Genomic DNA, 144179 nt, shown 5'->3' with positions numbered 1-144179 from the left:
TATTTTTCCGCAGGCGTGCTATCGATCAATCAATTCAAAGATCAGAAATGCATTCGGGATTACACCCAGCCCGTAAAACTCTTGCAAAAAGCAATGCTGCGCGCGAGGATAGTAGCAGGCGACCTCGGGCTGGAGGGGTTTTCAACGGCTCGAGCCGTCCTCCCCGAACTGTTGTGATTCTCCGGAAAGCAAATGTTTCCACGCACACTGTGCAAATCATAAAGCGCGGCGTCTCCCCGCCTGTGGATCGAGGCCCCGCCTGCGGGCCGTGGGGGCGCCCACGTCCTCGGACCGCGGAGGCCGCCGCCAGGGTCTGCGGAGCCGGCGGAGGGCCGGGCGGGGTGGGGGGCTCCCGGGGCCGCAGGCCTCCCCGCCTCCCCGCCGTCCTCGGGGCCGGGGCTCCGCGGGGCCGGGCTCCCGGAAGCCGAGGAGCGGGCGGCGCGGGCGCCTCCCTCCCGTGCGCGCGGGAGCGCCGGGGGGACCGCGCCTCCCCGCCTAGGTGTTCCGAGCCGCGGGACCGTGCCGGCGCAGCGAGGTCTTTAGCGACGCCGAGTCGCCTGCTCGCTGTGACCTCGTGGCGCAATGGTAGCGCGTCTGACTCCAGATCAGAAGGTTGCGTGTTCAAGTCACGTCGGGGTCACGGTCCCCTTTTTTTTCCTTCCCCAGCGGCGGAGGGCTGAAAGGAACGCCGCCAAAGCCGTGACGTGAGAAATCGGGTTTCGGGCGACCCTTGCGAGACTTCCCAGCGGGCCAAGAGCCCCACTCTTTTTGACTCGCATCGCGAATACAGGGTTTCCACATGCGACTGCGAGAGGCAGAAGTTCCTCCTGGCGACCGACAGGAGGCGCCGCGGCCAGCGCAGAGCGACCCCGCCAGTGCCCATCCCGCCAGTTCAACAGTAGCCCTCGGGGTTACCAGCCCGCATCCACCCCCCGCCCCACACCGGGCCTCGGCAAAGCCACGCCCCTTCGCCCCCACACCCCGGACTCCGCAAAGCCACGCCCCTCCCCCGTCTCCGTGAGGCCACGCCCCTTCTCCTCCGCGGTCTCCATGAGGCCACGCCCCCGGCCCGCCTCCTGGCCTCGGCAAAGCCACGCCCCGATCCTCCCCCCACGCAATCGGGCGCTTTGGAACACCACCTGCGGGAAGATTGAATTCGCCCCTGGAAGGGGCGGCGGTGTCTCTTTGCTGGCCCAACAGTCTTTTTTTTTTCTCTTTGCCCCAAACGTTCCCTCCCACCTGGATCCTTTACACCACTTGCAGAAGCTGTGTGGATTTAGCCACAGTCATAAAGGCCTGGGTATGCACCTCAATATTGTTTGCTAATAGTTACAAACAAAACATAAAAAACAAAAGCAAAGGGATCCCTGGGTGGCGCAGCGGTTTGGCGCCTGCCTTTGGCCCGGGGCGCGATCCTGGAGACCCGGGGTCGGGTCCCACGTCGGGCTCCCGGTGCATGGAGCCTGCTTCTCCCTCTGCCTGTGTCTCTGCCTCTCTCTCTCTCTCACTGTGTGCCTATCATAAATAAATAAAATTTAAAAAAAAAAAAAAAAAAAAAAAAAAAGCGCTGCCTGTCCACCAGTAGAAGGATCTATAGGGAAAAAAGCAAATTGCATAAAAATGTCAACACATACTGTATATGATACTATAAATCCATGTTAAAATATAGATGGGAATTGTTCACCCCAGTTCTAGGATAGTGGTTACCTCTGGGGAATGAGGAGGAAGAAGGAATGGAGGCAGTCTTACTTTTTTTTTTTTTTTAGTAAATACACCCAAAATGTTAACATTAATTACATCTGGTTCCAGGGCACACAGAATCTAATGTGAAACATGGATTTCAGGTCGGAATTCACTCCACCTGGAAGAGTCCAAAACCTCCAAGTCAAAAAATTATTTAATAATATCCCAGGTCAATAGGACCTATAGCTTGCTAGCAGGAATAGGGGTACATTCTTTCTGAAAGACACCCTTAAGCCAGGCCTTCTAGTTTTAAAGTACCAGTCAAAAATACACTCATACTTTAAAAGAAAATAAATGAAGAGAAAAGACCTTTTGTGTAAGAACCAGCAAAATCAGGTCTGCAGACTTCAGATATGGAGATTCTCAGATGCAAGTTGCTCAACGGATGCATTTATTCTTTTAAAAATAAAAAAGAGGACTAAAGAATGAACAGAACAAGAGACAATAAGACTGCCTTGGTATGTTTTTAAAATAACTAAAAAGAGAATTCTCGAAATGAAAGATTTAATTTTTGATATTAGAAGCACATGGATATATTATCCACCAGATTAGAGCTGGAATAAAATAATGAATGAAATAAAATATTTTAGTGTTCGAAATGTTTGTAAATCTTGGCATTCCCTCCAAAAGGTGATGCATAATTCTCTTCCTTTTGAGTATGGGCTGAATTTAATGCCTTTCATCTAAAAAAAAAAAAAAAGAACCAGTAAAAGTAGAAGTTATGGTATGTGACTTTGGATGCCTGCTCATAGCAGAACTGTGGTTTCCTGCCTCTCTCTGGGTCACTTGCTCTGGGAAAGCCAGCTGTCATGTTGCAAGAACACTTCTGAAATCTTGCAGAGGGTTTCACCTGATGACGAATTGAAGCCTCCAGCCAACAGCCTCGTGAATAATCTCTTGGATGACTGTAGCCGCAGCCAATATTTTGACTTAACTTCATGTGAGACCCTGAATCAGAACCAATCAGCTAAGACACACCCGAATTCCTGACCCTCAAAAACTGTGGGAGATAATAAATGTTAAGATGCTAAGTTTTGGGGTTAATTTCCCACATGGCAATAGATACCTAACACAAAGGTAGAATCAAATCACACTGCAGGCAAATAAAGACGGAAAGAGATTAAAAAAAAAAAGAGGCAAAGAGATACAAAATATGGGGAGAAAGGTAGCCGTACTGTGGATAGAATGAAAATGTCTGATCTCAGCCTAGCTGGAGTTCTCCGAGAGAGAGAAGAGACGGTAAAATAGAGGTCGTATTTGGAGAAATGGTAGCTACTAACTTTTCAGAATTGATGGAAGACATGAGTCCTCACTTGCAAGAAGCACTCTATCTCCTAAGTATGAGAAGGAAAAAGAAATCCATAGCTGTATACAACATAAGAAAACTGCCCAGTATAGAGAGTAAAGATTTTTAAAACAACCAGGGGATTAAAAAAAATTTTTTTTTTCTACAAAAAAATAAGAGGTGGACTAAAGCTGAATTCTGATCAGCAACAGGAAAGCCAGAAGTTAAAACATGGGACTTTTGGTTTTGGCTCAGGTCGTAGTCTCAGGGTCCTGAGATTGAATCCCATGTCCACTTATGCTCAGTGCAGGGTCTGCATGGGTCCCTCTTTCCCTCTCCTTCTGCCCTCCCTGCCCCTAAATTAAATAAATAAATAAATAAATAAATAAATAAATAAATAAATAAATCTTTAATTCCAAAGCCCTGAAAGAAAACAACTGCCAACCCAGAATCATATAGCTGGGAAGTTATCTTTCAAGAATAGAGATATTTGGGAATGCCTGGGTGGCTCAGTGGTTGAGTGTCTGCCTTCAGCTCAGGTCATGATCCTGGGGTCCTGGGATCAAGTCCTGCATCAGGCTCCCCTGCTTCTTCCTCTGCCTGTGTCCCTGCCTCTCTGTGTGTCTTTCATGAATAAATAAATAAAATTTTAAAAAATAGAGATGTTTTCGGGTACCTGGCTGGCACAGTTGGTAGAGCATGCAATCTTTGACCTTGGGGCTGTAAGTTCATGCCCCATGTTGTGTGTAGAGATGACTTAAAAATAAAATCTTAAACAACAACAACAACAACCAGAGATATTTTCTAACAAATGGAACCACCAGCATCCTTCCCTGAAGGACTCTCTGAGGGGTGTTCTTTAGGGAGAAGGGAAACAGTCCGAGACAGAAGGTCTGAGACGCAAGAAGGACTCAGTGAGTAAAGGAAATGGTGAACATATGCATTAGCTAACAAACCTCAACCATACGGAAACAAAGAAACATCAAGAATGTGTGAATTTGCAAAATAGAACTACAATACTGGACAAGAAAGGTAAACATGGAAGCCAGGGTAAACATAATCTGGGAATAAAGCCTTTTAAAGTAGTTATATTTTTTGAAAGGAAGGATATTTATTAACCAGAAACCATGTTAAGTATTTTCAAATGTAGGGTAATCACTCATGCAGAACAAAAAAAAAAAAATCAGGTAAAGATATCAAGATTTGAATAATAAATAAATTAACAACGTTGGCCAAATGGGCATAGAGAGAACTCTGCATATAACAATTAGATAACACTGTTGTTGAGTTTACATACATTTTGTGTAAACATGACCACCTTCTAGACTTTAAAGGAAATCTCAACAAACCCCAAAGCATAGGTATCATTCAGGTCACTTTCTCTGACCCCATTCATTTAGACATCAACAAGGAAAAGCATACTAAAATTAGGATATTTAGGGGTACCTGGGTGGCTCAGTGGTTGAGCGTGTCTCTTTAGCTAAGGTTGTGATCCTGGAGACCGGGGATCGAGTCCTGCATCGGCTCCCTGCATGGAGCCCGCTTCTCCCTCTGCCTGTGTCTCTGCATCTGTGTGTCTCTCATGAATAAATAAACAAAATCTTAAAAAAAAAAAAAAAGGGTCAGGCAGAGAGCAGGTTTCTAGAACAAAATCTGATATAAATATCTAAGAGCTCTGGGATAGGATGGCCCTGGCGGTGGCTTGTGTGGGGTGTGGGGATGGATGGAGTAAATAGAGCCATTTGGAGCTGATGGTTATAGAGGTTATTGTTTGGCTTACTAGATTGTTACTGGAGATAGCACTCAGACTCCCTACAAGTCCCACTTACTGGGATGGTTACTGCCACGAGGGATTGATTTCCTGGTCCAAATGGTGTAGATTGTGAATTGGAAGTCTACTTTTTTTTCTTAAGTAATCTCTGTGCCCAACATGAGGCACAGCCCCAAGATCAAGAGTTGCATGCTCTACCAACTGAGCCAGCCAGGTGCCCCTGCAGCTCTACTTTTATATTTGGCCTGGCCATTGTCCATTCGTGTATTCAATCTCTCAAAGGCTATTTATCCTCCAGCTGCCTCCTTGCAGGGTCACTGCAACTTGTGGCCTCAGTGGAAGTTCACAGATCCCATCAAGTGACCCTCTCCACAGGGCCCGCTCTTTCCCTGGTGCTGGTAAGCACTGCCTCCTCTCAGGTCTGCAGGCTCCAGGCTCAAACACCCTGGTAGGACTTTCCAGAGGACTCGTGACTGAATCCTGTATCCTTGACTCCAGAGAGAAGGGATATACTTGGGCATCAGAATCTGCTACAGGAGACAGAGCACAAGTGGCCAAAGCTTCGAGAATTCAGCAGTGATCCTATGTTCTGTTTTCTCCCCTGCATCCCATTTGAACTTGATGCTACAGAGAAAGAGCAGGGTGGTGACCTCAGGCCAGGGGCACCCCTCATTCCCCTGAGCTGCCCTTACTCAGAGAGAACTCTAGAAGCTGAATGTCAGAAAAAGAGCGACATCTGCCTGGTTTATCTCCAGGGTTGATACACACAAGTGACAGGAGCAAAGAATAAAGACAAAGGAGACCGGACCAAGAGAAACCCAGATATATTTTTAAGTGTCCTAAGCACGTTACAGAAATAGGTCTCCTTTTGTATCAGATAAAATGACAGATCCACACAGTGATTATCTCTGGGTGGCGAGATGACAGATTTTTGCTTTGTCTTTGCACCTGTGTTTCTCATTTTCCCACAATGAAGAGTCAAGGACAGTGTGGTGAGTATGCTGAATGGGGTGGAGGTGGGGGCGGGGAGGATGCTTGGACCTACACTCTGGCTGTATCTCTGATCAGTTGTGTGATTTGGACAATTTGTTCTATCTATTTTTCACTGCTCAGTGCCCAAAACCCTCATCTAGAGAATGGGAAAAGGTTCCTACCTCATAGGGTTGTGGGTGAATTTATGGAGAGTGTTTCAAATAGCAATGAGCACATAGTAAACACCATAGACAGTGGCATTGTGTATTATTATTATTATTATTATTATTATTATTATTATTATTCCAACATTATTATTATTCCAACATTATTACAGTTTCCAGAAACTCCCGAAGATCTGTCAGTAGACACAGGTCACTTGAGTTCAGCACTTGGACGGGAGATTGTTCTGCTGCCTATCTGACCCCGTGATTCTGTGCCCTGTGTGCTGAGAAGGGATCATGCAAATCCACATGGGTCGGGCCCAAGCAGCCGCCACAGGCAGCCCGGCTCTTGTTAGGCCCCCCACGTGGGGCATTTTGACCACAGCTGGGGGTGCATCGAACAGAAGACCGCGCTGCCTGCTTAGAGACTCAGCTCACCAGCAGAGGGCGCAAGGGGCAAACCCAGGAAAAATTGGGCCTTGAACCTGGAACATCTTTTTCTTCACACAGTGAGTACTTGTGAGCGTTTCTTGTTTGAGTATCCCTAAAAAGCTTTCTGGAAAACGATATGACCTTTGAACATTTTCAGGTGGGCACCTAACACTTTTATTATAATTTAAAATCGTTGCAAGAGCTGGCCTATTATAAATAGTAACATGTTAAAGTAAGCAGTTACATCATTTCCTAAATAAAGCCCATGAAGTATAAACACCATCACGATTTGATACTATGATTCATTTTAAAAAGACAAGAACAAACTCCTATGTACTAGTTAGAAATTTTATAGGTTTCCTCCTCTTTGTATGTGATATACTTTCATTCTGGATGTCTTTTATTTACGGCCCTGTCATACTTCACTCCACAAAAATGCAAATATAAGTTGAGAAGTAAAATGCCTATTTCCTGAGAACTTAGAAGTTGAAGCGTTAACAATTTTTCTTTGGGATTGAATTATCACTATGATTCATATTACAACACAGATGTATTATAAGTTTTAATACCAGAGCTTAAAATTGTCAGGTTGCCTCTTTATTTGGCACTTCTCAAGTTTTTCACACCCTGGGGCAGTGCACTCTAGGGAGAAACTGGCTTTTCTGGTGACAAAGACTGAACCAAGAAAGGGCAAACGCAACCAAAAAGAATAGCCCATAGGGTTTTTCTCAGACAGAGTGGTTTTAACAAGGAAATTGAGTCTGGAAAATTCGTCCCTTAAAACTGACCTTGTCACGGGCAAGGTGAGGGGGTGGCCAGGGAGTGGCTCAGTCGGTTAAGCATCTGCGTTTGGCTCAGGTCATGATCCCAGGGCCCTGGTATCATGCTTAGTGGAAGTCAGCTTCTCCCTCTCCCTCTGCCTCTCTCACCTGCTCATGCTCTCTCAAATAAATAAATAAAATCTTAAGAAAAAAAAAAAAACAACCTGACATTGTTACAGATTTCCTTGGAAAGTCTTTAAACATCCTGGGGTGTGCTGTCAAAACCTATTATTCAGAAACCAGGAAAGCCAAACAAGCACATTGGCCACTGGTCTGGGTGGTGGCCCAGCAGAGTGGATGAAATAGGAGCCAGAGCACTTTGCAGGGAGCTTTCATTAATGTCCAGAGCTCCCAGGAGAGCTGGGTCAGAAAGCACTGATCAAAGTCAACCCAGAGAAAGCCTCAGGACCGACTCACAGGTGGCATCTGTGCAAAGGGATGATGAAAAGAAATTTTCCCAGATGACAACATAACTTCAGAGCCAGGAATAACAGCCCAGCAGGCAGGTGGTATTTCGATTTTAAATGTTTTATATCATTTTTAAATGTTTATATTACATATTCAAAGCATCATGTGTGTCTATATTGTACCTAATGGTCTTACTTTGCTCACTGAAATAGTTTAAGAATCTTCAAATTCCACTTTTAGCAAGTCCTATAAATAGAATTTGAATGTGATAAAATGACAATATTTGAAACTCACCCCACTGTTTCGTACTGTTTTTTTACTTTTGAATAATAAGGGTAGTTTGTGATTGAATGGAGCTCGAGTTCCTTGTTCTTTTGATCATGTCTGATATTTTGAAATAGATGAAATGCATGTGTCTTGGTGGAAAGCGTAAACTTTGAAGTTAGACATGTTTACACTCAAATCCTAGTTTGACCGTTGCTTTTTAAATGAGCCTTAGTATTCTTATCTGTGAATATCAATAAAGAATAATAATGTTTACATTGCATTTTTGTGTGGGGTGGTTGTGTGTGTGTGTGTGTGTGTGTGTGTGTGTGTGTGTGTGATATCGGACAATGTCATTTTAATACTACAGCTTGGGGACGCCTGGGTGCCTCAGTGGTTGAGCGTCTGCCTTCGGCTCAGGTCGTGATCCTGGAGTCCCGGGATCGAGTCCTGCATTGGGCTCCCCCCAGGGAGCCTGCTTCTCCCTCTTGCCTGTGTCTCTGCCTCTCTCCGTATCTCTCATGAATAAATAAAATAAAAAAATAATAATACTGCAGCTGGTCTTAGGGACCTGCCTTTCAGGTCCAGTTCTTGCTCTAAATTCCCTATGATCTTGAGAAGTTTTCAACCTCTCTGAGACCTAGTTGTTCAATGTGAGTGTGCGTGTGTTTTTAAAGACCTACTCTTTTATTTTAAGATTTTATTTATTTATTTTAGAGAGAGAGAAGGAGCAGGAGTGAATCTCAAGCAGACTCTCCTTTGCTCGTGAGTCTAACACGGGGCTCAGTCTCACAATTCTGAGATCATGATCTGAGCCGAAACCAAGAGTCAGATGCTTAACCAACTCTACCACCGAGGTGCCCTTGTGCAATGTGTTGGATGCAAGAATTTTACTGGCTGTGTGTTACTGGCTGTGTTGTTACAAATCTTCCAGCACTAACACTCTCTGCTTGTAGCTCTCTCCAACTTTGCTGCTTCCACACGGTCCTCTTACCTAGATTAAATAGATTTGAGGCACCTTGCAGAACAAAACTCCTGGAATCATTATAAATGCAGACATTTCATAGACTCTTGGGTCGAGGTTGCTTCTGACAACATGGAGATGATGGATGCCTTTTCTGAATCTCCACATCTGAAAATATGGAATTTATTCGTTTTTATTGCTTTGTGCTTGGGGACAGCAGGCTCACACAATGCATTTGCTGAGTATTCCTGTCTGTTATTTCTCTGATATTAAATTATACCTTTTATTTTTCTGCTGTCTCTGGAATCAGGACAGAAGTCATTTCCAGTCCCCCTTCTGCCACTTAGTAGCCACCTACCCTCAGGCAATGGTTAGCCATTCAAACCCTAAACTAACCCATCTGAAGAAGCTAAGAACCCCTCAAGGATTGCTGTGAAGATTAGGAGATTATGGATGAAAGCACTCAGTGTAGGCCTGCAATATGGCAGTGGCTAATGCTATTACAAAAAAGAAAATGTCATTATTTCAAATTATGGGTAATGATATGATGTTTTTACGGTTGTTGTAGCAGTCAGCTTAGGCTGCCATAGCAAAATACCATGGGTTGGGAGTCTTAAACAACAGACATTAATTTTCTCACTGTTTCTGTTGCCAGAAGTCCCAGATCAGGGTGCCGCGGACTCATTTTCTACTGAGGACCCTCTTCATGGCTCTTCAATGGCTGCCATCTTGCTCTGTCTTCACATGGCCTTTTCTCTAATGCATGGGCGTCTTCTTATAAGGGCATCAGTCCTATCAGATTAGGATCCCACCTTTATGACATCATTTAGTTTTAATTACCTCCTAAAAGCCCTATCTCCAGATACAATCACATTGGGAGTTTAGAGCATGTGAATTTGGGTGGAGACACAATTCAGTTGTCATTAATATTCTTGAGGAAAGATTCAAATGGAACTACTGGCTTCCTGGTGTTCAGTGGTTCAGTAACACCCAGGTCCCTGAAAGTCCCTGCCCCCAGGTCCCCGATGTTATTTTTGATCTGAATAATCCTTAGACCACAGTAGCACCTCACAGGTATGGCCAAGCAAACAACCCTTTACAAAGATGCCTTAGAATTTGAGGGTCTCTGGGCAGCCCGGGTGGCTCAGCGGTTTAGTGCCACCTTCAGCCCAGGGCCTGATCCTGGAGACCCGGGATTGAGTCCCACATCAGGCTCCCTGCATGGAGCCTGCTTCTCCCTCTGCCTGTGTCTCTGCCTCTCTCTCTCTCTCTCTCTCTCTCTGTGTGTCTCATGAATAAATAATAAAATCTTAAAAAAAAAAAAAAAGAATTTGAGGGTCTGGGGATCGCTGGGTGGCTTAGTGGTTTAGCGCCTGCCTTTGACCCAGGGTGTGATCCTGGGGTCCCGGGATTGAGTCCCGCGTCAGGCTCCCTGTATGGAGCCTGTTTCTCCCTCTGCCTGTGTCTCTGCCTCTCTCTCTCTCTGTGTGTCTCTCATGAATAAATAAATAAAATCTTAAAAAAAAAAGAGAGAGAGAGAGGATCCCTGGATGGCGCAGCGGTTTGGCGCCTGCCTTTGGCCCAGGGCGCGATCCTGGAGACCCAGGATCGAATCCCACATCGGGCTCCCGGTGCATGGAGCCTGCTTCTCCCTCTGCCTGTGTCTCTCTGCCTCTCTCTCTCTCTCTCTGTGACTATCATAAATAAATAAAAATTAAAAAAAAAAAGAGAGAGAGAGAGAATTTGAAGGTCTTCCTGATTCTTACAAATATGGTCCTTCAGATGACTCCAAGCTGCTATTTGTAGCTGCACAGAACTTTCTGGACTGGAGGCATGGAGGACGGGATATTCATCTATCTTTGATGCTGTGTTTTAATCCTCTTTTGAACTTCTCCGGAGCTAACACAAATGTCTGCTGTCTTCCGCCCTCTTTAACCAAGTGCTGAAAATCCAAAGGGTGTGGCATTGTATGTTATATGGAAAGTATCATCTTCTTTCTTTTATAGAATTTTAGTTCCTTTAAGACATAAATTTTTGACCTTTATTTTATTTTATTTTAAAGACATATTTATTTTGAGAGAGAGATAGAGTATGAGAGGGAGGGGCAGAGGGAGAGGGAGAGAGAATCTCCAGCAGAGTCCACGCTAAGCATAGAGCCCAATGTGGGGCTTGATCCCAGCACCCTAGGATCATGACCTGAGCCAAAACCAAGTGTCAGATGCTTAACCGACTGTAACACTGAGGCCCCCAATTCGTTTTTTTTTAAGATTTATTTATTTATTCATAGAGACAGAGAGAGAGAGAGAGAGAGGCAGAGACACAGGCAGAGGGAGAAGCAGGCATCATACAGAGAGCCTGATGTGGGACTTGATGCAGAGTCTCCAGGATCATGCCCTGGGCTGCAGGCGGCGCTAAACCACTGTGCCACCGGGGCTGCCCCCCCCTCCCCTTTTTAAAAAGATTTTATTCATTCATGAGAGTCATGGAGAGAGAGGCAGAGACATAGGGAGAGGGAGAAGCAGGCTCATGGCAGGGAGCCCAATGCAGGACTTGATCCTCATACTTGGGATCATGCCCTGAGCCAAAGGCAGATGCTCAACTGCTGAGCCACCCAGGAGGCCCAAGGCACCCCAATTCTTGACCTTTAAAGTCCTCAAGTTTGGGGCACCTAGGTCACTCAGTGGTTGGGCGTCTGCCTTTGGCTCAGGGTGTGATCCCCAGGACCTGGGATGGAGTCTCACATCAAGCTCCCTGCCAGGGAGTCTGCTTCTCCCTCTACCTGTGTCTCTGCCTTTTTCTGTGTGTCTGTCATGAAAAAATAAAATATTTTTTTTAAAAAAAGTCCTCAAGTTCGTCCAAAGAAATTAAGAGAGTAAGAACTCGGAGAACAGTGGAACATACTTGTAATATATACATATTCCACAAAGGATTCGTATTTAAAATATATAAGGAGCTCTCATATTTGGTAAGAAAAATAGGCAATGTTTAGCAGACCCAATAGGAAGATACAGAAAAGATTTGAACATACATTTCAAAAAGATGCTTGGGTGGCCAAAAAACATAAGAAAAGATGACAAATCTCATTAATCCCTAGGGGAATGGAAATTGAAAGCAAAAATCTACTACTACACACACTGGGATGGCCAAAACAAGAAATCCCACACAGTGGTGAGGAAGTGCAGCCAGTGGAAATGTCCTGCACTGCCCAGGGCATTTTCCTTCTTTTTTTTCTTTTTTTAAATTAATTAATGATAGACATAGAGGTGGGGGCAGAGACACAGGCTGAGGGAGAAGCAGGCTCCCTGCAGGGAGCCCGGTGTGGGACTCGATCCCAGGTCTCCAGGATCATGTCTTGGGATAAAGGCAGGCGCTAATCCGCTGAGCCACCCAGGGATCCCCCTGAAGGCATTTTCTTTCAGTGGATTAGAATATAATCATGAGGGATCCCTGGGTGGCTTAGTGGTTTAGCGCCTGCCTTCGTCCCAGGACGTGATCCTGGAGACCTGGGATCGAGTCCCACACCAGGCTCCCTAGGGAGCCTGCTTCTCCCTCCGCCTGTGTCTCTGCCTCTCTCTTTTTCTCATGAATAAATAAAATCTTAAAAACAAAAGAATATAATCATGAGAATTAGTCAACTACCACTATGCAAATGAGCACAGTGGAAGCTCACAGCTGAGACACTGTCGGATGAAAGAAGTCAGACACAAACAGGTGCGCCATCTAAATTCTTTTTACATAAGTAGAAAACAGAGCTAATCTGCATTTGTATTAGTTTTCTAGGGTTGCCATAACGTATCTCTACACTCTTGATGATAAACAGAAGAAATTTATTCTGTTACAGTTTGGAAGCCAAGAAGTTGAAAGTCAAGATGTTGGCTTTGTTCCCTCCAAAGGCTCAAGGGGAGAATCCATCGTGACCCCTTTTGGTGGTTCTAGGTGTTTCTGCCTGTGTCCACATCACTGCAGTCTCTGCCCCTGTCTTCACATACCCTCTTCATGTGTGTCTTTTCCTCTTCAGTCTCCTATTAGTACACTTGTCATTAGATCTACAGCTCACCTAGGTAATCCAGGAAGATGTCTTCTTCAGATCATTAATTTAATGACATCTTCAAAGACCTTCTTCCCAAATAAGGTCACATGTATGAATTCTAGAGTTTAGGACATGGACCTATCTTTTGCAGAGTGTGGAAGACGCACAGTCAACCCACTACCATGCAGCTAAAAGCCAAGATAATGGTTTCATTTGGGGAGATTAGTGACTAGAAGGACACTAGGGGGCTTTTGGGTACTTGGTAATGCTCTGTCTTTAATCTGGCTACTGGTTACCCAGGTGTGTTCACTCTGAGAAAATTCACCAAGCTTATTTCATAAATATAAATATAATATATATATAATATATTTCATAAATATAATCATAAGCTTATTCACTTATGATCTGTGCACTTTGATTTATGTATGTTGAACTACAATGATACTTTTTTTTTTTTAAAGATTTTATTTATTTACTCACGAGACACACACACACACACACACACACACACACACAGAGGCAGAGAGAGAAGCAGGCTCCACGCAGGGAACCCAACGTGAGACTCGATCCTGGGTCTCCAGGATCACGTCCTGGGCCGAAGGTGGCACTAAACCACTGAGCCACTGGGGCTGCCCTACAATGAAACTTTTTTCAAAAGAGTTCATCAAAAGGGTTGGTAAAAATTGTCCACTTTTGGCCAAACTTCCCAGCCTCCTAATGAAGGGAGTTTGGGGTTCTCTAATCAGACCATACCCAGGGATGCATCATTAGTTCCAGACACCTCAACTTTTGTAGGATGTGGGGCTTCAGTATAAAGAGGGTCAATGACAGATCACACACCCCAGAAGAAGCTACAGAATTATTATTATTTTTTTGGACAGAAAAGTTATGAGAGAAATAGCATACTTGGTTCAGATCATTCCAGAGCTCTCGTGTGGGAAGCAGAGAAGTCACACATAGTGTGAAAACAGAATTAGGTCTGGCAGGTGGGGATTTCATATTATGTCTCAGCATAATGAAGAGTCTTCTCCTTCTGTGGTACTGTAAGCGGAATACCCGGAGTCCGTGAATATGATACATCATATGGCAAAGGGTAATTAAGGATGCAGGTGGAATTAAGTTGTTAATAAGTAGACAGGGTAATTATACTTGGTACCTAGGGTGGTCTAATGTAACCACAAGGCTACTTAAAAGTGGCAGAGGGTGACAGAAGAGGAAAGAGCCAGAGTGATGTGGTATGACAAAGACTCAATTGGTACTGCTGGCTTTGAAGATGTAGGAAAAAGCCATGAGCCAAGGAACATGAGCAGCCTTCAGAAGCTAGGAAGGACAAGGAAATAGATTCTCTCCTAAGGCTTCCCAGGAGGAATGCAGCCCTGCCAATACTTTAATTGTAGTCCAGTGACACCCACTTTGGACCTCTGGCCTCCAGAACAGTCAGATAATACATCTGTGTTGTTTAAGTCACTACGTTTATGGCAGCTAGTTACAGCAGCCCCAGGATGGCAGCTAGTTACAGTGGCCCCAGGAAACTGATACAAATCACAGGGTTCTCAACACTGAAGGTGTTGAGGAACTAGAGGACAATTTGTGGTGATAAGCATAAAGAGCAATCTAGAGAATCTCTAGGACTCCTTATATCTTAGAGAGGAGGAGGATGGCTATATTTGCATCCTGCAATGGAGTTTGTGGTGCACTTTTATACACATGTTATCTTTTTATCTTCTGAGTAAGTTTATAGAAATAGTGGGGCATCTGGTTAGCTCTGTCGGTGAAGCGTGCAACTCTTGATCTCAGAGGTCGTGAGTTTGAGCCCAGTGTTAGGGGTGGAGATTACTGCAAAAAAATAAATATCTAAAAAAAAAAAAAGTTTATGCAAATAGGCCAAGTGGGAATTGTTCTTTTTTCTTTTTAAAATTTTTTTAAATTCAATTAATTAACATATAATGTATTATTGGTTTCAGAGGTAGAGTTCAGTGATTTATCAGTCTTATATAACACCCAGTGCTTTTTACATCACATGCCCTCCTTAATGCCCATCTCCCAGTTATGTGTCCCCCAACCCCCCTCCCCTCCAGCAACCTTCAGTTGTTTCCTATGATTAAGAGTCTCTTATGGTTTATCTTTCTTTGTCTCTGATTTTATCTCATTTTATTTTTTCTCTCTTCCCCTATGATCCTCTGTTTTGTTTCTTAAGTTCCACATATGAGTGAGATCATATGATAATTGTCTTTCTCTGATTGACTTATTTTGCTTAGAGTAATACCCTCTAGTTCCAAATATGTCGTTGCAAATGGTAAGATTTCATTTTTGGTTTGGTGACTGGGTAATATTCCATTATACAGATACACCACATCTTTATCCAGTCATCTGTCAATGGACATCTGAGCTCTTTCCATAGTTTGGCTATTGTGGACATTGCTGATATAAACTTTGGGGTATAGGTGCCCCTTTAGATCACTACATCTGTGTCCTTGGGGTAAATACCCAGTAGTGAAATTGTGGGGTACCCATCAGAGCCAAGAAAACTGCCCTTTAGGGGCATCTCTATTGAGTAGGATTCACCCAAGGCAGAACCAAAGAAAAAGAAATTTATTGAATACACTGCAAGGGAGCAGTGTGCAGGACAGCAAAGGAGAGACTGTCTGTCATGAGGCAGTGGTAAGGGGCTATAGTTACAGGGTGAAGCAAAGGAGTATGGGAACATATGGGATTTTTCCTTTTCTGGTAATCTTAGGAACTGTGCCTGGTTGTAATTGGTCAGTTAGGGTCTGTGGCTATTTTGATGTGGGGCACTGGATGAGCCTGTTTGCATTCAGCTCGGTGGTTACTGTGGGCTCTTGTACCTTGCTCAGGTTTTCTTTCTTCTTTCTTTCTTTCTTTCTTTCTTTCTTTCTTTCTTTCTTTCTTTCTTTCTTCTTTCTTTCTTTCTTCCTTCCTTCCTTCCTTCCTTCCTTCCTTCCTTCCTTCCTTCCTTCCTTCCTTTCCCTTTCTTTCTTTCTTTCTTTCTTTCTTTCTTTCTTTCTTTCTTTCTTTCTTTCTTTCTTTCTTCTTTCTTTCTAGATTTTATTTATTTATTCATAAGAGGCACAGAGAGAGAGAGAGAGAGAGAGAGGCAGAGATACAGGCAGAGGGAGAAGCAGACCCCCTGTGGGGAGCCTGATGTGGCACTGGGATCATGACCAGAGCCAAATGCACATGCTCAACCACTGAGCCACCCAGGTGCCCTCTTGCTTAGGTTTTCTTTGTGCAAGCCTGTTGCCTAAAAGCAGCCTCCACAAGAAGGGTTGTTTACCTGGAGCCAAATCTCATGAAGCAATAAAGCCTAGCTCTCATTGATCCTGTGTTTTCTGTGTGTATTCTGGCTCTCTTTCTATCCCAAGTTACATCTGGGTCTTGGCAAAGTCTGGTTTTGGTCTGGTTCTGACCTGTATACAACTACTTATGTCCCCATTGCAAGGGATGGAGGAGATTTATGATTGGACCATTTGGTGAGCATTATCAGATGGCAGAGCATAGGAAGTCTAGCCATTACTTTACTTCTTCATTTGTCTTGGGGATTCTGAGATCTCCTGGGAAACCTAGATTTATTTATTTATTTTTTTGTTCATATACCAATATGAGCTCAAATCACTTATAGGAAAAGTAGTTTTTTTTTTCTTCCTTGGAATGGAGAGAAGCTGTATGGTAGCTATAGCTCAACCAGCCCATTAGTGTCAAGGTGTTTTACTTACTGACCTGTGGGTGAAGTGGATAAAACAGGTGCTTTGTTCTCTTTCTCTGTGTAGAAATTTGTAAGAAGCATTCTGTACCCAGCTCCTGTGTGTGTGTGTGTGTGTGTGTGTGTGTGTGTGTGTGTGTAAGGGGTGGTTCCCCACACCACCAAACAGTTCTTAGACGTTAGCCCAGGATCCTACAATTCAAGTCAATTCTTATACCATCTAACTGGAGATAGTGTCACATCCCACAGATAAAAAGCTCAGTCCTATAAGACAGTCCCCTCACTCCTGTCCCCAAGCCTCCGTACCACTTCAAATGCCAATCACAAGTCCAGGTTGTCACCTGTGCTTCTGACCAACAGGCTATAGATTGGAGGAGGTACTCTTGACTCCCTCTTTTTTTTGACCCCTTCTTTAGACTCAGTTAATTTGTTAGAGCAGCTCAAATAACTCAGAAACAGTTTACTTACTGGTTTATTATATAAGCCAATTACTTACTGATTTTATATATACAGGTTTTATATATTACTTACTAGTTTATATATACTAGATTACTGGTTTATTATAAAATATATAACTCAAAAACAGCTAGATGGAAAAGATGCCCAGGGCAAGGTATGTGGGAAAGGATGGGGGGCTTCTGTGTTCTCCAGGGCCCACTGTCCCCAAATATCCACCTGTTCACTAACCCATCAGGTCCCTGAACCCCATCCTTTTGAGTTTTTACGGAGGCTTCAGTAAGTAGGCATGATTAATTAAATCATTACCATTGGTAATTGAACTCAACCTCCGACCCTTCTCCCCTTCCTGGAGGTTGGGGGTGAAATAAAAAGGTCCAACCCTCTAATCACATAGTTGGCTCAACTGGCAAACAGCTCTCACCCTTAGGTGAGGTCCAAAAGTCACTATGAACAGAACAAAAGACATCTTGATTTCTTTTTTTCTTTAAGATTTTATTCATTTGGGATCCCTGGGTGGCGCAGCGGTTTAGCGCCTGCCTTTGGCCCAGGGCGCGATCCTGGAGACCCGGGATCGAATCCCACATCGGGCTCCGGGTGCATGGAGCCTGCTTCTCCCTCTGCCTGTGTCTCTGCCTCTCTCTCTGTGTGTGTGACTATCATAAATAAATACAAAAAAAAAAAGATTTTATTCATTTATTCATGAGAGACACAGACAGAGAAGCAGAGACAGGCAGAGGGAGAAGCAGGCTTCCTATGGGAGCCCAATGTGGGACTTGATCCCAGGACTGGGGAATCACGCCCTGAGCCAAAGGCATATGCTCAACCTCTGAAACACATAGGTGTTCCCCAAACCCCATTGCAGACTGATGACCTCCGTAAAACAATAAAGCTTTTGAAAGAGGACTCCAACAATCCCCATTTTGAACTCAGTTTCTAAATGATTAAGGTCTTTCTAGCTTATCTCTTAACCTCAGGCAAGAGACCCTGTGGACAAAGCACCCTGTGCTGGGCACCCAGCTACCCCATCAGGCAGTAAACTTCCCCAAGCTAGGGAGACCCCACCTGCAGGTGATCCACTCCAAGACAATGATGGACCTGATCTTTACTGCACACCTGCATCCCCCTATCACTCTTTGCCCCACATTTTCTTTATGCAATCCTGGAAGTATTTTCAGCACTTTGGAGACTTTGAGAAGATAGTCCCTTGTCTTCCTGGTGTTGGCCTCGGTGAAATAGATTCCTGTCCTGTTTCACCACCACTGTCTTTCTGCCTTTGGCTTTTGTGAGTGGGGAGTGGCCGGACCTGGTCTGTTTGGGACCCATGGAGCCAGGGTGTTTGTTACGCCTGGCTCCCAGCTACATTTTCTTGTATCTTTTCTTTCTTTATTTTTTTTAAGATTTTATTTATTTATCATAAGAGACACACACAGAGAGGCAGAGACATAGGCAGAGGGAGAAGCAGGCTCCCTGTGGAGATCCTGATGTAGGACTTGATCCCAGGACTCCAGGATCATGAGCTGAGCCAAAGGCAGAGGCTCAACCACTGAGCCACCCAGGCGTCCCAATTTTCTTGCTTCAAAACACTAAGTTTGTGGTTATTTGCTACAGCCACAATCTACAAACATGTATCACTGGCCAAGATTGATTCAAGAAGAAGTAGAAGATCTGAATAGACCAGCAACTCATTTCTTATTTCATAAGAAATATAAACTTTTCCCTTTTATCTTATTTTCAAACAAAATATAGCTCCTAAAAGGCATCTAGCTGGTCTTCTAGATGAATGCCTTCAAACCTTCAAAGAACAGATAATTCTTATGATATTTTAATAATCATAGAGCATAAAAATAGAAAGCTTCACAACTTACTCTACAAAGTTTTAAATGGTGTCAATAGCATAAGTTGGACAGTGAGCCCATATACAAAAGACTCTTACCAATGCACACACATATAAAAATCCTGAATAAAGCACTCGTAATAAATTCACCACCCTATGCCAACGATACTACACCATAATCAAAGGAATTTTATTCCAGGAATCAGTGATGGTTAATCATTAGTGAAGCTATGATGAACTGACATGAAAATCCTAAAAGAAGAAAATGTGACTACTTCAGTGAATACTGGGACAAAAAAGTAGATAAAATTAACTTCAACACATGCTTTATTTTTTTTTTTTTAAGGATTTATTCACTTATTCATGAGAGACACAGAGAGAGAGGCAAAGACACAGGCAGAGGGAGAAGCAGGCTTCCTGCAGGGAGCCAGATGCAGGACTTGATCCTGGATCCTGGGATCACACCCTGGGCCCAAGGCAGACACTCAACCACTGAGCCACCCAGGCATCCCTCAACACATACTTAAAAAAAAAAATCTCTTATCAAGACCACATATGAACATGATAATGACAATTTGTCAAACATATGCAGCAAAGTCAGTACATTACTCATCTAGGGGGATAAGAAATGAATTAATGTAGGGATATAATTAACCTGGAAGACTCAGGATCTTAATGAAGTACATTCTTTCTGAATAGATCTGCAGATATAATGCAATGTCAGTCAAAACAGCACTGTCCAAGGTAAGCCTGCTTTTTCACAACCATTCATGAAATAATCCTTTACTTCTTCATGGACTCCAATGGACCTTCAGAAATATGACTTTTAATGTAAGAAAAGGGGGTGCCTGGGTGTCTCACTTGGTTAAACATCTCCCTTCTTCAGCTCAGGTCATGATCCAAGGGTCCCTGGGTTGAGCCCCGAGTCAGGCTCCCTGTTCAGCAGGGATCTGCTTTTCCCTCTCCCTCTGCTCCTTCTCTCTCTATCTCTCTCTAGCTCATTCTTTCTCAAATAAATAAAGCAAATCTTTAAAATAATAAAAAATTATATTAATGTAAGGAAAGGTTAATCAATAAGGTCAATTTCTTGGCTGCTTACTGTTCCCTTGATCGAATTGTCTAGTCTTCTGCTGTGTATTGGTTTAACCTGATTATCAACTGACAGAACTACTTCTCCTCCCTCCCACATTACTTTCCTTTTCTAGAAAAAAAATTTTCCCCCTTATCTTTGCCTCTTTTTATTCCTAAATGCTTTTTGAGTCACTATTAGATTTTTTAAAGTACGAAATACATTAGAGTAGACTAAAAGGTTTTAGTCTTTTACATAACTTGGAAAAGATCTTGGAAAGATCTTGGAAATGTCTTGGAAAAGGTCTTCAAGAACATCACCTGTTTCTAATGGATTCAAGTTTTTTCTAAAATTCACAAATAAATGTCGTATCAATGGCATATCAAAATTATTCTTAAGCATTGTTTTTGAGGGCCTCCCACAGCACAGAAATGCTTGTGCTTTGGCCACATTGCATTGAGCTTTGGTGCTTTTCATCCCAATGGGATAAAAACTGAAATTTGACCTGCCACAGAAACAAGCAAGTCAAACAGTTTCATAGCTTGTTATTTATTGCCAAAGAAAGATACTTAAAAGCTACAAGAATTGTTTGCAGTTCTCTGCAAAGGGGAAAACTTCCACCTGTTCCCCAAATTCCCAATTCCATGTTAGTTTTGCCTGGTGTTACGAATTCGATTTATTTGTTCCAGCAGTTGGAGGAGTGGCTCTGGTTCTATTTAGACAATAACTTTCAGGAGCTGTACTGATGCTGACACATTATTACTAACTGTGGTCCATGCTTCACTTAGACTTCCTTGGTTCTTTACTTAATGTTCTTTTTTCTGTTCCACAATTCCGAAGATACTACTTTATATTTTGCTGTCATGTCCCTTAGGCTCCTCTTGGCTGTGACAGTTTTTCAGAATGCCCTTGTTTTATTTTGTTATTGACTTTGTCCATGTTGAGGAGCGCTGGTCAGGTATTTTATAGACTATGCCTCAATTGAGATTTGCCTTATGTTTTTCTAAAGTTAGACTGGGGGTCGGAGGGCTTGTGGGTTTCGATGAGAAGACCAGAGGTTAAGCTCCATTTTCTTTTTTTAAGATTATTTATTTATTAAGAGAAAGAGAGAGAGAGAGGGAGAGAGAGGCACAGACACAGGCAGAGGGAGAAGCGGGCTCCTTGCAGGGAGCCCGACGTGGGACTCGATCCCTGGACTCCAGGATCACACCCTGGGCTGCAGGCGGCGCTAAACCGCTGAGCCACCGGGGCTGCCCTAAGCTCCATTTTCATATCACATCAAAGGTACTATGGTTGGTTGAATAGTATCTCCTCCAAAGGCCTGTCCACTTGGACCCTCAGAATGTGACCTTATTCTGAAAAGAGGGTCTTTGCAGATGTGAAGAAGTTAGGATGAGGTCGTAATTAGAATGAGTCCTGATCTGATGGCTGGTGTCCTTATAAGAAAACATAGACGTAGACATCATACGAGGAGAATTCCGTGTAGTGGCAGAGACAGAGATTGAAATTATGTGGCCACAAAACAAGGAATGCCAAAGATTGCAGGCAACCAGAAGCTAGGACAGAAGTATGGAACAGATTCTCTCTCTGAGCCCCCAAGAGGAACCAACTCTGCCAAGTCTTGATTTTATTTATTTAAAAATTAAAAAAAAATTATTTGAAAGAGAAAGCAAGTGGGGGGAAGAGGAGGCAGAGGGTGAGGGAGAGAGAACAAGCAGACTCTGTGCTGAGCATGGAGGCTGACATGGGCCTCGATCCCAGGACCCTGAGATTAGGAGCCAAAATCAAGAGTTGGGCTCTTAATCAACTGAGCCACCCAAGCACCCCCAAGTCCTTGATTTTAAACATCTTGCCTCCAGAACTAAAATGAAAAAACTTCTGTTGTTTGAAGCCATCGAGTCTGTGGTAACTTGTTTCAGCAGCCAGAGAAAACTAAGACAGTTCCATCTATCCGTATGATTTTGATCGTGACCTTAATCGTCTGGCTGAGCTAGTGTTTACCGGTTTTCTCCCCTCTACACGTATTATTTGCCCCTCTGCATACTGTGCTCTTCGGAAGGTCACTGTACACAGCCCCTTTCAGCAGAGAATTACATTCTGCAGCACAAGGAGGGTTTGTTTGTTGCTACTGTGAGATTTCTACCATATTTTCATACGGTATTTATTACCAATTTAAAGACTGATACTGCCTCCTGAAGAAATTGTGTGTAGCAACTTTGTTAAACCCCTTTGTTAATACTATTAGATTTCTTTCCCATTTGCTTTATTTGGATTGCGTGTAATTGTAATTGCAAGTAATGCTCTTACCTTTTTTCTCCGTATTTGTATCTTATATTTCTGTCCTAGGCCTTATTGCATTGGCCAGGACTCCAGGAGACTTGAAGAACGGCAGTGGTTGCAGATCTAGTGTCCAGCTTAGGATTTTTGTCTGTTGGGACTCACGGCTTCCCCTTTACTCCCTACATGTAATTCTGGTGGGTCTGGTGGGTTTCTTACCAGTCACAGTGATGAAAAATTGGAAGTTTTTGGGTTTGTGACCAAATGGCTAAGATAATTTTTTAAAAAGATTTTTTATGAGAGAGAGAGAGAGAGATGGATCGAGATAGAGAGCACGAGCAGGGACAGAGGGAGAAAGAGCAGACTCCCTGTGGAACAGGGATCCTGACAGGGGTTCAGTCCCAGGACCCTGGGATCATGACCTGAGCCAAAAGCAGACGCTTAACTGACAGAGTCACCCTGAGAATTCCAGTTATGTTTTTGGTGCAAAAAGGTGATTTCATTATAGCACAAGGGCAAGAGCCATAGACAGAAGAGCTGCACTGGAATTGTGAGAAGTGACTGATTTATCTATTTTTTAATTAGTGGGGGTTAGGAAATAGCAGAAGTCTCTAAGGAATTTGGAAGCAAAGCTTTCAGGACCTTGATGGGTTAAGGTTACTTTTAAAGTCTTTAATAAAAGAGAAACATTAAGGCTGGAAGGCAGCCCTGAATTCCTTGAGGAAGGTCACCTCTGTATGTTTCAGGTATCTATCAGTGGGCGGCAAGCTGTAAAGAAATTTAATTTCAGCTACATTTCTCTTGCCTTTGTTTCTCTCAAAAACAGCACCTAGCCCTTCAGGGACAGAGCTGAGCGCTGCTGCAGGTCCAGGGGAACGTAAGACTCTTTCCCTGCCCAGGATGATTGTTCTAGAGTGGGCAAGAAATCTGCATATGGCCCACCAAGTTTCCTTGCTGTTTTTTGTCTGTTTACTTGTTTGGAGCTAGAAGAGGGGGAGAGTCTTATTAGCTGGCTTGGGGGGTGAAAAAAGAGATAAGGATTCCTGGAGGCCAGGGTGCCCCATACAGAGAAAAAAAGTCTGCCTACAGAGAGAGAGTATGAAACCAAGGAGAGTATTAAAAAAACAGTGGGAATGTGAAGAGAGAGAAAACACTAGAGATCTTGTTTTAAAATCCCTGAATCAGGGATCCCTGGGTGACGCAGCGGTTTAGTGCCTGCCTTTGGCCCAGGGTGTGATCCTGGAGACCCGGGATCGAATCCCATGTCGGGCTCCCGGTGCATGGAGCCTGCTTCTCCCTCTGCCCATGTCTCTGCCCCTCTCTCTGTGTGTGACTATCATAAATAAATTTAAAAAAATCCCTGAATCGTGGAATGCCTGGGTGGCTCAGTCCTTTAAGTTTCTACCTTGAGCTCAGATCCTTCATGCCTCCCAGTCACCCCCAACCCCCCGGCCCAGGGCTCCCTGCTTCACCCTTTCCTCCCTCATGCTCACTCTATTTCTCTCTCAAATAAATACCAAAAAAAAAAAAAAAAGAAAAAAAAATCCCTGAATCCAAACTTTCTGGTTATGTGAGTCCCAAAATTTATGTTTTCCTCCCTCCCCCTCTTTTTTTTTTTTGCTTATACAAGACGTTTTGACTATTAGAGAAACCATCCCGTCCTAGTGACTAACGTTTGTTAGGCAATTATTGTGTAGCCGGCTGAGGGCAAGTGGTCCACCTACACAAGCTCATTCAATTCTCACCAAAACCAGTGGTGGAGACGCTACCTCAATTTTACAGACGAGGGAACTGAGGATCTAGGAGGCAAGGAAGTTGCTGCGCTCTCCCAGGGAGAAGGTGGCAGGTGTCTCTGCCTCGAGTTTGTTGACACTCACAACCTCTTGTTCTCCCACTTCAGACTGATGGAGAGATACTCCGGGAAGACTGGCGAACCGCATTTGTTCTATTTGGAAGATGCGGGCTTGTTGCTCTATTTTGGTAGAGTCTGAGTTCTTTAATGCAGTTGGCGGGAGAAAAGGAGCACGCAAATTCCCAGCGTAGCCTCAACTCCCAGCACGTGCCCAGGGCCGAGCAGAGCCCGGTACCCCCAAAGCCCAGGTGTGCGCGGTGCACCCGCGCCTGAAATCCCTGGGGAGGAGGCGCGGAGCTGGGGGTCAGGTGTGTGTGTGTGTGTGGGGGGGGTGATGGGAGGCACGGGGCCAGGGAGGGGGGGTGATGGGAGGCACGGGGCCAGGGAGGGGGGTGCAGGGAGGACGGACCGCGGGTGGGGTGGGGGTGATGGGAGGCACAGGCCGGGGGAGGGGCGGGGGGTGGAGCGAGGCACCAGGACCGGGGTCGGGGGTGGGGGGGGAAGGAAGGGGGTGGAAGGGGGCGGGGCGTGGAGGGAGGCACAGGGTCGCAGGGGCGGGAGGGGCCGGGGGTCCGGGCGGGGGCGGGGGCCGGGGCCGGGGCATAGAGGGAGGCGCGGAGCCGGGGCGGACCTGGCGTCCCGGCACAGAGGTCCCGGGTTCCCAGACGGCTCTCCGTCGGTTTTCAGAGCTCATGGCCACTGCGGATTCCCGGCCCGCGAGGCCCGAGAGCGCCCACACTGCGGCGGCGGTGCACGACGTGCGCCCGCGCTCGCCCCCGGGCAGGCGGCGCGCGCTGCTGGACCCCGCGGCCACCGGCCAGCTCGTCAGGCGCGGCCCGCCCGGGGCGGAGACTGCAGCGGGGGCGGGGGAGCTCCCTGCCGTCCGCCGCCTCAGCCCGCTCCTGCCGCAGAGCGCCAGGCGCATGGAGGGGGCCGTCGAGGAGTCCCGGCCCCGAGGAGCCCCCGGGAGCCCGGGGCCCGCCGCCCCCGAGAGCCCGGGGCCGCGCTGCCCGCTGCTGTCTGGCTTCCGCGAGGAGCTGCGAGCGCTGCTGGTTCTGGCGGGCCCCGCGGTGAGTAAGGCGGCCTCCGTCGGAGGTCGGGCCCGCGAGTCGGGGGGGCCCCGGGGACCTGGGGTGCGGGGGGGGCTGAGCGAGCTGGCGGCGGGCGGGCGGGCGCGGCCCTCCGGGTGCCTCCGCGTGCGTCCCTGGCCGCGCTCTGCACGGTCTCGCGGCGCAGCTGGCGCAGCTGGCACAGCTGGCACAGCTGGCGGCGGGGGGGCGGGGGGGCGGGGGGGCGCCCGGGCATCCGAAGCCCCCCACGGAGCCGGGACTTGCCCTTCTAAAGGCTGTCCTGGGTGCCTTCCCTGGGCGGGGATCCGAGCGAAGCAACTTTTTGGAACCACGGGAGACTGGTCTGAATACTAGCTGTCGAGTGGGGGACTTCAACCTTGAGGCTGGGGGTTGAAGGTGTAATTCTGTGTCTCACATCAAGATCTCCAAATTCCTCCTAAGTGCTCAGGTCAACTCTGCACGAGGAAACCAGAGGCACCCTGTCCCACACTCGCTTTCTCCGTTGCTGTGTGTGGGTTTGTTTTTTTTTTTTAATTTTTTTATTTTTAAAATGTGGTTCTCTTTGGGGTTGAGGTTGCTTATCACTACCTTAGGGCTCTTTCTGCATGATCTGCTTAAAAGTAATGTGGGTTTTAAAAACCACAAAAAATAAAATCTCATCCCTGTTCTCTTGCCAGTTTGGGTGATTTTCAAGTCAACAGAGTACGAATCATTTCATTGGATAAGAAGAACTCGTTGTGATTTTAAGGTGTGAATAAGTTTTTGGCCTTTAAGTAGACATTCCGCACCTGGGAAGCCTAAGGTGGACAGGTGCGTCTTCCTGGCATGGTGACATCACTGTTTCTGGAATCATGTGATACCCGCTGTGGTGTCCATGGGGGCAAGAATAATACCAGGGACAAAGCCAGGACACGAAAATGTATCCAGCAAGAAGGTGTTTTTGAAGATCTCTTGCAAAATGGAAAGAATGTGTGGTTTGCAATCTCTGTACCTGGGGCCCAGTTCCCTGCTCTGGTCTCAGAAGGCAGGTTAGGAAAAAGATGTGTCGACTTGAGTAGTTCCCTAACGTATTCTAGACTCTGCTTCTTCATCCGTAATAGGGTATTAATTCCCCCCACCCACCCAAATTCTCTAGCAGCGTTGCTGTGAGAAAGATCTCTATAGGGCTGTTATTTTTTTAATAATGTGACAAACACCACAAGGCAGTTTTATGAGACCCAGTGTCTCCCAGGAGGATCCATCCTTCATCTCTGCTGGTCCCCGTAGTAACTTGATCCCCCTTGATGTAGGGAACATTCCAGGTCTCTAGGGGTGAGCACTGGACCAACATGCTGGGCCCTTCATGTTTGTAGGTACACTTGTATGAAGATGTGTGTGACTGTGTTAATTACAAATGTCATTAATATTTGTCCTTGTAGAAAGGACTAGGAAACCAAGACAGCACCAAAAGATCATTTGGGTAATTTCCTTCCAATCTTTTATATATGCATTTGTAACTGTTTTACCCAATGACATTTTAGAGTTCTTCACCTGTTTGGTCTTTAGGAATTGTATATGGAGCTTCTCTTGGTCTTTCTATAGGTCTATTCCATCTGCTGTGAGTTTTCTATTTTCTGAGGAGCTTGACAAAAGAGGAGATGCCTCCTCCTTTTCCCATGCTCTCCTAAGGATCTACCATCAGTTAGGTAGGATGCCTGGTCTGAATCTCCTCTGTCTTTCCCATTCACCATCTCCCTTCCAGGTCTCTCGTGAACATTGACCCTTGAGGATCCAATGTAGGCTTCAGACTCAGGTGTTCGGATTTACCTTACCTCTCTCCTGAGCTTCATTTTACTTAATTTTCTAAAAGATTTTATTTGTCTGACAGCACAATCAGGGGTTGTGGGAGTGGGAGAAGCAGGCTCCCAGCCTGAAGCTGGGGCTTGACTTCAGGACCCTCAGATCATGACCCGAGCTGAAGGCAGATACTTAACCAACTGAGCCACCCAGGTGCCCATCCCATTGAGCTTTAAATGAAGCCTGTAAAGAAAATATTCACGACACAAGGGAAAGAGGTGTGTATCAGAATACATGTCATTACACGTCCATTTATTTTGCAGGAAGCATAGTTGGAGGCTTAGCTGATGCTACTTAGCCTTGGGCATTTCAACCATGTTTGCTTTTTGTCAGTAGGATTATATCTCTCTTTGTTCTTTTAAGTATTTTATTTTTATTGCCAGGCTCAGCCAGAGTCCTAAAAACTAATTCCAGCGAGGGATTGCCCGCTGTTTAGGAGCACAGGCTATGAGCAGCATTAGTGAGGATGTAAAAGAAGTGGAATATTATGAGCCGAACCCAAGGGAGCTGTGTGGAGGAAGGATGACCCGGAGAGGGGAGAGGGAGCTGGAGAACCTTACCTTCTAGGGCTGCAGGGCAGAATGAGGAGAGTAGGCCCCCGCAGGGTGGGGACATCTGGATGGACTGGCCAGACTACACACAAGACATGGAGGGTACTGGTTTGATTTTTATCCAATGGACAGTGGGGAAATAATCTGAAGAGAGCACTTGGTGACATCTGTAAGATGCAGTAGGAGCAGGTTGCCAGAGGCAGAAGACAGTCTAGGCTGAGGTGATAAAGGTCTGAAAGAATGAGAGGCATTTCAAAAGGTGATGGGTGTGGGGGCAGGTGTGCACAGGAGGCCTGGGGTTGGTCCAGGACCCTCTCTCGCTCCTTCCCATCCTGTCCCAGGTTTCCTGTCTCTCAGCTGTATGCATGTCTTCACCTGCCTTCCATCATGTTCCAAGCCTGGACCATGGCAGCCTCTAACTGTCCTCTTTCCTCTTCAGGTCATGCTGCCCCAAATGCTCCTCCACTTGGAGTCAGCCACCAAAGTCCTCTTCGGATGTGCATGTGAGCTTGTCACTGTCTTTTCGCTGGTGTTGGGAGATCCTCTGGGGTTTGACTCCCATCAGTCCCTCGGGTCTCCTCTCATTTCTCTGTCTCTTAGTGGCCCTTCACCCAGCCTTGCCTCAGACCTCCCACCTTTCTGCTTCATTTCCTCTGCCTGGAATCTTCTCCCCAGACAGCCCACCTTCACCCGCCTAGTCACCATACAGGTTTCTGCAGAACTTCATTTCTCCCAGAACCTTCTCTGACTCCCAGGCTGCTGTTCTCTTAGAGCTTGTCTTCTTGGTAGTGGCCATCATATGTGTAATTGGTCGTGTTATCCCATGTTGAGCATTTTTCCCTGCTGTTTGGTGGGTTCCATGGGGGTAGGAGTGGAGCAGTGGTGTTCATCTTACTTCTCTCCATATCCCTGGTGCTTGGCATGAGCTTTGTGCTCCAAAGATGCTGACCATCTGCAAGTCAAGGGACTTGGGTCCTCATTGCACCTCTGTTACCAGCCAACTCTGTGACTCTGGGCTGGTGGCTTGGCCCACCTGTGTGAATTTCCCCATGTGTCATAGAAGAGGCTGTGCCTCTTCTGACCTGGCAGCTCCTTCCAAGGGCTGACCTCTTGATGCCAGGAGTGAGTGTTCAGGCATCCCTGGGAAGGGGAGGGAAGACCAGGGCTTCCAGAAGTGTGTTCACACAGCATACTGGGCAGGCTTATTATACCTGTTGCCTCTGGCATCTGGCCCTGGAGAGCACCCTTCCAATGCCTTCAGGGAACAGAAGTGGCTCCTTCTTTAGACAGCAGTGTGCCCCATGATTGGGGGGGTGCAGTTTAGGAGAATCTTGTCCTTGACCACCATGTCTTGACTGGTGTGGGTAGGATGGGCATGGAGGTGTTGAAAGGCAGATCCTACAGCCCCACCAACGTTTGGATCACTCTCTCGAGCTACAGTGGGTCATAGCCCACTGAACAATATCTCCAGGTGATGCTCACCTACATGAACCACAGCTGTGGCCAAGAGCTCACCCGAACAGCTTGAAACCAGGATTTAGGAACAAGTACGCGGTTAGCAAATACCCACTCTGGAGCCAAGCTCTTCTTGGGACTGAAGGTCAGAAAAGGTTTCTGTGTTGGGCAACCTCAACCCCATGTTCCTGCCACCCCCTAGTAAGGCTATGGCAGCTCTGACAAAGAAATAGTTTTAGCATCTCACATGGATGAGCTTAACTCAGTTGGGCTTCTGGCGTTTTGTCTAGGAAACATGACTGTTCCCACCCTTGGACTGGGCACTTGCCCTAAGAAAATGCCTTGTTCCCCACCCAAGTACAAAAGGTGTTGTGTGAAGTTCAGTTAGTCATAGCAAAATCAGAGAAGTGGTCCAAAGGCCTGATCCTTGAGAAGACTTAGTTTTTATAGGAAGCCATGAGAAACAGCTTACACATGGCCTGCAGGGGGACCTGCAGGGGGACCAGGGGACTGTGTAGCAGAAATAGGACATTCCATGGGAAAGGAGAAAACGGATTCCATGACATACCCATTTGCAATAGCTTACATGCATAAAGGTTGAGAGGATGATGACCTGAAAATATTTCAAGTTGATAATGAGTTTACAAAAAAAAAAAAAGATCCTGTGACCTTTAAAGTTATAAAAGTTCTCAGACCCCAAGCTTCTCAGAGAACATCCAGAAGGGTGGTGACGGCCTAGATAGTGGCCATCCCTTGGGACAGGCCTTTGGCAGGGGTGGGGGGTAGGGGGGTGGGTTCGTAGGTTCTATAGAATCTCATTTTCCATACTAACTTTTTTTCTAAGATTTTATTTATTTATTTGAGAGAGGGAGAGCACAAGCAGGGGGAGCAACAGGCAGAGGGAGAAGCAGGCTCCCTGCCATGCGGAGAGCCCAACGCGGGGCTTGTTCCCAGGACCCTGGGATCATGACTGAACTGAAGGCAGATGTTTCATTGCCTGAGCCACCTGAGCACCCTTCACACTCACTTTTTTATTTTCACTCTTGCCTCCATCTTTTCATTGTTTGCTTGCTTTTGCAATACATTCCAAAAGCATCCTTTCCACTCAGTGGCAAAAGGTTCTGTTGGTTGAGAAGCTGTGTCACTGGGGGCCAAAGAGTGGCAGAACTTTGAGCTCAGAGCAGAGGAATCGGTTTCCCTTGAAAGATGGTCAGAGGTAGCATTAGCATTGCTGATTGGACCAGTATAAGCATCTCATGCCCCAGCTTTGGAAGTGGCCCATGAGGCAGACACCAGCAGCAGTGTGTCTTGAGGCACCTGTTCTGTTTTCTGGGGAGTGGGAGTTGGAGGACACCCCTTTTTGGACCACGTGAGCCTCCGCTTTGCCGAGAGGTACTGTACTGCTTACGTCTGGCAGGTGGTGGTGGTAGGGTGTGAAGTGGTTGGAAATCACCCTAAGGAATTAAGGTAAGTGTCCAAACATGTTGGTGGAGCAACTCATGGTAGTTCCTGGAACCATGAAGAAAAATAGCTCAGTTTTCCTTCTTGACTTTGCCCTCCTCTCCTGAGCCTTCCTAGGGTTTAAGAATGAAACGTGCTTGGCAGATGAGGGGATGTCTCATCCCAAGGTTCCAGAGCCCACTGCCCTTGCAGTTGGATTTCCCTATTTTCACCTCAGGTACTCCTGTCTGTGGAATTTGCTGGCTTTTGAAGGCTGTATTCCCTCCAGGCCTCACTGGGAATTTGAGATAACAAGGCGATGATCTCAGAAGACAGCTGAGAATTTCAAGGGGAAGATATACCTGTGATCTATGGCCTGAGAATCTAAAGTGAAAAAAGCTGGGAAGTTCTCAAAAATGGGACGCTGGGACAGCCTGGGTGGCTCAGCGGTTTAGTGCTTGCCTTCGGCCCAGGGCGTGATCCTGGAGACCCAGGATCAAGTCCCACATCGGGCTCCCTGCGTGGAGCCTTCTTCTCCCTCTGCCTGTGTGTGTGCCTGCCTTTCTTTCTCTCTGTATGTCTCATGAATAAATAAATAAAGCCTTAAAAAATGGGATGCTGATAATGGTTGCAAATGAATGTTTTAATTAATACTCTCTAAGAAGCCTACCAGAAGTTGCACATTTGCCTGTGAAAGTTGGCAGAGGCTCACTAATGGATTTTTCTTTACCTTTTTTTTTTTTTGAAAGATTTATTTGTTTATTTGAAAGAGAAAAAGAGCATGAGTGGAAGGCACAGAGGGAGAGGGAATCTCTGTACTGAGCCTGGGGCCCGACGCAGGGCTTGATCTCACGACCCTAAGATCACAATCTGAAACCAGGAGTCTTGACACTCCAACCAACTGCACCACCCTGGCACCCCTGGTTTCTTTACTTCTGACTGTGGAGTAGACGTGCCCCCTCCCTCCCCCAACCTTGCGCTGTCCTCCCATTGTGAGGGTTGGCACTTACCTGAAGTTCCTTTTCTGTCTCTTCCAAGTTCTTGGCCCAGTTGATGGTGTTTCTGATCAGTTTTGTAAGCTCTGTGTTCTGTGGCCACCTGGGGAAGCTGGAGCTGGACTCTGTCACCCTTGCGATTGCGGTACGTATGGGACTTGCTAACACACATTTCTGAAAGCTGAGTTTCCTCAGGCTGCTCTTAAAAAGTACCACTCTTTAATGGCTTAAAACAGCACAATTTGTTAACTTACGGCGCTGGAGGTCAGAAGTCTCAAGTGGGTTTCGCTGGGCTAAAAAACAAGGTGTGTGTTGGGCTGTCACCTTATTTCTGTTTGCAACAGTAATTCCCCCCTGCTAGGTAACCCCACATTTTCCAGGTTCCGGGGATTAAGGCGGGACCTCTTTGGAGGACGCTTATTCTGTCTCTCACATCAGTGAATTTGTAATCCATGGAGCTCTGGCCCTTGCCCCCTCAGTTCCATCTCCATGATATAGAACTAGAAGATGAAATCCTGGATCCTAGTGTCTAAACCTAAAATTGGGAGGATCCCCAGATCCTCTCTGTATCCTAGGTCTGAATCCTCCAAACCAAAGAGAGCTGTCATTGACCTCTGCCAGGGGCTGACTGGCTATGCATGGTTAACTGGCCCTGCCAGCTTGTTTGGGGTGGCCAGCTAGGTATTTCGGGGAAGATGGAGGCAGCGGCTTTCAGCAGGTGTGTGTCCCTGTTCTTTTCAGCCTCTCCCATCCCTCCTTACTGCTGCCCCACTAAGGTACACATTCTTACCTGCCTGGGCCCTCTAGCCATTGGCGTTTGCTATCTCTGAGCTGTGCTAGACTACCTTGAATTGGCTCCAGGTATATATGGATTGTGTTGCTTTCAGGGAGCAACATGGGCAACCCCAGGCTTCATTCCTTTTGGGGTTTTAATGTTTGGAAATCTGGGGGAAGAAATGCATTCAGCAAGCCTCTGGCAGATGCTCTTTAAAAGAGCCAAGGAAGTGTAGGAAAGTTAGTGCTTTAGGGTGAGCCTAGTCCCTGCAGACTCAGGTGGACATAGCAGGTTCCAGACATCCTATGATGCCATACCCTGGTGTTGGGGATGCTGCCCTGGGCTTCCCAAAGTTTCAGGGACCCAAGGGTTCAGTTGGTGACCCTGGTCAAGAGAACTACACTTGGAAGCCCTCTGGCCTTGACTTCAGAGGCCTGATTCTGAGCCCCTAGAGTCCTTCGAGATATTGTAACAGGCCATCCTGGGTCTTCAGCAAGTGGATTTATCTAGAACTGCTACTGTGCTATGTTGCATTCCCCTTAAGGAAGATTCAAGTTCCTCTGAAACGGGATCAAAATGCTTAGGACTTGTGAAAGAAAAAGGCTTGGTTATAATCTCTGGTGAAATTTTTTTTGTCTTTAAACTTGTGCACATCCTTTGATTAAACGGGCCCAGTGGATTTGTGCAGGGGTTCCAGGGGAGAACAGAGTTGAGTAGGCTGATTTGGGAGGCTTTCTGGAGGCACGCAGCTGCCTCTGATCAGTGCGGACAGAGAATTGTCTTCCTGTCTTCGTTTCACTCCATTTTGCCTTCTTGTGTTTCTTTCAGATTATCAATGTCACTGGTGTCTCGGTGGGCTTCGGCTTATCTTCTGCTTGTGACACCCTCATGTCCCAGGTAAATGGAAGCTCCAGGTGACCCTCACAAGTTACCCTGGACATCTTCTCGTGAGTGGAGCTGGGAGGTCCCCACCAGCTGCAAGGGAGGGTTTTGCACCCAGAGGGAGGAATCCCCGACAGCAAGCCCTGCTGTCATTTTGTCAGCCATCATTTCCACTTCTTTGAAAGGTGGCCGGATGCCTTGCAGGCTTGTGAAGCAGTGTTTATCTGTATAGCTGCTTTATGCTACCTTTTGACCAAACGGGACATTTTGTACAGGCCCCTCTCTCCGCTTTCACATCGTTGAGTTTGGCACAGTTCCGTGGCTTTCAAACTTGAGTGCCCATCTGAGCTCCCGGGGTGGGGGGCTTGTTAAAACAGTCTGGTGGACTCCTGCCAGTGGCATGCTGGTAAACATTGAATGACCAGGTCTTGGGTGGGAGGAGGGAAATGTTCTGATCTGCATGGTTTGCTAATTCCAGTGGCAGAAGTAACTACTTTCTCTTATGGCTAGTCTCAGGTTAACCACTCAGATGTCCCTGAACATGGCCCTGGGGACAGACGTGTAGGGTTTGGCTTTTGGAAGCCTGTAGGAGCTGGCTTGGGCACACTGCTAGCCCTACCCGAGTTTCTGCTTCACTGGGTTGGGGGTGGGGCCCAAGATCCTGCAGAGGTCTCATGAGGTCCCAAGAGGTCTCATGAGGAGATTTTAAAACTGACTGGTATCTGGGCACCCAACCTGGACCTGTTAAATACAGATTATATTTGCATGGCATCGGTGTTTTAAAAATGTCCTCCAGGTGATCCTAACAGGCAGCCTTGTCTGACAACCACTGGTACCTAAAGAATGTGGCAAAGTCCTAGGACCATCTTTATGAATTGCTATTGAAGGCTTTGGGGTGGCCATTTCACCCAGAGAAGGGGGTGCCATTTCTCTGCTAACGGGTCTGTCTCGTCTGTGTGCACCCAGACGTACGGGAGCCAGAACTTGAAGCATGTGGGGGTCATCCTGCAGAGGGGCATACTGGTGCTGCTGCTCTGCTGCTTCCCCTGCTGGGCGCTCTTCCTCAACACTGAGACTATCCTGCTGCTCTTCAGGCAGGACCCGGCCGTGTCCAAGTAAGATGGGCCCTTGCTGTGGTGGGATTGCATCTATTTTAGCAGAAAAGTCCCATCCAGTTTCAGCCTCTGGGAATTTCAAAGGCCAGGGACAAGGCCACACACCAGAGAGGGAGTCAGGTGTTCCCTAGCTGCTTTCTGGCAGGCCATAAGGCTTTCCACCCCTGGCACCTAAGATCTGGTCCCCTCCTCATTTGAGTGACTTCAGGGTAGAAAGTTTTGAGAGAAACAAGATTTGCAAACATCTTCCACTTGAGATAGTAGCTTAGTGTTTTTGTTTTTTTTTAAGATTTATTTATTCATGATAGACCGAGAGAGAGAGAGAGAGAGAGAGAGAGAGGCAGAGACACAGGCAGAGGGAGAAGCAGGCTCCATGCAGGGACCCCAACACGGGACTTGATCCCAGGACTCCAGGATCGCACCCTGGGCCAAAGGCAGGCGCTAAACCACTGAGCCACCCAGGGATCCTGCTTATTGTGTTTGTTCGTGGTATTGTGGTTCTTGGTCCTTGTTGACCTTAAAATCACTTGGGTGGTCTTAAAACCCACCCATAACTGGTCCCTCTCCACTCTCAGCATTCTGCTTTAATTGGCCTGGGGTGTGGCATGAGCATCCATGCATTTCAGAGTTCCCCTAGGTGATTCTAATGTGCTGCCAAGTTTGAGGCCTGCTGGTTTCGTTAACACAGACGCTTAAAATCAGTTCTTGTTCCCAGAGCAGTGGCTGTGAATCTAGAGGATGTTTGGCAATATTGGGAGACATTTCTGGTTATCAGAACTAGTATGGGGGCTTTGCCACTGGGAGCAGCCAGAGATACTGTGAAGCATCTTTCAATGCACAGAGCACTATCTGGCTGTAGAGCTGAGTTTGAAAAACCGTGTCCTAGACCTAAAGATTTGGAAGAACCAAGGGAGGTAATCTGGGTTATGAGATGATAAGATCTATGTGTCCTGTCTCACATTTGCTCCAGCACTTTATCCCAATGAATCCAGAAAGAGGCAAGAACAGGCAAGGCAGTGTTAGTTTATCCTCCCTTACCTTCCCTTGAAATGGAGACCCCCTCCCCCCAAAAAAAGAAATGGAGACCCCTGCCACCTTTTTTTTTTCTTTTTATTATATAGGCTTACCCAGGATTATGTCATGGTCTTCATTCCAGCTCTTCCCGTAAGTTTTGAAGGGTTACAAGGTCCCTCTCTTGAGATTCACTGGTAGAAGGCAGCTGAGATACCTGTGAGCTCAGAGCGTTGGGTCAGTCTTCTATGACTCACACATGTGATCATGTGATGTTGGCTCCTTCAAGAAATGTGGCTTTAATTATGCCCACAAGAGACACGAACATCTGTCCCCCTCAAGAAACACCCGTGTCACAAGGCAAGTCTAGGAGGCCACCGTCCTGAACTCCTACAGCTGGAGGGACCTTTGGGATCATCCACAAAAAGAAGTTCAGACTCTTTTTTTGTATGGTGGTAAATTCTTCCCCATCTCAGAACCCCTTAGGGCCTCACTCTGAACTTCTAGTTTTTTTCCTTGCTAAGCATGACCACACAGAGCCTTCCATGTGTTTTCATGGTGGACACAGTAGTGCGTGGTCAATGAACAATTAAAGCTAATTTTATTCAGTTGGACGATGGGCTGCCGTAACAAAATACCACAGATTGGGTGGCTCAAGCAACAGAAATCGATTTTTCTCACACTAGGGGAATCTGGAAAGTCAAACTCAGAATGTGGTAGGGTTGTTATCCTTGGGAGACCTTTCTCTATGGCTTGTAGACGCTCGCCTCCTTGCTGCCTCTCTCTGAGTGTGTGCAGCCCTGGTGTGTCTTGTCTTATAATGATACCAATCCTATTGGATTAGGGCCCACCCTGATGGCCTCATTTTAATTTAATCACCACTTTATTTAAATAACTTACTTTTAAAAAGATTTTATTTACTATGAGAGAGAGCACATGAGCAGGGGGAGGGGCAAGGGAGTAGACTCCCCACTGAGCAGGGAGCCTGATGTGGGGCTCAATCCCAGGAACTCTGAGCTGAAGGCAGATGTTTAACCGACTGAGCCCCCTAGGCCACCCCTTAATCACCTCTTTAAAAACTTTCACCAAATACTAGTCATGTTGAGGGTTAGGGCTTCAACATATGAATTTGGATGGATAAAATTGAGCTCTTAAAAATAGCCATGTACTTTCCTAATTGGCATTGTGGTCTTAATTTATCCTGAAAATTTTTTTAAAGATTCTATTTTTTTATTCATGAGGCACAGAGGCAGAGACATAAGCAAAGGGAGAAGCAGGCTCTCTGTGGGGAGCCCAATGTGGAACTCGATCTCGGGACCCGGGGATCATGCCCTGAGCTGAGGGCAGATGCTCAACCACTCAGCCACTCAGCCACTCAGGTGTCCTTATCCTGAAGCCTTTAAAGTTGAATATTCTTTTGTTATTCTTCCAAGTAGGACAGTTGCCTAGTCTGGAAGAGGCGTGCTTCCCCTAGGGTTTGCTCAGGGACCTCCTTTACAGCCAAGCCCCAGAAGAATCTTTGCCATGCACTCAAGGAAACCGCTCTCTCAGACCCTAGTGTCACTTGGATCACGCTCGTCCATAAAAGAGATGTTTGGAACACTCTGGCCCCAGACAACTTGCCCCCCCACCCCCGCTCCATCCTGAGATGGCATGCCTCTGCAGCTCTATATGGGAGCAGAGGGCAGCCAAGCCGTGGCTCCCAGCTCACTGCTGTGTGGCAAGGCCAAAATGTTAACATTCATCTCTTGTTCTCTTCTAGGCAACTTTTCTTTATGCGTTACAAGCTAAATATTTGCTCAACCAGGTAATGCAGACTCTCCTTTTTCTTTTGAGGGGGTGAAGTGCTCATGGGAGTCGATGCCTTGTGGTGATGGGGCCCTGAAAATACACAGGGTGGAGAAGGTCACCTCCCAGGAGCCACTGAAGTTACATTTCCCCGGGTTGTACGTGTAGGACTTTGGTGTGGACAGGTTTATGAAGTGAAATCAAGGAAAGGATACATTATTATTGGCTCTGGAAAATTCTTATCCTGTTCCCCCTCGGAAATATTGTCATTGGCAGGACAGAGTTAGCACTGTGGTGTTACCTAGCTCCCTGGAAGGAAGGGTGTGTGCCTGTGTGCCCCGCAGAAAGTGCCTGTCAGGCTCCAGGGAGTCAACCTCTGAGCTCAGATGGGTCTGAAAGGCCTGACTCTCCTCCGTGGGGAGTGAAGGCCCACGTTGTGATGATACCTCATGTCAGTTAGAACTCCACATGTGACTTAACAGCAACAGCCAAAAAACCCGAGACAGCTGCCCTGGCTCAGGTATGGAATTAGGTGCTAGAGTTTGTAGAACTATGGACTTTCTTCCAGATGAATCCAGGTAAATGAGGGTTCCGGGCAATGGGTCATGGCCACACAGGCAGGCTCTCCAGGGCACAGGGAGGGAACAAGGGAAGGAGATTTTCCATCATCTATATAGTGTTACTAAGTTTAAGATACTACCCTGTGTGTGGAACATTTTATTTTATTTTATTTTTTTATATTTTCTATTTTTTTAAATTTTTATTTATTTATGATAGAGAGAGAGAGAGGCAGAGACACAGGCAGAGGGAGAAGCAGGCTCCATGCACCGGGAGCCCGAGGTGGGACTCGATCCCGGGTCTCCAGGATCGTGCCCTGGGCCAAAGGCAGGCACCAAATGTGTGGAACATTTTAAATCTTCATCCCTCTCTCTTATCCTCTTAGGGACAAGGAAAGACCTAGAAGGAGGAGCCTGGAGCTCAGAGAGGCCAGGAAGCATGACCTGGGTTTGAGAGAACACATAGCAAACCTGAAGTGTTTTGGTCACCAAGGGGTGGGAACGCGGAGGCCATGATGTAGGTAGAGGGACCCAGCTTAGGACAGAATCAGGGAGATGGGCCAGCCCAGGTTCTGCACGTGCAGGGACCTTGCACTTGTTCTCTGCTGCAGATTTCAATTGGTGGGAAACCAGTGGATGGCCAGGGGGGGAGAGGGGCCTTTTGGAGCTAGTCTAAACAAAAGATGCTGTAGTTCTGTGCCAGGAGAGGATGTCCTATGGGAGCAACAGGAGACACAATGCCAGAGTGGATCCTATAGAATGAAATGACCCAGTGACCGGAGGGATGGGTGGGAGAGTGAGGCATTGCATGTAACCCAGCTTCGTCTTGGGGCCCAGCCCAGTTGTGAATGTGGGGCACAAGGGAAGCAGCTGGTGTGGGGACACCATTACCGCAATTGGAGAGGGTGGGAAGAGCCCTGATGAAATGGGCAGGGTGCTGCCTATACTTTTAGTGGGGGGGGGGGGGGTTTAGAGAAGGTGACCCCATTCAGCTTCTGCTGACTTTCCTCTGCAGGAAGCCATCTCTTGCATATTTTTGGTTTCAATCATGTGTGTGTGCATAGCTCCTGATTTACAGCTCTAACCACCGGTCTTGCCCTGCTGCCTGTGGGAGGCCTGTGAACATTGCACACTTGACCTTCTCATCCCCCAGGCCTGCGTCTCCATTTGCCTCTGTTCCCTGTTAGCAGCCTCGCACATCTCCTCTTTGGGTAACCTGTTCTCACGTGGGTCTCGATCTTTTCCTTTGCTCCCCCAGCCCATCAGTGATAGTCCTGTAGGTCCTGCTTGTCCTCCCTCCATCCCCCTTACCTCATTTCCTCTCTCATTTTTTCTCCTACTTCTTCAATGCCTCAGTAGCTTCTTATGGAGTCTTCCCGCTGCCCGTCCTTACCTGGGCCAACCCCACACTGCTGCTTTTATTTTCTACCTGAAAGGAACGGGTGGTTACCTACCTTTGTGGGGAAAAACAAAGCAGGGTCAAGTGACCCACATAAGCGGTTCGGCCGATATCCTGAGCCCAGGACTACCGAGACCATCAGAGACAAACGCACAGCATGGCAGGTGTGCCAGCCAGAGCATGGCAGAGATTAGAGGAGTGTGGTTCTCACCTGACATAGGGAAGAGTTAGCATAAGACCATGAAGGATGGAGTTCGGGTGCAACAAGCAGGCAGACAAGCCAGGGGAAGGCTTGTTTTGGCATCAGCTCAGGGCAAAGCAGGAAAGGGATCAGTGCCAGGTCTGCCCTGCCACGTGGACCCAAGTCTTCCTTCCTTGGGGAGCTCAGATAGATGCAGATTGCTGTATCCAGAGATCCACGGGAAGCTCTGTCCCCAGGTCAGAAATTGAGGCTGCTTTTGGGGTGTGTGTGTGTGTGTGAGAGAGAGAGAGAAAGTGTCGGCAATCCCCCAGATGAGAGGGAGCTTTTGTTTGTTGATACAACTGCAAACAGCAAGATGTCACATGGTCTGTGATTTCAGAGAGCCGGCTTTCTCAGAGAGTGAAAAATCAGCAGTCGTTCAGAGATGGGGCCGGGGAGACAGTTCGCAGCTGGGAGAAGTAGGAGCACTTCCTGTGAGCGTCACAGCTGGCTTTGTCACGTCTGCACCTCTGTCCCTGATGCTTGATGGTTGAGGATGCCCAGTGGGCAGCTTGGTGCCTCCCCAGCCCGGGTCATTTGTGTCCTCCGCCTGCCGTCTTAGGCTGAGATGCCAGGCGGCCTGGACTGTTCTGCTCTGTACGTCTGAGCAGAGCCAGGTGTGACGGAGTCATCCTCCCACTCCAGCCTCGTGAGGTCATCTTAGATTTTCTGAACTTTCCGTTCGGTCAAGAAAGTGCTGAGCTTTTTCACCCACTGTCCCGTGTGGAAGGGGACTGGTTTATACCCAGTCCCCACCATTCCTTGCACTCTGGGAGGCGAACCACCTGTCTTCCTGCCTCTCCACTGCCTTCTCATCTCCTGCCTGTGTCCCCGTAGCCAGAGCTGCGTGCTTCATGCCTCTGGGAGGAGGAGAGGGTGGGAGGCAGGAAGGTAGGAGCAGTGACATGGACATCCAGGTAGGTCGTCACGGCGGCTTGCCACGCATGCGTGTATGGGGAGAAGGCAGCAGTTCTGCTGCTTGGTCTCCAGCGTGGGCTGTGGTCTCTCCTCGTTTCAGGGAATTGTCCTGCCCCAGATCCTAACCGGAGTAGCAGCCAACCTTGTCAATGCCGTCATCAACTATCTGTTTATTTATCAGCTGTATCTTGGGGTGATGTGAGTCCAGCTGATTCTTGGGATGGGGGAAGGAATGACCTGCATGTGGCTTTTCCAGAGAGGGATGGGAGGGATGGGGGGGGGAGACCTAGACCTGGTCAGGCATCCATATGTGGTCCTCTCCCTGGGCCACACTGGAATATACTGTCTGGGGTGGAGAGTGAGGCTGCTCCGGGAAGAAGATGTGTTTAGGGCTTCTGTAGGTTCCCAGCAGGATGGAAGACAGGGGGTCCTCCCCTCACTGGGACCGTTCTTCCCAGGGGGTCAGCGCTGGCAAATATGATTTCCCAGTTCACCCTGGCACTGGTCCTCTTCCATTACATCATTTCGGGGAAACTGCATGAAGCTACATGGGGAGGTAAAGACTGCCATTTGTCTTCCATGTTGGACATGGGTTTTGTGTTGGGTTGACGTCTAACCCTAACCCAACCACTCATGGTGTTAATACTTCTGTGTCCCCACTGCAGGGTGGTCCCTTGAGTGTCTACAGGACTGGGCCTCCTTTTTCAACCTGGCCATCCCCAGCATGCTCATGCTGTGCATGGAGTGGTGGGCCTACGAGATTGGGAGCTTACTGAGTGGTCAGTGTGGGGACAGGTGGTGATGGCTGGTGTGAACATGGGCCCCTTCCAGGAACATAGTGTCAACTCCCTCTCTCTACCAGGTATCCTCGGCATGGTGGAGCTGGGAGCCCAGTCTGTCGTGTATGAACTGACTGTCATTTTATACATGGTGAGTGAGTGGGAGCCAGTCATGGGGAGGTGCTAGGTGTTCCCCTTGAAAAAAAGAGTCCCAGGAATGAGCATAGGCATTTATCACATGAGTAGGGTTTTTTTTTTTTTTTGTAAAGATTTTATTTATTTATTCATGAGACACACAGAGACAGGAAGAGACATAGGTAGATGGAGAAGCAGGCTCCTCATGGGAGCCCAATGTGGGACTTGATCCCCAGACCGGGATCATGCCCTGAGCCGAAGGCAGATGCTCAACTGCTGAGCCACCCAGGCATCCCATGTGAGTAGTTTTTAAAATGATTTGTGAAAATAAAATTTCATCCCAGAACCAGGGAGGGTCCATTTGGAATGATGGGGTCTTGCCTGTGAGCTGAGGGGAGTTGGGAAGAATGAATTGTTCAGCACTGGTCATACGCGTCCTAGCACGATTCAGATCTTAATGATTGGCTTTGATTGCCACACTGGCCAAACATGAAGAAGCTTTTCCAGTTGTCAAACACAAAGGCCTTGGGGACAGGTGGGGGCACAAAGGGTGATGGCCGTGGGCGCATGGCAAGAGGAGCCTAGCTCCTCATGTCTCCCCAAGTTCTATTCCTGCCAGGGTCTGATGGTTCTTAAGCTCAATGTGATCACTCCTAGGTTAGACCCCAAAGACAGGGAAGCAGGGTCTCTAGCAGATACTTGTATCCAAGCCCACAGCAGCGTTATTCATGATAGCCAAAAGGTGAAAGAACTCAAGTGACCATCAACAGATGGAAAAGCAGCTGGTGGTCTCTGTGTACAACGGAATATTATCTAGCCTTGGAAAAGAAGCAGATTTTGATGTGCTAGAGAAGAATCCCAGTTGTTAGAGGCTTTCCTTTAACTTTGTTTCATTGAAAGCAGCAACTGGAAATTCTGAAGGGCTTTCATCTCTAGCAAGTGCCACTTCAGAAAGGGAAAATTGTAAGCCGAAGGGGGCGGAAGCTGGCATATGTGCTTTGTCATGGTTTGTGGTATTAATGCTTAGAATCCCCCTGCCCTGCCTTGAGGTTGGTTATATTAAAAATTTATATAAAACCTGTCTTTCCTATTTTTTAAAAGATTCATTTTAGAGAACGTGGGGTTGGGGGTGGTGGTGTGAGGGGTGGGGGAGAGGGAGAGAGAATCTCAAGCAGACTCCATGCTGAGCATGGGGCTCAATCTCAAGACCTCAAGATCAGACCAGATCCAAAACTAAGAGTCAGATGCTGAACTGTGCCGCCCAGGCACCCCCATATTTCCTTTTTTTTTTTTTTTTAATTTTTTTTTTTAATTTATTATTTATGATAGTCAGAGAGAGAGAGAGAGAGAGACAGAGACACAGGCAGAGGGAGAAGCAGGCTCCATGCACCGGGAGCCCGACGTGGGATTCGATCCCGGGTCTCCAGGATCGCGCCCTGGGCCAAAGGCAGGTGCCAAACCGCTGCGCCACCCAGGGATCCCCTCCTTTTTTTTTTTTAAGAATCATTCTCTTGAGGATCTATGCTTTTTGTTTTTGCTTTCATTCTGTTCTCAGAATTTTTAAACCTATATTTGTCACTTCAACACTTGATATTTTATATCCTTTTTAAATTCCAGTAAGTTCAGTAACTATATCTAAATCAAAACGCTTACCAGTTGTATCACTGCGCACATAATTTTTCAGTCTCTTGCAGAATATTTATTTTCTAATGTTTCAAAATTATGAACACCACTTCAGAGATGCTTGAGGACAGAGTATCTTTATATACTTGTTTCTTTCTTTCTTTTTTAAGATTCTATTTATTTATTCATGAGAGAGACAGAGAGAGGCAGAGACACAGGCAGAGGGAGAAGCATGCTTCCTGAGGGGAGCCTGATGCGGGACTCAATCCCAGGACCCCAGGATCACGTCCTGGGTTAAAGGCAGATGCTCAACCATTGAGCCACTCAGGCATTCATCCCTACTTGATTGTTTCTTTAGGATAAATTCCTAAAAGGGAAATTTAATTACAGTTATTAAGCCTTTGTTTTTTAAAGATTTTATTTAGTTATTTGAGAGAGAAAGAGCACAAGCAGGGGGAGAGGGAGAGGGAGAAGCAGACGAGTCTGATCCCAGGACCCTGGGATCATGACCCGAGCCAAAGTCAGATACTTAGCCAGCTGAGCCACCTAGATGCCCTCAGTTTTAAGTCTTTTGCATATATTGATATATGCTTTCCAATAGGCTTATGAGAACTTACATTTGTATTTTTTTTAATCAAAGGAGGGATTTATACCCTTTACTTCTCTTCCTCAGCTGTTTATATTTTGCCCCATTCCCTTGTGCTATCGATTAATTGATGTATCCATCTATTACCTCTATAATCTCTATTCAAATATTATCTGTTCTGATAATGTCCTTTAAAACGATTTTTCTCCTAGAACTAAAGTGTTATGCAGCTTCTTTGTTTTTTTTAAAGATTTAATTATTTGAGAGAGAATGTGTGTAAGCAAGGGGAGGGGCAGAGGAAGAGAACCTCCAGCAAACTCATTGCTGGGTGCAGAGCCGACAGTGGTAGGGGGATGGGCTGGGTCCCCACCCCCATCCCATGACCTGAGCTAAAACTAAGATTCTGAGGCTCCACCAGCTGAGCCACCCATGCGCTCCTAACGTGTTATGCTTCTTTAGTGCCCTTTAATCTGGAACATATCCCCAGCCATTGTCTTTCTTGACCTTGACGTTTTTGAAGTACAGGGGCCACTTTACACAGACTTCCCTCGAGTTGTCATAGCTGACACTTCCTTGTGAGTAGTTTGAATCTGCATGCATTTTTTGCAGGAATACTACAGATGGGTCCCTGGGTGCTTCTGGCAGGTTCAGTCAGGAGGCAGGTGATACAGATTTGTTCCACAACTGGTGATATTAACTGATTTCTTGGTTGAGGTGGTGCCTCCTGGGTTTCTCCATCACTGAGTTACTCTCTTTAAAGCCCTTTGTAACTGATAAATAATTGGTGGGGGAGCTGTTGGCTCCCACTGGTGAGTTTCCAGGCAGGGACTCAGTCTTGTAGGTCTCAGATCGGTGAGATTTCTGTAGTCCTGCCCATAAGGCAAAATTCATGTTTCAAAGGGTGATGACTTTTTTTTTTTAATTAATACTAATTTCTCAAGTGGTAAATTTATAGCTACTAGTAATGACTGATTTCTATTGAATAATTACTACACATGAGGCATTGTTCTCAGCAGCTAGCATATATGGACTCATCAAATCCCCACTGTAACCCTAGGAGGTAGGCTCTGTTACAAGATCCTATTCACTGACAAAATAACTGTGGGCAAGAGAGGGTGAGTAATTTGCTCAGGGTCATACAGCTGATAAGTGGCTTAGCCAGGACTTGAACCCAGGCGGTATAGCTTCAAAATTCCCATTCCTAACCACAATGCCATTTTGCCTTTCTGGATCTGCTTTAGCACCATGTTTCTAATCCTGCCCCTCCTTGCCCCCCCCCCCCCACCATGAGCTAGCCTGCTATCAGCCTGATATACATCTTTCTGTTCTTAAGTTCCTTTAGCCCAACATTTTGGGGAAGGAGCGGGGAGGCCAGCGTTTTAGGATCTTTTTTTTTTTTTTTGTAAGATTTTATTTATTTATTAATGAAAGACACAGAGGCAAAAACATAGGCAGAGGGGGAAGCAGGCTCCTTGCAGGGAGCCTAATGGCAGGACTCTATCCCAGGACCCGGGATCATGATTTGAGCCAAAGGCAGATGCTCAACCACTGAGCCACCCAGGTGCTCCTAGGATTCTGACTTTTAAACTTGATCCATTGATGGTCTTTCAGAACAGATTTAGCTTGGACTCCTGGCAGTCCATTCATCCTCACATATGCTGAAGGAAGAATGTGGTCATACAGGACCCTCCCATTTCAGAAGCCATGCACAAAAGCCCAGTGAGTAATGCAGTCTCACATTAGCCTTGGGGGCACCCAGCTCAACAGAAGGAATATTGCAGATTAGCAATTGCGGATTAGCAATTAGAATTTGTAGTGCTGAGTTTTACCAAGGTGTGCTGCAGGATCTGCTAGGTTGAGCCAAGAGGCAGGGCTGCTTCTCGGCTTCTGCTCTTTCTTTCCTTTTCATTATTGTATGCTTCTTTTTTCATTATTTTTTCTCTTTTCATTTTAGATACCTTCAGGTTTCAGCATGGCTGCCAGCGTCCGAGTAGGGAATGCACTGGGTGCTGGAAACATTGAGCAGGCCAAGAAGTCCTCAGCTGTCGCCCTGCTGGTCACAGGTGTGCTTAGACTCTCCAGTCTGTGACTCACCTGAGTGGTCTTGGCACGGGAAGCCCGGCTTCCCGTCCCCTCCTTTCTCACTGTGCTGTCTCTCTGCCATTTTTACCTCTAGGATTCTTTGCTGTAACCTTTTGCGTCGTGATGTTAGGCTGTAAGGATCTCGTGGGGTTCATTTTCACTACCGACCGGTGAGTGCAGAGATTTTCTTGAAATGTGAAGTCTACGGTAATGAAATGGTTAGGTAGGTGATTTCTCGCTGGGCTTCCTGGGAGTGCTGCACTGTGGAGGGTCACCAAGCCATTTGCAAGATTAGAGAAACCCACTGATGTTACCTGGGAAGAACTGATTAGCTATAGGAGGCAATTTATCATCTAGAATGCCAGTGTATTGGGCACAGGGAGTAATATATGCTACTAGTGATCAGGATATACGTGTATCTTAAGGAAACCCTTTTTGGGTACCATTAATTACATTTCCAGTTAATGACTTTGTTTCCAATGACAAGAATTATTTAGTATCTCAGAATCTGCCTAAGTGCCTGGCATGTACAAGTTGTGTAATACACTCATCAATTCAAATTGAAGTTAAGCTCTCCCTAATGAGTCATCTCAAAAATTCACATTATCAGGCTGATTACTGAGAAGAACTCTCGTAAGGGATGGGTCCGGTCCGCTCTGTGGTTTGTGGGTTTGGATTGATTGGTTTCTTTGGTTTTTTTTTTTTTAAATATTTTATTTATTTTTTCATAAGAGACACAGAGAGAGGTGCAGAGACACAGGCAGAGGGAGAAGCAGGCTCCCTGTAGGGAGCTTGATGTGGGACTTGACCCCAGGACTCCAGGATCATGACATGAGCCAAAGGCAAACCTCAACCGCTGAGCTACCCAGGTTCCCTGGATTGGTTGCTTTCATCAGTGAGGATGGCTGGTGTGTTTTGGCTATGTGCATATATTGCAAGGATACCTCTGATTTAGGATTCTTTTATCAACAATTATAAAATGTAAAATTAACTTTTCCTTCATGGATTTAAAAAGCAAGTGGTGGACAGAACTGCCTCACAGTCCACTCTTTAGGTATTTGTCTTTTGACCTTTTCTTTTGTTTAAAGGTGTACATATTTATTTGAGAGAGAGAATGAGTGGGAGGGGCAGAGAGAGAGGGAGAGAGAATCTCTAGCACTCTGTATTTAGCACTGAGCCCAACACAGGGCTCGATCTCACAACCTTGACATCACAACCTGAACCGAAACCAAGACTCTGATGCTCAACCAGCTGAGCCACCTAGGCACCCCTGTCTTTTGACTTCTGGTGTTGGATTGTCCTCTTTCAGCCTCAGCCATTTCACTGTGGGGAAATATAATGTCTAAGTGTTTCTCACTTCAGAGTGAGTGGAAAGGCAGCCAGAAATCATTCTGGTTTTCTTGCAAAGGAATCAGAATTAACATCATCAGGCCTGTATCCTGTGCTGATAGTTTTAGTAGGAACATGGCAGGTGTTTGATCTTGAGTCTGTCTCCTTCCAGAAACCATGCAAGGCAGGCAAACGCTTGGAAAAACAAAAGGCCCACAAACCATATCTTTGATGATATTAGGGGGACAGAATACTCACAATATCAAATTATTTATAAGCTGGTCGGGATCAGCTAAAACTGGTAGAATTGGTGATATAAATTCTAACAACACACAGACACCTAACCTAATCAAAGAGGAAAAAGGGGAGAGAGCTCCTCAATGCAAAGTAAGAGGAGGGGAATTATTTGAAAAAGAAACATTTTTTTTTAAACCATGAGAGACTAGTTTGCATGACTTGTGAGTAAAGTATTATTATTATTATTATTTTAATAAAAATGTTAAAATATTTTATTCATTTATTCATGAGAGACACACAGAGAGAGAGAGAGAGAGAGAGAGAGGCAGACACACAGGCTCCATGCAGGGAGCCTGATGCGGGACTCAATCCAGGGACTCCAGGATCACTCCCTGAGCCAAAGGCAGGCACTCAACCGCTGAGCCACCCAGGTGTCCCTTGTGAGTAAATTAAAAAAAAATCTGGAAGGAATAAAAAATCTTCTAGGAAAATAATGTACCAAAATGTACCTTGGAAAACAATTTCCTTAGAAGAAATAAAAATGTATTTTAAAATCTCAAAAAGCACTAATCCCTGGGGGCTCCAAAGGAGAATTTTATAAAACCTTGAAAATATAATTCAGTGTTGTCAAACTGTTGCAGAGACCAGAAAAAAGAAAATACAACATTAGTACCGAAATCTGACAGTTTTTACCATAAAAAAGTTGCAGAACAATCTCACTTATTAATACCAATCTTAAAATCCAAAATAAGGTATTAGTGGACAGAATTCAGCAGCATATAGAAGATAACACCTTTTGATAGAATATAAAAGTGAAGATAATATATTAGGTGGAAAAGTCAAGTTGCGGAACATCATGTAGAGAATGCTAGAACATGAAATGACAGAAACTAGAAGAAGAAAAGAGAATGCATTTGTATCTGCCCTGGACAAGTACGGACAGTACTAATGGTTGATGCCTTATCTGGGGGAGGTGGTAATGGGTGGGCTGGGAACAGAGAGGAAGTCATATTTTTCTTGTTATCTTTTTCATGTTGTTGGATTTCTGTTAACCATTGCATATGTTACCTATTCAAAAAATAAAATTGAATTTGAAGAACTGTGGTTCTGTCTTTTTTTTTTTTTTTGGAGAGGGGAGGGGACAGATCATCTTGTTCAGTGCTGGACTTATTGTTCTTTTAATTCACTCAACAAATACTTATTGCCAGACAATATTCTGGGTTTCATTTGTTAATCACTCAGGAGTATTATGGAATTTTTATTATTTTTTTTTTTTAATTTTTGCCTCACTGGGTTAGTGGCAGCATTTTCTCATTTCTCTTCAAGTGTAGGCGTCATAATCGAAGTCTCTAGCTGTAGAGGTTAGGGACTATTTTTAGGCACCAAGGAGAATTCTGTAAACTGTTATCTATGGCCTTTGTAATTTGCCCACCTTGCTTCCACAGAGAACCTTGACCACTCCGCTGTGCATGCTTCATCCAGACACACAGAGAGATGTGTGGAATCATGTTAAAAGAAGGATGGTGTTATAATCCAAGTTTTATTTTTTTTATGGGGGCAGTGGAGCACCTAATCATTTGATTTAACTATCTCCATCGACCAAATGGACTGAATATTTCTTCTGAAAGTCATGAGATGCATTGTAGGGTTGGTTTTCCCTATGGGCCAAGCAACGGGAGGATTATCCCCAAATTGGGCTTGTTGGCTGGAATGCATGAGCCAAATGCCATCCCCTGCATCAGAGTCTGCTTTTTCCCACATGTCTGTTTCCTGATCACTATGTGTTTTCTTTTCCTAACAGAGAAATCATTGTTCTAGTGGCTCAGGTGATTCCAATCTCTGCTGTTTCCCATCTGTTTGAAAGTCTTGCTGTAAGTATGGTGGAATTATTCCCTTCAAGCACCTTTATGATCTGTGTATTTCTTCTGATGGTGGTAAATTAAAAGAGAAAAAAGCAATTGGGGTGGGGCAGGTAGGTGATGCTGAATATTTTTAGCATATTTGCTTGACAAGAATACACTGGCACATGATGTGATGATGGTCTTTAAGTCTGAGTCCCCTGGGATGGGGAGTGCTCAGGGATGAGAATCTTTGAGAAGCCTCAGCAGTGTTCTCACTGATAAATGTTATCTACCTACAGTGCACAAGTGGTGGCATTCTGCGGGGAACTGGCAACCAGAAGGTTGGGGCCATTGTCAATGCCATTGGGTATTATGTGATTGGTCTCCCTGTTGGGATTTCGCTGATGTTTGCAACCAAACTGGGAGTGATTGGTAAGTATTACCCAGGGGCAGGCACATCTGTTTTACTCCTGGGCCCCAGAAATGACTGTTGGCACCTGCAGGCTTCTTTTGGTGACTTGGCTCTGAAACTTTGGAACTTGTGCACATTCATTATGTACTTGCCTGTCAGAAAGAGCAGGGAGTGGGCAGGATGTAACCAGGGCCCAAGGGTCTAGGTTCATGCCTCTTTTTACCCTGCCAAGCCCTCTTCTACACTGACCTACTCAAGCAGAGCAGGATGACCTTTCTACTCCTCTCCCTGCCTTGTGTCATCAAGTTGTCACTTCTTCACAGTTGGTGACAGCAGGGGTGTAGTTCTGTCCATTGGGGACAGCCCTTTGATGGTGAGACCCTGAGAGTGAGGCTTTAGGACTAGTTGAGGCCATTACAAACTGGCCATACTGGAGTATTCAGGGAGAGTCAGAAGAAGCCCTGGGTCAACCTTGGTGTGATCCTTCAGAACTCTGACAGCATACGTAGAATTCTGGCTGTATACATCCTAGAGCATCCACGCCCTGTGGCTGAGCCCACACAGCACCTAGAGCTGTGCTCTTGACATCACCTTCATTGCCATTCTGTACCCTCTACTTCCCTCCTGCTATGACCTTTTAAGCCATGTGTCTTGCAGGTCTCCCCACAAGGGTATGGGTGTGATGTGTATAAACATCACAGAAGGAAGGCACAGGGGTACTGGGGGAGACCCTTTATCACCTTACCACCTTTGGAAGAAAGAACTCAATCCACAGGATCTGGAATTAACAGAGATAATCTTTCAAAGAAAAAGTACGGAAACAAATGACTCCCCAGTTTTGGTTTCTAAAATAATAATTTGGAATACATGGGCAGTTCATAAATGATTATCTTAAAACCTAAATACATTATCTTTGGGTGAAGTAGTGATGGACTTGAGTGTGGCTCATTTTTATCCATCAGTACTTGGCAGGCTCGGAGTGGTGAGAAGTCATCTGATACCTAGAGTGAACTTCCCATCCCATTAGGCTGCATGTTGTTCTCAAGTTCAATAATATTTTATGAAAAATATTGGAGATGTTCAAAGGATGGAGTTGCCAATGCAAAGTTCACTGGACTTTCATCAATCATGTGCAGAAAATTACTTAGCTGAGTCTCTGGCATTACTCATATTTTGGATTTGCCATTGGCATAGCTAAGAAAAATATTGGAGGAATCCACTTAAAAATACGGATCTGTCTGTGGTCCCAGTGCTGTATGAGGCCCGGCCCACTTGTTCATTTGACAAAAGCAAACCTGATTTGTACAAAGTAGAGGGAGTTAAAAATCAAAAGAAGTAAAAAAAAAAAAAAAAGAATCAAAAGAAGTGCTGTGGAGATGCCACGCCTGGGTAGTTCAGTCAGTTAAGTGTCTGCCTTTAGCTCAGGTCATGATCCCAGGGTCCTGGGATTGAGCCCCTGCTCAGTGGGGAGCCTGCTTCTCCCTCTCCCTTTGTCCCTCGCCCCCAGTCATGCTCTCTCTCTTAAATAAAGTTTTTAAAAAATGCTCTGATACAAACTTCTAGTTATAAAGTAAGTCCTGGGAGTATAATGTGCAGCACAGTGGTTATAGTTAATAATACTATATCACATGTTTGAAGGTTACTAAGGGAGTAGATCTTAAAAGTCTTCATCCTCAGAAAAAGAACTTTGTAAGTCTGTGGTGAAAGATAGCAAGATTTACTGTGATCATTTTATAGAATATACAAATATTGAATCATGATGTTGCACACTTGAAACTAGTGTATCACTTGTATCTCAGTTTTAGTTTATTATTTAAATATTTTATTTATTTATTAACGAGAGACAGAGAGAGAGAGAGAGAGAGAGAGAGGCAGAGACACAGGCAGAGGGAGAAGCAGGCTCCCTGCAGGGAGCCCGATGTGGGACTCAATCCCTGGACCTGGGATCACGACCTGAGCCTAAGGCAGGGGCTCAACTGCTGAGCCACCCAGGCATGCCTTATATCTCAATTTTTAAAATGTTGGAAACTCTGAGTCGATGAGGGTTCTGTGAGAACATTGTAGTTAATCCCTGCCACCCACCTCTCCCAGAAAAAAAGGTGCATAATACTAACGGGTTTTTAATATTGTGGCACCATTGGCAGGGGATGCAGTATACCTACCCAGGGTGCTCAGAGGAGCATCAGTATGCTACAGGCTCTCATGGGCAGCTCCAGCAAATCATAAATTCCCTGGGAGGCTTTTTCAAATACATTCCTAGGTCTTGCCTACGAGATTTTCCTACTCCTACTGTTTTGGGGTTCCTAGGTTGAGTTGGACAGAAATCTTTTAAATGGTGTCGTGAAATTGCTGGAAATCTAAAAATTACACCTGGGGATAGCTGGTTATTTTCTGTTTAGGGTGGTTAGGGTAAGCTTGTAGTTTCTATGGATTGGGAACACTGGATTTGAGAGAGAAAGCCTCCATTTATGTAAATGGAGGCTTTCTCTCTCAAATTCAGAAAGCCTCCATATATTTATATATATATAATGAATAATATATATATAAATATATATAAAATATATATTTATATTTGTGTACATATATATACACACATATATACAAATGTATATATACGTATACGTATACATTTATGTATATATACAAATACATATATTTGCTTTTGTTTTTCATGGAAATGGCAGTGGCCATTAACTTTACTCATCTAAATGTTGGGCTCATCTCTCTGGAAACATGTGATGGGGGCGAATGGTATCAAGAAGCAGATCTATAAACTTTGCACCAAATCTGTCTACCTGCATCTTAAAGCACAAGTCTGGTCTAGCTACGTTGCCCTTGCCCAGATCTAGATGAGTTGTGAAAATGAACAAAACCCAGCCAAATTGGAAAAGCAAAGGCCATTTATTTTGAGCCTGCTCCAACAAGGGATGTGGCCCCCCCATCGCTGGAGTTTTGGCAGAGACCCGGGGCAGGCAGAAGAGTAGGAGAACTTTGTGGTGGGGACAAGGGAAGAGTTTTGAGCACCCTGGAGGACACTGGTGGCCTAGGAAAGAGGTGGGCTAACTAGAAATCAGGCATCTTGTGTGATTGGTCAGGGGTGGAGGTTTGGTTTTCTCTGCTTGGCCCTAAGTTGGAAGCAGGGACAAAAATTAAGGAAGCTGTTTGTCGTTGATCATGTCCTGCCCATTCTGGTTCAACTGTTACAGAAGTTATTATTGAGGTCCCTGGAGTATCCCTAGAGATAGTCTGGCTTCTGGCAAGTCTGATGTGTAGCAGGCTGGCTTTTGGGTTGTTTATCATAGGTAGGGGGTTTCCTGGGTATGTTGCTGCAGGCAGTGAGTCATAGTTCTATTTTCACATATGGTGTGACCATTGTTTCTCTATTCAGTGTCTCAGTCTCTTTTTCAGGGAAAACTAGAGACTCAGGGAATTCAGGGAAAACTAGAGGGGCCAGATCTTCACCACTTGGGATTATAAAATCGTCTTCATAGTCAATCATATTGCAAGATCTCCTTGAGTTTCTTGATGTTGGCCGTTATGGCGGTCATCGCTGGGAAAGCGGCTGTGCAGAAACATTTCAAGAGTTGGGGTAGCATGTAACCAACCAGCACCATACCTCCTGATAGAATCCCTTCCCACAAAGTTCAGGAGCAGTTTTTCTCTGCTGTCTTTTCCACTAGATAAAATCTCCTGGCTAAAGATTGTGAAGAAGCTGTTTACGAAAATGTTGTGGGAAGGCAGCCTTAAGCTACTAGTGGTCGGACCCTGGTGACCTTTTGCACACTGGTCAGTCCAGTAATGGGGGTGAAATCCCTAGACACAGCCTTTCAAGTTCCTAGCTCATAGGGTATAACCAATGTATCCCCAAGGGAGCCAACTGTATGTTGTATCCAGTGTGCACAAAGACTGTAGGGAGTACCTTTGGCCAAGGGAGCACCTTTCTACTTTTCCAGAAGATTGTGGGTGATGAGGACAGTATAGTATAGTTTTTGAGTAAGCGGTAGTATTCTACAGGGTTCTTTTATATGGTTCCCATAAAGCGTGGGTCTCAGTCACTTGATGTAAAATTTAGGATGTCTCAGGTTGGAAATGTAAAATCAAGCAGCTTTTTAGGGATGGTAAGGGCTGTAGTTTTTCAGCAAGGAAATGCTTCAGTCTATCTGGAAACTAGGTATAGTATTCTGAAACGTATTTAAATCTCATGAAAGATGCCAGTGGCAGAAAATGCATCTGAAGGTGTTCAAAAGGCCCTTGAGGCCTGACTCCTGGCCATGTCAGCCATCATGGTCTCTCAAGGGTTATTTTGCTGACAGGTGACACATGACCTGAAAACAACCTCAGCTCTCTTTTTAAAAGTTTTCCCACCAAGGGATGCTGGGGTGGTTCAGTGGTTTAGCACCTGCCTTCAGCTCAGGGTGTGATACTGGAGTCCCAGGATCGAGTTCCATATCGGGCTCCCTGCGTGGAGCCTGCTTCTCCCTCTGCCTCTCTGTGTGTCTCTCATTAATAAATAAATAAAATATTTAAAAATAAAGTTTTCCCACCAATGTTGATTTAAGATACTAACCAACCTGTCATGATTAATAGTTTCATGGAGAAACTTAGCTCATATCCATTTGAAATCCTTTCCTGCTACCAAGACATGGCCGTCTTCTTGATGGTGCTACAGGTTACCTGAGTGAAGGGTACAACCAGACATTTTTCCTGTTCATCTTTTTCAAAATCAGAGGCTTAACATTGATGTTTTATAATGGCTTCTTTGAACCCTCCAGAGATGGAACTTTTGAGGCCTAAGATAAGATCAGAATGTGGTTAAAGCAGCTTATCTGACATAATGATATGTGAGCTTCTCCTTTGGCTTCTACATTTTCTTGTTTGATGTGGGCCACAATCTTTAAATTATCCACCTGTCTGGGAAATAGAAGTGCATTTAAAAGTTCCTTGGGAGACACCTGGGTGGCTCATTGGTTGCAGGTCTGCCTTCGGCTCAGGGAGTGATTATGCCCTGAGATTTTAAAGATAAAAGATTTTAAGGATAAAATCTTTAAAAAAATAATAAATAAAATTTCCTTAGGGCACCTGGGTGGCATAGTTGGTTAAGCCTCCCAACTCTTGGTCTCAGTTTGTGGCTTCAGGGTTGAGCTCCATATTGGGCTCTGCACTCTATGGAGTCTGCTTGGGGTTCTCTCACCTCCTCCCCCTGTCCCTCTCTCTCTCTCAAATAAATAACATCTTTTTGTAAAAAAAAAAAGAAGATGTTATTTATTTATTTATGAGAGACCCAGAGAGGCAGAGACACAGGCAGAGGGAGCAGTAGGCTCTCTGTGGGGAGCCCGATGTAGGACTCAATCCCAGAACCCTGGGATTCCGCCCTGAGCCAAAGGCACAACCACTGAGCCATCCAGGTGTCCCTCTGTGAGTAGAATATTATCAGGTACAGTGTCAAGATCCTTGCCTGGGATCCGCGTCCAGTATAATACAGGAGGGCAAGATATATGCAGAGCAGATCCTCCGTGACTGAATAGATGAATCCTCTGGAACCTCAAAAGAGGTGGTAGTCCCTCTGGTGTGCGTTTGGTATCACAATTCCCTCTGCCTGTGACATTTTGCAGGAGTGGTATCACAGAGCAGGAAGGTGTGTTTCTTAGTCAAGGGCTCAAGGGTTATAGGTAAATACTGGGGGACTGGGAAAACCTATGGTTCTTTGAAATACCAACCACCTGTGTGGTGTGTTTAGCCTGAGGCAGAGGCTGGGCACAGGGGGCAGGGCTGCATGTGGAGAGTGGCTCAAGTCCAGCAGGCATTGATGAGGACCATCTCTATTTAAAGTTCATTCACCTAGAGTGTTTGATGGCCTGGCAGGATATTGAGTGCCTTTGCCATCCTTGAGCACTCGGTGATTTCAAATGACTTTTCTTTTTCCTGGTTTTTCTTTCCTTTCTGTGTCCCTTCTGTGTACAATATGTGCAAGCATGCTTTTGTAGTAGGTGGTTGGCTGGGGGTGGGGGGGGGTCCCTCGGGTCCCTCCAGCTGTCTCTCTGCAGAGCCCCACATTTACTTTGGGTCTGGTCTCATTTTTGTCCCAAATTCCTTTCGAACTGTTGCCGGGCACTGCCGTTCAGTGAAAAGGCTATTTTTCATACCAAGTTCTGTTACCATAGGAGGTCTCCAATTTCAAGTTTGTTGTTTGTTTGTTTGTTTTTGAAGATTTTATTATTTATTTATTTGAGAGAGAAAGAGAGAGAAAGAGAGCACAAGTTGGGGAAGAGGAAGAGGGAGAAGCAAAATCCCTGCTGAGCAGGGAGCCTGATGTGGGGCTTGATCCCAGGACCCTGAGATCAGGACCTGAGCCGAAGGCAGACGTTTAACCAACTGAGCCACCCAGGCTCCAATATCAGCTTTATTTTTGTTTTTATTTTTATTTTTTTTTATTTTTAATTTTTATTTATTTATGATAGTCATACAGAGAGAGAGAGAGAGAGAGGCAGAGACATAGGCAGAGGGAGAAGCAGGCTCCATGCACCGGGAGCCCGATGTGGGATTCGATCCCGGGTCTCCAGGATCGCGCCCTGGGCCAAAGGCAGGCGCCAAACCGCTGCGCCACCCAGGGATCCCTCCAATATCAGCTTTAATTTTCTCACTGACATAAGGAGACAAAGGGGCGGCTGTGATATCAGCACCTTCTCTGATTCCTGAATGGCAGTTAGGATGGGGGAAAAGGGGGAATGCTGTCTGGATCAAAGCCGGTCTTCAGGACATGAACCTGTAACAGGAGAACCTCATCTGGTTTTAGTGGTAACCTGCTGCGAAGTTGGTCCATGTGGATGCCAGTTGGGGGAGAACCACAAACTCATGGGTCTGTGAGATTGGTGGACACAACAGGTTTCTAGGGCCCGTGCCTGTGTCCTGGTCTCTGATTTCTTCCTCTGTGACATACAACACTTTATAGAGCACAAAAAAACACCACCACCACCACCCCGCAAAAAAAAAAAAAAAAAAAAAAAAAAAAAACAGCACAAAACACAGCAAAAAGGATGAAAAGGAATGGCCTGATTCCACCAAGGATGCCAAACAAATGGAAATCAATGACAAGACTTGGCTAGCTACCAAACCAAAGAAGAAATAGCCAAGGAGCTCATTATAAAGAGATGGAGACCTGGCCCCCACTTAATCGTGTCCTCTTGGACTGCACACACCATGCCATGAGCAGAAAGGCACAGGAGCCCTCTGTGGGTACCACATCTGGTTGGAGGTGTGGGGGTCCATGGTGTGAGGTTGTGTAGGCCAGGTCTTGTGAGGCCTCCATGATGAGCTGTGGAAATAAAGACCAACCAAACTTGAAAAGGCAAAGGCCATTTGTTTTGAGCTTGGTTTAGCAAGGAGTCTGCCACCATCACTTGAATTTTGGCAGAGATCCAGAGGCTGGCAGAGGGGTGGGAAAGCTTTGCAGTGGAATAAAGGGAGGGCTGAGGTGTGCCCCATGTCCTAGGGAAGCTGGAATAGAGCTAAGTAGAACTGGGGCACCCTGTGTGATTGGCCAGGGGTGCTCTGTTTGCTTCTCTCTGGTTGGGTCCTAAGTTGCAAGCAGGGACAAAAATTAGGGAAGGTGTCAATTGTTGATCAGTTGTGGCCATTTTGGGTCAATTGTCGCAGAAATTACTATTTAGCTTCCTGATGTCCCAGGCTGGCTGCTTAGGTTGTTTATTGTAGATAAGGGGTTGGTTTTCAGGACGGGTTGTCGGAGGCTGTGGATTAGAATTCTGTTTTATATAAGATCTGACCATTGCCCATTTATATATTCAGTTCTTCTGAATTGACCAAAGAAATCTTCCTCTCTTGGGGCCATCCTCTGTGTCCTGTGTGGGCTTACCAGGTGGAGTGTGATGGTCCCTAGAGATCCACAAGGCTCTTTTGGTCCTCCATTCCCACTCAGCCTCTCCATTTGTGTGGTCATCTGTCTGCTGATAACCCTGTCCTGGGAGCTCTGGAAGTCTGTGCCCAAAGCCAGTGAGAGCCTGCAGGAAGCACCAGGGTATAGAACTTAAAAGCCTGCTAACTTTTGCATTTTGAGATGGTCACCTCCCTTTTTTGAGGAAAATAGAACACAGCAGTTTGGAAGTATAGTACTCTTAGAAACAGGAAATAGTCTTGGGAACTTCATTTCCTTAGAACTGGCGCTTCTCTTAATAGTTAGGATCACAACGGCCAAAAATAGCCTCTGAGATCCACAACACTGGGCAGTGACTTGCCGTGGGCCTCCCAGGACCTTTTGGAAACCAAAGGAGAGAGCATGTGAGAGGTCTCTGGCTCACTGTGGGCTCTACCTCAGCCATGAACGCAGATTCTCAGAAGTGAGTTGGGATGAACTTACTTAGGGGCTGCCGGTTTTCCATGGAATTAACCTCTGTTAAATATTTCCATTTCTAGGTCTGTGGTCAGGGATCATCATCTGTGCGATCACACAGTCTCTGTGTTTTCTAGGCTTTATTCTTCGGCTAAATTGGAAAAAAGCCTGCGAAGAGGTAACTATGCTCACTGCTGGCCAGTTAAAAGTTCCTGTCCTAGGGCAGCCTGGGTGGCTCAGCGGTTTGAGCGCCTGCCTTCGGCCCAGGGCGTGATCCTAGAGTCCCAGGATCAAGTCCCACGTTGGGCTTCCTGCATGGAGCCTGCTTCTCCCTCTGCCTATGTCTCTGCCTCTCTCTCTGTCATGAATAAATAAATGAAATCTTAAAAAAAAGTTTCTGTCCTAGAAACCAGAATCGGCTCAGGTGCTCTTTCTCTCTCGCTGTCTCCTTTTTGAAGGGTCTTTCTCTTTATATCACCGATGCTACTTTGTTGTTGCTGTTTTAGCTGCATCTAATTCAGATGTGAAGGGCCAGATGACCCTGAATTTATCCATTCCCCTTTATTCATTGAATAGAAAAATAGGGATTCTTTTCTTCCTTGTATCCCATACTAAGCTATCACCCTTGTGCCTGAAAAGCCAATTTCAGGACAAGGTTTGGAACTGGAGAGAAAGGATGCCAGCAGTTTATCCTGATAACTGTATTTTATGATCCTCAAATATGTTACGAAGATACCTGTGTGCATCTGTGTCTCCAACTTGCTAGGGTCAGTTGTGGGGCCTGAAAATAGATGGCAGATAAAGGAGATGAAGGGGAAAGAAGGGCCTCTATGATCTTGGGATCTGCCTTCCCCCATATCTGTGCTTTTCCATCCATCCTTCCCCTACCCACTGACCCCGTCAATCTTTCGGAAAGACGACTCCATACTGGTAAACTGGAGAAGCTCCAATCACACGTCAGTTAAAGATAATGGCTTGGTTTTTTCCTAAACTGGGTGGTCAAATCAGATATTTTATTAACATTATGGTAAATAAAGCCTTGTGGATTTACTTTGAGTTTCATCTTCTAGGCCCAGGTACATGCCAATCTGAGACTAAATACCACCCAGGATGGGACTTCTGCTGCCTGTCAGGACCCAGGTACGGAATAACTAATGGCCTCAGCTCTGCGAACAGGCCTGTCTCGCTGGTCCTGGAGGGGCCGTCGGTGAGATACAACTAGATTTGCTGCTGTGAGCTCCTGCTGAAGTACTCAGGCAATAAAGTTTCAGAAACAAATGATAAAGTAACACAAATGTGACATAAACAGAATTGCAAGTTTGTTTGCTTGGATTCCAGATATTAGTAGACTACTATCGATGATTATAGACAATTGCAGGTCGCCAGTTCCTTGGCTGATTTATGGTACTCGTGTAAGCATTCCACAGGCTGGGTGATCTTGTGCGGTGACCTTAATCTTGGAAATTGACTTAAGTATTTGTGTGTTAATGGGGTTCCCCTGCTCCCCAGGCAAGCATGCAGGTGGGCTTTACACAGATTATTATTTTTTAGTTTTTAAATTAAAAAAATTTTTTATTTATTCGTGAGAGACACAGAGAGAGGCAGAGACATAGGCAGAAGGAGAAACGGGCTCCCTGCAGGGAGCCTAATGTGGGACTCGATCCCAGGACCCCTGGATCATGCCCTGAGCTGAAGGCAGACTCTCAACTGCTGAGCTACCCAGGTGCCCCAGATTGTTTTTAACTGTTGCTTCTGGGAAGCATCATGAGAATGTGTGTATCATTTTCCTTCTGCCCAATTAGCAATCCTGACCCCAGCACCCCACCAAGATTCCCAGTTTCTCAGGCAGTTAGTGACCTACTCGTATTCATTCCTTCTTTATAACCAAAACCCTTTGAGCTCACAGGCTGACTGAATTACAGCTGGCTACCAATTCTCTTGTTCCTCCTGCTAGTTCTCATTTATTTTGTCTGGTCCCCTGTGTGTATGTGTGGTTGTCTTTGATTGTTCCAGATCTTGTATTTGAACATCGTCTGGAGAAGTAATTTGAGGCTAATGATGTATCTGTTTTCAGAGAGGATTTTCCTTTGCTTCTGTCAACCCCTTAGGGTTACCAGCAATCTAGGGCAATGTCTGCACTTGAGCTTCTTGGATCACCCAGCAGACCTGGAGGCAACCAGGGTGAGGGCTGGTTTACTTTTGGTTCATCCTTAATTCTTGGATGCAGCCCTTGAGTTCCAGCCTGAAGTATACAGAGGAGTTTACATTGGTAGCACTCTGGCACCTTCAAGATGGTATTTTTCATTTATGTTACTCGGCTTTCATCATTGTGTTCAGAGGATGGTTGGTCCAAGTTTTCTACCATCTACCACTTGTAAAAGCAGGGGGATAATTCCTTACCTCATGCTACTGTTGTGAGCATCAAGTGAGCTGCTTATGTGTGAAGTGCATGTTCAAAAAAACATGATTTGTTTTTAAAGATTTTATTTATTTATTTATGTGTGAGAGAGGCAGAGGGAGAAGCAGGCTCCCTGCAGGGAGCCCGATGTGGGACTCGATCCTGATCCTGGGACTCTGGGATCATGACCTGAGCCAAAGGCAGATGCTCAACCACTGAGCCACCCCAGTGCCCCAAGATTATTTATTTATTTGAGGGAGAGTGAGTAGGAGCTGGGGAGGGGCCGAAGGGGAGAGCGAAGCAGACTCCCCGCTGAGGAGAAAACATGTTGTAAGAGTGAGCTAATATTAATTACTGTGTGAAATTCTTTCCTCTCACAACTCCAAGGGCATTGTAACATTCCTAATATCCACAATGCTTACTGAGAAGTTGGATGTCCATCTTATTTATTCTTGTTCCATTAAGCCTTCATTTTCCCTCGGGAACTGTTGTAAGACTGGATGTACATCTGAGTCAGTTCACCTTCCAAACTGATTAGATGAGTGATTGGCCCCTTGAAAACTCACCCTATGAACCTTAACTCAGAACCCCTGTATTTCTCTGGTTCTTTTGGTGTCATGGAGCTCTCCAGAAGACCCATGCTGGCAACAGTAGGATCCAGTCAGTTTGTGAATGAGCGAATGGAGAGGCACTCTGAGATAGATTTTTTTTTTTTTTCAAAATGTTATTCGTGAGAGAGGCAGAGACATGGGCAGAGGGAGAAGCGGGCTCTCTGCAGGGAGCCCGACGTAGGCCTTGATGCCAGGACCCCGGGATCACCACCTGAGCCAAAGGCAGACACTCAACCACTGAACCACCCAGGTGCCCCAGAATTTCTTTTATTGATCCAAGGTAGCAACTGCTTCCTGAACAAACTTTCCCCCTGGCGAGTGACACACATGAATGGGATCATTGATACAAAGGAAAAAATATCCTTTTATACTGCTAACTAAGTTCCTTTTTGCCTTCAGTGGGCCCGGAGAACCATGGAGGTATTTTAATGCAAGATGTTCGAAGAAAAGTCAGGGCTCCGGTGGGCCAGCAGGTGTGCCAGCCAACGCACCAGCCGATGCACGGAGAACATCTTTGCGTCCAGCCCACGGGCACCGCTACCTTGACTGGGAGTCAGTTGATGCTGCGGCGTGGGCTCCTGCTCGTGGGCGTCTTTTCAGTCTTGCTCATGGGGATTTTAGTGAGAGTATATATCAAAATTAAGTGGTAGGCCAGAGAAAGAGAAGTGTGTGTCAGGTCAAGTGATACTTTTGAGCTTACAAATAATTCATAGGCCAAACAATGAGAGTTTTTCAGTTAAGGTAGTTAAATGGCACCTGTGGGTTTCAAGAATTGAATTCAAAGTTATGTTTTCTAATGAAGAACTTAGGTAGAAACTATGTTCTTGTCCAAGGCAGTGTCTGAAAGATAGAGGGATGATCATTCAGCTCATCCAGCATTGTCTCAACCAAGGACCATTGTGTACTGGTTGCATTCACCTATGGTTTTGCTAGTTGTGTTTACTGTTTAGATAGAAACCCATGTATTCAGTGCTTAAGGATTTTGAGTTATTTAAAATATATTTTGCAATATATCTTTTCCTTGTGCCTTTGATGATTATTCAGTGGGCAAATGGCATTTGTCAACATTCATTTGGGGTCCAAATTGCAGGCACTGTGGGCAGTGGAGGGGCTTGAGAAACCAAAAGGGAGAAGACCCAGGTTAGACAAAAGGAGTCGGATGGCACTGAGGAGCATGCTTCCTGTTAAGGACCTGTCTTAATCTGTTGAGGGTGCCATGGATTGTCAGAGACGAGAGAGGAAGCTGTGCGCCTTGCTGAGAACCAGCACTTCATTTTTCTAGAGTGGTGGGCATCCCACAGAGAGGAGTAAATGGTTTGAAGAGCTAACCCAGGGAAAGGAAGTCAGACCCTTTCCTATACTTTTTTAGAAAAAAAAACAAACAATTTATTCATGAGAAAAACCGGGAAAGCAGAGGCAGAGGGAGAAGCAGGCTCCCTGTGGTGAACCTGATGTGAGACTCTATCCCAATACCCTTGGATCATGACCTGAGCCAAAGGCAGACACTCAACCACTGAGCCACCAGGTGTCCTAGCCCTTTTCCTCTGTTGATAGAAGGAGGGCGTTACAAAGTTGGAAGGCAGAGGAATTGACAAGGGGGGGCTAGGAGAGGGAGGCTGGGGTCCTAGCTGGGTCCTAGCTGGCCCCGCTCATTTTCTGTCCAAACAGAAGGGGTATCGTCTTTGTCTTTAAGAAGGCATCCCAGCTTTAGGTGGCCAACATGGTGTTTCCAGGAGGTTTTGTGTGGTTGTGTCTCAAAAGGATGAGGTTTTGATGAATGCTTCCTTCTCCCCTGGCCTCGAAGAACAGTTAGGGAACTTTCTAGAGCTGTGAAATCCCAAACAGCCATTGTTAATTCATTTTGGGTGGGGGTGGGGGGTCAGAGCACAAGACTGCAGTATAGTGGCCTTGGATTAAGTAGCAACAAAGTAGTATAGTACTTGGACTCAGCCTCCCCCCTCCCCCCACCCCCTCCACCCACGCCCCAGGGCCACACCGTTAACTCCGCAAGCCTCAGTGTGAAGTACACTGGGTGCTTGGATGGCACAAAGCTACAAAGCTAGGCGTGGCTTTTGCCCTGAAAGAACAGATAATGGACCAGGTCAGAGGAGTTAGCTAACACGTGTGAAAAAACACCCAAGGCCACCTTCAGGCATTTCCACCCTCAGTGCCTGCTTCTTGGAGGGTCATTTTGCAGGGACCGTGGTAAAGGCCTGCCCTGAAGGTTGGGTTGCGCCCCAGCAACATCCCCTCTCCCAGCTGTTAGGAAGTCCACACACATTCTCTTCGTTCTGTCCCGGACAGGTACCCTAGCCTTCTAGAGACTTCTAAGCGTATCTGCCCTTTTTCATCCGGAGGCCCGGGGATCCGGGTGGGGGAGGGGGGAGGGGGGAGGGGGGAGGGGGATGCGGAGGGCTTATCTCTGGGCCCAACTGCTGGCGAGGAGCGCACCACCCCACCACCCCCCGCCAGCCCCGGGAATACTTTCTGTGACACACCTGTAACTCGAGGCAGAGGAAGAGGTCACCTGAAAAGCCAGCAAAGTGTTCCGGAGGTGCGGAGGGTGGAATTACGAATTCGCCCTCTCCACTCCCCCCGCCCCCAGCACAGTTCACTCTAACGACTAGTCTCCTTTGTCATCGCAGGGCGACCTCCCACTCCCTCGACCGCGTCCGGTACCCCCCGGTACCCCCCGCCCCCGCCGGACTGCGACCCCTCACCTACCACCTCCTCGGGGGTTCCGCGCCCCGCCCCCAACTCCTCCGGCCGCAGGTGGGGCGGTCCGCGCCCCCACCCCCACCCCGCCCCCAGGTGGGGCGGTCCGCACCCCCACCCCCACCCCCGCCCCCGCCCCCAGCCGCAGGAGGGGCGGTCCGCATCCCCACCCCCGGCCGCGTCCGCGCGGGGCGGGGCGGGGCGGGCCCGGGCCGCCCCCAGCCCACCGCCGCCTCCCGCGCTCAGAGCCGGCGCAGGCATGGAGACCCCCGCCGCCGCTCCCGCCGCCCCCGCCGCCCCGGACAGCACCCAGCGGCCCGACGCCCCCCGCTGGCGCGGCTGCCTGCGGGGCCTGCGGGGCGCGCTGCCGCCCGACGTGCGACGCGAGGCGGCCGCGCTGGGGGCGCTCGCGGGCCCCGTGGTGAGTGCGCGGCCCCGCGCCCCCCGCCGGCCCCCCGAGGGCCCCCCGCGCCCCCCGCCGGCCGCCCGAGGGCCCCCCGCGCCCCCCGCCCCCCCCCAAGGGCCCCCCGCCGGCCCCCCGCGGGCCCCCCGCGCCCCCCGCCGGCCCCCCGAGGGCCCCCGCCGGCCCCCGTGCCCCCCGCCGGCCCCCGCGCCCCCCGAGGGCCCCCGCCGGCCCCCGTGCCCCCCGCCGGCCCCCCGCGCCCCCCGAGGGCCCCCGCCGGCCCCCGCGCCCCCCGCCGGCCCCCGCGCCCCCCGAGGGCCCCCGCCGGCCCCCCGCGCCCCCCCGGGCCCCCCCGCCGGCCCCCCGCGCCCCCCGCCGGCCCCCGCGCCTCTGCGCTCCAGGAGCCTCCCCGGCGGCAGCTGGGGGTCAGCTCGCGCTCTCCCGCTCTCCCGCTCTCCCGCTCTCCCGCTCTCCCGCTCTCCCGCTCTCCCGCTCTCCCGCTCTCCCGCTCTCCCGCTCTCCCTCCGCAGTTCCTGGCGCAGCTGATGATCTTCCTCATTGGCGTCGTCAGTTCCATCTTCTGCGGGCACCTGGGCAAAGTGGAGCTGGATGCCGTTACGCTCGCCGTGTCGGTAGGTGTCAGGTTTTTCGAATCTTGTCTCTGGGGTCGACGCGGAATTTGCACCGTCTCCTGGGTCGTGTCTCTTCCCTCGAGGAGTCGGACTTTGGCCCAGGGGTACCTTTGCTTTGTCTTTAGATTTGGAGGGAGACTGTGTGGGCCGCCCAGGGAGGAGTGTTTCCGTCTCTGCAACCGTCCCGTGGGGGCCGAGCTTGAATTACCGAGCGGCCCAGGGGCGCAGGGAATGTATAGCAAGGTAGAAATTTGTGCTGGGGAAGCGATCGGAGCTGCGTTTCCCCCCTGTTCTAAGATCCCACGAAGAGCTTAACCGTGGGGACGCCTGGGCGGCTCAAGGGCTGAGCGTCTGCCTTTGGCTCAGGGCGTGATCCGCGTCTGCGATCCAGTCCCACACGGGGCTCCCTGCGTGGAGCCTGCTTGTCCCTCTGCCTGTGTCTCTGCCTCTCTCTCTCTGTGTCTCCCATGAATAAATAAATAAAAAAATCTTTAAAAAAAACCTTAAAGGTAATGTAGGTTGTCTGCTTTTAGTTGGAATTACATAGTTCATTATGGGTGTAGCGTTTCACACATTAAAACAAAAAAAAGATTTTATTTATTAATGAGAGAGGGGCAGAGGCACAGACAGAGAGAGAAGCAGGCTCCCTGCGGGGAGCCCTATGTGGGACTCCATCCCAGGACCCCCGGGATCAGCCCTCGGCGGAAGGCAGACACTCAACAGCTGAGCCACCCTGATGCTCCAGGGTTTCACACTGCGTTTTTTTTTTTTTTTTTTTTTCGGTTTCACACTCTTAATAAAGTATCTCCCTTGGGCCATGGGTTGAAATTACAAGGACTTTGAAGTCTTTTGTTTATGTTTGTGAGGTGGTGGAAAGTTGCCTCGCTCTTGCATTTCACCCAGGCATTCAGAGAAGGTGGAAAACTCTTCCAGTGGTGAGGGCAAGGTGGTCTCTCCCAGTCTTAGAAGATGTCCCCTCCGTCCCCACAGGAGGTGGGAATATGCCCTAAGATCCTGGTGGGACCACAGAAGTTTCTCCTTTCAGCTTTACAGTTGGGATGACCTTGGTGTGGAATCAGACGTTTTATTTACAGGTCTGTTGTTAAGCGAACTGGTTCAGGGATATTTCTGCTTCCTTTGAAAGTTTAGATGGGGCCTCTAGAAAGTCAAAAAAGCAGAGAAGCTTTTTATATTACAGGCTGTTAACTGTGCCCCCTGGAGAGGATGAACTTGACCCCTCCCCCGCAGAGGGCACACCTTATCCTCCTGGTGCTTCTGTTGGCTGGGAACAGATATTAACAGAGGGTTATTATTGGAAACTTGAAGGACACTTTCTCTCTCTTTCTCCACAGGGCCCACAGTTGATGGTCTACTTTTTCCTATCACGGCTTTCTTTCCCAGACCTTTCTTTCCCAGCATCCATTCTTAAAAATTGTTAAAATTAACTTTTTTACTGAGATATAATTGACATACAGGTATATAATGTAACAATGCAATATTTGTGTGTATTGTGGCATAATCACTATAATAAATTTAGTTCTGTCCCTATACAGAAAAGATTTTTTTCCACGTGATGAAATCCAAGAGTTACTCTCTTAGCAACTTTCAAATGTGCAGTGCATTACAGTAATATTAAGTATAGTCACCAGGCTGTCCATTGCATCCCACCCTTTATATATTTTGTAACTGGAACTAGCTTTGTACCTTTTGACTGCCTTATCTAGCTCCTCGGCACCCTCCCAGTCTCGGAATCACCAGTCTGCTCTCTGTACGTATGAGTTCAGTTTTTCTCAGTTTAGATACCACGAGTAAGTGAGATTATAGGGCATTTGTCTGTGATGGACTTATTTCATTTAGGATAATGCTCTCATTGCCCATTCATGTTGTTACAAATTGCGAGATTTCTTTATTTTTTATGGTTGAATAATATTCCACGGTGTATGCATGCACCATGTTTTCTTTATTCTTGCATCCTTAAGTGGACATTAGGTTGTTTCCATATCTTGGCTTATGAATAATGCTGCAGGGATCATGGTGGTACAGGTATCTTTTTGACTTACTGGTTTTGTTTTCTTTGGTTAAGTACCCAGAAGTAAGATTGTGGGATGATATGGTAGTTCTCTTTTTAAGTTTTTGAGGATCATCCATACCACTTTCCAGAGTGGCTGTGCCAGTTTGCATCCCCTCCAATGGTGCATGAGGATATCCCATCTTCTCTAACACTTTTTATTTTCTGTCGCATATTCTTTGCAGGTGTGCGGTGATAGTTCATTGTGGTTTTAATTTGCATTTCCCAGGGTCCTCAGGGTTGAGCATCTGCCTTTGGCTCAGGGTGTGATCCTGGGGTCCTGGAGTCGAGTTCTGTATCAGGTGCCCCACAGGGAGCCTGCTTCTCCCTCTCCCTGTGTCTCTGCCTCTCTCTTTGTGTGTCATGAATGAATAAATAAAATCGAAAGAAGGGAAGAAAAGAAGAAATAAAGAGGTCCAGTCCCATTCTTTGACCTGTAGCTGTCCAATTTTCCCAACGCTCTTTTTTTTTTAAGATTTTATTTATGCATTCATGATAGAGAGAGAGAGAGAGGCAGAGACACCGGCAGAGGGAGAAGCCAGCCCCATGCAGGGAGCCCGATGCGGGACTCAGTCCTGGGACCCTGGGATCGCGCCCTGGGCCAAAGGCAGGCGCCAAACCGCCGAGCCACCCAAGGATCCCCTTCCCAACACTCTTTATTGAATAGACTGTCTTTTCGCCGTGCCCACTTTGGAGGGATGGACCCTCCATGTATGCCATCCTGTACTTTTTTCCCTGTCAATGATAGCTAGTGGCCAGTACAGCACCTCTCCTGTGCTCATCAACACCCCAGCACCTGAGTGCTCATCTTTTTGGGTGTGTGGGCCCCACTTTCCTCCATCTCACTGGCTTCCAGGACCACCCTCCCCTCCGCCCAATCCATTTCAGGAGTCATGCTCTACACATTTTCATCCCTCAGCATGGACTCATTGTAGATGTTTTAAACTTTATTTTCCCTGCTGGCAACCTTTTATCCTTGTCCTGTTGAGTTCCCGCACCTCCTACCTGTTGTCTGACCTCATGGGGTCTTCTCATGCTGTGGTTCCCCTGTCTTCTCTCCCTCTGCAGCCCTGTTAGGCCCCACTCTCAGGATTGTGAGCCAGGTGGTTAGTGCCTGACATTCCCTCGTCTGCCCATCAACACCAGACCTCTGTTAACTCCCCCTTCAAGACCAGCCTTCTGCCTATGTTTCAGAACCATTCTTTCCATTATTTCTTCTTCCTCCTCCTCCTCCTCTTCTTCTTTTTAAAAGATTCTTATTTATTCATAAGAGACACAGAGAAAGAGGCAGAGACATTAGACAGAGGGAGAAGCAGGCTCCTTGCAGGGATGCAGTACTCTATTCCAGGACCCTAGGATCATGCCCTGAGCCAAAGGCAGACACTCAATCACTGAGCCACCCAGGTGTCCCCCATTTCTTCTATTTAATTGATCCCTCGGCCACTATGATAAACCTATGCAATGCAAGTCTCTCCTTTTCTGTAACATCTCCCATCTGCCTGTCTCCCTGCCCAGCCCCCTGTCCGGCCGCTTATGCTCTTTGCCAGAAAGTCTATGTCTTCATGTCCTCTTCTCCCCATTGCAAGCTGGCCTTTGTCTCTCCACCTTGCCATCGAACCTGATCTGGCTAATGCTGTCGGTGACATCCCCCTCTGGCCTCTCTGCCACTCCTGGCCTCCCGGGGGACCCGGTGTCCTTGTGCTTCCACTGCTGCTTCTGTTACCTGTAGCTGTTGTACATCTTTCCCTTCCCCTTCTCCTCTTCCTTGGTGCCTCTCAAATTTATGTCTCCATCCTCCACCGAGGTGCCCTCCTGGGTTTGCCCGCCTCAGGACATACCGGCTTGAACCCTCCAGGAACATCTCACACTCAGGATGTGTGAGCATCCTTCCTGGGAGTACCCTTGGCACTCCCCTCTGTCTTTACACCCTACATCTCCATCGGGCTGCAAGCCCTGCTAATAACTTCATTTCCCATCTTTCTTAAAATTACTTCTTTTCTTCTGTTTCCTGCCACCAGTCTCCTGGCCCAGCTTTCACCCTTCCTTCCTGCCAGCCTGGGCCACCTCCTTTAGGCCTGACTCTATCTCACCTTCCTCCAGTCCCAGCCATTAAAAAATAATAGTAATAATAAATAAAAATCAGGACACCTCGGTGGCTCAGCGATTGAGCATCTGCCTTTGGCTCAGGGTGTGATCCCAGTACAGGGATTGAGTCCCACATCAGGCTACTTGCAAGGAGCCTGCTTCCCTGATGGTCTCTGCCTCTTTCTGTGTCTTTCATGAGTAAACAAATAAAATCTTAAAAAAAAAAAAAAAATCAAGCCATTCCCTGGGTTAATACCCTTCAGTGCTCCCTTCACCAGACAGTGAAATCCAGGCCTTGGGTGTCCTGCCCGTGGGTGCCCACTGCATTCTGTGGCTTGCACATGAGCCTGGGGCATATCCTTCTAGACATGGCTTAGGGGCATCTGCAAAAAGCCTTCCCAAAAGCCCCAACAGGGCCTATCCTTCCCCTGCTGTGCCACATCCTCTGCTCTGTGTGCCCTCCTGCTGATGTTAAATTTTGCTGAGCCTGGCTGCTGGCACAGATCTGGCCCAAGTGAATGTTTCCGAGAAATAAGTAACTTGGGGGAACCGTGAGCCGGGCCTCACCTAGGCACCTCCCGATGATCTCCCTTCCAGCGCTGCTCCTTTATACTCTTCCATCCCAGATCACCCAATGGTAAGAGCATAAGAACACTTTTTTTTTTTTTTTTAAGATTTTATTGATTCATTCATTAGAGACATAGGTAGAGGGAGAAGCAGGCTCCATGCAGGGAGCCCGATGTGGGACTTGATCCTGGAACTCCAGGATCACACCCTGAGCAGAAGGCAGACACTCAACTATTGACCCATCCAGGCATCCCTATTTCCATGCTTTGAAGAAAAAATTAATAGGTACAGAGTGAATAGAATTTTAAAATTCTGTCGTTAGACCTCAAAAGGGAGTGTGGGAAGGCTGGTATATTCCAAAGAGAAGAACTTTTGTAGCTAAAGTCTGAGGTAAGGTCTGTGCCTGTCCTTCCTGGAGCAGTGAGTAGTTGGTTAGACCATGCTTTTAACCAGCTATTAAATTGTAATTAATTGCTGAGAAGACAATAGGCCCAATATCAAAACTATTTATGAAAGCTAGATATATTTAAAAATCTTTTGCTTTAGGAAAAATTCTGTTTGTGGAATGAAAGAATTTACAAAAGTGTTTGTTTCTTCTATTTTTTAAAGATTTAAAAAAAGATTTTTGCAGAAAGAGGAAGAATGAGCAAGAGGGGCTCAAGAGGGGCAAGAGAGAAACAGGCTCCCCGCTGAGCAGGGAGCCCCGACCTGGACCTGGGGCTGGATCCCAGGACCCCAGGATCATGACCTGAGCTGAAAGCAGGTAGCTGACTGAGCCATCCAGGTGCCCCAAAGTGTTTGTGTTTTAAATAAAAGAGCATTTTTTAAAAAAGATTTAATTTTTTAAAAGTAATCCCTCCTAATTAATAGGACGTGGGCCTCAAACTCACGACCCCGAGACCAAGAGTGATGTGCTCCACTGGCTGAGCCAGCCAGGCACTCCCCAAGAACATTTATTTATATCCCATCTTGTTTCATGAAGAATTTGAGTCAGTTTATAAAAATACTTTCAAGACAGAAAGATAAACACTTAGCTGGTAGAATAGGGTTAGAGAAACATGGATAGAAAAAGATTCAGCTGGGAGTGGTTAGGATTGGAGAAGCTACAAATTGCACTCTGAGCTCCCTGCCCTGGTAGTTTCCAGAAATTCCCAGCACGCCCAAGAGGTTACTGAGCCAGCTATTTGCGGGGAAGGAGGGCCTTTCCTGATAACTAGTCAGAGGAGTGTTTCTTGCAGCCTTTGGTGAAATAGACACTCTGATGTGGAAGATAGTGTTCTGGACAACTTGCCCCAAGAAATACGGTTGTGAGTCTTGGACCCTCTGAGTATCCATGTGGTCATTGTATGGGGAGAGGGTGACATCAGAGCTCAGTGTTAGACGCCCTTGACGGGAATCAGCTCTGACAATGGATTTGACCTGGGAATAGGCTTGAAGCCATAGAGGCAGAGTAATAGTTGTGCTTCCCCTGTGCTTTTTCTGGAAGGGTTTAGCCCTGACACTGGGCTGGGCATGCAGAGCACAAGGCCTCTGGCAGGGGTGCCTCCTGCTGCTCGCTAGACTGGCCTGGGGCCTTACTCTGTGTGTGGCCTGTCACTGACTCCCAGAGGCTAGAGTCTGTGACGTTGGTCAGCCAAGAAGTTAACTGGAGTTGACCTCACTGCTAAATGTGATACTGGGGATGAAAATAGGGTCTCCAGTTCTCCCCAACCCTTGCCATCGCAGAACAGCACATTGGGCTCTGACCCTTACTTCCAGGTTACTGTCTGCGCCCTTAATGGTCAGGGGCCCGGGGTGAGGTTAAGGCGAGAGGGTGACATAGAACTAGTCCCTGTTTCTCACGGGAGGGTTAAAAGCCTGAGGCTAGACTTGCCAGCTTCAGGCCACCATCCGAATGACCGAAGCTTTCTGTGACTTGCTCAAGTGATCCATAAAATGGGAATAGTGCTCATGACAGCCCTGACAGGGGCTTGGGACAGGACCTGCATGTAGCATTTGCTCAGAATGAGTTTGCTGTCATTATTATTAAATGCACATTGCAGACCAGGCGCATTCATTCATTCATTCATTCACGTATTTAATTAAGTAATTAAGTTTATTTATTGGAAGATTTTATTTATTTTAGAGAGAGAGTAGTATGTGAGCAGGGGAGGGAGGCAGGGGCAGAGGGAGAGAGAGAATCCCAAAGCACACTCCCAGCCGAGCACAGAGCCCAACTCCGTGCTTGATCCCAGGATGCTAAAATCACAACCCAAGCTGAAGTGAGGAGTCAGATGGTTAATGGACTGAGCCACCCAGGTGCCCCCAGGGGCATTGGTTTTAGATATTAATCATAATTCAGCCTTTTAATATAGACATTGTAATGTGCATTGTGTTGAGAAAAACTCAGTTGTAAGCCACTATGGTTGATGCAAAGTGATTGTGATTCTTAGAGGCTATATTTTTGTTTACAGTAGCAGTCACCTGTTTGACGTGAAATAAAATCATGGGTTACTCCTTCGAGAGGGAGCTGTTGGCAGGGACTCTACCCCCACTAGTCTCCCGGATGCTGGCTGAAGCTCTGTGCTGTTCCTTGCAGGTTGTAAACGTTACTGGGATTTCCGTTGGAACTGGCTTGGCCTCCGCTTGTGATACACTGATGTCTCAGGTGAGTACCAATCACCCTCCCCCACACACCTGTTTTGGTCGGTTACCTATCTTGTGGGAGATGATAGAAGAGACCATCTTCTTTATGGCTTCTGTTGCCTTTTATTTGTCAAATACCATGCTGCTGGTGGCTGTAGATGCAAGCACAGCCAGCTTTCCTAACTGTGTCCTCAGGGTCCATGTGCTCAGGTGGGGCTGGGTTTTCCATTTTCTTCCCTGTTGTGATCTCTCCTACTGTAAAACTGTACACCCTCACCTGATGTTTAAGACTCACATCTCCATCGCCTGCCCACATGTCTCCTGAGGGCCAGGCTTGAATGTCCATCATGATATCTCAGCCTCAGCTCGACCAGACTAAACTCATCAGGCTTTCCCACCTGAACTGTTTCTCCTCTAGGATTGTCTCTTAGAAGAATATACCACCTTCTGCTCAAGTCCGAATCCTGTATCTCCCATCTTCATATGGCAGACAATCTGCTTATTTGTCTCTATCCTCATTGCTTTTTGTGGGATTGGGAACTCCGGATTGGTGTGCTAGCATAATCGATGGAGAGTCAGATTCTGGTCCAGGCCTTTCATTCCTAGTGCTGTCTTCCATCTCACCCACTTTACAGCCATAGCAGTTTCCCTACTAGGATCTGAGATGCTTGGGGAGAAAGGCTTTATCCCATTCAGCCTTTGAATCCCTATGGTTCAGCATTGTGCTTGTTATGTAGTGGGTACCCTGGAAGTTTGTTGAATGAGTGAGATGAAGGCAGAGAAGCAAGCAGAAATGGGTATATGGGTGGATAGATGGTTGGATAGATGGATGATGGATGGCTACATGGGTGAGTAGAGGGATAGACAGATGGATAAACAGATGGTTGGGTGGATGATTGGGTAGATAGATGATAAATGGACAGGTGGATAGATGGTTGGGTAGATGGTGGTGAATGGTTAAATAGATGGGTGATACACGGTTGGTGGGTGGATGTGTGATGGATGAGCCCTGCCTTCAAACCCACTGCCTGGAACAGAGAGGACAGGGTTCTGTCCTAAGGAAAGAGGAGCACTGAGCATAGGTGGTGTCTCCTGAGTCATTGCACTCAGCTCCCCAGCAGTTTGTGCATGAAGATATCCTGAGATAATTTCTAAAGGCTAAGCTAGGGATCCCTGGGTGGCGCAGCGGTTTGGCGCCTGCCTTTGGCCCAGGGCGCGATCCTGGAGACCCGGGATCGAATCCCACGTCAGGCTCCCAGTGCATGGAGCCTGCTTCTCCCTCTGCCTGTGTCTCTGCCTCTCTCTCTCTCTCTGTATGACTATCATAAATAAAAAAAATAAAATAAAATAAAGGCTAAGCTAAATACGGCTCTAAAGGACTTAATGTAGGGGATGCCTGGGTGGCTCAGTGGTTAAGCATCTCCCTTTGGCTCAGGTTGTGATCCTGGGGTCCTGAGTTTGAGTCCCGTATCAGGCTCCCTGTGTCCCCATGCCTACTTCTTGAGAACCTCTGCCTAGGTCTCTGCCTCTCTCTCTGTGTCTCTCATGAATAAATAAAATCTTTAAAAAATAAATAAATGAAAAGATTGTACAAAAAATTATTAAAAAGTAAAATAAAAAGATTGTAAAGATCAAGCACATCTAGAAACTGCAGGTCACCTGGAAAAGTATTTGAAAAAGATGGGGAAAAAAATCACTAATATTTAATCCTTCGGAGTTATCTCTATTAACTTTTTGGTCAGTATCCTCCAGATGTTTCCATCTCTGTACCCACACCACTCTAAAACCTACTTGATTTTATTATGTTTTCTTCCCACTAAACCATATGTTTTGGAGAATGCATGGAAAGAAGTAGATATACACATTCCGTTTGATATTTGTACAATATTCTGTGTCTTTTTTTTTAGCCTTTTTTTTTTTTTTTTATGATAGTCACAGAGAGAGAGAGGCAGAGACATAGGCAGAGGGAGAAGCAGGCTCCATGCACCAGGAGCCCGACATGGGATTCGATCCCGGGTCTCCAGGATCGCGCCCTGGGCCAAAGGCAGGCACCAAACCGCTGCGCCACCCAGGGATCCCTCTGTGTCATTTATATGCCATTATTTTTATTTAATTTGTTGTTTCTACTGACTCTTGTTCTGTGGTTTAAGTTAGACCCCTTTTTGGTTGTAGAAGGAGATAGTAATTCAGGTTCCTTGGAGGAAAGGGAGTGTGGGCAGAGCTCCTGAGAAGCCTAGACTTGGCCAAAGGCACTGTGGGGCACAGGGCCCCTCTGCCTCCATTGGGGCTGCTTCTGTCTGGGCCTGGCCTGTGTCCCCACCCCGGCCCGCTCTCTGCTCCGTGCTCTGGCCACCCAGCGGCTCCTCACTTCTGGCTTCTATGCCCTCGTCACTCTAAAACTTCAGCTGGTTATGTCGTGTCTCTGTTGGGAACTGTCCGGTGACCCCATGCCCCTGCCGAGGCTGCTGGGCCTGCAGCCCTGCCCCACCCAGTGCCACCCCGCCCTGCTTCTCCCAGATGTGTCTGCCTGGCTCATTCCATCAGCTGCTGACATCACCTTCCCAGAGAGGCCGCCCGTCACCAGTGTGAAAACTGTGCTGGCCCTCAACACTCCCCCCGTCACCCTGCTTTATTTTTCCCCAAACATCACTGCCACGTCCTAGGGAAAGCACTCTGGATCTTAGGTATTTCTCTGTTCACTGTCTGTCTCCTTTTCCTTCCAGAAAGTCCACTCCATGACCCCAGGGTTTCTGACCGCTCTGTTCACTGCAGAGTTAGATCCTGGGTCCCGAATGCATCTGGCATGCAGGAGGAATTCAGGACATGTTTTCTGAACGAATCTTCTAGGCCCTAACCTGGGTCCAGTTCTTCCTGCCCCATTTAAGCTCTGCTCTCTGCTATCAGTGCCCTCGTTTCTAACTGTCCCTCTTCCCGGGAGCAGGGCCCTCGTCATCCCAGGGCATGTTCAAAATGCCACAGGTGCCAGTAGCTCCCCGACAGCTTGGCCCTGACGCCGGGGTGTGGGAGACGCGGCCGCCCGGCTGCAGGCGTGGCAGGCGGGGCAGGGCGCTGGCCTGTGGGGAGCTGTTTGGAGGGCAGGGGGCCCCGGCCTTGGCCTGCCCAGCACGAGGGGGCATTCTTCCTCATTGTATGTTTCTATCTCAAGTCCTTTGGAGGCAAGAACCTGAAACGCGTGGGGATCATACTGCAAAGAGGAATCCTCATCCTGATGCTGTGTTGCTTTCCGTGCTGGGCCATCTTCATCAACACGGAGCATATCCTCTTGCTCTTGAAACAGGACCCCGAAGTCTCCAGGTCAGCAGTGTCTATCATGTCAGAACCCCAGGTCCATAGTAAGAGACCGTCTGGTCCTCCTACCTGTGTTCGTGTTGACATTCTAGGCCAGTTACCTGGGCTTGAGCCCCGTGGCAAATGGGAGCTGGGACTTGTGGATCACAGGATATAGGGCTGGCAGGGACCCCCTGACACACAGGGACACCGTGTAACTTGGTGACCCGATGCCCTGCCCAGAGCAAAAACACAGGACGAGAAGGTAATACCCTTGGCCTGGGTCTGCCTTTTCCTGGGTTGTTCAGTTCTGGTGTTTTGCAAATGCACAGAGTATTTCTCCCTGGAAGCAGAATAGAAACACACTTGCCTTTATGTTGGTTTTCACAGTTGGTTTTTTTGTGTTTTTGTTTTTGTTTTTTTAACTCTACAATTCCAACAAGCTCTCTGGGATTGTTTCCAGGGTATGTAGGATGCAAGGAGGCATCTCTCCTTTCGAGAAGACTGTTCGTCTTGCTTCCATGTGAGATACATCTATGGTCCTCACTCTAAAATGTTTCTGATTCTCACCCACATTTTAGTTCATTTTGCTGCGTTCATTCCACCGCTTCTGCTAAGAATGAGCTAAGAGTTGTAAAGTCCAACTCCCCTTTAGAAAGCGGACACTCAGCAGGGCTGATATAGTGTTAATTTGGGTTGTTAGATAAAGCCTCTTAGAAATGTTATTAAATATCCCCACATAAGTTATGTTTAGCTTTAGTTTTTTAGAAGATAATGTATGGATTCAATGTGAGGAAGCATGACCATCAATTATTGGAATATTAACCAAAGGCTGTTTGTGTTTATTTCAGGATAGCCCAGATTTACGTGATGATTTTTATTCCCGCTCTTCCTGTAAGTGTCAAGGTTACTTTGCATTGTGTTATGTGAAACAGCTCGTGAACGTGGTCATGCGTGCGCCTCCCCACTCATTTATCACAGTACTATTCCTCTCCGTGTTCAGCATGTATCTCTGGGACCTGCCATCCCTCCCTTACTGATTCTCAGAGCTTGTACCACTTTGAGGTCTGGCAGCTTAAATGAAATACACACACTGGTCAGAGGAAGAACGATCCTTCCTTATGTCATGGTTTACTTTCAATTGCAAATTAATCAGGATGTTTCCCAGGGGCTCCCCTGGGATTTGGGGACATATCCCCAGCTGGCACCCTCAGTTGGAGCCATTCAGATGTCAAGGTCGTGAGCGGTTTCAGCGTCAGCCAGTTAGAGTTTGACTTGTTAGTTCATCAGGGAGTCCTTTCTGGAAAATTTCAAACACTCAGCATCCTAGCATTGATTAGTGTGGCTCTGGTTCTCCGATTATGAGGTCACATCAAGAGGAAGTATCTTCTTGAAAAACCAAACTGATAGAAACCGTTGGAATTACACTTTCATCATAACAGGAGGTGTTGTTCTGTTTTATATTATAGGCAGCATTCCTGTTCCAGCTGCAGATGAGATATTTACAAAGTCAGGTACAGATTCTTTTTATGTTTTTACTCCATGGTACTGGAAACATAGAGTAAATATTCTTAGGGAGTTTCCCCATAAAAGTAATTCATATTTTTCCCCCCTGGAATCCTACCCAGAGCTTCTTGTTTGGGAGATGTGAAGTCTTGTTAGATAGATTTCGTCCAGCTCAGGAGAGGGGCCTGTTTCAATCTGTCTGATTCCTGCGCCTACCTCTTGTTTTACCCCACGGTCCACACACTCCACCCCTCACCTCTTCTGTGGGCTGCCTGCCTGCTTTGCGTCTGGCCCAGGCCTGGCTCTGGTGCCTCTGTTGGAGGGGAAGAGGCCCCAGGGTACCTCCGCCCACATCCCCAGAAGTACCCAGGGTTCACAGTGCCCAGTACCCCAGAAGGAGAAGGGACATGGACGAGAAGGCTGAGGATGAGCTCTGCTTCACCCTGCCACCTCCCCGAGTCCTTCTTCTGTGAGCCACTTGCTTGCCTTCCCACGACTTCTGTCCACGGAAGCCCCTCTCTCTTGATGGTGGTCAGCTCGGTTTTTTAAAAAATGGAGAGTCCTACAGAAAATGTTTATTTGAGGACCAGTGTGGAGTAGGGCACAGACCCAAAAGAAGCAAGGAATGGTGGCATCGTAAAACATGGAGGTGAACGCTCAGCGTGCACCTGCCGGGGCCAGGCCTCGCGGGTGTTCTGTGTGAGAGAACGTCACAGAGAGCCCTCCCCGCGGCCCCGGTGGAGAACTGAAGTCACTTGGCCCAGGTGTCTCCCAGGTGGTCTTCCCGTGATGCTGCCTGCTGGGAAGTGATTTGCTGTCTAGGCAGTTCCTTCTCTCCTCACTGTGATACCAGCTGTGGCCCAGCGGGTCATTCAGAAGCATCAACAGACTTCTGGCTTGGTTGCGCTCACAGCGGTGCCCAAGGAGGAGACGGGCCTGGTGGCTTGGACCCTGGCTGGTGTGGTCCCATTGTGGCTATGCTGTCCTTTAAAGTCCCTGCCGGGAAAACAAAACAAACCAAAAAATAAAGTCCCTGCCTGGCAGCCTGGGTGGCTCAGTGGTTTAGCGCCACCTTCCGCCCAGGGCGTGATCCTGGAGACCCGGGATCGAGTCCCCATGTCGGGCTCTCTGCAAGGAGCCTGCTTCTCCCTCTGCCTCCCCCCACCCCCCTACCGTGTCTCTCATAAATAAATAGATAAAGTTTTTTTTTTTTAAAAAAAAAATGTCCCTGCCCAAGTAACTGTGAGTGTGGAGATGACCCTCTGTACACTTCCTCTCCCTCCCTCAAGTCCCGTGGCTCTCACACGTTCTCCTTCTACTGGGGCTTTCGGGGGTGTTTGGATGCCATGTGGCTCTCTCCCTCTCAGCTTGATTCAGGTACTGTTTGCCTGAAGTTACATGGACCTCCCCTTGGCAGAGGTTCGGTCCCCATCCTGACCTCCCTGCCTCCAGATGGTTGTGGCTCTAGGTTGCCCCCTGTTCCACTGATCGGCTTCACATCACAAGTTTCCACGACCCCTCCTCAGGGGTTCATTCATTTGTTAGAGCGACTTACAGAACTTAGGGCACATTTGCATACGATTTACCAGTTTATTATAAAAGAATATGACAGAGAATGCAGACAAACACTCAGAGGGTGAGGTGTGTGGGAAGAGGTGCCTTTTTCCCAGCAGGTCCTCGTGTTCACCAACCTGGAAGCTCTGAACCCTGTGCTTTGGAGATTTTTATGGAGGCTTCCTTGTGTCGGCAGGATCGATCATGTACTCAGTTCCTAGCCCCTCTCCCCTTCTGGCACATGAGAGATGGACTGAAAAAATCAGCCTTCTCATCATGGCTTGGTTCTTCGGGTGACCAGTTCCCATCTGGCAGCCCACTCAGAGTCACCTCTGAGGACAAAAGGCACCCTTGTCACCAAGAGATTCCAAAGGGTTAAGGAACTCCATGTCAAGACCAATATTAGACCAATATTAGAACAAAGGAGCCACCTAGTACCCTTATCACTGGGGATATTGCAAGGGATTTATGAGCTCTGTGCTGGAGACCGGCAGTGGGGTGGGGGCAGAGACCAGTACGTGTATTTTCCATTATTTCATACCACCTAATTGATTAACTTTTGAAAATGCTATTTGTTTTCTTATTTGTCTGGGGGCTTTAGGGGATCATCATGCCACAAGTGATCACTGGGATTGCAGCAAATGTGATCAATGTGGGCATGAATGCCCTCCTACTCTATGCCCTGGACCTCGGAGTGGTGTAAGTCGTGACCCACAGGCACTGAATGTCTGCTGCGTGCTGGCTCCAGTCCCGGAGGCTGGGAGACTGGGGAGTGGAGCAGCCTGAGAGGGATTCCTGGGAGATGCTCAGTATGATGGGGTGGGGGTGGGGAGGGATGGTGCTGGTGCTCTGGAGCACCTGGAAGGGCAGCCCACCCAGGCTGTGGGAAGGGAGGCCTGTGGGGCTCAGTGGAAGGAGATGAAGGAGAATGAGCTGACACCTGCATGTTGGCATGGAGTTAGCCCGAGGAGCCTGTGAAGACTGAGATGGGTGACGGGAGCAGAGGCAGGAGGGGGCAGAGGACTGTAGGGATTTTCTTGCTATCTCTGAGTTGTAAGAAATCGAGCCGTTTCCATCTTTATGATGCTCAAGGATATGAGGATCCCACATAGAAAGCAGTGTCAGTTTGGACCTCCTGCTAGAGGTGCCATGCTCTCAGACCATGCCTCACTTGAACCTTCTGATGTGCCGGCCCAGAGCCACCTCCCTCCCACGTGGCAGGTGTGGTCACACCAGCACTTGTTGACCAAGCCTGGTTTAGTGGGTCATGATTGTCACTTTAAAAAATGAAGTATATTATGAATAAGATAAAATGAAATAGAATAGAAAATATGAGAAGGTATGGGGTTTTTTTTTATGAGGCTTTTGGTTGTGTGTGTGCATGAATGTGTGCATACATAGTGTACCAGGTGGCGATAGAAAATTTATTTCTTACTATTAGTTGCGTAGGAAATATATATAAAAGCCATTAAGTGAATGACAGTGGAGAGGTGGAATATAAGATAATTAATGAAAAAAAGGTTTGTAACGTCTTCCTTATGCCAGAAAACTGAAAGAGGCTTTGGCCGTGAGGGAGGTAAGAATCAGCAGGTTTACGGGCTGGTGACATCAACCCATGTAAACACCTGAGTGGGGGTCTGAGTTTCCTCTGCAGGTGCACCTTGCAGACCCTCTCTTAGAAGTTCCTTGAACTAAATAAATAAATAAAAATCTTAAAGGTTTCTTGGACAGATCTACAAAGGACAGTTTGGGGGTAGTTGGGTAAGAGGAGAACCCATAATGGATTAATAAGGATAAAATTTGAGGATTTGTCAGAAGAATGAAATGAACAAGTAGAAAGCAAGCAGAGTCCCGGGCTCTCTGTGCCAGGATGGAGGATCGTTTTATTTGTGGTGTAAAATGTCATCTGTTGAAGATGCTCTTAAGGTTACCTTGTAGTAATAGCAAACAAATTTATTATAATCCTGGGAAATAAAACCACTATGAACTTTAGGCCAGTATTTTGAACATGGTAGCTGTGTTTTGATACTCTGTTTAATCATGTGTATGAATTTATCTGATGGGTTATTTCAGGCTGTGAGCAGAGAAATGGTGACAAATGTTTATGTTCTTTTGTCTCTTTGGTTGATGAATAGTCACATTGGGCTCTTCCACAAAATTCAGTGTTGGTGGAAAGAAAGCAAGTCTGCTCTGCGTGGGTACTGTATTTAAATCATTAAAAGATACCCCACAGGTTCTAGGCTTTTCTGAAGACTGTGATTCTTTAATGGAACCAAAGCTTGTCAGGGGTAGCCTGTTTCTTTGTACTTGGATGGAATACACTCACAGGGAATGCTCACGTTCTCTCCTTCAGAGGATCTGCCTGGGCAAACACCACTTCCCAGTTCCTCCTGTCTGCTCTTCTTTTCCTGTACGTCTGGTGGAGAAAACTCCACGTCGACACCTGGGGAGGTACGAGGACTTTCATTTCTTACATTATGTTATTTGTTATTCAGAAGGATATAATTCTGGGTTTGGGAATTTTTTTTTCCCAAGAGAGTTTTGTTTTTTAGATCTTTTGGAAAATTTGAAAATTATAGAAAATATTTAAATCAGTGAAAATATAAAAGTGGTAGGTCACAATGAGATTTTTAAAAAATTTTATGTCCATGAAGGCAGCTTTTGGTCATAGAGAACTGTTGGCAGCTGTTGGGTTATAAGAACTGATACTTAATTAAAATTGCAGGTAGAAAATCCTGATTGTTCTTTGCAATACAAGTGAAGTTGGATCAATGTCTTAACTCAGGTGAACAGATTGAACTCTCTTAAACAATCAGTACCACTTACAGGTTAGCTAAATTCCCTTAAATAGTTTAACATGCATTTGTAAATTTAGTAAAATAGATTTTTTTCTAATATTTAAAATTGTGTAAAATATCATGTAAAATTTGCTGTCTTAACCATTTAGTACATTCATGATGTGTAACTGTCACCACCATCTATTTCAAAACCATTTTTATCGCCCCCCCAAAATAAACTTTGTACCAATTAAGCAAAAACTCCTCTCATTTTCCCTCACTCAAGCCCCCAGTACCTCCATCTATTTTCTGTAGCCCTAGCGCCTTTCCTGTAGGTTCTTAGGGCGTTTCTACATGTGGGATCATGCTATGTGTGAATAGAGAGGATTTTACTTCTTTCCTATTCTTGATTAATTGATCTGATGGAACTTCCAGTGCAATGTTGAATAGAAGTAGCAAAAGCGAGTTATCTTTGTCTTGTTTCTGATTTCAGGGTTAGAGTTTTTAGCCTTTAACCATCAATATGGGATGATGGGATGATGATCCTGTGGGATTTTCATAGAAACCCTTCATCAGGTTGAGAAAATTTCCTCTATTCCTATTTTGTCGAGTGTTTTTGTTCCTAAAATGGTGTTGGATTTTTTTTTCCTGCATTAACTGAGATGAGCACTATTTGTTTTTCCCCTCTTCGTTTTATTAATATGATGCATCACATTGATTGGTGTTAATCATTGCTTGCATTCCTGGGATAAATCCCATTTGGTCACAGTGTTACCATCCTTTTAATATGCAGCTGGGTGTGTTTTGTCAGTATTTTGTTGAGGATTTTTTTTTTAAGATTTAATTTATTTATTCATGAGAGAGGCAAAGAGAGGCAAAGACACAGGCAGAGGAAGAAGCAGGCTCCCTGTAGGGAGCCCGATGTGGGACTCGATCCCAGGACCCTGGGATCACGCCCTGAACCGAAGGCAGATGCTTAACCACTGAGCCACCTAGGCATCCCTGTTATTTTTTATTTTAGTTATGAATCTTTGCTCTTTTTCTCTTGGTCAGTTTAGCTAAAGTGTTGTCAATTTTGTTGATCTGGTTTTGTTTCCCCCAAAGAATCAGTTTTTGCTTTCTTCTATTATTTTTCTTTCCTTTATTTCATTTATGTTTGCTTTAATTTTCAGTATTTATATCGTTCTAGCTTTAGGTTTCATTTGCTATTTTTCTTTTTCGAAATCCAGTGTGTAAAATTAGTTTTATCAATTTGAGAGCTTTTCTCAAAATCTATAAATTTCCCTTGGAGTTCTCCTTTTCTGCTCCTCATGTGACATGTTGTGTATTTGTTTTCTTTTGTTTCAGAGTATTTTCTGATTTCCCTGTGTTTTATTTAAGAACATGGTTAATTTTTACATGCATGTGAGTTTTTCAGATTTCCTTCTATTATTGGTTTCTTTTCTTCTTCTCTTGTGGTTGGGGAAGATACTTTGTATCATCTCAGTCTTTTTAAATGAATTTAAACTTTTTTTGTGGCCTAAAGTATGGTCTGTCCTGGACAACGCCCCATGTGCATTTGAGAATATTGCTGATATAGAGTGGAGTGTTCTGTAGATGTCTGGTAGGGCTTGGTGTATAGTATTGTTTTAAGCCCTCTATATTTCCTTAATGATCATCTGTCCATATGTTCCATTCATTACTGAAAATAGTGTACTGGTGTCTCCAGCTATTTTGTGGAACTAATTCTCCAGTTCTATCAATGTTTGCTTCATATTTTGGGGGACTCTGTTGTTTGGTACATACCTGTTTAAAATTATGTCTTCTTTATGAACTATTTCATCAATATATGTTATTTTTTTGTTCTTTGTAACAGATTTTGACTTAAAAATTTTTTTTTTGTTTCACATTAGTATAGTCACCCCAACTCTTTTGGTTAATATTTGTTTTGTTTGTTTGTTTGTTTGTTTTGGGTTTTTTTTGTTTTGTTTTGTTACTATTTGGATGAGATATATTTTTCTCCTTTTCAGCCTATTTGTTGCTTGGTAAGTCACTGTCTTTGAAGTGAATCTCTGGTAGAGAGCATATAGTTAGATCATGGTTTTTGTTTTTTGTTTTTTGCTTTTGGTGCATCCCATCAGCATCTGCCTTTTGATTGGAGAATTTAATCTACTTACATTTAAAGTAGTTACTGATGAGGGCAGACTTTCTTTGCCATTTTACTATTTGATTTCTGTATGTTTTATACTTTTTTTGTGTTTTATTCCCTCCTCCACTGCCTTCTTTTTTGTTTAGTTGATTTTTTTTTGTAGTGAACTGTTTTGATTCCACTCCCATTTCCTTTGTATAGATAATTTAGATTCGTTCTTCATAGTTACTGTGGGGATTATATTGAACATCTTAAATTTATAACAATTGGGGCAGTCTGGGTGGCTCAGCGGTTTAGTGCCTGCTTTCAGCCCAGGGTCTGATCCTGGAGACCCAGGATCGAGTCCCACGTCGGGCTCCCTGCATGGAGCCTGCTTCTCCCTCTGCCTGTGTCTCTGCCTCTTATCTCTCTCTGTGTGTGTCTCTCATGAATAAATAAATAAAATCTTTTAAAAAATTATAACAATTCTGTTTGAATAGATACCAAATTAACTTCAATAGCATCCAAAAATGGTGCTTCTATACATACTGTTCTCTCCCACATCCCTTTAAGTTTTGTTGTCACTGATCACATCTTTATTCATGTGTGTCTAGTAATGAAAATTTGTAATTCTTCTCTGTGCATTTGTCTTTTGAATTATGGAGGCAATAAAACATGGAGTTACAAAACAAAGATACAATAATACTGTCTTTTATATTTGCCCATATAGTTACCTTTACTGTCTTTGTTTACACAACTTTGAGTTATCTCTGGCATCCTTTCAACCTGAAGGGCTCCCTTTAACATTTCTTTTAGGGCAGGTCTAGTAGTAACAAAAATCCCTCAGCTTTTGTTTAGCTAAGTATGTTTTAATTTCTCCCTCACTTTAAAAAAGATCTTATTTATTTATTTGGGGGAGAGAGATTGAGAATGTGAGCATGAGCAGGGGGTGGGGGCAGAGGGAGAGGGGAAAGCCAACTCCTCACTGAGCAGGGAGTCTGATGTGGGACTCAGTCCCAGGGCCCCGAGATCATAACCTGAGCTAAAGACAGATGCTTCACTGACTGAGCCACCCAGGTGTCCTAAATTTCTCCCTCATTTTTAAAAAATATTATTTATTTATTCATTCAGAGAGAGAGAGAGAGAGAGAGAGGCAGAGACACAGGCAGAGGGAGAAGCAGGCTCCATGCAGGAAGCCTGATGTAGGACTCGATGCTGGGTCTCCAGGATCACACCCCAGGCTGCAGGTGGCACTAAACCGCTGTGCCACCGGGGCTGCCCTCTCCCTCATTTTTTAAGGATACTTTCATCAGATACAAAATTCTTGGCTGACAGCTTTTTTCTTTCAGCAATTTATTTGTGTCATTCTACTGCTTTATGGCCTCCATGGTTTCTGATGAGAAACTGGCTATTAATCTTACTGTAGATTTCTTGTATGTGATGAGTCACTTCTCTCCTGCTGCCTAAAAAATTCTTGGTCTTTTAATTTGGTTATAATATGTCTTGCTGTGGATCTCATTGCTTTGCAGTTTGTTGAGCTTCTTGATATATTTTCATATCTTTCTGGCAGCCATTAACCTACTTCCTGCCTGTGAATTTGCTATTCTGAACATTTCACAAAATTTAACCATACAATATGTGATCCTTTGCAAGTGGTTTATTTTACTTAGCATAATATTTTCAAGGTTCATCCATGCTGTAGTGTATATCGGTACTTCATTTCTTTTTACAACTGAGTAATATTCCATCATATGGATATACCATGTTTAACTTATCCATTCAACAGTTAATGGATATTTGGTTTTCACTTTTCTGCTATTGTGCATAATGCTGCTGTCAACATTCACGTACAAGTTTTTGTGTGGATATATTTTTCAGTTCTTTGGGGTAAATAACTAGGAGTAGGATTGATAAGTCATATGGCAATTCTATGATTAGCCATTTGCAGAATTGTCAGACTTTTCCAAACTGGCTACATGATTTTACATTCCCACCACATCTGCACCAACTTAACTTTTTTCTTTTTTCTTTTCTTTTCTTTTCTTTTCTTTTCTTCTTTTCTTTTCTTTTCTTTTCTTTCTTTCTCTCTCTCTTTCTTTTCTTTCTTTTTCTTTGTTTCATTCATTCATTCATTCATTCATTCATTCTAGGTATCCTGTTAGATAGGAAAAGCTATCCTGTGATTTGACTTTCATTTCCCTGATGGTGGTTGATATTGAGTACCTTGCGTTTCAATGGCTTGCTTGGCTTTTCTATTTCCTTCTATCTACATTTCTTCAGCTCTCTGGCTGTAAGGATGCTTTATATCATGCCATTCCATCAGATGCTTTGCATCTTTATGTAATTCTGTTATCTTGTCCTCTACCTTTCTCACCTGATTAGATTTTGTAGTCTTTTGATGTCCTTCCTGATAACTGGAACACAGATTTTAATGGCATCTGATTGGATTCTGTATCTTGTGTTTTTGGCCCTGTGGATACAGCATTGCAGTTACAAATTACTGAATATTTAAAAGTTACAGGGAAGTAGAGAATAACACAACACTCATAATTTACAATACCAGATTTAATAGATGTTAACATTTTGTTTCTTCCACTTAAAAAATAAAGATTACAGATAGTGTTTGTGTTAGGATTTCATTCTGCTATGGATAACAATTTAGAAAAATTGGGGTTTATTTTTCTCTCATTTGCAAAAAATTCTGAGGTAGGTGTCTAGGGATGTTATATCTGTCTATAGTGTCGTGATCATGTCCAGGGCCATCACTGCTAGTTGAGCTCACACAGGTTGCCACTTGGAGGGAGGGCTGGAACCCCCCCTGGGCTTCACTCACCATGTATCCTAGCACAGGCCTTCAGTGTCCTTTTCTGAGCACAGAGGTGGATCTGCTGCCTAAGCTATATGCCATAGCATTGTATCCACCCATAAGGGGCATTAAACAGGTTAATAGAGGTCCTGGTTCCAAGCTCTATTTATCTTATTTCTTTGCAGTATATAGTTTCCATTCCCAAGGTCACTCCACAGATCATAATGGCTACAACATTGCTACCAAGTTTGTAGGAAGGAGGAGGGCGAAGAACGGGACATTCTCCCTTTAAATGTGTTAAATTTCCTGAAAGTTGCCCACACCCAATTCTGATTTGTCCTGTTGGCCAGTACTTAGCCACACAGTCCTGTTAAGCTGAAAGAAATGTACACGTGGCCCCCAAACTTTCTGTAAGTTTATTTTTGTGAAAGTAAGGACATGGATTTAGGTAGGTAGGTAGTGGTCTCTGCCACAGCTGGGAGCCATGAAGTGCTCGGTATGTAAACAGCTGTGGCTCTTCTCCTGCAATCACCCTGGATACTCTTACCTTGCTAGATTCCATGCATGCTCCTACCTGACAAAGATGTTCCCCAGAAAAGTTATTTATCATTCTACTAATGGGTGTAATTACTTCTTAGATAAATAAACTGAAATTGTGTCCCATGTGGGAAAATTATTTCAATCTACTGGGTCCCAGTATATTTGTAGAAATGCCACAGACTCGAGATCAGGGTTTGCCCACAATAAACATACTTTATGCACATTTGAAAACAAAACTAACCTGTTAAAAATGATAACAGAAGTGCGAGCTTAGGCCCTTATACCTTAACCCTTTCTTACAATCAATCTCCCTTCATTTTTCTTTTCATTTTTAAAAGCAGGAATGAAATCTTAGAAAACATCTGCCATTCTGCCCAGCCTCCACATCTAAACGCACATGGTGTTCAGTCATTTCCTCTCGTCAGATTACAGTTCTTAATCATTTCATATTCTTTAGGTTTCAAAGTTGAACTGTTTTGCCTGTTTTGTAACAGCTTTGTTGAGATATATAATACAGATGCTTGTATGTTAATAGTTACATATATATTACATGCAGAACTGTATATGATACAGTTTTAGGACATTTCCATCACCCAAAATGATTCCTCATGACCCTGGTTGGTTCCTGACGTCATCATGAGCCCCAGGCAACCACTAATCTGCTCTCTCAATCTCTGTGGTGTGGCCTTTTTTGGACCATCATAAGTATTTTATATTGTACGTCAATCATTTGGTTATGAGACAAACTAAGGGCCTCTGCAGAGGTGGCTAATTACCAACGATGAATAAATCAGGTGACAAAGGAGATCTCATATATATTATGCAAAGTGATTCTTAGCTCCTTGCTCAATTTATGTCTTTTATTTTTTAAAAGATTTTATTTATTCATGAGAGACACACAGAGAGAGAGAGAGAGAGAGAGAGAGGCAGAGACACAGACAGAGGGAGAAGCAGGCTCCATGCAGGAAGCCTGACGTGGGACTCGATCTCAGGACTCCAGGATCACACCCTGGGCCAAAGGCAGGCGCCAAACTGCTGAACCACCCAGGGATCCCCTATGTCTTTGTTTTTATAAAACAAAGACCTCCCCACCCCTCAATTTTAATGATGTAGGAAAAGGGCCATATCTAAATAGTTTTTTATAAACACAAATGCATATTTGGGACCCTAGAACTGTGGATCTAGTTCCTTATACCTGGTTGGTAGATCTTTAATGTTGGGGGGGGCAGGATAAGATTTTGGTGTGGATTGATTTACCTGCTGTGAAATTAATACTATTTAATATTATTTAAATAATCAACATTTCTCTAAATATTCACTCAATACTTACATAACTAAGACCCCAAAACTTAGAATTAACAATTTAGATTTCCCAATTAAACACTTACTGTAAATTTATCACTTTTACACGTTTAATTAAAATCTTAGGTCTAATACATCAATTCCATAAATGCCTTTAACCACCTTAAAAGCAGTTTTAAGATTATGTACAAAATGTTTGGGTTGCCTGGGTGGCTCAGTTGGTTAAGCGTCTGCCTTCAGCTCAGGTCATGATCTCCAGGTCCTGGGATTGAGCCCCACATCTGGTTCCCTGCTCAGCAAGGAGTCTGCTTCTCCTTCTCCCTCTGCCCACCCCACCCCCAACACTCATGGTTGTGCACTCTTTCTCTGTACCAAATAAATAAGTAAATAGAATCTTTAAAAAAAAAAAAAAGTTTAATTACAAAACTCCTTCAGTTTTCTCACACCAAACTCATTCACAGAAGTCTTAATATAAAAAAATGTCAATTTGTTTTTTTAATCTCTTTTTTTCTTACTTTTATTCCTCCTCAAGGGATTATCTTAGCCTGCTTGTCTAGTGGGCAAGGTTACCTTCTCTGTGTTTAAGGATAGTGGTGGCAGGCAGTGGTTCAGGGTGCCGACTTGGATATGCCTTTCCAGATGGTGTCCTGCATCTGTTACCTAGTGTGAGAGGCCCTCCCCTCTCTGTGGGTAGACTTTTTCCATTACAGTAGGTATTTCCAAAGTACTGTTTGTGACCACGGAGATGAGTTTTTTTCCTACCCCCCAAAGTACTTGTCCTAAGCGTTTTTTTCCTCTTCATAACATTTACTTAGCTTGAAAGACTAGATTTTTTTATGTTTATTCCTGGGCCATACCTCTACCCATTTTGTTAATTCTAGGACTCATATTTTTTTGCATTTTAATACTCTAAAGTTGGAATTTCTGTTTGATTTGATGTGCTAAAATACCATGTTATATTTTAATTGGCAGATTCGTTATGGCACATATCTTAAATGTGTTGAAAACCACACTTAAGGGGACCCCTGGGTTGCTCAGCAGTTTAGCACCTGTCTTCGGCCCAGGGTGTGATCCTGGAGTCCCAGGATCGAATTCCGCATCAGGCTCCCTGCAACCAGCCTGCTTCTCCCTCTGTGTCTCTGCCTCTCTCTCGCTCTGTGTCTCTCATGAATAAATAAATACAATCTTAAAAAAAAAAAAAAGAAAACCACACTTAATTTCACGAAGCTTTGTCTGATTTATGCCTGCTATCTCAGATTGTGGTTTTGACTGGCCTGTTTATGATTTTGTCTGTGAGCTTATTCCCCAAGGAGGTTGTTTCCCCTGTGAGTCCCATATATGCCCTGTCCATTTTGTGAAGGTTCTGTGTCTGCTCAGATAAAATAAAGTACACCTGCTCCAGTCCCCGTGTCTCAGCTCAGGTTTCCTGAGCATGACTGCACATCAGGTTCAAGCCCTCTTTTACACATGGTGACCCTTTCTGCTCATGGCTTGTTCATACCCATGGGTCCAGGTTGGCAGGCAGGTTTTCTGGTCTTTTGATGGGGGACAGAGGAGGGGACAGTGCTTTCATGGCTCCTAATGCTCCCTGCTCACTGGGGCTTATGCCTTGATCCCTTGTCACTTCTTACCAGCCCCAGCCATCATGTAATTCATGTGGAACATTCTGCATTGGTTCTTGATGGCTTCACTTCCAAATTTGGGAATATGGGGTGCAGTCTCAGACCCCCTCTCTTCCCTTGTGGCCAGTAAGGTAAGGTTCTTTGTTCTTATGTTACAGAAATTCCTGTGTTTTTCAGTGCCTTCCTTCCCTGCCCCTTCTCTCCCTTTTGTGTCCTAGACCTCAGATCCAAAGCATTGAATTTCTCATGCTCAAATTCATGGCACGCTGGTATCATTTCTTGCAGGCAGGCCCTCTCTCCTGTTTTAGACTGTTTCTCTCTCCGTTTTACAATTCCCACTCTCCTCTCTTGAGGCACCCTCTCTGTGTTTAGTGTATGTCTTTTGCTTTGCATCTTCAAGAAATGCAAAGTGGTTTTATTTTTTGGCTGTGTGGATGTTTATATTTACCTAATAGTATGATAGTTTAAATTTCTTTTTTTCACCATAAACTTTTTTCACTTGGCCTGGAGATTGGCAGACCACCCTACAAAGCAAATCCAGCCACAGCTTGTTTTTGTAACTAGAATTTGATTGGAACACAGCCACACCTAATCATTTGCACATGCCCGTGGCTGTTCTTGTGCTGCTACAGCAGAGTTGAGCAGTGGCAACAGAGACCATTTGGCCCGTGACGTTGAAAATATTTACTATTTGGTCCTTTATGAAAAATGTTACTGACCTCGCTGACTTAGCACAATATCTTATTGTTTTGATTTAAATTGTAGTGAAGTATATATAACATAAAGTTTGCTGTCTTAACCATTTTTAAGTGTATAGTTAAGTAGTGTGAAGCACATTCACATTGTAGGGCAACCATCACCACCACTCATCTCCAGAACTTTTTCATCTCGCAAAACTGGAACTCTGTTCCCATGAAGGAGTAACTCCTGCTCCCCCTCTTTCTGTCCTCTGTTGACCACTGTTTCATCATTCCACCTTCAGTCTCTGAGTTTGAGTCCCTTTGATACCTCATGTAAGTGGAATCTTACAGTATTCCTCCTTTTATGTCTTAGCATAGTGTCCTCAGGGTTCATCCATGTTGTAGCATGTGTCAGACTCTCTTTCCCTTTTAAGGCTCAGTAATACCCCATTGTGTGTGTGTGTGTGTGTGTGTGTGTGTGTGTGTGTGTGTTTGTATGTTTGTATTTCACATTCTGTTTATTCACTCATCTGTCGATGAACATTTGGGTTGCTTCCACCATTTGGCTCTTGTGAATAATGCTGCTATGAACATAGGTGTGCAGATTGCTCCTAGAGGTCATGCTTTCAGTTCTTTTTATGTATCTTCAGAGGTGATACTTTGGATAATATGATACTTTTATTTTTAATTTTTTTGAGGAACCACATCACTTTACTTTCCATAGTGGTTGCACTGTTTTAGATTCCCACCAATAGTACACAATGGTTACAACATTATCTACATCCTTACCAAGACATACCATTTTCTGTTTCTTTTTTAAAGAAGCCATTTTAATGATGACATCTCACACATCCTTGTGAGGTATCATCTTATTGTGATTTTGATTTGCATTTTCCTAATGATTAGGGATGTTGAGCATTCTTTCTTGTGCTTGTGGCTATTTGTATATCTTATTTAATTTTTTTAAAGATTTATTTATTTATTCATGAGAGAGACAGACTGAGAGAGAGAGGCAGAGACTTAGGCAGAGGGAGAAATAGAATCCTCATAGGGAGCCCGATGTGGGACTCAATCCTGGGACCATGCCCTGAGCCGAAGGCAGATGCTCAACCACTGAGCCACCCAGGCATCGCCAGATTCTGTTCTGTTGGTGGTGTTTTTTGATGCACAGAAGTTTTAAATTTTGAGAGTTGAAAAGATCAATTTTTACAATCATTGCATGTGAGCGGTATATTTTCACATGGATCTAGTTTCCTAGTGATGATCTCCTTGATGCCCCCATTAGCCTACAGCCACAACCTGCCTTAGTGAATATCCTACATGTGTTCTTATGGAGCTCTGTGAAAGTGTCTCTGCCATTTATACCCAGTCATGAAATGTGTGGGTGGGAGGGCATATACATACTTCAGTTTCACGAAGTATTGCCAGCCCTGTTTCCACCATCTCAAACTGGTCTTGTTTGACATCTTTAAAAAGTATATTATTTTTGTGGGCAACTGTGATTGCTCCCAGTCCCTGGCCATTTGGAGGAAGCAGGCATGTTATATAGAATTGTTGGTATCAGAGACTGTCGAAAAGTAAAAGCTGTTTTCTCTCTTCCCTGTTCTTTAGGTTGGACTAGGGACTGTTTCCAAGAATGGAACTCCTATATCCAGCTGGCTATTCCCAGTATGTTCATGGTGTGCATTGAGTGGTGGACCTTTGAGATTGGAACCTTCCTTGCAGGTTTGTCAGCAGTTCAGTAGAAATTAAGAACAGCCTGGCTACTCTTGTTTCCAGAGCTTTTTAAGAGATGTAGGCCTTACTTCTCCTTCCTTTCCCTTATGTCAAGTGCTCAGGGAAGTTTCCAACTAGGGAAGCTAAGGTGTAAATCCTTGCCTGACCATAAACGTATTCCAGTTGAGTGAGGCTTTATACATTCAGAAAGGGAGGCCACATCTAAAAGGTTTGCCAGGGTCATGGAGAGGGAGAACAGAAACCCAATTATGGGTCTCGTGACTTCTCAGACCTTCTATTTCCACTGACTTTTGCTAGGCATTGTGCAAGTTTTTAAGCCATTTTCAAACATTGTGGCTTGTTGGCTCTGTTTTTGATGTGATCTTTATTTCTATCAGAGCTGTATTAATTTTGGTCATAGGTATTTACCCTACTCATCTATTTTTTAAAGATTTTACTTATTTATTTATGAGAGACAGAGATTGAGAGAGAGGCAGAGACATAGGCAGAGGGAAAAGCAGGCTCCCCACGGGAAGCCCAATGCAGGACTCAATCCCAAGACCCCAGGATCACAACCTGAGCCGAAGGCAGACACTCATCCACTGAGCCACCCAGATGCCCCTCACCTTAGCCATCTTATTGCCAGTAAAGTTATAGAGGAAATAATAGAGACAGAGGATGATAAATAATTGATGTTAAAGTTCCTGGGGGACATTTGGATACTCCAGTAGTCCCACCATGTCTATACAGAGTCCCACTGCTTTCCATCCTTTTCTTCCCACATTGGGATCCTACGTCTCCCCAAGGAATGACCTGCAACTTTAGGAGCCTTGTTGTTTTCTACTTTAAACCTGATGTTTTGTTCTTTGGTAGAACAGGAGCTTGCAGATTGAACTCGTTTCAGGTCTTAGCTGCTCTAGTTCTTGGAAGCTTCCTAGGAGTGGACCTCTGGGGCTCTCCTCAGCACAGATAGTGAATTCTGCCTTTGGTTTTGCTTCCTTCTGGGAGCAGTCCTGGCTTCTTTTAAAATTCTTTTTTAAAAGATTTATTTATTTGAGAGAGTGAGAAAGATTGTGCGTGTATGCATGAGTTGGGGAGAAGGGGAGAGAATTTTCGGAGACTCTCTGCCGAGTGCGGAGCCTGTGAGGCTCAATATCATGACCCATGAGATCATAATCTGAGCTGAAACCAAGAGGTAGACACTTACCTGACTGAGCCACTCAGGTACCACCCAAGCTTCTTTTAAATTAAGATATGTTTTAGTTTCATAAGGAAAATGTTTGCTTTAATCCACTTCCTAAGATGTGTTTTGTGTGTGTCTGTGCCAACATTTCAGGACTGATTAGTGTGACAGAGCTTGGGGCCCAGGCCATCATTTACGAACTGGCCTCTGCAGCCTACATGGTAAGAACCTTGGGGTAAGACCCAGCACCTTCTCTGTATAAACTCTGCTGGGCCATCATCATTGCATTCATTCAACCCAGTGTGCTGTGTGCTGGGGAGAGAGGAGAAACCAGACAGCAGGAGGGTGAGCCAAGCATACTGGAGGGAGCGTAGATTTTGGGGCCAGATCCTGGGTTTGAGTTCTGCCATGCTGCTCCTCCCACTGTGCAGCTGTGGGCTCAGTACTTAACCTTTCTGAGCTTCAGTTGTCCCATATACAAAATGGAAAAAAATAATACATATGTAGCAAGTGAAGACTAAATACGATAATGTATTACAGCACTTAGCACAACGCCTGGCATGTTTATTCACATATGAAGTTGGTGCTAGGACATGATGGAGAGTGAGACGGAGATAGTCTCTGCCCTCTCATGGCCTGTGGGCTGGTGGGGAGACAGAGACAAATGGATACATGAGAGGATTACAAATATATGTGACATGTACCACAGGAGAAGCAAAAAAAAAAGTCCTAGATGCATAAAAATAGAGATGGATACCTTTTTAGGGAGGGGAGTCAGAAACAGTCCTTCTGAGCCACTATAAGCTGAGCCTGGAAAGGTGAGGGGGAGCCAGCCCCGGAAGCCCAAGGCTGAGAGCTGATGCCCAGCGTGGGCGAAGGCTCTGTGATGGGAAGGAACACATGGCACGTTCAGGGACCTGAAATGGGAACCTGGTTGAAGGGGTTAGTGAGGAAAGAAGGGGGTGACATGTAGAAGCTGGCTTAGGGGAGAACAGACATTTGAGAGGTTCTGGAAGGAGGCTACTGGAATCATTAGGTGAGCACATAGGAGGCTGCTGGTGGGCGGGTAGAAAAGTGGGTTAGTTGTGTTCTAGGGCAGAGTTGATAGGATGTGACCAGGGTTTGGATGTGGAAGGCAAGGCGATGAATAGGAAGAATCACAAATGACCCCCAAGTTTCTGGCCTGAATAATTGTGCCTCTTATCTCTTGATTCTTTTGGAATATTCCAAACCTGTACAAGTATTCCCTTTTTTTGTTTGATTCTTATTTTTTGGTAAAGATCAACAAAGCCCCTCTGGGCAGTGGGATATGGGCCATTTTTGTTTCCATGTATTATTATTTTTTTATTCTCAAAAACAAGGTTTTGTTTTTGTTTTTAAGATTTTATTTATTTATTCATGAGAGACACTGAGAGAGAGGCAGAGACATAGGCAGAGAGAGAAGCAGGCTCCATGGAGGGAGCCCAATAATGGCAGTTGATCCGGGACTCCAGGATCACGCCCTGGGCCGAAGGAGGTGCTCAACCGCTGAGCCACACAGGTGTCCCCAAAACAAAGGTTTTTTTAGTGGGGATTGATGCTGACATTTAGGAAGAAAAAGGGAAAATGTCTAGGAGCAAACCCCAAGATGTAGAAGTTGAGAATAGGACAGCTCAGCCAAAAAGGAGGACAGGCCAATGTGGAATGAAGAAAATCAGGAGAACATGTTGTGGAGGAAGCCAGCTATGAAGAATGAGTCACAGAAGGAATGACAGTTGAGTGGAGGGCTTCTGGGCAGGAGGGGCGTAGCATAAAGTGAGGTTGGAAAGTGTCCCTAAGATTTCAGGTCATCGGAGACCTTAGATGGGGAGCAAGAGCCATATTCCAGCAAACGCTGACTTTCAGGGTTGGCGAAGGAGCAGAGGCTACTGAGGTAGACCATTCTGTCTGGAGGTTTGGTAGTTGATGGTGGGAAATAATCCCATCAAGGGAGGGTTTTGGTGTGGCTTCTCTATTTAAATGTGGATGCTAGAGCTTGTGCATAGGTATGTGATCAACAGTACCGGTCTTCTGCCTCTATCATCTTCAGATCTTCATGTTTTTCTACCTGTTCTGTCCTAGCCTTCCTTTTGTTTTTATTTTAAATTGTGCTAAAAACCACATAACAAAATTTACATCTTTTAATTTATTTATTAGAGAGAGAACACACATGAGAGAGCACAAGCAGGAAGGAGGGGGCAGAGGGAGAAGGAGAAGCAAACTCTCCACTGTTCAGGGAGCCTGACGGGCTTGATCCTAAGACCCTGAGGTCATAACCTGAGCCAAACTGAGCCACCCAGGTCCCCCAAAATTTACCATCTTAACCAGGTTTAACTGTGCAGTTCAGTCGTGTTAACATTGTTGTGCAGCCAAACTCCAGAACCTTTTCATCCCATAAGACTGAAACTCTACCCATTCAGCAATTACCCGCTCCCCCTGCCCTCAGCCTCTGGCAGCAATTATTCCACTTCCTGTTTTTTGTCACGGGCTTTCCTTTGTTAGAGGCAGTGAGGCAATAATTCTTCATTATTCCTATGGAAGAAAAAAAACAAGTCCCTGCAGGAATGAGCTTACAGTCAAAATTACAGAATACAAAGAAATAACCACCATGAGCAAGAGTTTGAACAGACACAACAAACAGAAAAATTAGAGTTCAGAACTTAAGATGTTGGAGTAATAATCGGGAAATAGAAAAGTATTATGTTTAAAGTCAATAAGCATAAAAGAAGGAGCTGAAACCAAAAAGAACAATATTTGGAAAAGAACCAGATAGGATTTTTTAAATCACAGATTATAGCTATACAGATATAATACTTAATGGGATAAACAGATATGTTAAATCAGGAGAAGCAAATCATAAACTTGAAGACTGATCAGTGGAAATTCCAGAAGAAAACAAAGACATGTAAATAGATGGAATTAGGTACAAAGACCAACCCATGCATATGTGATCAGATTTTTTTTTTTTGATCAGATGATTTTTAACTAAGATGATGAGACCATTCAATGGGGAAAGGACAGTCTTTTCAATAATGAGTACTGGAAAACTGGATATCTCACATACAGAAGAATGAAGTTGCACTCTTAACTCTTACTCAAAGTGGATCGAAGACCTAAGTGTAAGCCCTAAACAATAAAACTTTCAGAAGATGACATAAGGCAGAAGCTTCACAGCATTGGATTTGGCAATGGTTTCTTGCATGTGACACCAAAGGCTCAGGCAACAACAACAAAAAAACCAGACAAGCTGGAATTTATGAAAATTGAAAAATTATGTGCATGCATCCAAAGACAAGATCCACAGAGTAAAAAGGCAACCCACAAAATGAGAAAATATTCACAAATCCTATGGGAAAATATTCACAAATTCTCTGTCTATATGCCCCAGAATATAGTCAGAACTCCTAAAACTCAGTAGCAAAAAATCAAACAACTGGATTAAAAAGTGAGCAAAGGACTTGAATAGGTATTTCTCCAAGGGAGATATGCATATGGACAGTAAGCACATGAAAAGATGCCCACCATCACTGATCATTAGGAAATATTTATGAAAAACCACATTGGGATATCATCTCATACCTGTTAGGATGGCTATTATTAAAAAAATAAAAACAACCAATAGAAGTTGGTGAAGGTACAGAAAAATTGAGACCCTTGTACACTGTTGGTGGTGGGACCAACCACCAATGGTGCACTCACTATGGAAAGAAAGTGTTGTGGTTCTTCAAAAAATTAAAAATAAAAGTATGATATGATCCAGCAATGTCATTTTGGGGTATACATGAAAATGAAAAGCAGGATCTTCAAGAACTACTGTACAACCTTGTCATAGCTACGTTATTCACAGGAGCCAACAATGGAAGCAACCCACATGTCCACTGACATAATGGAGTAAAGTACAGAAGATTTTCAAATTCTTACTGTGTATTATCTGAAAGGACTGAAGTGTGAATAAGACCACAGTGCAAGGAATCATTAAGTAGATTCTCTGTGTGCCTCATGCACAGATGCTATTTCTTTTTTGCTTTACAGATAAGTGGATAAGCAAACATGATATATATATATATCTCCACACAATGGAGTACTATTCAGCCATAAAAAAGGAAGGAGAGTCACATGCTACAAAATGGATGAACCTTGGGACAATATACTAAGTGAAGTAAGGCAGTCACAAAAAGACAAATACAGGCAAACCTCGGAGGCATTGCAGGTTTGGTTCCAGACCACCACCACAAAGTGAATGTCACAATAAAGTGAATGAAAAGTTTTTTTGTTTTACAGTACATATGCAAGTCATGTTTATTTTTTTTTTATTTTTATTTATTTATGATAGTCACACACAGAGAGAGAGAGAGAGAGAGAGAGGCAGAGACATAGGCAGAGGGAGAGGCAGGCCCCATGCACCGGGAGCCCGACGTGGGATTCGATCCCGGGTCTCCAGGATCGTGCCCTAGGTCAAAGGCAGACGCCAAACCGCTGCGCCACCCAGGGATCCCGCAAGTCATGTTTATACTATACAGTCTGTTAAGTGTGTAATAACATGTCTAAAAAATGTACATATCCTACTTAAAATAGTTCATTGCTAAAGAATACTAACCATCATCTGAGTTTTTAGCAAGTTGGAATCTTTTTGCTGGTGGAGGGTCCTGTCTTGATGTTGCTGGCTGCTGACTGATTAGGGTGGTGGCTGCTGCAGGTTGGGGTGGCCACGGCAATTTTTAAAAATGAGACAACACTGAAGTTTGCTGCATTGATGGACTCTTCCTTTCATGAGTGAATTCTCTGTAGCACTGAATGCTGTTTGATAGCATTTTATCCATCTCAGAACTTCTTTCAAAATTGGAGTCAATCCTCTCAAACCCTGCTGCTGATTTAATCAAGTAAGTTCGTGAGATACTCTAAATCCTTTGTTTTGTCATTTCAACAGTCTTCACAGTGTCTTCACTAGGAGTGATTGCCATCATAAGAAACCATTTTCTTTACTCATCCATAAGAAACAACTCCTCATCTACTGAAGTTTTGTCATGAGATTGCAGCCGTTCAGTCCCATGTTCAGACTCCCTTTCTGTTTCTAGTTCTCTTGCTATTTCTACCATATCTGCAGTTACTTCCTCCACTGAAGTCTTGAACCCCTCAGAGTCATCCATAGGGTTGAAATCAGCTTCCTCTAAACTCCTATTGTTGATATTTTGACCTCTTCCCATTAATGATGAATGTTCTTAATGGCATCTAGAATGGTGAATCCTTTCCAGATGGTTTCCAATTTACTTTGCCCACATCCATCAGAAGCATAACTATCTATGACAGGAATAGCCTTATGAAATGTATTTCTTAAATAGTAAGACTTGAAAGTTAAAATTACTCCTTGATCTGTAGGTTGCAGATTTGACACTCTGTTGGCAGGCCCAGAAACAACAGAAATCCCACTGTGCATCTCCATTGGAGCTTTTGGATGACCAGGTGCATTGTCAATCAGCAATAATATTTTGAAAGGAATCTTTTTTCTGAGAAGTAGTTCTCAACAGTGGGCTTAAAATATTCAGAGAACTGTGTTGTAAATATACGTACTGTCATCCAGTTTTTGTTATTCCATTTATAGAGCACAGGAGAATAGATTTAGCATAATTCTTTTAAAGTTTTTTTTTTTTTAAGATTTTATTTATTTATTCATGAGAGACACAGAGAGAGAGGCAGAGGCAGAGGGAGAAACAGGTTCTCCACGGGGAGCCCAATGCAGGACTCGATCCCAGGACCCCTGGAATCATGACTTGAGCCAAAGGCAGGCACTCAACCACTGAGCCACTCAGGCACCCTGATTTAGCATAATTCTAACGGGCCCTAGGATTTCCAAACTGGTAAGTCAGCATTGGCTTCAACTTAGTCATTAGGCCCTAACAAGAGAGTAAAGCCTTTTCTTTGAACGTTTGAAGCCAGACACTGATTTGTCTCTAGCTGTGAAAGTCCTAGATGGTATCTTCTGATATAAGGCCATTTCATGTGCATTGAAAATCTGTTGTTGAGTGCCTTCTCATAACCTTCATTTGTTATCTGAGCTCCATCTTCTGGAGAACTTGCTGCAGCTTCTGCATCAGCACTTGCTGCTTGACTTTTCACTTTCATGGTATGGAGACGGCTTCTTTCCTTAAACCTCAGGAACCAACCTCTGCTAGCTTCAGACTTTCTCCTGCAGCTTCCTCACCTCCCAGCCTTCACAAAAGGGAAGGGAGTCAGGGCCTGGCTCTGGGTTAGGCTTTGGCTTCAGGGAGTGTTGGGGTTGGTTAGGCCTTCTCTCCAGAACACTAAACCTTTCTCCACATCCAAGAGTGCTTTGTTCTCATCCTTGTGCTCCCCGGAGTGACACTTACCCTTTCCTTCAAGAACTTCTCCTCTGCCTTCCCAGCTTGGCTGTTTGGTGCAAGAGGCCTCGCTTTCAGCCTGTCTCAGCTTCTGAGATCCCTTCCTCACTAAGCTCAATCATGTCTAGCTTTTGATATAAATTAAGAGACATGTGACTCTTCTTTGCCCTTGAACACTCATAGGTCATTATAGGATTATTGCCCCAATTTTAATATTTTTGGTCTCAGGGAAGGGGGAGGACTAGGAAGAGGGAGAGAGATGGGGGAATGTCCAGTTGTGGAACAGTCATAACACACATAACATTTATCAGTTAGGTTTGTTGTCTTAAATAGATGCAGCTTGTGGCACCCCAAAACAATGACATCAGTAACATCAAAGATCACTGATTACAGATCATCATAATAAATGTAATAATAATGAAAAAGTTTGAAATATTACAAGAATCACCAAATGTGATGCAGAGACATGAAGGAATGGTGGCAATAGACTTGCTTGATGCAGGATTGCCACAGCTTTTAATTTTTAAATATCGCAGTATCTGCAAAGTGCACTAGAGCAAAGCACAGTAAAACAAGGTATGCCTTTATTGTGTGATTCCACTTATATGAGGTCCTCAGCATAGTGAAAATCATAGCCACAAGTAGAATGGTGGTTGCCAGAGGTTGGGAGGGGAATTGAGGAGGAGCTGTTTATTGTTTATTTATAATAGAGTTTCAGTTTCATAAGATGAAGAAAGTTCTGGAGATGGATGGTGATGATAGTTGCACAACATTATGAGTCTATTTAGTATATTAAACTGTACATTAAAAAATGACTATATGGTTAAAAAACATAATTGGAGTAATAGGAAATACTTAAGTTGGTGTATTTTATGTGTTTTTTAACCACAATAAATAAAAATGGGAAAAGGTAGAGATAGAATATATGAAAGGTATAGATCCTTATGTGCATCCAGTAGGAATTTCACAGACAAAAGATGCAGTATTCAGAGCCATTTAATAAGAGACAGAGATAGACCCTTGAAGTGAGACATAATCTCAGTGTTCAGAAATCATAATGAACATGGTATTGGAGATTCTAGCCTGGGCAATTAGGAAGAAAAAATATTAGGCATCCAGATTGGAAAGGAAGAAGTACAACTATCTGTATTTGCAGATGACATTATTTTATCTATAGAAAACCCAAAGTAGTGTATACACACACACACACACACACACACTCACTGAAACTACTGGAGCTAATAAATGAGTTCTGAATCCCACATTGCAGAATGCCACATCAGTACACAAAAATCAGTTGTATTTACATAACACTAGCAATGAGCAATCTGAAAATGGAATTAAGAAAATGGTTCCATTAGCCCCGCCATCAAAAAGAATAGTCAGTAGTAAATTCAGCCAAAGAAAGGTGAAACTTGTGCACTGAAAACTACAAAACATTATTGAAAGAAATGAAAGAATACTTGAGTAAATGAAAAGATTTCCCATGTTCATGGATTAGAAAACTCAGTATTGTCTATTGGCATCACACACCCCACCACCACCACCAAAGGTAATCTACACTTTCATTGTAATCTCTTTCAAAGTTTGAACTGGCCTTTCTTGCAGATTGGATAAACTGATCCTAAAATTCATACAGAGATGCAAGGGACCCCAAATAATCAAAACAAGCTTGGAAAATGAACAAGGTTGGATGAGTCATCCTTCAACAATTGCAATAAAAACCTGAAGACCATGAAATGATATAATAAAAATATTTGGAGGTCCATGTCAGTCCTTATCCAACTAAGCTAGGACTCAAGAAGGAACAGATTAAAATACTGAGAGACATCACAGGGTATCACTGAAAGAAACATTGGTGTCAAAACAATGGTAAGCAAAGAAATTGATAAATATGGATGTATCTAAACCAGCATGGACTATAAAGAAAAATTCAACTAATTTGCACAGTGCAAAATTAGGTAGAAATAAAATCCTTACTAGTAATAAGAAATTGGGAGAGCATTTTCTTAGTTAAAACAGTCTAGACATAGGAAGAAGGTGGGAAATAGTTGATTAAGTTAAAAGTTTTAAAGTCTGTGCATGTTGACAAATTAGTTTAAGGGGACTATCCAAGAGAGGGGAAATAGGATGTGTTTCCAAGCCAGTAGCAGGGATACAAAAGGGAATTAAGAAAAAAACATGATCTGGGCAGCCCAGGTGGCTCAGCAGTTTAACACCGCCTTCAGTCCAGGGCCTGATCCTGGAGTTCCGGGATCGACTCCCACATCGGGCTCCCTGCATGGAGCCTGCTTCTCCCTCTGCCTGTGTCTCTGCCTCTCTCTCTCTCTGTGTCTCATGAATAAATAAATAAAATCTTTAAAAAAAACATGATCAATCCAACATAAGGCAGTGAAAGTAATGAAGATAAATAAGCAAAAAAGAAAGCATTATAATTCATACATAATAAAATGGTAGAATTAAATCCAAATACAGTTGACCCATGAACAACACAGGTTTGAACTGCATGGGTCCATTTGTATGTGGAGTTTTTATAGAATGGTACTATCAGTGTATTTTCTTTATGACTTTTTCCCCAGCTTTATTGTAAAAAGGCAGTACATAATACATAAGACATATAAAATATGTGTTAATTGACAGTTTAAGTTATTGGTAAGGTTCCAGTTAACAGGAGGCTATGAGCAGTTAAGTTTGAGGGGGAATAAAAGGGTAATTTCATTTCATTTCTTTTCTTTATTTTTATTTATTGATTCATGAGAGATACAGTGAGAGAAGCAGAGACACAGGCAGAGGGAGAAGTAGGCTCCATGTAGGAAGCCTGATGCTTCCTGGATCAGGACTGGATCCCTGAACCGGGATCACGCCCTGAGCCAAAGGCAGACGCTCAACCACTGAGCCACCCAGGAGTCCCTCAGCACCGCTTTGGTAGCTTTCAAAGCCTTTGCTTTGGCTTCGGCTTTGGGAGGGGCAGGGGCTTCCTTCTTTGCCTTCAGTGCCATCTTTGTGGAAGGGCACATTTTTCATTTTTTAAGGACTTTTCCAAAAAATAGTTAAACCAATTTGCCTCTGTGTGATCAGCACTTGAATATAGCCCTGTTCACTTCATCACTTCACTGAAAATGGACTGAGTATCTTTTAACATGTGGAATTTTATCCTTGAGAATATAATCTCAAATGAAGAAAATTTTGTTAGAAATGAGTATTCCTTCTGAAATTTTTTGTTAATCCAACAACATACATTATTTTAATTTTTTCAAATTAGTGAGGTTGACTATCTTTACATTTTCTTTTCATTACCTGTTTATATCCTTTGTCCATTTATCAGTTTGGGCTCTAGTGAGATTCTTTTTCTTATCAATTTGTCTGAACTCTTTATACTTGAAAATTATTTTATTTATTTAAATATTTATTTTTTTATTTTTGTTGAAGTTTGATTTGCCAACATATAGTTTAACACCCAGTTAAATATTTATTTTTTTTTAAAGATTTCATTTATTCATGAGAGACAGAGAGAGGCAGAGACACAGGCAGAGGGAGAAGCAGACTCCATGCAGGGAGCCTGATGTGGGACTCAATCCCGGGTCTACAGCATCACACCCTGGGCCAAAGGCGTACATATGTTCAACCGCTGAGCCACCCAGGCATCCCAAAGATTTATATTTTAAAAGACTATTTGGGAGAGAGAGAGAGTGCACACACGAGCAGGGAGAGTGGTAGAGGGAGAGGGAGAGCGGGTATTCTGACGTGGGACTTGATCCCAGGACCTCAGGATCATAACCCTAGCCAAAGCCAGACCCTTAACCAACTGAGCCACCCAGGTGCCCCAGAGGCCTTTTTCATAGAGTATATTTATTTCCTATTGAGAGCAGCAAAAACCTTCACCCTTCTACTAAAGTCATGCAGTGTTTGACCAGATCATTCAGTATAATTCCATTTTCTTCTTGAAGAGCTTAGGGCTCTTTGATTCCCTGCTTTCATTCGAATCTCTGAGTCCTAGACTTTTTTCTGGGGTGCCCCACAGCTGTCACACCACAGTTATTTTTTACTTTCCTCGTGAATTACGTCTACAGTTTCTTGGATCTCACTTCTACTTTATTATATTCCTTTGAAAAATATTTGGATTATTGGGGCGCCTGGGTAGCTCAGTTGGTTAAATATCCAACTCTTGATTTCAGCTGAGGTCGTGATCTCAGGGTTGTGAGTTCAAACCCCACGCTGGGCTCTGCACTGAGTGTGGAGCCTACTTAAGATTCTCTCTCTCCCTTTCCCACTGCTCCTCCTACCCTCTTAAAAAATTGGATTATTTAGTCAAAGAACTTTTTCCTAAGATTATATGGAGGGTAAACTGTGAGCCATACACATTTGAAAGAGTCTTTATTTCCCCATACACTTGTTCAGTAATTTGGCTGAGTATAGAATTCTAGGTTCAAAACAATCTTCCCTCAGAATTTTTAAGGCATTACTATATGATCATGTAGCATTGAGGTACTCAAGTGAAGTCTGATCTTAATCTGGTTCTTGTTCCTTTGTGACAACATGGTTTCTCTCTTTGAAGGTTGTAGCATTTATTTCTTTGTCCATGTAGTTCTGAAGTTTCTCAAGTATGTTCTTCTCCTGAAGGTGGTACTTTGCTTACCCTGCTTATTATTAGTGCTTGGTATGCCCTTTCTTCAACTCTATGAAGTTTCAAAAATACTATTCTTTCTCCCTTTTCTGTACCTTTTCCCTCTCTCTTTTTTAAAGATTTATTTATTCATGAGAGAGACAGAGAGAGAGAGAGAGAGGCAGAGACATAGGCAGAGGGAAAAGCAGGCTCCCTGCAGGAAGCCCAATGTGGAACTCGATCCCAGGTTCAGGGATCATGCCCTGAACCAAAGGGAGAGACTCAACCACTGAGCCACCCAGGCATCTCTCTTTCTCTTTCTTTCTCTTTCTCTTTCTCTTTCTCTTTCTCTTTCTCTTTCTCTTTCTCTTTCTCTTTCTCTCTCTCTCTCTCTCTCTCTTTCTCTCTCTCTCTCTCTCTCTCTCTCTCTCTCTCTCTTTCTCTCTCTCTCTCTCTCTCCACTGAGCCACCCAGGCATCTCTCTTTCTCTTTCTTTCTCTTTCTCTTTCTCTTTCTCTTTCTCTTTCTCTTTCTCTTTCTCTTTCTCTTTCTCTCTCTCTCTCTCTCTCTCTCTCTCTCTCTTTCTCTCTCTCTCTCTCTCTCTCTCTTTTTAAAGATTTTATTGATTTGAGAGAGCACAAGCTGGTAGAGGGGCAGAGGGAGAAGCAGACTTCCCGCTGAGCAGGGAGCCAGATGTGGGACTTGATCCCGGATCCTGGGATCATGCCCTGAGCCGAAGGCAGACGCTTAACCAATTGAACCACCCAGACACTCTAGTCTGTTCTCTTTTTATTTCCTATGAGGTGGAGGTTGACCTCCAATATTGAACTTGTTTTTTTTTCCATCCATTAGAAAGAATCTCTTTGCCTTTTTGCTATTAAATCTTTTCGCTTTTGTTTTAAATTTCTAAGAACCCTTTCTTTTTCCCTTATAGTCCCTGCTTTATGGGAACCTGTTCTTGTTTTATGCTGCATTATCTTTTAAGTATCTTATCAGATGTTCTCTTCCATGCTTTGAGTCACTTCTTTGTTTCTTCTGAGCTCAGTTGGTCTTTTATTTATCTTAGTCTTTTGAGGGGATGTGTTCTTTGGTTTTCCTCAAAGATCTGGTGATCTTTATTAGTCCCTTTGTACTTATGAAAGCATGAATACATTGATTTATAAAATAAATGGCTGGCATGGCTTTTCCGACCTTGTTACTTGGGGATTTTTCTGACAGTAGCAATTGGAAACTGTCACATTTTTCTGACAGACCTTTCCCCTGAATGGGAAGGACCAGCAGGGAGCTGAGTACAAAGGTGGCATCTATCAAGTGGGATCTTCATTTTAGGATTTATGGGTGAGGAGCAGGCAGTCTGACCTCCTCAACCTCTGCTCTACCCCACTTCCCATGACCCACCCACCCCCAAGACAAAACAAGAAGGGCTTGGTTCTGCAGATCCCTGGGTGGCTCAGCGGTTTAGCGCCTGCCTTCAGCCCAGGGCATGATCCTGGAGACCCAGGATCGAGTCCCACATCGGGCTCCCTGCATGGAGCCTGCTTCTTCCTCTGCCTATGTCTCTGCCTCTCTCTCTCCTCTGTGTCTTTCATGAATAAATAAATAAAATATTAAAAAAAAAAGAGGGGATCCCTGGGTGGCGCAGCGGTTTAGCGCCTGCCTTTGGCCCAGGGCGCGATCCTGGAGACCCGGGATCGAATCCCACATCAGGCTCCCGGTGCATGGAGCCTGCTTCTCCCTCTGCCTGTGTCTCTGCCTCTCTCTCTCTCTCTGTGACTATCATAAATAAAATAAAAAAAATAAATAAATAAATAAATAAATAAAATAAAAAAAAAATAAAAAAAAAAAGAGAAGGGCTTGGTTCTGAGGTGCTCACATCACACAGGGAGCTCTCCTGCTTTGCTTTTTCTATTTTCGCCTAGTCTTTCTGAGTGTTGTGAGTCTCAGAGTGAGATCCAGATAGGCCATGGGGTCTGGATGTGCTGTTGGTACCAAATCTCCCTGTGTAGTGCTCACCACTGCCTTGCTGATGGACTTGAAGTTTCAAGCCTTCTGAGGCTGCACTGGGAAGAACTAGCAGGATCTGGCCTCTGCCTGTTTGTATTTGGGATTGTGGCTTCCTGTGGTTCTACCTCAGGATTATGAAATGTGCTTTCCCTCTTCTAGAAGCCAGTCTGCTCTCTTATTCTCAGTGATGTGTGACATTTTAATGGGATTTAGGAGGGAAGAGAGTTGAACATGTGAGCCAATCACTCATCTTGAACCAGAGGACAATTAGGCATACCCTGGGCAGACAAGTCTTAAAATATTTTATATAGTCAAGTCCATTGTTTTTCAAAGTTTTTAATTGAATATATGTATATATATATTTTTTACCAACTCATGCTGATTCTCAAAATAGTAACAGAGATTGTTAGGAGAATGCTGTTTTTAGTAGGAATGAAAAGTTAAAGCTGATATATAAATTGTCAGCAGACATGACAGCTAAAACCAGAGTATTCAGTAACAATCCATGTTACCTGAATAGATCCTGAGGGCAACACTGTATTACAGGACAATAATAGGAGGTGAAAAACATGACCCTGAAGGTTGAATAATGGTCTATTCAAGAAGTAAGAAAACTTATAGCTTCAGATTTCTGTAATGAATGATGAAAAATAGATTTTTGCTGTTTTGAAGGGACATATTTCAGTGTCCTGCATAATTCAGTATATGGGATATTTGACATGATGGGGGTTACAGAGTCAGATTTCATCAACATTTATTGAGTTCCTACAGTGTGCCAGGCTTTGTTCTAAGTGCTTTTTCTCATGGTTCATTTAATTTTTACAAATTATTTATACATTTATAATACATTAAATCTTCTCTTGTAGAATGTAGCAAGATTAAATTAAATCTTGATGGTGTATGTGTTTAGCCAATAAAAGAGGTGCTTTACCCTCAAGTCCCGCTTCATTAAGGAATTCTGCTCTGATGTATGTGATACAGGGAGTGGTCAGGGCAGCCACTGTATTTCTGTAGCAATGAAGAAATTGGGTGTTAGTAGGACTGAGCAATTTGATTATGGGCACACAGCTCAGATGTAATAGAACCAGTTCTAGAACACAGATTCCAGTCTCTCTAGGCTTCTCATGTGGTTGGACCTGAGGGCACTAACATTCTAACTTTCAGGCCCTCGGACTTCTTATGATTTGTGATTGTTCGTTCTTAGGTGCCCCTGGGCTTTGGTGTGGCGGCCAGTGTCCGAGTGGGCAATGCTCTGGGTGCAGGGAATGCTGAGCAGGCTTGGCACTCTAGCATCACTGTTCTTCTGTGTGCGGGTAAGTTAAAGCAGTTCACTCTCTGGTGTCCATACTGAGTTCTGTGTGTTGAGTTAAAATACACATAATCAGAATTTCTCTAGGGAATTGACTTTTGGAGATGTACTCAGCTTAAATATCCTTGAAGCTCTTTATCCACTTTACTCAGTTAAAACTTCTAATTATGATTTTCTATTGTTAGGTACCGATGATCTAATGTTACTCTTGGTACTGTTGAAAATTTTTTCATATTGTTAGCATCTGCAGGCTTATTTTCTGACCAAAGTCTGTGTGACTGATTTGCCACGTTCCTGGATTGCTGCCTCCTCTAGCAGTTTTAATATTTTGGGATCTAAGCAGTTAGAGAAGATTCTGATTGTATTGATATCTTACTGACATCTTTTCTAGGCATCCGCCTTAGGAAAAGGAATCAGAATCATCTGATCTTCGTTGTTCTTTTCATAGACAGTAAGAAGAAGCACTTTAAATTATCACATTTCTTACACCATTGACAGAAATATTTCATGAGCATCCAGTCCTGGGATTTATTACACGCTGGAGAATTCTCATTTCCAGTTGCTTCTTCTGTATATTTCAGGTGTTTGTGCACTTGTAGTGGGCGTTTTACTTGCAGCTTTGAAGGATGTCGTTGCCTACATATTTACCAGTGACAAGTATGTACTCACCTTCTTAAAAAAAATGTTTTCTGTTTTCTGCTTTCTTTCTTTTATTTATTTATTTATTTATTTATTTATTTATTTATTTATTTATTTTGCTAATGTGTAATATCAAAGGAACAAGTGAAGATTCCCTTTAAACTAAAGCATAGGGATGCCTGGGTGGCTCAGCGGTTGAGCGTCTGCCTTCAGCTCAGGGCATGATCCTGGAGTCCCAGGATCGAGTCCCACCTCGGGCTCCTTGCAGGAAGCCTGCTTCTCCCTCTGCCTGTGTCTCTGCCTCTCTCTATGTGTTTCTCATGAATAAATAAAATCCTTTAAAAAAATAAACTAAAGCATAAGAAGATCTTCTCATTTTTTTCCCATTCCACTTCTTCCTCTGATCGAGTCTGTTTTAAAGAAAATGTTAGTTAGCTGAGGATGCACTACTTTCATTTGCAGCTTTTATGGTTTGATGAGGTGAGTACTATTTTCCTGCACAGGAAAATCCATAGTGCAGCCAGGAATGAGAACCAGAGTACCAACTTTGAATGAATTTGGGTGAAGGAAGCCCCTGATAACCATCCCCTATTCCTCCAATATCCAGTTTCTTTATTTATCAAACCTGAGTAGGGTTTCTCTTGTGCTCAGTGCTAGTTTTGCTCAAAGAGACACAGAAAAACATGTGGAACATCTTCATCCCCAGAAAGGCATCTCCCAGTCCAAAGCACACTGACACCATGCATGCCTGAATCAAAAGGGCAGAATTGGTATAATCATTAAGTCAGTCTTATGTTAAATTTTATTGCATTTTCTGCAACTATGTAATTATTTAGATATAATGAAGTACCTTTTGAATAAATCAGATCCTCCTGATGAAAAAGCTTCAGTAATCTGCATTGGTTGCCTCAGATTACTATTCTTTTTTTAATAACTTTTTTTAAAATTTTTTTTATTTATTTATGATAATCACAGAGAGATAGAGAGGCAGAGACACAGGCAGAGGGAGAAGCAGGCTCCATGCACCGGGAGTCCGACGTGGGACTCGATCCCGGGTCTCCAGGATCGCGCCCTGGGCCAAAGGCAGGCGCCAAACCGCTGCGCCACCCAGGGATCCCTCAGATTACTATTCTGAAGAAATTCAGTTTTATTACTTTCAAGTATGCTCTCTTATTTTCATATGACCTCACTGGTTTTAGATGAATGTTTAAACATATTTTTTAAAAGATTGTACTTATTTATTTGACAGAGAAATTACAAGTTGGGTAGAGCAGAGGGAAAGGGACAAGCAGACTCTCTGCTGAGCAGGGAGCTCAAGGTGGAGCTCGATCCCAGGACCTGAGCTGAAGGCAGACGCTTAGCCAACTGAGCCATCCAGGCACTCCGACATATTCTTATAAAATCTTAGGACTGGGGAGATTGTCCAATGGAATTATAGGGACTGGACTTACTCTACCGCTTTAAATAACTAAAAAATTGGACAAAAATGTATATTTTCAAATGTTTTTCAGACACTAAACAATAGGCAGCATGGATTAGTAATCTGTGAGAGAGGAAACAGAAAACCCTGTGATTGCTCCAGCTCACCAGGAGGGCATTTCCAGGCCACAGTCCAGATGGGGATCTGACAAAGCCCTTTCATCTCTTGGGTTGAAGGAAGGAAATTAGAAGTTTGGGGAGGCCTGTGACTGGAGTCCACAAAGCAGAGCACTAGCGGGAGAGAGCTTCCAGAGAGAGTTTGGAGAAGGTCTCCATTGCATCTTCAACTTATTTCCATGAGGATAGTAATTGAAGCTATGGGAAAATCACCTGAAAGTAGCAGGAAGAACAATCTCTGAAGCTCACCAGGGCTGGGAAGAATTTGTGTTCCCACCAGCCAGAACAAACCAACCTTGTGAGGTGTGGGGCAGCTAGTGGAGTTCTCATAAGTGGAGTTCTCATCTTGCCTCAACAGTGGAGGAAAATCAGCCCTAGAATGAAGGCTGCTCTGGTGCCTCCTAACAAAACATAAAAGCAAATCTGAAAGGATCAAACCATTTCCAAGAAATTTAACTGCATTCCAGAACTTAACTGCATCACGCCTCAGGAGTGTCTAAAATAATACAAGACTGTGTAGTACCCAAGGAAGTAAAACTCACAATGCCTGCTCACAATTAAAAGTGAAATTGAAAAGAAGTGAGAAAAGAATGAAAAGAAGTGAGAAACAAATCCATAATGAGAAGACACATCAATCAAGGAAATTGACCCAGAAATGAAATAAACGATAGTTAGTGCACAGGGATAATGAAAGTTTTTATAACCTTGTTCTGTATTTTGGAGAAGTTGGAGGAAAACATGAGCATGTTAAAGTAAGCCATTAAAGATTTTTAAAGCAACAAGTTGAATTTATAGAGCTGGGGAAAAAATGAGATGAAAATATATTGGAGAGATTAACAGCAGATTGGATACTGTAGGAGATAGGGGAACTTGAAGACAGAGCAATGGCACATATCCTAAATGAAATGTGGAGAGGAAAGAAAGACTAGAAAAAGAGGAATGGAGTGTCAGCAAGCCATAACTGACCTAAATGTAATTAAGGGTTCCCAACGCAGAGGAGAGAGAATCGGGAGTGAAAAAAAATACTGGAAGGCATAATGGCAAAAAAAACTTTCTAAATTTAGCAAATTTTAGGATTAAATGCATCTAAAGGGCTGTTTGGTGTAATCACCCTTCTGACATTGGGATTCCTCCAATTAATCTGTGCCAAGTGGTCCAGCTTACATTTTTATGGCCTCAGCAACAGGGAACTTGCTGTCTCCCAAGGCAGCTTTGGGTCTTGGGACACCCTTATTTTGAGTTAAAACCTACCCTTCCCCACCACTAACTTTCACCCACTTCTTTCAATTCTATGTTTCTGAGAAAGTCCATTTCTGAGTTACAGCCCTACAGCCCTACAGCTCTCTGAAGGTGGCTCTCATGCTCTGCAGAGTCTTCTCCGTGATAGATACATGTATTTCCTTGTGGAATGTTATTTTGAGTTCCACCCTCTTGAATTCACACACACCTGAAGATAGTACTCTTTGGTCACCACCATTTAGAGCTGAGCTATTTCCATTTTAGCTCATTCTTCCTGACAGACTGCTAGAGAAGTATAATTTTTGATGGCTGCATCCCCACCCTTCCTCCATGTGGGTGTCTTCTTGTGTCCACGTGCAGCATCCGACATTTGTACCTATTGATCTTTAATATTTTTTGGCACATTCTGACATTTTTGCTTCTCAGTTCTGTTAGTGACAGTATTTCCTGTCTTTTTCAGCTGCTGGCATCTGTATACGTGATAAATACTTTTATATTTCCATTTTCTCTTCTTTGATCTAAAGCTCTGGCATCTTCATTGTAGTCTTCCTCTTTATCCCCAAGTCCTACCAGCATCCTGGGTGAACTTAGCGTCTGCATGGATGAGCCATCCATTGTCCCAGTCCCTCACTCCAGTGCCCCAGTCCTCACCCCAGGAACTCTCTCTCCCCTGCTTCAGGTGCACTGTCTCATGGTCATACTTTGCTCTTTGTCATCACATAGAACTGTTCATCTCCAGTCCTGCATTTGGCCACAACTCCAGTCCTTCAAGCATGCTTTTAAAGATTCTCAAACGTGTGTGCTTAAAAAGATTCTTCAACCACATGGGCCCTCTAATATGTTGACACCTCTGACTTTGCATTTATTCTCAGTCTGTCATGACATCCCTGCCATTCCTTCTCTACATATATAACTTAGATGCCATAGTGCGTTATTTTAGTAACTCTTGCTAGTAACCTAAATTCCTTTCGCCCTCCTGTATGGCAGATCCCCCACCCTGGAGGAATCCAATTGCACATTTTCTGTGCTAATAACTGATCATTTTGGAAAAGCTATAATCCATTTCTAGGGCACATTGGTTGCCTAGAAATTTAGGACTACCAACCACAAATATACCCTCAGCACTGCCTATCCTCCATCTCTTTGGTCATCTCATTGTCCATCTCTATAATCCATATTAGACCTTCTCTGCTCTCCTCAAACCACTGATCCCTCCTGACTATCTTTGGCCATCACTCTCAGCAAATGATCTTGCCTTTCCCTTGAGTTTATTCAGCTTGGTGTCTTTTGAGTGTCTTGGATATGTAGATTCATGTATTTCATCAAAGTTTGTAGCCTTTCTTTTTTTAAAACCTTTTATTTCTGCCTCTTTCTCTCTCCTCACCTCCTGGGACTCCCGGTGTGTGTGTGAGTGTACTTGGTGTGCCAACAGGTCTCTGCACCTCTGTTCATTTCTCTTCATTGGAATAATCTCAATTATCCTATCTTCAGGTTCACCCATTCTTCCTTCTGCCAGGTGGAGACTCTCTACTGAATTATTTTAGTTTTTGTACTTTTCAACTCCACAGTTTATGTTTCTCTTATAATATCTTTCTCTTCATTGATAGTATCTATTTGATGAGACATCATTCTCATATTTTCCTTTAGTTCTTTACATACAGTTTTTTAAAAAAAAAAAAAAACTCTTTGAACATATTTAAAATAGCTGATTTAAGGGTTTTTTTTGTGAGTCCAAAGTCTGGGCTTCTTCAAAGATAAGTTTTAGTAATTGCGTCCCCTTCCCCCCACCATATATATGCCATACTTTCTTATTTCTTTATTTTTTTTGGAAACTGGACATTTTTTATATTATAATATGGCAGTTCTGGAAACCAGAATTCTGCCTCCCCAAGGTTTTTTGTTGTTGTTGTTTGCTGTTGTTTGTTCGCTTAGTGACTTTTATGAATTAGTTTAGTAAGATCTGTTTTGTTTTGTTTGTTTTTTGGTCAAATGTGGCCACTAAAGTCTCTTGCATTAGCTTAGTGATCAGCTAATTATTGGACAAAGATTTCCTTGGATACTTGCATCCCAGACATCTCCCACTCTTGGCTGGGGGGCTCTCTATGCATGTATCAGGGCATATCTTCAATATTCAGGCCAATACAACTTGGCCTTAACTCCTCATTTCCTGCTTGTGCAGAGCCTCAAGTTCAGCCAGAGGTGAGAGATTAGGGCCTTCTCTGGTCTTTCTTGAGCATGTGCACAGACATACGTGTGCATATGGCCTTCTAGATTCCCAGGAATATGTCAGAGTTTTCAGAGCTGCTGTTTCTATCGCATCACCCAGATTTTCCTAACCAGACTTGTTAGTTTGTCCATTGTCTATGCCAGCTCTTATCTTTTTTCTTCAGGCAGCAGCAGCTAAACCATTTCCCCATAAATATTTTTGACAAACATCTCTCAGAGATCAATGTTAGCACTGGGCAAGTGTGAGTCAAATGAAATGAAAGGCCTGTTCTTCTGAGGAACAACCAGATAAGTGATCTATCTACAAAATAATTATTCTTTGAGAATGAAGTGTGAAAAAGTTCAGCTCACGCTTCTTCCTCCAATCTTGAAAATATAGGTTGTTATTTTTCTTTTTTTCAAAAGGTTTTATTTATTTGAGAGTGAGTGAGCAAGAGAGAGAATAGTAGCATGGGGTGCTGGGTTGGGAGAGGGGTGGGACAGAGGGAGAAGCAGACTCCCTGTGAGCAGGGAGCCCAGTGCAAGGCTCAATCCTCGAACCCCAGGATCATGACCTGAGCTGAAGGCAGATGCTTAACTGACTAGGCCACCCAGGTGCCCCTGGGCTGTTATTTTTCAAGGTTACTGCTGATCTGGGAGCAGGGGATGGTACTAAGGTCAGTGAGAACACCACAAAGCTCCCAGTTATTACCAAGACTCAGCAGATTTTCTTGAAGAAGCATTCCCCAGATCACTGCAAGTCTTTGGTTAAGAATTCTGAAAAAATTGATTCTGACGATATTTCCTAGTTTCTGACAATTTATCTTTCACCTGTGAATGGGCCATTCTTTCCTCTTTCTTTGTATGCTTGTGATTTTGTTGTTGTTGCTGTTGAAATTACATTTTGAATATTGTAATGAGATAACTGGAAATCATGTTCTCCTTCTTCCTTGTCCATTGCTGTTTTGCTTGTTCTCATTGCTGTTCTGCAGTTGTCCATTTGTGGTTTTCCAAACCACTTTTTTTTTTTTTTTGCACAGACTGTGTTCCTTGTCATGTATGGTGTCTATTATCGCGTCATTCAGCCAGTAGCCTAGCAGATTTCCTTAAATGTCTTTAAAATAAAATTTTAAAAAGATTTTATTTATTCATGGGAGACACATACAGAGTAGCAGAGACACAGACAGAAGGAGAAGCAGGCTCCCTGCAGGAAGCCTGATGTGGGACTCGATCCCAGGACCCTGGGATCACACCGAGCTGAAAGCAGATGCTCAACCACTGAGCCACCCAGGCATCTGTAAATGTATTGATCCAATAAGAAAAGACTATTTTTTAAAAGTTCTGTCTGTGACAAGCACTGCAATGGAAGGCACTTTGGCCCAAAGGGGTTGAGGACAGTGGCCGGCCTCTGTGCCAGTCCCTTAGTGAACTGCCACAGAGAGCAAAACATACAACTCTGGTTTTGGGAGGAAAAGATCTTTATTGTCCAGCATGCCACAGTAAGCCACATCAGGAATGCAGGCAGCCATCCCTGTAGCTGCCTGTCATGAGACCAGGGGATGGGAAATGGTAGTAGCTACTATGCAGAACACCAGAATTCATCTATACTCACTAGCCTCTTTCCTCATCATGCACAATTGCTGCAAGCTTTCAGCTAGACTCCAGAGTTCTGAAATGGTTGCTTTTGACATTTCTTAACAGTTCAAAAATTGTTTGGGTAAAAGGATTGATCCTTGGAGCTTCTTATTCCACCATCTTCCATGATGTCACCTGGGTATAGACTTTTCATGCTAATTTGACACTTATTCTTTTGAAGGAGAATTTTTTTTCTGGAAATCTTTCAGATATTCTTTTTGTCCTTGGATGTGCTTAGGTAAAAGTGAATCTTTTTTCTTTTATTCAGTATGGCACTTTATAGACTTCTAGTCTGAAGCACTGGATTTTTCTTTAGCTCTAGGAAATTTATATAAATGGCAGACTTAATGGGTTAATTTGTTTCTTTTCTCTCACTTTCTGTCTCTGTTTTGGCATGTTTCCTCAGCTTTGTCTTTCAAATTAAAATTTAGTATTTTGTCCTATTTCATTATCTAGTCCTTAAATAGGATGTTTTAGTTTAGTGTTTGTATGTTTCATTTCACTTTTTCCCATTTGCTATTTTTTCCTTGCATGCTGTATTTGCCTACAGAAATGTCAGCTGTTTGTGTTGGCTGTTCTGCATGCTCATTTTGGTCTTTCCTTTTTCTTTTTCTTTTTTTTTTTTTTTTTTGCTGTTGATTTTCTTCAGTGTCTGCTAAACACTGGGTTAATGCCTTTATTTGAATAAAGACCATATTGTCATTTTGTTTAGAGATAATACACGGTAGGTCACTTTATGGTCCTATGAATAAGTTCAAGGATGTCACTCCTCCGTGAGATGGCTGCCTGCAGGCTGTATTGGTGGTATCTGTTGACCAGCAGTCTTCCCCTTTAGGGTGAATTGTAGGGTTGCAGAAAGCTTCCTTTGGGGACAGTATGATAGCCTGTTTTACATATTATGACCACATTGGCTCCATTGTGCAGGACTTTAGTCACCCCCAGCTCTGCTGTGTCTCTCCAAAATCCCGGTACCCCTACTGTAGTTCCCCCTCAGGCAGATCTTCCACCATAATCAGAGTTTAGAGGATTCATGAGGAGGCATATGCTTCCTATATGAACGCCGACTTTCAGCTCCATTTTTGAGGAAGACTCCTATTCACAGAGAAAGATTACCCTATATAGGCTGAAACCTTTTTTTCCAACCTGCACATTTTTATACTCATACACAAAACTTTAAGAGTTATCCTTGGGATCCCTGGGCAGCTCAGTTGGTTAAGTGTCTGACTCCTGATTTTGGCTCAGGTCATGATCTCAGGGTCCTAGGATTGAACCCCACATCAGGCTCCCTGCTGAATGGGGAGTCTGCATGTCTCCTTCTCCCTCCACCCCTACCCCCCACTTGTGCTTATGCAAAAAAAAAAAAAGAACAATCCTCTATAATAGCAGCTTAGACCACATACCTTTTACCCTAAATTCTAACTAATAAAATTTAGGGATGCCTGGGTTGCTCAGTGGTTGAGCGTCTGCCTTTGGCTCAGGGTGTGATCCTGGAATCCTGGGATCGAGTCCCACATCGGACTCCCTGCATGGAGCCTGCTTCCTCCCTCTGCTTATGTGTGTCTCTGCCTCTCTCTCTGTGTCTCCCATGAATAAATAAATCTTAAAAAAATAAAAGTTAAATTAGTGAAGCTTTATTGTGTACTCATTTTGTCCAATAGAAAAGTCGGGTTTCACCGAATTACCTGATCAATTTAAGTTTGTCAGAACAATAGTTAATTAGTACTCCACTCACATGTGATTTTTGAGTCACTGACTGCTTTCTCTCCCTCCAACAGAGATATTATTTACCTTGTGAGCCAAGTGATGCCTATTTTTGCTCCCTTTCATCTATTTGATGCACTTGCAGTGAGTATTTGGGGTGATTTTACTCTGTCTAATATTCATGGCAAAATTTGTTTTGTGTTTCTAACTTTTGAATTAAATGTCTATGATTTCATCTTTGAGAAGAAAGAGCTCTTGCTTCGAGCATTCTTAGCCATTTGTGGGAAATTTAGATTGCTCTAGGTACTGCATCTCAAGGTGGAAGAAACCAGAGTTATCTAGCCGCCTCTTCTTTATCTAGGGCCTGCCCTGTGTGACATTCTAGCCAAGTGATCCCGGTGATTTCTGCTGTGCTGTCCAAGGCAGGCCAGGCCAGGCCACCTTGGAGTTAACTCTGACCACTAAAAAGTCTTTCCCTAGGCTGATGATTTTCTATAGATTTAAAGGTATTTGAAGACTCTTCTGTACCCTGGAATTGATGCCTTGAGGCTTAGTCCCAATTTCAGCAATTAGCCTTCATGGCATGATTTCTAGGTACATTTGCCATGTTGCTTTTTCCCCCAAGGAATTTCTCTATTTGTTAATGTCACTCTGAAGATGTGGTACCTATTGAACACTGGCTGTGTTAAAAATAATGTGGAAGAGAACAAGATGATTATCACCACTCAGGTTCTGGGCATTTTTGAAACCCTTGATCCCATTAGTACTTTTTTCAGCCATAATATCAGACTAGTTTCTGCAGAGATTTCCATCAGTGAATCTCTTTTTTTTAACATATGCTTTTATAAAAAAAAAAATTAGGATTTACTTATTTTAGCAGAAGAGGGGCAGAGGGAGAGGAAGAGAAAAACTTAATTAGACTCCTTGCTGAGTGCAGAGCCCATTGCAGGGCTTAATCTCACGATCCTGAGATCATAACCCGAGCTAAAATCAAGAATCAGACATTTAACTGACTAAGCCACCCAGGCACCCCACAAAGTATTTTTAAAATAGAGATTTAAATAATGTTACCTGAGGGGTTTCTAATGAAGTTGCTATAGTTTATTGTTGTTAACATAACCTTAGAAGGAAAATATTTTTCTTTATCTCTTATTACTTAATGTGCAATTCCTGTTTTGAGATTGAACTGTTTGACCATATCTAAAACTTGTGATGTGTTAATGTAGTATTCCAAACTTGATGTGATGACAGGTAAATGATTGCAGTGTTGGTTTTGGTATTTCTCTCTTTAGGGCACCTGTGGGGGAGTCCTACGAGGTACAGGAAAACAAAAGATTGGTGCTATCTTGAATGCCATTGGTTATTATGTTTTTGGTTTTCCCATTGGAGTATCTCTGATGTTTGCTGCTAAACTTGGGATAATAGGTATGTTTTTGATTCTTCAGTGATCAACCTCAAATATCATTTGTCATATTAAGATAAACTGTTTGCGATATAAAGCAGTTGACTGAAAAGTAGTCCCTGTGGCATTATTTTCTACCCAGTCAGTGCCTTGTCTGTACAAAAACACTGGAAGTACAGTCTTGAACAAAATAGGCATAATCTGTGCCCTCAGGATGAGGCCAGGATTAATTAATTACACAGTAATTACATTGGCTTCAGTACTACAAGAGAGAATAGCTTGGTCCTGTGAGCACCTGTCATGGGTTGGTGGATGGACTTGCCCTCCTCCGTAATGGATTAGCCTCAGACCTGAAACATGATGAATTACCTAGGTGAAGTGAACACCATATTGAAAAACTGTTCTTTTCCCACTAAGTGATCTTGGCACGCTTGTCGAAAATTTGTTGGTCACAGATGGATGAGTTTATGTCTGGATTCTGTATTCTACTCCATTAGTCTCTCTGTCTGGCTTATACCAGTACCACTCTGTTTTGATTACTGTAGCTGTGTAGTAAGTTTAGAAATCAGGAAGTGTAAGCCTTCCAACTTTGTTCTTTTTAAATTCTGTTTTGGCTATTTGGGGATCCTTGGAATTCCACATGAATTTGAGGGTCAGGTTTTCCATTTTTGCAAAAAAAAAAAAAAATAGCCATTAGAAATTTTATCTAATTGAACCTGTAGGCTGCTTTGGAGAGAATATTGCCATCTTAATAATACCAAGTCTTCCAGTCCATGAATACAGGATGTCTATCCATTTATTTCGGTCTTTCATTTCTTACAGCAGTGTTTTGTAGTTCTCAGTGGTCCTTACTTCCTTCGTTAAATTTATTCCTAGATATTTTATTCTTTTGGAACTATTGTGAATAGAATTTTTTTTTTAATTAATTAATTAATTAATTAATTAATTTATTTATTTATTTATTTATTTATTTATGATAGTCACACAGAGAGAGAGAGAGGCAGAGACACAGGCAGAGGGAAAAGCAGGCCCCATGCACCGGGAGCCCGATGTGGGATTCGATCCCGGGTCTCCAGGATCGCGCCCTGGGCCAAAGGCAGGCACCAAACCGCTGCGCCACCCAGGGATCCCGTGAATAGAATTTTTAATTTCCTTTTCATATTGTCCCTTGATGGTATATTAAAACACAATTGATTTTTGTGTGTTGATCTTGTAAGTTTGCTGAATTTATTAGCTGTTGTATTTTTTTTGTGTGTGTGGATTTTTAAGATTCTGTATATATAGGATCATGTCATATGTAAATAAAAATAATTTTACTTTTTCTAATTTTTTAAAAAAGATTTTATTCATTTATTCATGAGAGAGACACAGAGAGAGTGAGAGAGAGAGAGAGAGAGAGAGAGAGGCAAAGACATAGGCGGAGGGAGGGAGAAACAGGCTCCATGCAGGGGAGCCCAATGTAGGACTTGATCCCGGAACTCTGGGATCATGCCCTGAGCCAAAGGTAGACGCTCAACCAATGAGCCACTCAGGCGTCCCTAAATATTTTTTTTTTTCATCATGATAAGTGTACTCTTTAATCCCCATCACCTATTTCCTCCTTTCCCCCAACTCACCTCCCCTCTGATAACCAGTTTATTCTCTGTAGTTAAGAGTGTTTCTTAGTTTGTCTATCTTTCCTATGCTCGTTTGTTTTGTTTCTTAAGTTCTACATATGACTTAGATCATATGATATTTGCCTTTCTTTGGCTGACTTTATATCTCGCTTAGCATTATACTCTCTAGCTCTATCCATGCTATTGAAAATGGCCAGATTTCATTCTCTTAATGGCTGAATAATATTCCAATGTGTGTGTGTGTATGTATGTATTTTCTTTATCCATCCACCTATTGATGGACACTGGGCTATTCCATATCTTGGCTATTAAAAATAATTCAGTAATAAACATAGGGATAAATATATCTCTTTGAATTAATGTTTTTCATTTCTTTGGGTAAATACCCAGAAGTGGGATTGTGAGGTCATATGGTAGTTCTATTTTTCTTTTTTAAGGAACCTTTATACTCTTTCCCTAAGTGGCTGCACAAATTCAGATTCTCACCAACAGTGTATGAGGTTCCCTTTTCTTCACATCCTTGCTAACACTTTTTATTTCTTGTCTTTTTTTTGTACTAGCCATTCGGACTGGTGTGAGGTGATATCTTGTAGTTTTGATTTGCATTTCCCTGGTGATTAGTAATCTTTTCACATGTCTTGACTATCGGTATGTCTTCCTTGGGAAAATCTCTGTTCAGGTTCTCTGACCATTTTTTAATCAGATTGGCTTTTTTGGTGTCAATTATATAACTTCTTTATATATTTTGAATATTAACCCTTTATCAGATAAATCATTTGCAGATATCTTCTCCCATTCAGTAGATTGCCTTATGATCCCTATCTTATGAGTTCACACTACATGTTTTTAGTATTTATTTCTGTTGTGTTCTCTGGCACTTTTTATATCTTATGCTCTTTGAATGTAGGCCTTCACCAAGGGCTAGGAGATGATTCTTTTGTTTTTCTATTCTGCATTCTCTTCCTCAAAAGTCTCAGGGCCTCAGTCTTTGGTGTCTTTGGCTCTTGGATCTCAATCTCTGGGCCTGACTTCATGCCTGAGGTCCTACTCTGTGTATTTCAGCTGCCCCACATATTCACAGTGGCCTTGCCAACATCTCTGCCTCCTGATTCCCTTTCTGATCTAGTCAGCCAGGCTCAAGAACCCAATGATGCTGCCAAGTCTTACCAGTTCTGTCTCTATAATCTTTCATATCTGTGAGGGATTTATCCTGATTTCAGAGAAGAGTTGAGAGTTTATAATAGCTATGGCATTATAGCATTTATTATCTCCACAAACTACATACCTAACCAGATATTTATTACTCTTATTTTTTAAAAATATTTAAAATTTTTTTATTTATTTATGATAGTCACAGAGAGAGAGAGAGAGAGAGAGAGAGGCAGAGACACAGGCAGAGGGAGAAACAGGCTCCATGCACCGGGAGCCCTATGTGGGATTCGATCCCGGGTCTCCGGGATCGCGCCCTGGGCCAAAGGCAGGCGCCAAACCGTTGGCGCCACCCAGGGATCCCATTTATTACTCTTATTAAGGCATTACCATTCAGCATCGGTTTTCCTGAAGTGCAAGTAAACAAAGTGGTACATGGGGCGGCTTCTATTTTTCAGACATCTCCTTTCTTCCTCAGAAAAATTCTTTCCTGGGTTTAATCTCAAAACAGTACCTGTAGATTTTTGTCCCTAGGCAATAAATCCACTCATGTCAAAAGGGAGGCAACTCTAACATCCAGCCACCTGTTAGTCCAAGACCTGGAGGCTGTTTGTGTTTTCATGAATTGGGTGCATTAGTGACACTCTTCGTAGTTTATGTTCAAATATCTGATGAACATTTTGGAAATGTTAAGTTTCTGGGGGCACCTGGGTGGCTTAGTCAGTTTAAGCGTCTGCCTTCAGCTCAGGTCATGATCCCAGGGTCCTGGGATCAAGCCCCGCATCGGGCTTCCTGCTCAGTGGGGAGTCTGCTTCTCTCTCACACACTGCATGCTGTTCCCTCTGCTTTGTGCTCTCTGTCAAATAAATAACATCTTTGAAAAATAAAAGGAAATGTTAGCTTTAGTTCAAGCATTTTTTAAAATCATTTTCCTTGATAGCTTTTACACATTTCTTGTTAATTTTAGCCCTGGGCAGGTACGCCGGGATGGCTCAGTGGTTTGACACATGCCTACGCCCAGGGCTTGATCCTGAGGTTCTGGGATCGAGGCCCACATCGGGCTCCCTGCATGAAGCCTGCTTCTCTCTCCACCTGTATCTCTGCCTCTCTCTCTCTGTGTCTCTCATGAATACATAAATTTAAAAATCTTAAAAGGATCCCTGAGTGGCTCAGCAGTTTGGCTCCCGCCTTTGGCCCGGGGCCCGATCCTGGAGTCCCGGGATCGAGTCCCACTTCGGGCTCCCGACATGGAGCCTGCTTCTCCCTCTGCCTGTGTCTCTGCCTCTCTCTCTCTCTCTCTCTCTCTCTCTCATAAATAAATAAAAATAAAATCTTTAAAAAAAATAAAAATAATAAAAAATAAATAAAAATCTTAAAAAAAAAATTAGCCCTGGACATCTTATCCTTTTGTTGCTATTGAGGTTTTCCCTTCCACTATGTAATCTAAGTGGTTGTTGTTTGTATGTAGGAGGGCTATTAGTTACTATTTGTGAATTTTGTATTTTGATACAATTTGGAATTCTTAATTGTAATAGCCTTCTGTTGATTCTCATGGCTTTTCCAGGTATACAGTCCTATCATCTACAAATAATTTTATATTGTCTTTACCAGATTTTATACTACTGATTGATTGATTGATTGATTTCTTTCTTTCTTTCTTTCTTTCTGCCTCTAGTAATATACGAAATTATTGTAGTAGTTGTAGAAATGCTTGTCCTTTTCAGGACTTTTATAAATAATGCTTCCAGTGTTTCTATAATAAATATCATGAAGGATTTGGGGCTAACATACACACACGCAAACACACATAAGTAAATATGTGTGTACATGATTTTTAAATCATGTTTAGGAAATATATATTAAGTCTATTTTTTTAGATATTTCCAACAAGAATGGTTGGGTATTTTCTCAAATACAATTATATGTCATAGGTTAAAAAATAATTTTACTACTTCTTTTCCAATTTTTGTGCCTTTTATTTTTATTTTTTGTGCCTATTCTGCAAGAACTTTTACAATAGGATTTAACATTATTTCTAAATTCTCTTACTTTATTTTTACTTTTAGTTTAAAAAGTAACTTTTTAGGGCATATGGAAATGAGCCTATAGTTTTTCTCCTTAGGTATATTATGATAAATGATATTAATTGCTTTCTTTATATTGAACAATCCTGGTTATTATGTGCTATTTTATTGGGCTGCTGGATTCTATTAATATCTTATTTAAGAATTTTTTGCAATGATGTAAGTAAGATTAGTCTGTAGTTATATTTTTTGTGTAATCTTTATTGGGGTTTGGTATTAATTAACGTTATATTCGTGGGACGCCTGGGAGGCTCAGCAGTTAAGCATCTGCCTTTGGTTCAGGGTGTGATCCCAGGTCCAGGATCGTGTCCCACATAAGGCTTCCTGCAGGGAGTCTGCTTCTCCCTCTGCCTGTATCTCTGCCTCTCTCTCTTTCTCTCTCTGTCTCTTATGAATAAATAAATAAAAACCTTTTTAAAAATTAATACTCTATTCCTTTCATAAAAAGAATTATATTTCTTTCCTTTTTGTGCCTTGGAACAATTTACATAGTATAGGAATGATTTGTTTTAGAAAGGTTTGGTGGAATTCTTCTATGAAACATGGAATTCTTCTATGAAACTGTTATGACCTCATCTTTTGGAGGAGTTTATCCTTTTTACAGCTTTTTCCATTTTGTCTCTGAAAAATCAGTCTGTTTAGATTTTTTTCTTTTTGGAGGTCACTTTAGCAAATTAATTTTTTTAGAAAGTTATTCATTATCAAGATTCTAAGTGTACAGAATTGTGCAAAATAATCTATCATGTGCTTTTGGGGTAAGTTGTTATACATGTGTTCTGCATATATATATACACATCTGTACTGTAGACTTCAGTAACAGTGAATTTTATTTTCTTTAGTGAAAAATTGTCTAATTAGAAGACTGACTAAATGCTGTAGTATGTATTCAAATAGGTTCTGTAAAGCTTTTATTTTTATTTTATTTGAGAGAGAGAGAGAGAGCAAGCACAAGTGGGGGACAGAAGGAGAGGAAGAAGCAGACTCCCTGCCGAGCAGGGAGGCCTCCATGGAGCTTGTCCCAGGACCCCAAGATCATGACCTGAGTGAAAGGTGGATTTGTTTAACTGACTCAGCCACCCAGGTGCCCCTCAAATAGGTTCTTTTGTTCTGTATCCAGTCAGTACATTTTTTTAAATGTAAAAATTTTGCATCAACCCCCATTTCTCTGTGAAATTTTAATCTTGGAGCTGTCATAAGAGTCTCTCTATGTCCACACAAACATGTGCTTAGTGTTTCTTATCTTGAATTTTTGGAAATGTTACTTGGTGGCTTAATGAATAACTGTTTTCAATGTCATCTCTCTTTTTAAAGACTGGTGGAGGCTGAGAGCCTATGGGGCATCTGATTAATGTCAGGCTGGGCTTCATCATTCTCTATTTGGGATGCACAACTGCCAGATACTTATTATTGTCTCATAGTGCTACCAAGCACTGCCCTAAACACTGGAGAAGGAGAATTTACCTAAGTTGCAAGAACCCCTGTTTTTAATAAGCTGCTGAGTTTTTACAATTCAAGTTTACTTAAAAAACAAACCGCGGCAATTGCACGACTCGGTATTTACCCCAAAGTTGCAGATGTAGTGAAACAGAGCAGCACCTGTTTCACTACAATATTCATAGCAACAATGTCCACAATAGGCAAACTATGGAAGGAACCAAGATGTCCTCTGACAGATGAATGGGTAAAGAAGAAGTGACTATATAAAATGGAATATTACTCAGCCATCCAAAAGGATGAATACATAACATTCACATCAATGTGGATGGAACTGGAGGATATTATGCTGAGTGAAATAAGTTAATTGGAGAAAGACAATTATCATATGGTTTCATTCATATGTGGAATATAAAAATAGTGCAAGAAACCATAAGGAAGGAGGGGAACCTGAATGGGGAAAAATCAGAGAGGAAGACGAACCATGAGAGACTCTTAACTCTGGGAAACAAACTGAGGGTTGCTGAAGGGGAGGTCCAAGGGGAAGAGGTCATTCGGTGATGGGCATCAAGGAGGGCACGTGATGTGATGAGCACTGAGTGTTATACTATATGTACGTAAATTTAAATTTTAAAACTGTGCAAAAAAACCCACAGAAACCTCTCTCTTATTAGAATCAAACACTCCTTTAAAATAAGATCTCCCTCTCTTTGTTCACTAAGATGCTTTTTATTATTGTACTTGGTAGGTGCTTGGGTTTGTTAAAAAGTACCTTTAAATTATTGAAATTTAATAGTATGGAAATTTAGGGAAAATTCATAAAATGTAAAGAAAATTAAATTACCTTTAATTACACTGCTGAGCACTAACATTGGAGGCATTCAGTGTATTTTATTCCATTATTATAAAATTGCTTTTATTCCAGTATGTTCTATTTTTCATAAATGCTGAATATGTAATCACCTTCTATACCACATTAGACACGTGGTTTTTAGTACCTCTGTAATATTTTCTTGTATCATTTCTTTAATACTTCCCTGATTGTGGAATTTAAATTGCTTCTCTTTATAAATCAGATTTGATGAGCATCCTAGGTGTATGAATTACTAACATCCCTGAATCTTTCCCCAGGATGGATTCCTAGGCATAGAGTTACCCCATAAAATGGTGTGAACAGTCAGTCTACCTACTTCTCAACTGAAAAGAAGCTTTGTTTAATTACCAGGAATCTTGTTTCATTACCTGGAGTCCACAGAGGACCAGCCTCAGTGTCCCTTGTCAGTGGGGGCCCCCACACATGGAATGAATGTGAATGGATGGACTAATTCTCACTTTATGCCACATTCCATCTCTAACCAAAGCAGCCTGCTTTGTGGTGAAATTGTTGATATGCCAGTGGATATTTTATATCCACTTTGGCCTATAATGGATATTTGACTAGTTTAAATAGTTTCTTCTCAGTAGATAGGCATTGTTTATATCTTTTTTTTTTTTTTTTGGACAGGTCCCTTTATAATCTCAGTAACCACACAGAGGTTGTTTCCCATTGGCTGGGACCCACCCTTCCCTCTCCTTCAGCCCCTGTCCTGGAGCTGTCACAACTGGATCCTCCCCTCTTCCACTGGGGAGAGCCACCTGCCCTTCTTGCTGACTCTGGGCTGTAGGTCACCATCACAGTGTTCAGTGACTTTCGTGACCCTTGGTGCCCTTCCAGCTATCACGTTGGCTGCCTTTTTTGGTGTCTGTTCCCCCAGGAGCATGTAAACTCCATGATGGCACCGATTTTGCCGCCTGTCCGGTTCTGTGTTCTAGCACTTACAGCAATGCCTAGTGCAAACAAAGCTGATACATAATTGTGAAATCAACATATAAGCAGCAGAGAGTTTAGTGGTGTTTTTACTGTTCATCAGCAGGTTCATTGCCGCTGATCAATCAATGGTAAACTGGAGTCTAATTCTGGTCCATAACTATGTACATTTTTAACTCAAGTTATTTTATTTTAACTGAAGTTAATTTAACCCTATGGATACAGTAATTTTGGAAGAATGTTAACATGAGAGGAACAGCATTGAAGAACATCTAAGCTGTGGTTCTCGTTCTGCATCCCTAGGTCTCTGGTCTGGATTGATAGTCTGTGTTTTCTTTCAAGCCCTTTTCTATTTGGTGCTCATCTGGAAGACAAACTGGGAGAGAGTTGCCGAGCAGGTAACCACGTGTCCCTCTGGAAGTCTGGCTCTTCCTTGTTCCCGTGACACTGGAAGGAATCTGCGAGGGTTGAAATGCTAAGGATGCCATTGGCAGCATGACCTGCTTGGATTCGTGCAAAGTGTCTGAGAGCTAGGGGCAGAAGGACATCGTATGTTAGCACATTTTCTTCTTAGTACAGAGTTCATTCAGGGTCTATGCACTAGAGTCAACCATGGCAGGCGTGAGCTTAGAAAATATCTTGCCTTTTTAGTATAAAAATGGGGGGGGGGTGTTTCCTAATTATACTGATTTGTTGTCTGTTTTCAGGCCTCTTCCTAGAAATGTTTTTGGTCCATATTTTCCTAAAAAGCAGTATGCTAAATGTCTATGATCAGAAGGAAATATTTGGAAGTGGAACCAAAACCTCCAGGGAGGGGAATGGGATCTTGACTCTGTGGGCATCTCTGTGTGAATGGCGAGCCCTTTTTGTTCTGTGGAGATGAGATGGATGGGAGTTTGGCATTACTGAGGATTGGGGGGGGCGGGGTGTTACTGATAAAGAGATGGAGGAGGAGTTTAGTGCACAAAGCCTCACTGTTTCAGTGTTGTCCTCCCCTCCCCCACCCTACCAGGTTTCACATGCCCTCAGTTTTCTTAATTGCAATGTATGAGGTCTTTCCAATCCTGGTGTAATTGATGGAGGGATAAATTTTATAGGACACACAGTTGGGCCATAAACCATCCTGTATATAATTACACCATTTGTCCTTAGACTTATTCTCTATATCAGTGCTTTGGAACACTGAAGTGTATGGTGGGGGGAATATATATATATATATATATATATATTAAATTTGCAACTGTAGGGACAAGTAGCTTTTTACATCATTGTTGTGAACTGAGCACAGGGGAGAATAGCAGTTGACCAGTGTTATGTTCTGTTCTCATTGGCGTTTCAGGACCAGAAAAGACTGTGTTAGATGTTAGAGCTCTTTAGCAGTGGTTTCATCAGTAGCTCCAGTGAAGTTTTAACAAGAGACTACTCACCTAACTTGACTTACCCTTTGTTTACTTAGTGACACTTGTTCTCAGGCACAGGTCCGAGCTGGGCTGAAGGGGATCATCAGAGAGACCACGCCGTCACCAGCAGGTAACAGACGACGTGGTCTATGGCCCTTGTGCCTCATGAGGCAGAAACCCAGTGTAGCCAGAGTTGCTTAGTTTATGAGATCCCGCCTCTGGCATGATAAATCTTGTCTCTGCCCTAATAACTGGGAAATAAGCTCAAGGTTCTCCTGAAATACTCTTTTTTTTAAAAAAAGATTTTATTTATTTATTCATAGAGATGCAGAGAGAGAGAGAGGCAGAGACACAGGCAGAGGGAGAAGCAGGCTCCATGCAGAGAGCCCAATGTGGGACTCGATCCCGGGTCTCCAGGATCACGCTCCGGGCTGCAGGAGGCGCTAAACCGCTGCACCACTGGGGCTGCCCAAATATTCTTAATGTAATTTCACTTATACCAGCTGATAATTGATAGTCATTGTTTACAATGTATTCTTATGTAACTTTCTATGATATCCCTCTGTTGAACCCTGTACATAAGTATGTACTCCACTCTTCTCTGCAATCAGATCTGCCTGTCTTGGAGAAAGAAGTAACCGATGGAGTCATTTTACCTGATATCATCACACCCGAGAGCCAGACCCTCCAATTAATGGTAATAGAAGAAAACAACCAGTATGCTGTGCCCACCATTGGGGATGTTTTGACAGTGAGCCAGTTGGTTTTCTATCGTGGAATAGCTCTAGCTCTTGCTGTTGCTGTTCTTTTAGCAGGAATTTTAATAAGGGTTTTCAATGACCGTGGCTAAAATAGAAGAATTATCAGCAGCCCACAAACCAGACATAAACCTACATGATATATGAAGCCTGGGAGGTGACCCTGTCACGTGGACAGCGGTTTTGCCCCCAGTTGCGGGTGGAAAGGATATCAGGATGCTTTCTTAGTTATCCCAAGAATCTGCACTATCCTATTTGAGATCAAGAAAGGAGTTAGAATTCTACATTTCTCCCAGATGTTAACCCTATCATGGTTTTTAAATCTGTAAATTTGATTTTCCCTGCTAGAAGTATTCTGTACACTTCTGTCAAATATCTTCCTTCTTTCAGGAAAGTTCATTGTCCTCTAAAATTGATTGCTGATCCAGTTTTGTTTGTATTTCTCTGTTAATGTATTTAATCTTATAGGTGGGTGTGTATTAAGTGCCTGTTCAAGTCCCATCTCAGGTATAGCCATATAAACTTTTATAAAATAAACATCTTAAAATTAAAAATGGTTGCTACTAATATTTGAGGGTATAACATCTATCTAAACCAAACTTCTAGTTTTGGGCCTCTGAGCACATTTTTGTGGCAACTTCCATATTAAAAAATCAAGCTCTGTTCTCTTCTGTGGCTCAGCTCCCCAAATGTTGCCCCCTCCCGGCAGATTTTTATTTTGTTTTTTATCTTTAAAAGATTTTATTGATTTATTCATGAGAGACACAGAGGCAGAGGGAGAAACAGGCTCTCTGGGGGGAACCCAATGCGGGACTCAATCTCGGGACCCAGGTGTCATGCCCTGAGCTAAAGACAGATGCTCAACCACTGAGCCACCCAGGTATCCCTCCATTTCTTTTTTAAAAAAGGTTTTATTTACTTATTTGAGAGAAAAACTTAAACACAAGCTGGGGGAGGGGTGGAAGGAGAGGAAGAAGAAGACTCTCACTAAGTAGGGAGCCAGCCTGGGGGTTCAATCCCAGGACCCTGAGATCATGACCTGAACCAAAGTGAGCTGCTTACCCAACTGAACCACTCAGGCACCCCTTGATTTTTATTTTAATTTAATTTCAATTACAAACGATGTTGAGCATCTTTTCATTGGTTTGTTGTCCATCTGTATATCTTTTTTGAGAAAGGTCTATTCAAGTCCTTTGCCCATTTTTAAATTGTTTTTTCTATTGTTTTATATATATGTGTGTCTTAATATATTAATATACCTTAGTATATTATTAATATATATCTAAGATATTAAGATATATTAATAATATACTATATAGTATATATACTCTTAATGATATACTAAGATATATCTTAATATTAAGACATATATAGATATATATAGTTGTAATACATACATACACACATTATGTATATTCTAGATACTAGACCCTTGTCAGAAGTAAAGTTTGCAAATATTTTCTCTCATTCTGTAGGCTATCCTTTCATTTTCCTGACAGTGTCCTCTGTTGCACAGAACGTTTGTAATTTTTTTTGAAAGGTAATTTTGATGAAGCTCAGTATATCTATTTTTTCTTTTGTTGCTTCTGCTTTTGTCATCATAAGAATCCATTGCCACATGATAAGAAAAAAAATGTAAGTACTCTTGGAATCTCAAAATGTTATAGAAGAATTTAAAAACAAAACAGAAGATTGTGTTTCCAGTGTGCTATGTCGGGAGGTTGGAAGTCCTCACCCCTGTCCTCAACCAAGAATTCTAGAACTTATTTCTAGTCTGTCACCTGTGACTCCAAATGTGTGTGATTTTTTACACCAACAACCAATTCTCCAAATCTCCCAACACCAACTGGAGGTCCAATGATTCAATTTAATTCTGACACTAAGTACCCAGAGTCAGCATCAGACTCCATAAACTAAGGGCTCAGACCCACAAGACTGACCCCAGTTTCAGAAGGCAATTGCAAGTGCAGGCCAACCAAACTTTTTCTTACCGACCAGCTGTCAATTGGGGGTTTTCATGACCCACTTCTTGGATTTGATAATTTGCTAGAACAGTTCACAGGACTCAGGAGGATGCTTTACATATGGCTACTGGTTTATTATAAAGGACACAACTCAGGAACAGCTAAACGGAAGAGATGCACAGGGGTGACGGCGCTCAGAGGTTCCATGCCCTTTCTGGGCATGTCACCCTTCTGGCACCTCAATGTGTTCACCAATCCAGAAGTTCTACAAATCCTGTAGTTTAGAGGTTTTTTTATTTTTATTTTATTTTATTTTTTTAAATTTTTATTTATTTATGATAGTCACAGAGAGAGAGAGAGGCAGAGACATAGGCAGAAGGAGAAGCAGGCTCCATGCACCGGGAGCCCGATGTGGGATTCGATCCCGGGTCTCCAGGATCGCGCCCTGGGCCAAAGGCAGGCGCCAAACCGCTGCGCCACCCAGGGATCCCTGTTTAGAGGTTTTTATAAAGGTTCTATTACATAGGTGTAATTGAATAAGTCACTGACCATTGGTCATCTCCAGCCACTCTCCCCTTGCTGGAGTCTGGGGTACAGGGCTGCAAGGTCCATCCCTCGGATCATCTGTTGGTCTTTCTGTTGACCATTCCAAGTCCTGAAGTCATCTAGGGAGCCCATCAAGAATAACTTTATTAGGATAAGCTCAGGTAAGGTTGAAAGGGGCTCATAATGAATAAGAAAAGATGCCCCTCTCACCCGTCACTGAAGAAATCCCAAGGAATTTAGAAGCTGTTGTATCAGAAACTGTGGACACGGATATCACAATATCAAAAGAAGAATAGCTGAACAAACTAAGTATCAACCACTCTTGTTAGATCCATCAGAGAACTAAGGTCACAAGGATAACTTCTTCCTTCCAAATTGAGGAGACAGGCAGATACAGCTTATTAGAGCAGAGGCAGATGGAGCCAGTAAGAGATATTGAAACTTAAATTGTCATTGACAAATTGCTGGAGGCTTAATGTGGTCAAGTTTATGGGGGTTTTGTCTTAGGTGGGCCCCATAAAATTCCATGAATTTTGTCTTCACGTTCTCAGGGAGAAAAATCCTTTCATGCTTCTATAGGAGATAAGGGAAATGGAACCATTTAAAAATATGTCCATAGGGGCACCTGGGTGGCTCAGTGGTTGAGCATCTGCCTTTGGCTTAGATTGTAATCCCACGGTCCTGGGATCAAGTCCCACATCAGGCCCTTCGGAGGGATCCTTCTCCCTCTGCCTGTGTCTCTGCCTTTCTCTCTGTTCTCTCATGAATAAATAAATAAAATATTTAAAAAAATAAAAGTATTCCCAGAGCATTCTGTGCTTTTTAACCAAAGCCTACACTCAAGGGAAACTATTTTACCAGAGGCCAACTACCATGGGTTTTATCAGAATCTAACCTGATGGAAGGGAAATACTAGACTTTAGCCCCACCAGCCTTCCACAAAGTGAAGCAAAATACCCAACTTCACCCCCTCTACCCTTCTTCTCTCTTTGTAGGGGATGGAGTGAAACTGAGAAGCATTCAGTAAAAGTATGAAGGGAACAGTCCAGAGACACATGCTCTTTAAAAGACTGAGACCTTATCATTCAACTATAGAACACTTCCCTCCCCCACACCTTAGCATCACATCCATGGAGCTCCTGTATAATACTAAGAGATTACAGCTGAAAGAATGACGTCTCAGACCTTATTTAGGAACTCTCTAGGAAAGCCCAAAGACAATAGGAGAGACAACATCAATGGGCCAGGGGTAATTTTAGCCCCTGGCAGCTATGGTCACAAAAACAATAGAGTGTATCTCCCAGGCCGATAAACCTAAAACCTCACATCAAAGACCTATTGACCTTAATTCCTTTTATCCAGTTCATCAGGCCCAGCTTTCAATGAGTAATTGTAAGGCATGCTTAAAGGCAAAACAGAATTTGAAGAGAGAAAGCAAGCATCAAACCAAACTCAGATATGGAAGAGATTTTGGAATTATCAGACTGGAAATTTTAAATAGGATTAATTGCTAAGGGTCTATTGGAAAAAGTGAACAACATGCAAGACCAGATGAGTAACGTAAACTAGAGAGAAATTCTAAGAAAGTATCAAAAGGAAGAGTTAGAAATAAGAACACTGACAAAACAAAAATGCCTTTTATGGGCTTTTTAGTAGACTAGATATGATCAAGGAAAAAATCAGTGAGTTTTTAGAGATATCAGTAGAAACTTCCTGTCTTAGCCTGTTCAGATGGCTCTAGCAAGTACCACAGACTGAGTAGCTTATAAGCAACAGACATTTACTGCATATAGTCCTGGAGTCTGGGAAGTCCAAGGTCAAGTTGCAAGCATGGTTTCATCCCATTGAGGACACTCTTCCTGGATCCTCACATGGTAGAAGGGACAAAGGATACCTCTGGGGCCTCTTTTAGAACACTAATCTCATCCATTCTCTTCCCAAAGGCCCTACTTCTTAATCTCATCATTCTTAGGGATTAGGGTTAAACATGAATTTTGGGGAGATTCACTATGCTGAGTGAAATAAGTCAATTGGAGAAGGACAGTCATCATATGGTTTCACTCATGTGAAATATAAGAAATAGCGAAAGGGATTGTAAGGGAAAGGAGGAGAACTGAGTGGGAAAAATTAGGGAGACAAACCATGAGAGACCCCTAACTGGGAAACAATGGGTTGTGGAAGGAGAGGTGTGGGGGGGAGGATGGGGTAACTGGGTGACAGGCAATGAGGAAGGCACTTGATGAGATGAGCACTGGGTGTTATACTACATGTTGGCAAATTGAATTTTTTAAAAATGTAAAAAATAAATAGGCTATATCACACAAAAAAAATGCAAAGAGAAAAAGAATGGTGAAACAGCATCCAAGAACCATGGGACAAATAGAAAAGGTGTAATGCGCAGTTAATGGTAATATCAGAAGAAAAAGAAGAACAGAAGAAATAGTTGACATTAACACCACAAATTTTCCAAAACAATGACAAACACCAAACTACAGATCCAGGAAACTTAAAGAATACCGAGTAAGAAAAAAAAAAAAAAAAAAAAGAATACCGAGTAGGATAAATTCCCCAAACTCTACACATAAGTATATTATATTTAAGCTGCAGAAAGTTGAATATAAGAGAAAATCTTGAAAAGCCAGAGGGGGAAAACACTACCCATAATAGAGCAAGCAGAAGAATTAGATCAGACTTCTCTGCAGAAACTAGGCAAACAAGAAGAGAGTGGAGTGCAATATTTAAAGTACTGAAAGTAAAAAGCCATCAACCTAGAAATCTGTATCTAGAGAAATTATCCTTCAAAAATGAAAAGGAAATAGAAACTTTCTCAGAAAAATAAAAGTTGAGGAAAATTATCATCAGTACACCTGCTTTGCAAGAAATCTTAGTTCTTCAGAGAGAAGAAACATGATATACATCAGAAACTTGGATATACATATACACCCAAGAAAGGAAGAGCCTTAGAAAAGAAATGAAGGGAAAATTAAATCTTTTTCTTCTCATATTCTTAATTGATCTAATGGAGGAAAAGTTTGTTGAAAATTATAAGAACAACAGTGCATTTGGCTATTTTAGCTTAAGGATAACTGAGTAACAGCAGTGTTACAAGGACTGGGAGGGAGTTATTGGGAATACTCTGTTATAAGGCATTTGCACTATCCTTGAAGTGTTATTTTATTTTAAATTTTTATTTATTTATGATAGTCACAGAGAGAGAGAGAGAGAGAGAGGCAGAGACACAGGCAGAGGGAGAAGCAGGCTCCATGCACCGGGAGCCCGACATGGGATTCGATCCTGAGTCTCCAGGATCGCGCCCTGAGCCAAAGGCAGGCGCCAAACCGCTGCGCCACCCAGGGATCCCTGAAGTGTTATTTTAAAGAGGAATTAGAGGGGTTGCCTGGGTGGCTCAGTTAATTAAGCATCTGACTCTCAGTTGTGAGATCAAGCCCTGTGCCGGGCATGGAGCCTGCCCTCCCCCAACAAAAGAAAACAAGAGGAATTAGATTCATTGTGTAAATACCACAAACACTAGGGTAACCACTAAAAATTTTTAAGAAAAAGTAGAATTGTTACGCTGGCAGAGGAAAGAAAATAGAATCATATAAAATACTCAAAATCAGGAAAGGCAAAAATAAAGTGAAGGAGAAAAATGAAACTACAAGGGCAGAAAGTAGAAAAAGTAACAAGATAGATAATTAATCCCATTATATGAATATTCACACCCTGACTATAAAAACAAACAGCATAAAAGGACACATCCTCAACATGATAAAAGCCTTAATGTGAAAAATTCACAACCAAAGTCAAGAGTGAAAAACTCAAAGCTTTTCCCCTAAGATCAGGGACAGGACAAGGATGCACATTTTCATCAGTTCTCCTCAGCACAATACTACAAAGTCTAACCATAGCATTAGGCAAGAAAAAGAAATGAAAAGGCACCCAAACTACAAAGGAAGAAGTAAAATTATGTACCTTCATTAGTGACAATGATCTTATATGTAGAAAACCTGAGATTCCCTGAAACTGTTACACCTATTAAATGAATTCAGCAAAGTTGCCAGATACAAATAAACCCATGTAATCAGTCCTTTATCTATATGCTGGCAATGAGTAATCTGAAAAGGAAAGTAGGAAAACAATCCCACTATATGATTGCATCAAAAAGGATAAAATATTTAGGAGTAAATTAACCAAGGAGGCAGAAAATCTTCTTCACCAAAGACTATAAAATGTTAAGACAAAAATAGAAAAGATATCTTGTGTTCATGGATTGGAAAACTTAATATTATTAAGATAGCCATAGTACTGGAAGTGATCTACAGGTATGATGTAGTTTCTATCAAGATCCCAAAGACATTTTGCAGAAATAGAAAAACCTAAAGACTCCTAACTCTGGGAAACAAACTAGTGGTGGTGGAAGGGGAGGGGGTGGGGGTGAATGGGTGACGGGCACTGAGGGGGGCACTTGACGGGATGTGCACTGGGTGTTATTCTGTATGTTGGCAAATTGAACACCAATAAAAAATAAATTTATTATTAAAAAAAGAAAGAAAAACCCATCATAAAATTCACATGGAATCTCAAGGGATCCAAGCAGCCAGAACATCTTGAAAGAAAACGAAGTTGGAAGTCTTACACTTCCTGACTTCAAAACTTAACTACAAAGATACAGTAAGCAAAACTATGTGGTACTGACAAAATGCCATATATACACCAATGGACAGAACTGAGACCCCAAATAAACCCTTGCATATATGGTCAAATGATTTTCAACAAGACTGCCAAGACCATTCAATGGTCTTGAATAAATGGTGCTGGAAAGCTCAGAAATCTGCATGAAAAAGAATAAAATTGGGCTAGAATTCAAACTGTTAAAAAAAAAAAAATTATATATATATATATATATATATATATATATGGGAAAATCTTTATAACACTGGTTTAGGCAACGATTTCTTAGATATGATACCATTTCAAGATATGGTCAAATGATTTTCAACAAGACTGCCAAGACCATTCAATGGTCTTGAATAAATGGTGCTGGAAAGCTCAGAAATCTGCATGAAAAAGAATAAAATTGGGCTAGAATTCAAGCTGTTAAAAAAAAAAAATATATATATATATATATATGGGAAAATCTTTATAACACTGGTTTAGGCAACGATTTCTTAGATATGATACCAAAGGGATAAGCAACAAAAGATAAATGGGTTGGGTTTCATCAAAATTAAATACTTTTTTACATCAAAAGATATTTTCAAGAGTATAAAAAGGCAACCCACTGAATGGAAGGAAATATTTGTAAATCCTATGGATAAAAAAAAAATCCTATGGATCAAGGGGATTAGTGTCCAGAATATATGAAGAACTTATACAACTCAACAGCAACAAGAAACAAACGGCCCAATTAAAAAATGGTCAAAAGAGTTGAATAGACATTTCTCTGTGAAAGATAAACAAATGGCCAGTCAACACAAGAGAACATTCTTTTTACATCACTAGTCATTAGAAAAAGGCGAATTAAAACCACAAGACTTCACACCATTTACAAAGACCATTCTAAAAAAAAAACGTAACGGAAAAAAAACAAGTGTTGGCAAGGATGTAGACAGGATGGAAATCTTGTGCGTTACTGATAGAATATAAAATGGTGTGGCCACTGTGGCAGATAGTATGTGCAGTCTTTATCAATGAAATATAAATTACCACATGATGCAACAATTCCACTTCTAGTTATATACCCCAAAAGAATTGAAAGCAGGGAATCAGAGACTTGTACTCCACTGTTCATAGCAGCATTATTTACAATAGCCAAGTAGAAGCAACCCAAACATCTATCAACAGGTAAGCAGATAAATAAATGTTGTATGTACATACAATGGAATATTAATCAGCCTTAATAAGGAATGAAATTTTGATATACGTTCTAACTTGAATGAACCTTGATAACATGATTCTAAGGGAAATAAGCTGTATAGGACCACTTTCTTATGCCACAGACAAAAATAAACTCAAAATAGGTTAAAGATCTGAATGTGAAACTTGAAACCATAAAAATCCCAGAAGAAAACATAGAAAGTTATCTCCTTGGCATCAGCCTTAGCAACATATTTTATGGATATGTCTCCTTGAGCAAGGGAAACAAAAGCAAGGATAAGCTACTGGGACTACACCAAAATAAAAAGCTTTTGCACAGCAAAGGAAATGATCAACAAGATAAAAAGGCAGCCTACTGAAGGGGAGAAGATATTTGCAAATGATATATCCAATAAGGAATTAAAATATATGAAGAGTTTATACAACAACACCAAAAAAGCCAAAGATGTGCAGAAGACCTGGAGAGATATTTTTCCAAAGAAGATAACCAGATGGCCAACAGACAATGAAAAGGTCCTCAGCATCACTAATCATCAAGGAAATGCAAATCAAAACCACAATGAGATTACATAACACCTGTCATAATGGTTAGAATAAAAAAAGAGGTAACAAGTATTGGTGAGGATGTGAAGAAAAAGAAACACTCATGCACTTTTGGTGGGAATGCAAACTAGTGCAACTACTGTGGAAAACAATATGGAGGTTTGTCAAAAATTTAAAAATAGAAATAACATATGATCTAGTAATACCATGGCTAGGTATTTACTCAGAACAAAACACTAATTTGAAAAGATATATGCACACCTATGTTTATAGCAGCATTATTTACATTATCTACAATAGCCAAGGTATGGAAACAACCTACATGTCTATCAATAGATGAATGGATAGAGATGTGATATAATGATGGAATATTGGAATATTGGATGGAATATTACTCATCCATAAAAAAGAATGAGATGCTACCACTTGCAGCAACACCACAAATGGACATAGAGGGTGTAATGCTAAGTGAAATAAGTCAGAGAAAGACAATTACCATATGATTTCACTTATATGTGGCATCTATAAAACAAAATGAACAACAACAACAAAAAATCCAGAAATACAGAGAACAAACTGATAGTTGCCAGTGGGAAGGTTGGTGGGGGGATGGGTGAAATAGATAAAAGGGATTATGAGTTGCAAAAAGAAAAATGAAATTAAATAAAAATTGGGAGGTGGGAGAAAGTGCAAGTTCTTTAATTTCCTGAATTTTCATATCAGTAGATTCTGCATAAGGTTGAAATATATGGTATAAATAAGCCTCCAACTTCTCTTAAATAACTTTTTAAAAAGATGTTTTATTTTAAGGTATATTTTAATTCAATAGTACCTTTTGTGATGAAACCTCACTTGAAATTCAGTAATTCAGTTTCACTTTGGTCTTTCTCTTTCATTGAATTTAAGTAAAATTAAATTTGCTTTTTAAAAAAAGCACTATAAAAAATAAAATAAAAACTAGCACTATAGATAATCCGTACTATTTATTTATTTATTTATTTATTTATTTATTTATTTTATTCATGATAGAGAGAAAGAGAGAGGCAGAAACACAGGAGGAGGGAGAAGCAGGCTCCATGCAGGGATCCCCTAATCCATACTTTATAATAGATTTATTTACTATCCATGTATGTATGTATGAGAGACGTCTGGCAGTAAATACAGTTATTTCCGAGATGAAGAATCTAGATTTTTTTTCTCTTCATACAATTCTATATTACTTAAAAATTTTAAATTATTGATGTCATTTTTACAAAACAACCATAAAGGGATGCCTGGGTGGCTCAGTGGTTGAGCATCTGCCTTCGGCTCAGGGCGTGATCCTGGAGTCCCAGGATCAAGTCCCACATCAGGCTGCCTCCATGGAGCCTGCTTCTCCCTCTGCCTGTGTCTCATGAATAAATAAATCTTTAAAAACAAAACAAAAACAACAATAAAGTTATTTCTTTATAAACAAAACTGACCCCTCCTTGCACTAAGAGAATATAGGAGAAGACCATGAAGTATTGAAGAATTTTTCAAGGTAGAAATTGTAGTAAACAAAAAGAAATGGAAAAAATTGTAATAGAAACATGAATTTAGACAAAAACAAAGATTATACCAGCATTCGGTGGTATAGAGGCATTCTCTATCTTCTGTTGACTCCTCAGTAAAGGTTTCACTCACAGCTTAATGAAGTTTCCTTAACACTTAGAAAGCCAGAGTGTCGCGGGGTGCCTGGGTGGCTCAGTAGGTTAAACCTCTGACTTTTGATTTTGGCTCAAGTCATGATCTCAGGGTCGTGAAGTCGAGCCCCATGTTGGGCTCCATGCTGAGTATGGAGCCTGCTTAAGATTCTCCCTCTGCTCCTCCTCCCCATTCTCGCCCATGATCTCTCTCTTTCTCTCTCAAAAACGGAAGGAAGGAAGGAAAGAAAGAAGGAAGGAAAAGAAAGAAAAAAGAAAGAGAACCAGATTGTCACAATGTGATTCCAATTTTCTTTTTTTAAGTGTATGTGACAGAGGTTCCCAAACTTTTTTGGCTCATGGCACTCTTTCAATAATTTTTTCATGTCACTCTCTAGTCCGAAAGAAATATTAAATTATGTATTAAACTAATAGTTCTTACTAATTAGTTCTAAGCAACTTAATAATTACTTATATCCTAACAATTTAGTAGCTATTTAAAGAAAATAATACATGTAAATGGAAAAAATAATGGGATTTTTTTGGTTTCATTATTAAATAACCACTATTACTTACTAATAGGATATTTGCACCTGCTGGGCACCACACAACTTCCCAAACACTTGAGAGGTGCTGGACACTGCCACTCTGTTTACTTATTTCGCCTTGATTTTCACACAGTAACAATGCAACTACTGAAAACCCAGTTTTGCAAGGATGTGACATCATCAAAAATATATATAATGCGATCTAACAGAACTGCAAAGTACCTTCAACTAATAGCCCGCACAGTGTCTGACAGATGTCGAGCATCATTCTGTTTCCCTTGAAAACTGAAGATATCTTGAAATATGCCTGTGAATTCACCGTTGTTCCCCAAGGCACCGTGGCCCAGGGTTCAGGGACCATGGGTATACAAAAAAAGGTGAAGATAATACAGTAGGTTAACAGTAGATGCTTCCAAGTGATGGTTAGTACAGATAGTTTTTACTTCTCTATACTTTTCTGTATTTCCTTAAAAAAATGATAGTGAAGTTGCATTACTTTTACAGTCAGGAGAAGCAAAAAATTAATTAGGCAGATTCCCAAATTTATTTTATTTTTTTTATTTATTTTTTTAAAGATTTTATTTATTCATAAGAGACACAGAGAGAGAGGGGCAGAGACAAAGGCAGAGGGAGAAGCAGGCTCCATGCACCGGGAGCCCGACGTGGGATTCGAGCCCTGGTCTCCAGGATCGCGCCCTGGGCCAAAGGCAGGCGCTAAACCGCTGCGCCACCCAGGGATCCCAGATTCCCAAATTTAAAGGACTATCAGGTGTTGTCAAGGACTTGAAATAATGGGAACTCTTACTAACTAATGAGAACGTCAACTTTCACAATCACTTTGGAAAAAATTTGTATTATCTAGTAAAATCGAAGACAAGTGAATAAAGCCTATTGAATTCCATTATTAGTTATAAACTCTAGAGAAAAGAGTCCACATATGTGCCATGGTGCATGTGCAAGAATATTCATTGCAGCACTGTTTGTAATAGCCCCAGGTAAAAATAATCCAGTGCTTGGCTATGGAGCAGGTAATTGCAGTGTATGTGTTCGATGAGATATTACACAGATGGAGCGAGGATTGAATTACTAATTCATGACTGATGTGAAGCTAAGCTGAACAAAGGAACAAAAGAATATATAAGACTGCCTCCATTTAACAAAGAGTAGAGTACATGAAAAACCAAAATACAAAATAGGTAGTATATGGAAACTAAAAACAAAGCAAGGGGCACTTGGGTGGCTCAGTGGTTGAGCATCTCCTTCAGCTCAGGGTGTGATCCTGGGGTCCCAGGATAGAGTCCCACATCGGGCTCCCCAGAGGGAGCCTGCTTCTCCCTCTGCCTGTGTCTCTGCCTCTCTGTGTCTCTCATGAATAAATAAAATCTTTTAAAAAAATAATAAAAATTTAAAATTTAAAAAAGCAACCCTTCATGAAAAGTTGAACAGCACTAAACCAGGCTTCCACTCGTCTCGTCAGCACCCTTTGCCCCCAACCACACTGACCCAGAGGAAACTCACTGATTTCTTCTGTAGCCTTGCAGGGTTTTTTCTTTTTAAGCAACGATAAGGAAATATGCTACCATTTCTTACACAAATGGTAGCATACACTGTGCATCATCTTGCTTTTTTTCATTTAACAATATATTCTAGAGATATTTCCATATCCTTAAGTGAGAGTTTTCCTCTTTTTCTTTTTTTTTTTTAAGTTTTTATTATGAGAGAGAGAGAGTGAGGGAAAGCACATGCAAAGGAAGGGCAGAGGGAAAAGCAGACTCCCTGCTGAGCAGGGAGCCGACATGGGGCTTGATCCCAGGACCCTGGAATCATGACCTGAGCTGAAAGCAGACACTTAACCGACTGAGCCACCTGCCCTTCTTCTTTTTTTTTTTTTTTCCAAATTTTAGAGCCACATGGCATTCCACAGTGTGGCTGTACCTTACAGTTTATTTAGCCAGCACCCTAGAGGTAAACAGTTGGATTATTTATAATCTTTTGCTACTGTAAATAGGGCTGACATTATATATTTATTGGTTTATTGTTTGCCTCATTAAAATGGCTCTTCAGGGCAAGACACTTGACTGTCCTGGTCACTATTCCAACTCGAAAGCCTAGAGGAGCCTGATATACAGTAGGCACATAATAGCAGCAGTTATTGCTGCATGCCCCAGAAGGGAATGCGTAACACCCTCCAATATTGCACTCCCTGTATTACCTACTCTTCTGGATTTCTCCACTGCTTGTGCTTTGAGTCAGAAGGATGGATGGTACTGCCCTTAATGAAGCAAGGGATAGGCAAGTCTGATAAATTCTGTTTCTCACATATAAACAGTGTCACACATTTCATGTCCTATGTGGTATTACACAGGTGGGCACATAGAGATATAATCCTCATAAACAGGACTCGCAGGGACAAATTGAATTGGTATTTTCATAATATTGCCAAAATACCTGTTTGTAAGGGGTATTGCTCCACCAGCAATGTATAAGAATCACTATATCCCCATAACCTTGCCAAAAGAATATGTCCAGAAACCTGGATTTTCACTGATTTGATAGGAAGAAGTGACATCAGAGTGCTTTTAATTTGCATGTGTCTTATTAGGAGTGACGTTGAGTATCATTTTATACGTTCAAGGGCCATTTGAATTTTTTTCTATAACCTGTGTCCTTTGCCCATTTTTTCTAGTAGATTGCTGGTGTTGCTTTCTTTTTTCTCCTTAAGTTTTAAAAGCTCTTAATTCTGGAGGATCCCTGGGTGGCTCAGCGGTTTGGCGCCTGCCTTTGGCCCAGGGCGCGATCCTGGAGTCCCAGGATTGAGTCCCATGTCGGACTCCCGGCGTGGAGCCTGCTTCTCCCTCTGCCTGTGTCTCTGCCTCTCTCTCTCTCTATGTCTATCATAAATAAATAAAAATAAATCTTTAAAAAAAAATAAAAATAGGGCAGCCCCGGTGGCACAGTGGTTTAGTGCCGCCTGCAGCCCAGGGCGTGATCTGGAGACCCTGGATCAAGTCCCACGTCAGGCTCTCTGCATGGAGCCTGCTTCTCCCTCTGCCTGTGTCTCTGACTCTCTCTCTCTCTGCATCTCTATGAATAAATAAATAAAATATTTTTAAAAAATTAAAAAAAAAAAAGCTCTTAATCCACTAATAAATATGGCTTCACCAGGGCCCTGGGATCCAACCCACTTGAGATTACAATTCCTCTTGGTGAAGAGCCAGAAGAAAGGGGGGAAGTGGGGTGGGAGCTTTGGCTTCTTCTCCTATCTCAGATATGGCAAAAAACAATATGCTACTTTCAAAGAAACACTTGAAATAAAGGAGAGAGGTTAAAAATTTAGCAGCAGGGGAGATTAGGTTACAATACAGACGAAACACTCAACATCACTCTTCCTCCTGCTCTAAATCCCCTTGAAATGGTAAAAACACTATTTCTGAACTAGATATTTGGGGGAATGTCTAGGTGATAAAAAGCTGATGGGATCAGACTTACGGAAAATTAGGAGAAAACAGCCCAAATCCTTAGTAGCAGGGTACTATAATAGCAGTTTCCAACAAAACGCCAGAGTCCCCAGGCTTAGAGTTCAGCACAAGGAACAGCAGGGGGCTCCCGGGCATCACCGGGATCACTCAGGTAGGCTCTGTCTGTCCTTGTTTGGGACAAACAGGCCTCTTCCTCCTCCCTGCTGAGTTGCTGGTGGCAGCCACATTTGCCCTAGGCTAAAGTCCTGAAAACTATTTCTAAATAAACACTCTGCCAGAGGAGAGCTCACAGAATTAAGTGCCAGGACTGGAAATGGCAGCAAAGTTCACAGTTGACTCTGGAAATAATGAGGAAGCCTGCTGGCACTCCTACTTTTCAGCCAAACCAGGGCAATAAGACAGGTAAAATAGGTAAGGCACAGGTGTTGGAAGGCAAGAGACAAGAATGCAATTTCTTGCACATGGTAAGATCACTGGCCTAGAAAATACAGAAAAGCTGAAAATTATTGGAATGAAGAGGAATTAGAGAACTTGTAAGATACAGGGTCAGCTTTCAATTGTCATTGTCAATTACCAATCAGAAATTTTAATTAAAAAAAGGGGGGTGCCTGGGTGGCTCAGATGGTTAAGCATCTGCCTTCAGCTCTGATTGTGGTCCTGGGGTCCTAGAATCGAGTCCCGCATTGGGCTCCCCACAGGGAGCCTGCTTCTCCCTCTGCCTGTGTCTCTGCCTCTGTGTCTCTCATGAATAAATAAATCTTTAAAAAAAAAATCAGCCAACTTTGAGAAAACCAATCACCTTCCATAATGTCAGTGAGCATGGCTCAATCACTTTCAGAGTTGAGACCAAAACTTCAACTCTTTCCTGGCTTTCCAGCCTGCCAATTCCTTAAATGTTTCTGTCTCTCTGTGTCCCTGGAGGACCCTAGCAAAAGCTAGAAGTTCCAGCACAATGTTAAACAGAAGTAGCAAAAGCAGGCATCCTTGTCTTATTTCTGACCTTAAGGTGAAAACTTTTAGTCTTTCAACATTGACTGTGATATTCCTTTAGGGTTTTCATAGAAGTCTTTAATCAGATTGAAGAAGTTCCCTTCTATTCCCAATTTGGCAAATGTTTTTTATCATAAAAACACATTGGATTCTGACAAATGCATTTTCTGCATCGCATGGGTATTTTTCCCCTTCAATTAATGTGTATTATATCAATTGGTTTTTAAAAGATTTTATTTATGTATTTGAGAGGGAGACAGCAGAGTGAGAGAGCATGAGCAGGGGCAGTGGGGGATGGGGAGGGACAGAGGGAGAGGGAGAAGCAGGCTCCCTGCTGAGCAAGGAGCCCACTTAAGCTTGATCCCAGGACCCTGAGATCATGACCTGAGCCAAAGGCAGACGCTTAACTAAGCCACCCAGGTGATTTTTTTATATTGCATGTCTGAGGTAAATCTCACTTGGTAACGGTGTATATGTGTCCCACATGCTACTGGATTTGGTTTGCTAGAATTTTGTTGAGAACTTTTGCATTAATATTCACAAGGAATATTGTTTTATAGTTTTCTTGTGATGTCTTTGTCTGGTTTTGATATCAGGGTAATGCTGCCCTCATAGAGTGAGTTAGGAAGGGTTCTATCCTCTTCTATTCTTTTGAAAGACTTTGAGGATGATTGGTGCCAATTTTTAAAATGTTGATAGAATTTGCCAGTGAAGCCATCTAGTCTTGCTTTATTCTCCCCAGATGCGAAGTTTGTTTTATTACTGACTCAATCTCTTTATTGTAATAGGTCTTTTCAGGTTTTCTATTTCTTCTTCAGTCTGTTTTGGTACTTGGTCTGTTTCAAAGAATTTTTCCATTTCATCTAGGTTATATAGTTTGCTGGCATATGTTCATAGTATTCTCTTATAATCCCTTTTATTTGTGTCAGGTCAACAGCTATGTTCCCATGTTCATATCTGA

The 144179-nt window shown here is 43.6% G+C and overlaps 2 protein-coding genes and 1 non-coding gene across 6 annotated transcripts; all 3 read left to right on the top strand.

Annotated features, from left to right (window-relative positions):
• The first annotated feature begins 568 nt into the window (after positions 1–568).
• TRNAW-CCA lies at positions 569–640 on the top strand. Its single transcript has one exon. It is a non-coding gene; the product is annotated as a tRNA-Trp (tRNA).
• A 23503-nt stretch (positions 641–24143) lies between these two features.
• On the top strand, positions 24144–61462 carry LOC121500269 (multidrug and toxin extrusion protein 1-like). Of its 4 annotated transcripts, XM_041771842.1 has the most exons (18): positions 24144–24374; positions 24754–25136; positions 31457–31558; positions 33017–33085; positions 34037–34185; positions 35307–35349; positions 36959–37003; positions 40200–40297; positions 40558–40655; positions 40765–40878; positions 40962–41029; positions 45177–45285; positions 45399–45474; positions 48672–48741; positions 49011–49143; positions 57551–57645; positions 58538–58607; positions 60876–61462. In XM_041771842.1, exons 2-18 carry the CDS (start codon positions 24759–24761, stop codon positions 61124–61126), a joined length of 1968 nt encoding a protein of 655 aa, XP_041627776.1. In that variant the 5' UTR covers positions 24144–24374; positions 24754–24758; the 3' UTR covers positions 61127–61462. The 4 variants fall into 4 exon arrangements, with proteins under 4 accessions (XP_041627776.1, XP_041627778.1, XP_041627779.1 ...); XM_041771844.1 differs by lacking the exon at positions 57551–57645; XM_041771843.1 differs by lacking the exon at positions 24144–24374 and having other exon boundaries at positions 24674–25136.
• Positions 61463–63450: 1988 nt separating this feature from the next.
• LOC121500914 (multidrug and toxin extrusion protein 2-like) lies at positions 63451–127928 on the top strand. The gene is made up of 17 exons (XM_041773014.1): positions 63451–63612; positions 64125–64226; positions 71525–71593; positions 74738–74886; positions 75711–75753; positions 76329–76373; positions 78521–78618; positions 80273–80370; positions 91365–91478; positions 92806–92873; positions 106838–106946; positions 107524–107599; positions 116032–116101; positions 117250–117382; positions 125753–125847; positions 126922–126979; positions 127461–127928. The coding sequence occupies exons 1-17, from the start codon at positions 63451–63453 to the stop codon at positions 127697–127699; spliced, it is 1728 nt and encodes a 575-aa protein (XP_041628948.1). The 3' UTR covers positions 127700–127928.
• The last annotated feature ends 16251 nt before the right edge of the window (positions 127929–144179 follow it).

The sequence above is a fragment of the Vulpes lagopus genome, chromosome 10 (assembly GCF_018345385.1).
Source record: "Vulpes lagopus strain Blue_001 chromosome 10, ASM1834538v1, whole genome shotgun sequence".
NCBI classification, from domain to species: Eukaryota; Metazoa; Chordata; class Mammalia; order Carnivora; family Canidae; genus Vulpes; species Vulpes lagopus.
The sequence above is the reverse complement of the archived record's forward strand: the minus strand, read 5'-3'. Positions and strand labels throughout refer to the sequence as shown.

Bases quoted from the DNA above. Each gene is read 5' to 3' on its own strand.
- LOC121500269 (XM_041771842.1), top strand. From the start codon at position 24,759: ATGGCCACTGCGGATTCCCGGCCCGCGAGGCCCGAGAGCGCCCACACT. The intron at 48,742-49,010 runs GTAAGTATGGTG...ATCTACCTACAG, and splicing joins ATCTGTTTGAAAGTCTTGCT to TGCACAAGTGGTGGCATTCT. The intron at 57,646-58,537 runs GTAACTATGCTC...TTCATCTTCTAG, and splicing joins GGAAAAAAGCCTGCGAAGAG to GCCCAGGTACATGCCAATCT.
- LOC121500914 (XM_041773014.1), top strand. From the start codon at position 63,451: ATGGAGACCCCCGCCGCCGCTCCCGCCGCCCCCGCCGCCCCGGACAGC. The intron at 74,887-75,710 runs GTCAGCAGTGTC...TGTTTATTTCAG, and splicing joins CAGGACCCCGAAGTCTCCAG to GATAGCCCAGATTTACGTGA. The intron at 117,383-125,752 runs GTATGTTTTTGA...CTGCATCCCTAG, and splicing joins TGCTAAACTTGGGATAATAG to GTCTCTGGTCTGGATTGATA.